This window comes from Monodelphis domestica, chromosome 6 (assembly GCF_027887165.1).
Source record: "Monodelphis domestica isolate mMonDom1 chromosome 6, mMonDom1.pri, whole genome shotgun sequence".
Lineage (NCBI taxonomy): Eukaryota > Metazoa > Chordata > Mammalia > Didelphimorphia > Didelphidae > Monodelphis > Monodelphis domestica.
Genome location: NC_077232.1, coordinates 222,721,315 through 222,865,493, shown reverse-complemented (window position 1 = coordinate 222,865,493; position 144,179 = coordinate 222,721,315). Strand labels below are relative to the sequence as shown.

The following is a 144,179-nucleotide window of genomic DNA, read 5'->3' as shown; positions in this document are numbered from 1 at the left end:
CTGCAAGTCTTGGAATATGACATTCAGAAAGGCAAGAGAATTGGGTCTTCAACCAAGGATCACCTATCCATCAAAACTGACTATATACTTCCAGGGGACAGTATGGGCATTCAAAAAAAATAGAAAATTTCCAAGTTTTTGTAAAGAAAATACCAGAACTAAGTGGAAAGTTTGATATCCAAACACAAAGATCAAGAGGAACATGAAAAGGTAAATAAGAAAGAAAGGGAAAAGAGGAAAAAAATGTTTTTTTCTTCAAACTTCCTTCTTTAAGGGCTATAATAAGAACAAATTATATATATTAATATATGGGGAAATGTTATTTGTAACTCTCAAAAATTGTATTCATTATCATAGTAATTAGAAGAATCATTCATAGGAAGAGATTGGGGCATTAAGGGCTATAAGATGATATGCGAAAAAAGAAAAGGGGAGGGGGGAATCAAAGATGGCACCAAGAGATACTTGAAGAAATAAAATAAATAGGATAATCTTTATCACACAAAAATAAACATGGGAAGGGAAGGGGAAGAATACTCTTAAAAGAAGGAGAGGAAGAGAGTATTAATAGGTAATACTCAAACCTTACTCTCAGTGAAATCAGTTCTGAGAGGGAAGAGCATCTACATCCATTGGGGTCTTGAATTCTATCTTATCCGACAGGGAAAGTGAGAAGGGAAAACTAAAGGGGTTATGGGAGAGGGAGTACAAAAAGGGAGGGACCCTAAAAAATAAGAAGGGAACATAAAGTGAGGGGCCAGAAAGGGAAGTGTATTAAGGGAGGGGATTAGGGGAATTGATTAAAAGCAAACCACTGGTTTAAAAGGATATAGCAAAAGAAGAAAGGACAGAACTAAGAGAGGATATCAAAATGCTGGGGAATACACAAGTGACAATCATAACTTTGAATGTGAATGGGATGAACTCACCCATAAAACGAAAACAAATAGGAGAGTGGATTAGAATCCAAAATCCTACCATATATTGTCTACAAGAAATACACCTGAGGCAGGTAGACACTCACAAGGTTAAAATTAAAGGTTGGAGCTATTGGGCCTCAACTGATAGAAAGAAGGCAGGAGTTGCAATCATGATATCTGACAAAGCCAAAGTAAAAATAGATTTGATTAAAAGGGATAGGGAAGGTAAATACATCCTGATAAAAGGAAGTATAGACAATGAGAAAATATCAGTAATCAACATGTATGCACCAAATGGTATAGCATCCAAATTTCTAAAGGAGAAACTAGTGGAATTGAAGGAAGAAATACATAGTAAAATTATACTACCGGGAGACCTGAATCTACCACTATCAAATTTAGTTAAATCAAATTTAAAAAAAATAAGAAAGAGGAAAGAGATATGAATGAAATCTTAGAAAAATTAGAGTTAATAGATATATGGAGAAAAATAAATAGGGACAAAAAGGAATACACCTTCTTTTCAGCAGCACATGATACATTCACAAAGATTGACCATGTTCTAGGTCATAAAAACTTGGCAACAAATGCAGAAAAGCAGAAATAATAAATGCAACCTTTTCAGATCATAATGGAATAAAAATAATAATCATTAAGGGTATGTGGAGAGCCAAATCAAAAATTAATTAGAAATTATATAATATGATTCTCCAAAATTGGTTAATAAGAGTACAAATCATAGAAACAATTAAAATTTTCATTGAAGAAAATGACAATGATAAGACATCCTTTCAAAATCTATGAGATTCAGCCAAAGCAGCACTCAGGGGAAATTTTATATCCTTGAATTCATATATTAACAAATTAGGGAGGGCAGAGGTCCATGAATTGGACATGCAAATCAAAAAACTTGGAAGCAAACAAATTAAAAATCCCCAGAAGAAAACTAAATTAGAGATCCTAAAAATTAAGGGAGAAATTAATAAAATCAAAATTGAAATAACTATTGAACTAATAAATAAGACTAGAAGCTGGTATTTTGAAAAAACAAACAAAATAGGCAAAGTACTGGTTAATCTAATTTAAAAAAGGAAAGAAGAAAACAAAATTAACAGTATCATAGATGAAAAGGGAAACCTCACCTCCAATGAAGGGGAAATTAAGGCAATCATTAAAAACTATTTTTCCCAATTATATGGCAATAAATATGCCAATCTAGGTGATATGGATGAATATTTACAAAAATATAAATTGCCTAGATTAACAGAAAAAGAAATAGAATTCTTAAATAATCCCATATCAGAAAAAAAAAAATTGAACAAGCCATCAAAGAGCTCCCTAAGAAAAAATCTCCAGGGCCTGATGGATTCACAAGTGAATTATATGAAACATTCAAAGAATAGCTAATACCAATACTATACACACTATTTGACATAATAAGCAAAGAGGGAGTTCTACCATATTTCTTTCATGACACAAATATGGTACTGATTCCAAAGCCAGGCAGGTCAAAAATGGAGAAAGAAAACTAGACCAATCTCCTTAATGAACATAGATGCAAAAATCTTAAATAGGATACAAGCAAAAAGACTCCAGCAAGTCACCATCAGGGTTATTAACTATGATTAGATGGGATTTATACCAGGAATGTAAGGATGGTTCAATATTAGGAAAAGCATCCATATAATTGACCATATCAACAAGCAAACCAACAAAAATCACATGATTATCTCAATAGATGCAGAAAAAGCCTTTGCCAAAATACAACACTCATTCCTATTGAAAACACTAGAAATTATAGGAATATAAGGGTCTTTCCTAAAAATAATAAACAGCATTTATCTAAAACCATCAGCCAACATCATCTGCAATGGGGATAAACTAGATGCATTCCCAATAAGATCAGGAGTGAAACAAGGACGCCCATTATCACCTCTATTATTTAACATTGTACTAGAAACACTAGCAGTAGCAATTAGAGATGAAAAAGTAATTGAAGGTATTAAAATTGGCAGTGAGGAGACCAAGGAATCACTCTGCGGATGATATGATGGTCTACTTAAAGAATCCTAGAAAATCAACTAAAAAGCTAGTAGAAATAATCAACAATTTTAGCAAAGTTGCGGGATATAAAATAAACCCACATAAGTCATCAGCATTTCTATATATCTCCAACACATCTCAGCAGTAAGAATTAGAAAAGGAATTCCATTTAAAATAACCCTAGATAATATAAAATCCTTAGGAATCTATCTCCCGAGACAAGCACAGGAACTATATGAACATGACTACAAAACACTTTCCACACAATTAAAAGTAGATCTAAACAATTGGAAAAACATTAACTGCTCATGGGTAGTGTGGAAAGGAAACTAGACTAATAGTTTGTGGGGGAAGGGGCCAACTGGGAGTGGCAGTTGGGTCTTGTGACTAGTACTTCCTTCATGCTGGGTTGGGTCTTGCTTCCTTCCAGGTGTTGGAGGAGGTAGGGGCTTGTTCAGCCCAGTCTGGTGTGGTGTGCAGCCTCTTCTTGGTTCAGCCGAAAGATTCAGGCCCAGAAGCTTCTGAAGGTTAGGCCTGTTCTTGTTTGCTTTCTGTCTACTGCTAAGATTCTAAAAATAAACAAAACTGGACTGATATAGAGTAGATGGGAGTGGGACAAACCCTCTGCTAGCCTCAGGGGCCTGGCCTCAGGTCTGAAGCTGAGAAAAAACTCCAATCCCAACTGCTTATTAAACTTTATATTATTTGAATTCGCAGTCAGATAAGTGGACTATCTTTTCTGGTCATAGAGAGAGCTGAACTTCAGTTCAGTCATTCTACAACAAAAAAAATCCTTATCGGACCCCTGCTGTTTCCTCTCAGCAGGGGGAATTTCCCTCCTTTGCTTCACCAAGCACTATACCCTCTCACCCCTTAACTCCTCCATACCCCATGGAAATACCCCATTTATCCCCTGTTTTCCAATCCTTTTTCCTTTCCCAATAAATATTACAGTTTTTGGCAGACCCAGCTAGGTTTTCCAACCTATTTTTGTTAAGAATTTGGGAAAAAGAATGCATTTGGAGTTTCAGAGAAGTCAGGCCTGCATACATTTCAAAAGCCTGTGTGACTGTGAAAAGTAACCATTTTGAGAGCAGTGCTGAATGCAACTAATCTGCCTAGTGATACCACACCCAAAAGAAACCACTCCTCCTGGAGGGAGGAGGCAACTCTTAAAGGGCCAGACTTAAAAACATTTTTTTTTTCTGTTGCAAAAAGCTTTTCAAGATACAAGACGGCAAAGAAACTATTACTTGCCATGGGTTACCTAGCTTGGATTGCATATTTCTTGTATATGTTTTACAACTTATTTTTTGTCACGATTCTGGATTATATTTATTTTCTGCTTAGCATCTATGAAACTTTGCAATGGCTGAATATAAGTATGTATCGCTTGATTTCATTCATTCTCATATATGCTGGAGCATTATTCTTCGTAACCCAATTCTACTATGCCAAAGTAATAATGCAACTTCTTGAGGCTGTGCAACTTCCCAAGGAAGTGACAATAATCCACTGTAGATCACACACAGGGGCTAATGATCGTGTGTCTTTAGGAAACCATAGAGCTGACATTACAGCAAAATTTGGAGTTAGAGAAGGACCTTTTCATGTATTGAATTTCTCAATAGTTGAACAGGACAATATAACTGATGCCTATAATGAGCAGGAAATTCAATCATGGATAAATAACTTAGGAGCAAAACAAATAAGAGGAATATGGTTTTCGCAACTAGGCAAGCCCATCCTGCCTAAAAATTTATTTTATCACGTGTGCAATGCAATACGTGCACAAGGACATTGTGGAACCCAAGCTGTGATTGATTCAGTGCGACCATTTTGGACTGCACCAGGAATATCCTCATATGTCATAAGAATTTGTCAAAAATGTAAAATTTGTATGCAGTTCAATCAGGGAGTTTATAAGACCAAAGGCTTAGGAGGTCATCCCTTAGCATATACTCCATTTGAATGCATACAGATAGATTTAATCAATATGCCAAAAGACAAAGGGTTTAAGTATTGCCTTGTCATCATAGACAGACTGACTAGATGACCAGAAGTTTTTCCTGCCAAAAAGAACAACGCAGCATTTGTGGTCAAAATCCTATTAAAAGAAATCATACCTAGATTTGGGATTCCCTCAAAATTGGACTCAGACCATGGAAGTCACTTTACTCAGTCAATATTAAATGAAATTTATAAAAATCTAGGAATACAAGCAACATACCACACACCATATCATCCCCAAAGTTCAGGGCAAGTGGAAAGATTAAATAAAGACATTAAAACATTGATAGGAAAATTTTGTGCAGAAACACACCAAAAATGGACAAACATTCTGCCATTAGTTCTGTTTCATCTTAGAACACGACCCAGTGGAGATTTGCACATCTCTCCATTTGAGATGCTATATGGACACACAATTTGGTAAGGAAGGACTTGTAAACCAGTTTACATTGCCATGATAGGTGGAGACTGTCAATTAACAAAATATATACAAGCTTTACAGACAAGAATAGCAGAATTGCATGAAATGGGCTTGATACAACAAACAGTACCCCTGGATTATAATTTGCACAACATCAAACCAGGAGATATAGTATACTTGAAAAATTTCAATAGAAAATTGGCTACAGACATAAAATGGACTGGACCACATGAAGTATTGCTTACTACCCCAACAGCTATAAAAGTTGCAGGGAAAGACTCATGGTTTCACTGTTTGCAAGTGAAACCAGAAAAAGTTCAACACCACTGTAACAGACATCGATGATAATTAGACAAAAGATAGGGCTGAGAAATGAAAACAAAAACTGATTAACATAAAAAGTACACCACAAAGAAATAATACTGAAATATAATGTTCGAGACAACTTCTCAGCCCAGAGGAAAAGCATCCCAGAGGAAAAGCATCCCAGAAGAAAAGCATCCCAGAGGAAAAGATTTTAAACCAGACCAGATGAAAAGAATCAAGAAAAGCTGCTAGAGACAAGAAACAAAGAGGAAAAGCTGAAATGGACAGCTAAGACTTTGAACTTTGTAAATTTGTTTACATTTGAGGACAGATGGAAAACGAGACTTATATGTAAGATTGAGTGTGTTGAAATAATAAAACAAAAGTAATTTCACATATTAGAGAAATAGCATGCATCACTACATAACATGGAAGAAAGAAGAGATCCATCAGTCAACATGAGAAGTGGAAATCTGAAGAAACTTGATAAGTATTAATTCAACACAACACTATTAGACACAAAACACAAAAGCACAAATTGACATATTGAGAGACCTTGTTTATATAAACAAGTGTCTGAAATTGTATTTATGCAAAATGTAAATATGTATATAGTTAGTTTCGTAGGTCTTAGGCAAATAGATAGATCAATAGATATTTATATTTGACTGACATCATGATGTGGAACAATGTATATTGTTGTATTATAAGTAAATAATTTCTATAAATAATGTATTAGTTTTAGTTAACTTAGAGTAAGTAGTATTAGCACTAAGATTCAAATTTCTTATAATAGTTTTATTCAACATTTATTGTACTGAATTTATTGTAAAACCCTAAAATTACCCTTACCCTTACTTTCCTGCAAAGAATCCTTAGAGTACACTTAGTAAATTGGTAACTATAATATAAATATGTGACCTTGGGAAGGTCACAACAAAAAAAGGGGACTATTGTGGAAAGGGAACTAAACTAACAGTTTGTGGGGGAAGGGGCCAACTGGGAGTGGCAGTGGGCTCTTGTGACTAGCACTTCCATCCTGCCGGGTTGGGTCTTGCTTCCTTCCAGGTGTTGGAGGAGGTAGGGGCTTGTTCAGCCCAGTCTGGTGTGGTGTGCAGCCTCTTCTTGGTTCAGCCGAAAGATTCAGGCCCAGAAGCTTCTGAAGGTTAGGCCTGTTCTTGTTTGCTTTCTGTCTACTGCTAAGATTCTAAAAATAAACAAAACTGGACTGATATAGAGTAGATGGGAGTGGGACAAACCCTCTGCTAGCCTCAGGGGCCTGGCCTCAGGTCTGAAGCTGAGAAAAAACTCCAATCCCAACTGCTTATTAAACTTTATATTATTTGAATTCGCAGTCAGATAAGTGGACTATCTTTTCTGGTCATAGAGAGAGCTGAACTTCAGTTCAGTCATTCTACAACAAAAAAATCCTTATTGGACCCCTGTTTCCTCTCAGCAGGGGGAATTTCCCTCCTTTGCTTCACCAAGCACTATACCCTCTCACCCCTTAACTCCTCCATACCCCATGGAAATACCCCATTTATCCCCTGTTTTCCAATCCTATTTCCTTTCCCAATAAATATTACAGTAGGATGAGCTAACATCATAAAAATGACCAGCCTACCCATACTTATTTACTTATTTAGTGCCATACCCATTGAACTACCAGAAAACTTTTTTACTGAATTAGAAAAAAAACATAACAAAGTTCATTTGGAAGAACAAAAAATCAAGGATATCCAGGGAAATAATTTTAAAAAATGCGAAGGAAGGTGGCCTTGCAGTCCCAGATCTCAAACAATACTATAATTCACTCTTAGTGAGTTACTGTGGTAAAACAAAGACAAGACAAAATAATTTTTAAATGGCAATTAATATTTCAAAAATAATCATCTCTATAATTCTAATGATAATATTCAGTAATTCTACTCTTTTCTCCATATTCCAGGTCTTCTCTCTCACACTATTTTTTTTTCCTGTAGTGCTTTTGATATCACTGTGCATTTTTATAGCAAGTCATTTTTAAGTTTTCAAAGAGTAAAGCCTACCTTCTAGGTACATTGAGAAGTCTTTTAGTCTTCATCCCCCTGCCCCAGTCTTCATGATTTTTTTTTCCCTTTTGCTCTCAAGGCCAAAAATATTGAAACTCTCCTTGACTTTGAACTTCCTATTTTCTCCTATGCTTTTGTCACCCTAACCATCTGCCTTCTACTCCTGATTTTTGACAGAAAGTGTCCTTCCTTAATCCTGCTTTTACTGAGATCCTTATTTATATCATAATTGTTTTCTATATCAAAAACTTGCTTTTTCAATTTTTATAGTCTTCTTAAATTTTTAACCTGTGAACTTCAGAAAAACTGTAATTATATAGCTAGATGACTCTATTCCTCCTTTCCCTATCCCTCCAACCCCTCAGGCCTCTCATGTTTCCCACTTATTTTTCAGCATTTCTTCAATGGCTGCTTCTTTCTCTCTTATTCTTAGCTAAGACATTCTTTCATTTGTGATATCCCTGTGCTTACCTCTATAACCTATTTACCATTCTCAGCATCTATTTAATCTTAAACTTTTCCTTGTCCTACCCTTAATTGCAACACAGAAAGCATCTCTGTTTCTTTTTTGCCATAGTACCAGTCTAAAAATCTCTTCTAACTCTTCTTTGATCTTACAAACCAAAATCTATGATCCAAAGCCACCTTGGATCTATCTCTGTTGCTCAGAACAACATAGTTATAGAGAAGGTAGGTATAACTGCATTTACCATGTGAACTCTTGATCTAGAAATCTTTTTTACATTTATATTGGAAAAGCAAAAATTAATAAAGGAAAGAGAATAGGAATCTAATGGAATTTTGAAGTTTAACATGATGATGATAGCTAGTATTTATAAAGCACTTCTAGCTTTACTCTTTCTGAGCTGGACCTAAAATCAAGAAGACTCGTCTTCCAAAATCCGTATCTGTTCTGAGATAGTACCTGTGACCATGGGCAAATCACGTAAGCCTGTTTGCCTCCATTTTCTCATCTATAAAATGTGCGAGAGAAGGAAATGACAAATCACTCCATGATCTTTGCCAAGAAAATCCCAAACTCACAAAGAGTTGAACATGACTGAAATGCCTGAACAACAACAAGGTTTGCAGAGAACTTTTCAAATATTATTTCATTTTATCCTCCCCCAAACTCTCAGAGGTATGTACAATTATCATCCCCATTTTATAGATCAAGAAATGGAAAGACAAAAAGGTTATGTGCCTTGCCCAGTCCCACAGTTGGTAAATATCTGAGGCAGCACTGGAACTCGTCTTCCTGACTTCAGGTCCTGCTTTTTACCGGCTTTACCCCATAGCTGCCTTTCTACTTTAAATATGGAAATTAATTTGATTTTTGTGTGCATGTGTGTGTGTGTGCGTGTGTGTGTGTGTGTGTGTGTGTGTGTATGTTTGTTAAAGTTCTGAATTTTTTCAAAAGAATTTAGAAAAAGATAATCCAGGGGAAGTTAAGATGGGACCCGCTAGATCCCTTTGATCTATTGTGGAAAACTTATTTCAGGAGCCTAAAGTCAAGTGGCTTCATCAGGACAAGCGACCCTCTACTAGTGCACACCACCACCTCTCTGAACCTCTGTAGATAGACAAAGAGTTGCTTGGCCAAGGGAAAAAAATGGCTCGGTGGCCGACACTGTCATGATAAGACTCACTTAAGTGAGTTAAGCTGGATCTCAGATACCAGTTTTAGAGTCTGTTATGTGGCTGATCTTCAAAGCCTCTCTGGTCTGGAAAGATATGGCTGACCTTCTTTGCTGGCATTGCCTTCGAGGCCCAGAATCACCCTTCTGCCATGCCAAGGCATTGGGGAGAACTGAATGGGAGAGGAATAATGATGGAGCACGCTCCCTGCTTCCTGACAGAGGCAATAGGCTCAAGATGAAGCAGATATCTTGGCATTTGTCCAGTGGAGACAATTGTTTTACTTCACTCTGAATAACTGTTACATAGGCTTATTTTTCCTTTTTATTGCTTTGTTCAGTGTGTGTGTGTGTGTGTGTGTGTGTGTTGGAGGGGGTGGAGATGAGAGGGAAAGGACATGAGTGCTTGTTAATTGAAAAGCAATTTTCAAAAGAACTTAAGTGGAGGTGAATGCTAATATTATGGGAAAATTTTTAACTCTCCAGGAATGGGCTATTACTGCATAACGGAGTTTCGGGAAACCCTAGGGCTTACTTCTTTATTCATCATTATAACCACTAAATAGTGTAATCATCACAATGTATTTTAACCATTTGAGGACTATGATGACCATTTGTGATTGAAGTGAGTCTAACAAATATGCATACTACCTTGTCTTTAAAAACCCCCAACAGCAACTATACCTTCTTTCTTAGAATCAATAGTAAGTGTTGGACCCAAGGCAGAAGAGCAGTAAGGGCTAGACAATTGGGCTCAAGTGATTTGCTCAGGGTTAGATGGCTAGGAAGTGCCTGAGGCCAGATTTGAACTCAGGACTTCTCTTTTCTAAGCCTGACTGTCTATCCACTGAGCCAAGTCACTGCCCCTACCATTGCTTTTAAAAGGCAGCATAGGCAATGCCTGTTATGGTATTATGTCTTTTGGTGATGTCCTCTAGACCTACTAAGATATGGACACCCCAAATTTCTGAGAGCTTTGAGCTCTTGTTATGAATTTCATTCTTAAATTTTTTTTTGCTTTGTCTTCTCTCTTATTATAGGTAACTACAAGGGACAACATGGAGTCAGGAAGATACAAATGTTAATCCTGACTCACACATATAAATTGTATAACAACAGGCAAGTAAGTTTACTTTATTGCTCTTAGCCTCAACTTTCTCATCTGCAAAATAAGAGTAATAATAACACATAATTCACAGTGTTGTTTTGAGGCTTAAATGAGATTTTATATATATAAATATGTATATGTAGAAAGTGCTTTGCAGACTTTATAAATGCTAGCTAATTTTTTATTGTTGTCTGTGTTAGTGTTGCATATTTACCTTTCTGTTTCTAACTTGATTCTACCAGTATTCTGTAGACTTGGAAACTTGTTTAAAAAAGTTATTAGGACTGCATGTAAATTAAGAGCAAATAGGATGTGAACGCGGGTCTGAGGACTTTATTCTGATGCCCTTTTTACTTTTCTCCTGGTTCTGTTCTGGCTAACTGAGGTTTCTGTAGATCTAAAATAATATGAATATAAGTAAGCAGCAAAGGTTACCCAAACCTCTGAAGAGTCTGTGCTATATGTATATGTATGTATGTATGTATGATCGATGTGTCTATCTATCATACATACATATATATGTGGGATAAATACTACTCCCACCCAGGAGGAGGTTTAAAGATTGAAGACAACAAAATTTAAAGTACAGAAAAAATCTCCATAAGGTTAAGTAATGATGCTGAAAAGCCCTTTGAGTGGTTGGTGTTACTAAGCTTTAATTTTGGTTTCATGTTTATTTTCTAACATTCTTCATTATTATTGTCATAGTTATCTTATATTTCGCCTTAAGATTTGTAGGATGCTCCCATACAACACTCTTTGGAAACAGATAGTGTACATATTAGACCCATTCTACAGATGAGGAGACGAAGAATCTGATTAAGTAACTTGCCTGTAGAGCTCTTTTTTGTGTTCCAGTTTTCGGAATCCTTGTTGCCTGGAATAATGCCTTGCACTTTGTAGATGGTTAATAATTGTTTGTTGAATGGAATTGTCCATGGCAAGGGTATTGCCCAGTTAAGAGTCTAAGCCAGGACTCCTACTTCCAAGCTCAATATTCTACCCAGTATTCAGGTTCTTTAGACTCCCTGCCAAGCTTGGTGAAAACAAAAAAAGATAATAATGGTTTTGATTGACTTCATTTGATCTTTCTGCATCTAAAGCCCTTTTGTTTAGGAGCAGTTAGCAGGCAATGGAGAAGTGGAAGTGTCAGTGGGTGGAAGGAGCATAGGAAAAAAGAGTTCTCAGCCTTCTCAACCTCAAAATTAATTATCAGCATGCAAATAATTTAACACTGAAACAATCAGCCTTCATGGAGTAAGATAATTTCTGTGACTAATTAAGATTCACCATGAAACTCATTGTACACTAATGGAGAAATGCTTTTTAGATTGATGCTATACTAAATTCAAAACATCTTTTAAGTACTTAGTATAAACAATTGATAGTATATTTATTGTATAATATACTTGTAGAGTCTATTTATATTATATACTTAGTATACACAAGCAACTTTGTTTTTTAATTAATTTTTTATTTTGAAATATTTTTCCATGTTTACATGATTCATTTTCTTCCACCCCTACCCCCAACCCCCAGCTAACAAGCAATTCTACTTAGTTGTACAAATGTTATCACTTGATACCTATTTCCTTGTTAATCATTTTGGAATAGAGAGATCTTTTAAAGCCTAAACCTCAAATCACATACCCATGGATACATGTGATAAATTTTGCTTTTGCATTTCTACTCCTGTGAATTTTAGATTTACTCCATCCTGATTAGTCTTTAGAATTATAGCAACCAGGAATGTATACACCCCCACTTAAGGATTAAGTGTGGGGGAGGAAGGTCTATGACCTGCATGTGCTAGCAAGTGACAAATCAGAAACAACTGACTGACCCTCTGGCCTGTCCAAAGCCAAGTTTAAGCCACCATTGGTACATGTGAGACACAGGAAGTGATGTAAAGAACTGCCTTTATATTTCACATCACTTGCTGTGAGAGGGAGTTTGGTGGTAGAACTTGACTTGGAGGAGCTCCAGCGTAAGACCTCAAACTGCTTCCCTGAGAAGACCATGTGGTGAGTGTTAAGGTTAATTCCCCTTTCCTTGTCTTTCTGAAGGCACCAGCCTCCAAGGAGGCCCCTTAACTTGGAGGAGGCCTTATGGCTGGAAGCTGAGCTAGATTTAATCTTCTGGGAAGGCCCCTTGGCTGAGGCCTCTGAACTCCTGCCTGGTTCAGTTCAGGCCAGAGCAGATATTCTTCCCTTTTACCTCTCTTTCTCTCATTAATATTAATCTTCTCTCTCTTGTAAATAAACCATTATAAAATTCCATTCTGACAAGTATTTCATTGGGATTTAGAATTTAAATACCTGGTGACCAACTCAAAATATATATTCAGTCTCAACCCTAAATTTTACCCCTAACACTCCCATAGTTCTTGCTCTCAATGTGGTTAGCATTCTTTCCCATAAGCCCTTCAGGAGGGTCCTGGCACAAACAACTTTGTTGCAGGAGATCAAACAATAAAAACATGAAACAATTTCTATCCTTAGGGTGGTTATATGATACTAGCAAAACACAATATGTACCCAGAAATATATGCATGCACAATAATCACACAAACACAAAAGACTCCATCCTCCCCTCCTAGCATGATGAGATTAATCCAGGAGGTACACCCCAGAGATACTTTGAAAGAACCTTGGGATTCTAAGACAGGGAGGTGAAGGAGTGTATTTCAGATATAGTAGCCAGAAAGTCCACCAATGCAAAGGGACGGAGATGGGAGATGGACTTCAGTTTGTCAGTGATGAATACCAGGCCAATAGGATTAGAACAGAGAATGAAGTAAGACTGGAAAATGAGGTGGGCTTTGAATACTAGGTAGGTGAATTCCTATCCTAGAGGCAACTCGTTTACATTCTGAAGCCTGGAAAGCAACAACAAAAATCAGAAGGGATATTCTTGCCTTTGTCAACCCTCTGATCCTAAAATATAAAGATATATATAAAAAAAAACAAACAAAACCCCTTCAGTTCCAACTACTCTGTCCCTATTAGGCCTTGAGATATTTAAGAGAGAAATAATGCATGAGGTAAACAGCCATTTGAGTTATCTCTTGTCCTCTAGCTAGGAAGTCCTTGGGATAATGGGGAAAAAATAGGAATAAAAGGACCTATTAAATGGATTAGTTTCTTTCATGTTTTGTTTTGTTTTTTAATTGTAAAACTGAATTCTGACCATGTTATCTTTCTGCTACATTACTGTCAATCTTCTTTACGGTCTTTCTTGTTCCACTCTCCCTTTCCTCCTCACCCTTCTTCATACTTCTTTTTGACAAATCTTCCTAATTCTTTCTTAGTCCCTGCCATTATACTCCTTTGCTAAAGAAGAAAAATACTGTTGTTGCTGCCTTCAGTCTCCTATAGCTCAGAGCTACTGGGCACAATTCTTTCTTTTCATCGTCCTCCTGTACCATTCATTCCCAATACTTAGTACAGTGCCTGGCACATAGTAGGTACTTAATAAATGCTTGTTGACTGACTGACTTCCCCCAATGTATTCTGTATGTCCTAACTAAACTAGACTGCTCTACTAACTTTATCTGCCCTCTCCCACTTGAACTTATAGAATTCCATTCTTTTATTTTTAAACCCTTGCCTTTTGTCTTAAAATTGATACTAAGGATTAATTCCAAGGCAGAAGAAGAGCTCTAAGGGCTGGAAAATTAGGGTTAAGTGACTTGCTCAAGGTCACATAGTTAGGAAGTTTCTGAGACCATATTTGAACCTAGGATTTCCAGTCTCTACATCTGGCCCTCAGTATAGGGATCCATTTCTGACTCACCTCTCAGTCCTCATTCATTTACATTATTTATGATGTCTGGAATGTTCCCTCCCCTTCCCTCACTTAAGTGCTGAATCCTTTCCCATCCTCTAAGGTCATGTCAGCTGCCATGACTTCCAGGAAGTCATGATACCCTCTCACCCTCCATTGCACAAAAATGTCATTCTCCATCAGACTACAAAACCCATCAAGACAGGGGCCATGTATTAGGAAAGCTTGGTCTCTCCCCCAGTACCTAGTGCATCAATATCAGCACACAGAAGCTCAATAAACCTTGAACTGCATTTGCTCAGTTCTAATTTCAGTGCCATTTTAATGAGAGATCATAATACAAATTCATTTCAACAAGCAAATATTTATTAAATGCCCCTTGTGTGCAAGGCACTGTGAAGAATGCAAAGATGAAGATGGTGTAATCCCCTGTGATCAGAGAACTGGTAGGGATGACAGGTGCATTGGGGGAGTTTGGGAGACAAGAGGGATAAAAGACAGTTCACCAAGAGCTAGAGTGCAGGATAAATCTAAGTCTTACAAGAGAAGTTCACATCAGGAGCCTTGGGGCGTTCAAAGAATAAATATCAAGATTAAACTTTTAAAATACATCTCATCCTACATAGTCTAATGCATTTACCAGAATAAAAACCAATGTATTATCTATGTAACTTCAATATTTGGGTTTCTTCTAAAATTTGGGGCAGGGCAGAAGCATCTATGAGTGAAAACATAAAACCCTTGCCAGGGTGGGAGGGTACAATGTCATCCCAAACACAGAATAATTGGGAAAAGTGGTTGCTTTTGGTGGCGGTGTCAGTTTAGAAGGAAAGAGGGGTGACATCTTGATTGATCCTTTCAGATGAGTTTTCATTTTCAGAAAAAGGTTGGGGCGGGAGAGGGAGGAGAAAGAACATGAGAAATAGCTAAAGAGTTGGGAGGAAGAATGTAATAAAGGATTTAATAAAGGAGTGGGATGGCTCAGTTTCCTCTGAATAACCTACAGCTTATTAAAGTAGAGGGACTGGAAGCCAACCAGGAGGAAAGCAAGTTGAGGAAGCAGGGGAAAGTTAGACTGCCCAAGTAGAGGAAGTAAATGGCTGGCTAAGGACTGCTTGGGTGATTTCATTAACATAGGGAACTCTCAGGTGAAGAAATACCTATTCCAATATAGGTTGGCTCCTTCTCTGGAATTTAGAGTCTTAGAGAGCTGCCTAGAACCCTGAGAAATTAAATTATTTTTCCCAGGATTATAAACACAGCATATTAACAGGTGGGAATTGAACTCAAGTTTCCTGACTCTGTAGTGTCATATATATTTGGATGGATTTAAAAAAATATCTGGGACAAGGTACTGAGATAAACAGAGACTATTTAGGATTCCTATATATTAGGATGACATCATGCCACAAGGTCATAGACTTGAAACAAGAGGTCTGAGAGGCACTGTAATTCTCTCCCCCCCTTTCAGAGATGATGAAACTGAGCTCCAAGGAGATTACATGACTCATGGGAGAAAAAGTGTGTGTAATGGTCTTCTGATTCAGAACCATCCCAAAAGAGAACTAAGAAAGAGGAGAAGGACCTACACATATAAGAATATTTGTAGCAGTTCTCTTGGTGGTAGCGAATAACTGGAAACTAAGAAGTTACCCTTCCATTGGGGAATCCATGAACAAATTATGGCATGGGAACATGATGGAACATTACCTTATCGCCCCACTCACAATCCAGCTGATGTCCCTGACAAATGGCTTTCTCTGACCTCAAGGCACATTCATACAGATGGAGATACATGCAAACACACATGCTTTTATACACATATATACATGTAATCTCCATCTGTATTGTCTCCCTTATATTTGAGGGAAGCGATTCTTTATCCTTTATATTCTTTAGAGCTTTACACAGATCCTGGCATAGAACAAATTCTTTTTCTTTCATTTATTCATTCACTCTAAGATTTATAACGTGATCACCACAAAGCAATCCTGTGAGGTTAGGTTGTACAAAGAATAATCTCATTTTACAGATGAGGAAACTGAGGCTCAGAATCCCTATAGGACAGCTAATGTGTTACAGCTGGGATTTTAACCCCAAATCTTTTCCCTGCATGTCCCCTGATTGTCCTGCCTCTTCTGTATACTCTGTGGTTAATCTGGGGCATTTTTTCTTTTTCTTCTTGAGCTCTTAGTCCCTGTAATTTGTTGAACTTGCATCTACATTAACTCTGTCCACATTGTTAGTAAGCACAGCCAAGCCATTTGACTAGGAGTGTTTTTTGTCTAATAGCCCATTGTGAGTGTCACTATGGGAGTTAAGTGTATGTTTAAAGGTTGAGAGTTGGCAACAGTTTGCTGAATAATTCAAGACCTCAGTGAAAGTCCTCTTTTAATGTCTCAACCTAGCCTGTAGGTGATCGAGGGTTCTTGGAGGAGGTGATGCCCATGGAACACAATATATAACGGGTTTTATCAAGTCGGAAATACCTTGAATGAAGGCCAGCTCATGCTTTGTGTGTATTAACTAAGCTAAATGTGGAGAGGCTCCCCACTGAGCTGGTTACATGGTAAGTTTTTCCTAAACTCCACAGATTTCGAGCTGGAAGTGCAACCCCATCATTTGCACTGGAGACCCAGAGAGGCAGTGGCTGACTCAACATCCCACAGGTTGGAACTGGCAGAGCTAGAATTTGAACCAAGATCTTGTGATTCTGAAACTGGCATTCTTTCCATTATTCCAAGGATTCTTCATCATTTTTGTGCCGTAGACTCCTTTGACAATCTAGTGAATCTCCTCAGAATCATATTTGTTGCCTGCATTCATAATTGAAGGAAATGCTACATTTCAGTTAGAATTGAGTAAAAATAGAACTGTATTTTTTCCCTCGTCCAACTTCATCGGCTCCTTGAAACTTATCCTTACACTCCAGGTTAAAATCCTTTGCTTTCTATTTTATTCTCTTGCAGTTTAGAGGGTTCAGAACCTATCAAAAAGCAAAAGGATGGCAACCTGCAAGATGGAGAAAATACTCCTACGGAGGAAACAAAGGATTGAGATAATTTAGGACAAAAATGTACACCCGTCCTAAAAGCAGGAAAGTAGAAAGAAGGTCTGGAGGGATGAGGGAGAGCAAAATACCAATGAGGAATAAAACACCAGCAGGCTAAAAGCCGAGAAAGAATCTGTAGAATATAATAGAGACAGAGGCTAGAGACTTTTAAATTATGTGACAGAAGTTTGGAAGATCAAGGAAATGTCAAAAGACACAGCATTTGATTTAATTATGCTAAACAGCTGGTGTTAAAGCAGCCCACCGCACTTCAAAAGAGTTCACTTTTTTAAAAGTTAGTTGGTAATCCATCAGGACCACCTAATTATCACCCTACTATCTGTTTAAGTATAGCAGAATCCCTGGATTTCGGAAGACTGATAGCACTGGGCTATAGAAAATAGACTGAAGGGGAGCTCAGCCCCACCTCTGGTGGTTTAAGTTTGGAAGAGAAAGGATGAGGGGTTTGTCATGAATCAAAGTCAAGTTAAAAGGGATTTAGTAAAGCCTTCAGAACAAAAGTGCAAAACTGGCTCTGGAGTGATGAGAAGGAAAGATGGCGGCCATTTTTTGAGTTGATTTTTGACCATTTATTCAAGCTTGTGTGACTGAGCTTTGAGCCAAGCCTGGGGCATTTTGAATGTTGCTCTGTATATAGAAAGTGAGACTCCGATTAGTGGAGAGAATGCTGAGTTTGATCTGATTCTGTGTACCTGCATAAGAGTGGGAGGTAATGCCAGATACTTTACAGGAGACATTGCAGGTGGGTGGGAGGAAAGGATTTGGAAGCTGCAGACATGAAGGAGAAGGTAAATTTCTAGCCTCCTTTCCTAGAGACTGGGTAGAGTTTCCCCTTTGAGGAGATTTGGGTTCTTTTCTTGGTTTGAGCTGAGATCTCATCTTGCTCCTAGAAAAAAAAAAAAGCTCATTTATTCATGTGTGTTTTCTGGTACATTATAGACCATATAACTTCTCCAATTTCTATTTGCTATTTTCTTGGATAAATGGACTTACTCCTGTTTTCTATTTGGGATGGTCTTTTGTGTAACAAGAATTTGGTGGAATGGAGTTAGATTGGTAAGTGTTAACTTAATGACTCATGACAAGAGAAATAGTTTTTGTTCTGAATCAGAAATGCTTCCAGACACACACACACTCACACATACACATTTTAATGTATGAACATATATGATGAGGGGGAATAATATAAATCTAGCTCAAAATACTTGTAGAGATAGGTGAGGGGAGCAACAAGCACTTAGTCATGGTCCTTCCCATTATATGGCCATTATAATCTCCCTTGGAGAGGGGTGGTCCAGATTCCAGAGATATCCATTTGTCCTGCCTGTGGCAATCATTCAGACAACTCATGTGGTCATCAGTATCTGAAATAGACATGTACCCACCTTACGCTTGCACCATTATGAGGACTTCATTAGTGTGCAGGAACTTTCCAAGGTGTAGAGAGGTTAAATGACTTTCCACCAGTCACAGCTGGTATGAGAGCTCTCTAAGACCACAGGCTGAAAAAAAGAGACCCACAGGAATATAACTCCCTCCATCAACAATAAGCAGTCGAGCTTGAACTCAAACCCCAATCTAGACTCAAAAGCGCTTTGAGTTCTAGGACCAGAAGGAACATTAGAGATCTTCTTGTTTAGCTAATCCTCTGATTTTACAGAAAAAAAAGCTTCACATCCAAGGACTCTTTTCCGCCATCCCCACTGCCCAATATTTGTAAGGCAGTTCTCATGCCCATCCTTTTTTCCGCTTAAAGAAGAGCCTCTCTGAAAGCAGAAGCTCTTGTCATGAATTATGCTCCTTGTCACTTCAAATATAACTAAGTTATCAAAACCTGGAGCTCTGTAAACAATCCCATTCAGAAGTGACACACGGGAGTGGGAGAAGCAAATTTAAACTAAAAACACAAGCAAGTAGAAATGATACACATGGGAATGAATGGCCTCTTTAAAATCCTCTTTAAAGATTATCCCTGTTCCAGATGCCATTCTGAGTTCATGCTTTAGCACCTTGCTCCGTATCCCTCATTCAATAGTTTAAAATCATTCATTGATGGAGCCCTCTTTCCTCTATTACCCACTCTTGTAGCTACTGCGTGAAAATATGAGACATTTCATTCGAGAGAATTCCGCAAAGGAAGGAGGGAGATGGAGTATTTGGCAAAAGTTAGAATTTGTTGCCCATCTGTTTCGTTTTGACATTCCTGATACAAGCCACACTTGATAAACCTCCCTTCTATTTGAAGTCTCCATGACTGATAAAAAATGGAATACTTGAGTTTATGCAGCTGTTCACAAGCTAATTATCTGCAATCATTTCTGATTACTTAATAGGCCATGGTAGGATGTGTGTTTGTTGCTATGTTTGAGTTTACACATTAGGCTTTAATGTGCTGATATGGTTAATTGTTGCACTCACTGCTGCCTGCTAATAGACTGTTCCTGGAAATGAGACCATATCTCAATGGAATTTGCTTGTTTATTTTAAATAAGTAATAACTACAAGCTCAGATCCAAGATCCAGTGTTTACCAGTTTAAGAATGCACTTTTTAGTGCTGTATCATTTCTAATGCATTTAAATTATTCAAGTTTGGAGAAAATGAGTTATTAAACTAATGAGTCAATAACCCACTCAAATACTTAGATCTAACATTTTTTTCTGCACTGTTCAGTTCCTAAATTGCTTTCTTTCATTGATAACAAAATAAATTTTTTTAAACGTTGCCAAACAAGCTACGTGTAGTGGAATAATGAGACAAATAAATGCATATTAAAAGCAGACAAGTATTTATTCAAATATAAACTGAGATACCTATGCTGGCGATTTGGAGTTGCACGTGTGTTCATCATCTAATAGATAAATAGAGAAATGTTGCCTAGGGACACCTGATTTCTTTAGCAGTTTATCCATTTTATGAGTATCTAGTTTACAAATTATATATTAAAACTATGGATTTTATTTTTCTTTCCCAGTTCCTAATAATCTGTTTATAGTTCCAAATGCTAAAAATAATGAAATGTTTCCATTCTAACCATTTCTTGATAATGAAATTGTTGAGGACAGAGATTTCATCTTATTTATCTTTTTACCTCCCATTAGAATAGAAGCTCCTTCGGAGTAAGGAATTGTATTTGTATCCCCCAGTGCTTAGAAGCTTGGGGAAGCTAGATGGTGTAATGGTTAGAACACTGGACTTGGAATCAGAAAGACTTCTCTTCCTGAGTTTAAATCTGGCCTCAGACACTTACTAACTGTATGACTGGGCTTAGCTTAACTTAACCCTGTTTGTCTCAGTACCTTATCTGGGAAATGAGTTGGAGAATGGAAATGGCAAACCATTATCTGCCAGAAAAAACTCAAAGAGGGTCACAAAGAGTTAGAATATGACTGAACAACAAGAAATGCCTAGCTTAATAAATTCTTCTTGATTGACTGCTAACTCTCCTAGTCTTTGTGTCCCCAGAGCTCTCCTCCAATTTCCCCCTTATTTAGGAAAAATCAACATAACAGATAACATAGGTTAGATTTTTCCATCTAGTAATTTGCATTCAACATTCTGGAAAAGGTTTGGTCTAGGCTGCATCTTCTTCCCTGCCCTCTTCCATTTAGGAGTGTGCATGAGGGAATGAAGCCTGAGGGCAGGCATACAAGAGATAGAATAAAGAGTGGAATGAAGATGGTAAAGTAACTTTAATTGATTTTTCTCAATCAGCATCACCTCAGTACTGTTTGTAGTAAAGCATTAAAAAATTGACTCCTTGCATCAAGACCTCTAGACAACAGTTTATTACTTATATTCCATTTTTATATGGACATGGATTTCACTGCTGTATCTGCAGTAATTACTGGTCTTCTCTCCTGCTAGTCTTTCTTTGTTCTCTCTGCTACCCTCTGTGATACGAGATTTGTCAGATTGATGCTGGCCCACATACATATGTGTACATGTGTGCATATATACACACAGTAAAAGATTTCATATAAATCTGGCTCAATATGCTTTTGGAAACAGATGAAGGAAGCAGCAAAGCAACTAGCTATGGCTGGCCTTCCTCTTCTCCCTCAATTTCTAAGGCTTTCTTGATCAGATTTGTATCTCTCTCTCTCTTTTTCATTCATTGAACAAGCATTTATTTTCTCTCCTTCTTATCTATCCCCACCCCATCTGCCACTGGGAGAAAAAAAAGAAAAAGAAAACCCTTGTTAACAGAAGCCCTGTAATAAACATGTGTAGTCAAATAAAACAAATTCCCCTACTGGCAATATCCAAAAACGTGGGACATATTCTGCATAGTTAGTCCAACATTTCTCTGTAGGTAGTAGGTAGCGTGTCTCATCATTCTTCAGTTCTGGGGTGTCATGGTTAATTTTTACATTGATGAGAATTCTCAAGTCTTTCAAAGTCATCTTAAAATGCTGTTACTGTATTAATTGTTTTCTGTTTTACTGTATCAGTTCATCGGAGTCTTCCTAGGTTCTGAAACTGCCCTTTATAATCTTTCACTGCAAAATTATATTCCATTACATTCATATATTTTGTTCAGACATTTTCTAGTTGATGGATGCCTTCTTATAACAATGTTTGTACATGAATCCTTTTCTTCTTTCTTTGATGTCTTTGGGTCTAGTAGTGCTATGAATAGTTAAATAAAAAAAGTGCAGTTTAGTAACTTTGGGAGCATAGTTCCAAGATAATTTCCAAAATGACTGGGCAAATTCACAGTTTCACCAACAATGTATTGACAGGGCAAGTGTGTTTTCAGTGGCATTTGTTAGATGCATTCCATTCTTGGTTGAGTCTATCGTTGCTGTATTTTAGGCCATGGGTCCAGAAAGTCAAATCTCATTCTCAAAAATCATCTCCTAAGTCAGCTGTTTGGTTCTCAAATCATGACTTTATCATTTGATCCATCTATCAACATACATTTATTAAAAGCTTAACATAGGTACATACTTGCAAGGGTTTTTGTGAGGATAAAATGAGGCATTTAAAGACCAATTTGCAAACTTTAAAATGCTTTCTGTTAGTAATTTTTGTTGTTATTTTTATTATATGCCAGGTATTGTACAAAGTATTAGGGATGAAAATCGTAATAGGAGGGAAACAAGTAGAAGGAAGACAAGAACTACCCATCCCCATAGGAAAAAGATTAAATTTAATGAGAAAGAAAGAGAGAGAGAGAGAGAGAGAGAGAGAGAGAGAGAGAGAGAGAGAGAGACAGACAGACAGACAGACAGAGACAGAGAGAGAGAGACAGAGAGAGAGAGACAGAGAGACAGAAAGAGAGAGAGACAGAGAGACGGACAGACAGAAAGACAGACAGAGACAGAGACGGACAGACAGAAAGACAGAGAGAGAGATGGCCAGACAGACAGACAGAAAGACAGACACAGAGAGAGAGAGACAGAGAGAGAGAGAGAGAGAGAGAGAGAAACTACTGGGACTGGCCCATGAGAAACAATAGAAATGAAGGAGAAAAAAAAAACAGCTCCTACACCACTTTGTCCACTAGTGATCAATAGCCCAAAGGGACCTGGAGGAGGAGGGATCCTTTATTACTAGAAGTCCTCCTATTGGGGCCAAGTGCTTCTGAGATTTACAAAGAACAGCATCCTTAATCATTTTTGCAACACGAATCCCCACAGCAGTCTGGTGAAGTCTATGGCACCTTTCTCTGAATAATGTTTTTAAATGAATAAATATAAAGAATCTTGAGCATGTTTGACATATGGCGCTACTGTTTCTGAAAGGCTGAGGCTGGTGGATCCCTTAAGCTTGGGGGGTTCTGAAGCACAGTGGGTTAATCTGATCAAGTATCTGTACCAAATCCAGCATCAATGTGGCAGGAGTGGTGAACAAGGTTACCTGAGGGGGAAAGGAGTTCAGGTCAAAAATCAATAGGTCAAAGCTCCTGTGCTAATCAGTGGTGAGACTGTACCAGTCAGTAGCCTCTGCACTTACAAACTTGGTGAGACAGAATAATTGGGGCATCTGTTAAAATTTAACAAAAGAAAGACCTTACATTTTTACTTGGGATTACAAAGAAACAGAAAGGCTAATAAAAATAAAGATGTAATTTTCTTTTCTTTCCCTTGGATTCTAGTTTACAAATTCTCTGAAATCTATTCACACACCTTTGGGAGTCCATGGACCTCTGGTTGAGACCCCTTAACATAGAACATTGAGTCTAAAAATTACTCAAAGGAACAATTTCCATTGTTTTTTTTTTCTTTTAAAAAAACAATATTCTCTTTAGAAATGTAAACTTTGTGCTTGCAATAGAATTGGTCTCAATTCACTAAGGGAATACCATCAGTAGATTTTTTTTTTCAGCTTTCTTGGGTAAAGCCAAGAAGAAAGAAAATCCCTCAAAGTTTACCTCAAGTTCTTTGTGCCACTGGGGTCCACAACACAAGAGTTATATCTTTGTCCTTTATTGAATTTTAATGAATCCCAGAATTATTCAGGTGCTTTGGTTTTCTCACTTGGTTTTCTGAATTGGAAGACTGAATTTCTCTTTTTTTTTTTAGATTATTTATAGTCTGTGGAAAGAAAAGGAGAGATCACTTGCATATATTTAATTTCACTCAAGCAATCCCACAATGCTGAGGGAATGGAAGTCAATAAAGAAAGGGAAAATGAGGGCCAAAAGAGGCTATTAGAGTCCTAGTAGTTGTAGCTATCACAGGTTAAGACCCTGCCTGTAAAACCACAGGCCAGTTTCATATCTCAAAGGCTCAGAGGTTTCTTCATATTTAAAGATGGGAACAGTAATACTTCCTTTAAAAGGTTATAATGAGGATCAAAAGATAAAATATGTAAAATGATTTGCAAAACAAACTGTCACTTAAAATCAACTAGTTTCTTCTTAAATCATTTAGACAGTTCCAAAAAGCCAACGGATACTCAATGACAGTCAAATTTGCTATGTAACAATTGGGAATCTGGACTTAATAGCAAATAAATGTTGATTAAATCTACAGACCAATTCCAGGAACCTGGACATCTGGTTGGTATAGCCCCAGTTATGAATGATTTTAAAATTTCTAAATAAATTTTTTTTGCCATTCTTATCAGCCCTGTATCAGGACACTCCAGAATTAGTGGACTTTCCCCTGCCATTCCACCTCCTTGCTATATGTCACAATGACCTTTTCTAATATCTATGATCCAAGTGGTTCCAGTCTTCTCTCTAAATTTCTGTGATTAGAAGAACTCAGAATGTAGGAATAGAAAATTCCCTAGGTTAGCTTCATAAGATAATTTGCTTTTTTTGAGACTATGACTTGACCCATCTGACTAGTTTCTTATAAAATGAGGTAATAAGCACAAATGTACACACACAAAGATATGGTGAAAAGAGTACTTGTTCTAGAGTCAAAAGACTTAAGTTTGCATCCTACCATTGATAACTAATCTCTGTGATCTTGGACAAGTCATTTTACCATTTTAGATCTCAGATTTACTATCTTTAAGAAAAAAAAAACTCAAAAGAAATGAACCACATGTCAATAATGGTCAATGAGATTTTTGTTTAGTCATTTTCAGTAATATATGACTCTTTAGACCTTATCTAGGGTTTGCTTGACAGATATAGTTTGTTTTGACATTTGCCAATACAATTAGTTTGTCACTTTTTTCTTTAACTAATTTTACAGATGAGGAAACTGAGGCAACCAGGGTTAAGTGACTTGCCCAAGATCACAACAGCTATTAAGTGTCTGAGGCCAGATTTTTCAACTCAGGAAGATGTTTTCTTGACTCTCAGCCTGGCACTCTATCCATGGCATTACCTAGTTGTCCTTAGTGGACATTTATTAAGAGCCAAATATATACAAAGCACTATGCTAAGTGTTGGGGATATAAAAAGAGGTAAAAGCCATTCAGGGTCTCTGAGGTCCTTTCCAGTTCTAATTCTACAATCATCAAGCCTTTTAAATAACTTTCCTCACAAAATAATTGTAAGATGGCTGAGCAAGTATTATCCCAATTATCCTAATGAGGAAGCTGGGGCATGTGGAGGCTAAATAGTTTGTCTCTGGTCACATAGCAAGTGAGCATCAAAACCAGGACCCAATACCCCATCTCCCAAAGTACTAGATCGTAGCTGCTCATCAGACGCAAAACATGGGCATCATGAGCAATAATTAGCATCTATCTATCCATTTTCCTTCTGTGATCCAATACAATGAAGCACTAAAGTGGAGTTATTTTTTCTCTCTTCTTTCCTTTTCTGTGAATACATACCCTTTAATCTGATTAGTTTGGGCCTATATCTTTGTAAGCTTATTTCTCGAAAATTGCTCAAGAAAATGACAATTGTGAGAACTGTCATTTAAATTACTAGAAAGATTTGGCAGCTTTTAATCACTGCAGATCCCCCCATTTGTAATAAACTTGAAATACTCTCTTTAGATGACATTTAAGTGGAATTTATGTTGGAAGAATGTTAGCGAGGTTAAAAAACGTGTAACAGCAACTGACAGATTGTGTTAAAAATCTACAGGGACTCAGATTGGAACATATTTTTATTTCAGGTCCTACACCCATTGAACTTCTCAGCAATACTAACATATGCATGCAGTGACACATACTTCAGCCCGTGGAAAGAAGGAGAACTGAAAGTAGAGCCTAAATCTTCCCAAGAGAATTTAATCAGGGGATACATCAAAGAAAATGTTCTTCTTCGCCATTTCCAGAACTGAAGTTTGCAGCCCAACTAAATATTTTACCCATCTTAGTATATATTTAAAAGCAATTAAAGAGAGAAGATATGAATTATTTACTTGTAGAGAGGAGAGTCACGTAGGAGAAAGCACATTATAGATAGTTTGGGGTTTAAGTTCTAGCTTGGATGCCTCCTGATGATTTGACTACAGTAGTCACTTCTGAGTCCCAGTTTTCTCATTTGGAGAATGGAACCAAACTCTCCTATTGCTAGTTTCACTGGATCATTGAGGAAAGGGGCTTTGTAAACCTTAAAGTCTCCTATGCCCCCAAACTGGCTGTATGATTTCATTGGTGTAAGGAATAAGTAGGGGAGGAAATTTAGACACAGACAATATATTTTAAACAGTGGCCTCAGTAGAGAACCTATGCTTTTCCTACTCAGAGGCTATCTATTATTCTATAATTCTTTTTTTTAAGTATTAAAAAACTAGAGATTGAGTAGATATGTGATTTCACTGGTATAAAGAACTTTTGGAGGGGGTGGATTCCCTCTACCTATGTGAGTTTGCACATTTTCTGCAGTTTATAAGTTTTAGAGAGTAGCCTGGAGAACCAAGAAGTAAAGTTGCTTGGGAGCTATTTTTTCTACATATATACTTATGTTTTTCCAGAAATCTGAATGTAGAAAGCTTCCTTCTCCTAATTCCATGTATTTTTATAGAGAAAAAAAGAGAGCAAAAGAGATTCCATAGAAGGGAAATAGGATGACTGTCTGAAGTAGGGAATTGTTCATCCTCAACAATTCAGGAGATGGAGCAAAAAGTGGGTATGGGGGTGGGACTTCAATTCAAGCAATCGTTTAGGAAATGGGGAAAGAAGGGCTTGATGGTAATAATTGTTCCTAAAAAACTTGGCCAAGAGGCCTGATGCGAATTCTGATTGGCCCAGGAATATATTATTCCTGTCTTTTGTCATTGTTCTTCCAAATGTCTCCCAAGAAACCAAGGCAAGGTGCTACTTGCACCTAACCCATTCAAATCCCCTTCCAAAGGAGAAAAAGGATAGACTTGCCTCACATCCGAAGTCCGCAGAACCATTCAAAGGTCAATGACAGCCAGTGGCCAATTCAGGTCCTTTGAAAAATAAATGTTTGTTTTTAAAAATATTTTTAAGGAATTATTTTATTGATGAGGAAACTCCAACCACAAATTCAGGTCACTATTCTTACAGTACTTGGTGGCTCGTCTATTCCGTGTTCAGAACTCCCACCGGTAGGAACTTCTCATTTGTCCTTTTCACTGCATCCCAGGCGGAGGATGGCTCAAACACTTCCACAGACAGACCCTGCTTAGTCCTAGGAATCAGGTTGTGAACAAGGAGCAACAGACTGCCAATTAGGACATCCTCGCCACTATAGTTAACAGCTGAGAGGAATGGTTTTGTTTTAATCTTTTTCTTCCAGTCTTTTGAAAGCCAAAAAACATTACTTAAGGGGAAGAGAGGGGTCCTGACCTATGATTTTATCTATTTCTGGAGTTTACAGTGAAACTACAACTAGCAATATAGAGAGCCTACTAAAAGTCTTAGAAAGTTACCCTGAAAGTTACCCAAAGGAGAAGCGATGTGCCAAGACATTTTAGAACTATGTGTCAGAGTCAAGATTTTAATCACTCAAGGGGCAGCTAAGTGGCTTAGTGAATTGAGAGCCAGGGGTCCTGGGTTCAAATTGGACCTTGTAATGTCTCCTGATTGCTAGGGAAAAAAGCAGCAGCCTCTCTCTATTCCAGAGGAGTTCACCAACTGCTCCCAGTAACTGCCTCTGTCTTCAGTTTCCCAGCTTCTGAGAATTCTGTGTGGAATGTTGGTTTTCAGGATCTCTTGCTTCTTGCTTTTGCTAAAAGCTAATCCTTACAACAACTTCATACATTTCCTAGCTGCATGCCCATGGGGAAAATCACTTAACCCCCATTGCCTAGCTCTTACCACTCTTCTGTCTTGGAACCGATACTTAGTATTCATTCTAAGACAGAAGCTAAGGATTTTCAAAAAGTCAACCTATCAGATGATAAATTTTTATTAAATGCCTACTATGTATCAGGCACTGTGCTAAGCAATAGAGATGCAAAGACAGAAGTGAAAAGGTCTCCCTCATGGAACTTGCATTCTTTTGGGGAGGTTGACAACACACATGTCTTATTTATAGGTTCTAGACTTGTGATGTCACTTATTAAAGAATTACTGAGAAAACTTCCTCTTGTAAATCTGGTCAGCCTCTTCTCCACACTCAATCTTTGAGGGTTAAATATCAGTCCAAGATTATCTATCTCTCCATCTCTCCACCCATCCATCCACCCACCCACCCACCCACCCATCCATCCACCACCCACCTACCCACCCATCCATCCATCCACCCACCCACCCACCCATCCATCCATCCACCCACCCACCCACCCATCCATCCATCCATCCATCCACAGTTGAACAAGCTACATAGGGCGTCCATTCAGATGCTTGTCAAAATCTGGGCAATAGACACTCTTCATTCATTTGGTCCTTTCTGTGTGGATGGATGGGCCAAGCTCTATTTGAGTCAGTAAGTCAATAAACATTTGTTAAACACGTTATGTGCCAGGCACTGTACTAAGCTCCAAGTGATTATCGTTCTCTTTCAAGAGGTTTTACATCATTTTGTGGATTGACACAATTGACAGAGAACCCGTCTTCAACCTAGTCTGCTAGATCTTGCCCATCACTATAGAAAATACCTTTTGTGAGTTTTTATCTCCTTGCTCTACAGGCCTTACCTAATTTTTAATTTTTTTTTAAAGAAAACTCTCACCTTCTGTCATAGAATCAGTACTATGTATTGGTTCCAAGGCAGAAGAGTGGTAAGGACTGGGCTATTGGTATTAAGTGACTTGCCTGGGGTCACCCAGCTAGGAAGGTCTGAGGCCACATCTGAATCCTGGGCTTCCCTTCTCCTGGCATGGTTCTTTCCATCGAGCCACCTAGTAGTCCCTTCCCTGATTTTTCTTTTTAGCAGGCCACTGAAAAGTTATTTGTTGTTACATATTCCAAATAATCTTGATTATTTTCATAGATACTTGGAAGATGCATTATTGTAAGAGGCTATAAAACTGTTTTATTCAATGGAATCCAATGTTTTTTCATTATCAGAAAATAAGGACAACAGGACCTGGATAGATACTCTCTCTTTAAGTCAACTGACATGGGAAAGATCTAACTTTGTTGAATATCATTTGGGAAATCCTGGTTGTTCTCTACTAAGTCTCACTGAGGAGGTCCATAATTCATAGACAGAGGACTTTCATGAAAATGGGAGAATAGGCATGGGACTATTATTTGTTGATCTTTTGTCAGCTTTTTTAAAAGAATCAATAACGTCTGAATTTCTTATGCCTTGAATCTTCCTCTCCTTTAGATACCATATAAGGCAGTCCCTCAATACCCTCATAATTATATCATCCTGAGAGTCAGTCCCTTTGGTGAAGATCCACAGCTAAAAAAGTTACCCATTAGATATCCCCTCTGCAGGCCTGGTCCAGGCTTCTCTGCATCCATTACAAATAATTACCATTATGCTAAAAGTGCTTTATTTTTGCCATTAAGTACAGTCATTACAAAGGAGGTATTAATATAGTTGACCTCATCAAGGTAAAAGTAACAGGGCAGGAGTAGAGAGATGACATATACATAGGAAGCTGGAAGAGAGCTAATAAAAGCTCAGGAATATCAACAAGAATCTTCAAGCACTGGTGATGCTTCCAGTGAACTGTGGCTATTATTTCATCTCAAAATTAAATAAAATTTATATAGCATTTTAAGAGATTAAGAACCACATATGTTATACAAGTTAAGAACAATTAGCATCCTGGGATAATTTGCATTCCTGGTCCATTTGGGGCCCACTGAAAGAAATCACACTGTTTATCCTTCCCAAGAGGACACACAAAGAATTTTCTTCCGTTATTAGGACCAATTTTCAGTACAGTCCTCATGATCGAGCGCTTTCCATGGTTGCAGAATGGAAAGGATAAATCAGCCCACTGAAAAAAGGAAATAAAGAGCTATCAGAACGTTAATGAAAATGATATAACCGTATGTATAATAGTTAAGAATAGTTATGCTCAGCTAGCTGTAGAAAGACAAGAGTTCTTGCCCCCGAGGAGCTCACTGCCTAAAAAACAAAGTTAGGTATTCCTCTCCTTTACCCCATCAGCTGAACTGTCCTGGACAGTTTCCTTAATTCTCAATTTTAATTGGCTATCCTAAAAACAAGATTTTAATTTCTAGATTTTTATAGCTTATTTCTTAATTTTTAACTACTAAAAGTTTTATGGCTTTTCTTCCAAATTCATAAAGACATTGATGAAAACTATGCTGCACACTGAATGCCGTAATGTCTAAGATATAATATACAAATCATCTGGCACATACTAGGCACTTAAATGTTTAGTGATTAACATCTATAATAAATATATAAAGATAAATTCGGTGTGCAGCATAGTTTTCATCAATGTCTTTATGAATTTGGAAGAAAAGCCATAAAACTTTACTTTAGAGACAGAAGTGACCTCCTGGGAGAGCTAGTTTCACTTCATATGACAGATAAGGAGATGGAGATTCCGAAAGATTAAAACTTTTGCCTGTAGTTACACAGCTGGAAAGTTATCACAAGCAGAATTTGAACCGACATCTTAATGATCCAAACAGAGTTCTCCATCTACTATGCTATACTGGGACAGTGTAATGTTAAAGCAATACGTAGTCCAGTATTAAATCTCCCTTCTCCAAAGGGGGTGGTTGAGATGGATTTCAATTCTTGCTAAAATTTACACTTCATGTTTCAGTGAGATTCCAGGATAGTAATACTGTCACTCACTAACACTGATTAAATGCCCAATATCGATAAGCTTCCTAGGGAGTAAAACCACAGGGAATTCAGCATATTTTCTCTCCCAACTTTTATTATTCTAATATATATGTACATACATTGCGAGGAGTTTGGGGGTAGCACAGGAAGTCAGAACTGTGACATTCTTATCTCAGACTTGCTATATGAGTAAATCACTTAATCCTATTCTTTATACACAAGCTAAGGATAATACTTCTTTTCTCATGGGGACAAATTAGCGTTTGAAAAGTCCTGTGGAGGAGGGATGTGATAAGTCTTATTAACTGCATTTTTAATAAATTTTTGCTGTCTCATTGATTTTTATGTTATTCATTATCTGTCTTCAGAAAGCATAGTGATGCTTTTTTCTTCTCTTTAGATCTGAAAAAGTGTTTGGAGGGAAATTTTTACCTATTATCCTGTAGTAAATAGGTACAAGTATTTTTTAAAATGTTATTTTTACTATTTTTATTAATTAACATTAAATTATATACTTATACTTACTTTAAAAAACCCACACTGGCTTCCTTTAGGTAAAGGACAAGCATAAAACTGCCTGCCCTTGCTTTCTCCATCCTTCCTCACAACTCGGAGAACGCAGAGGCGGTTGTGTTTATTGCAGCGAGGACTGTCAGTGTTTTTTGTACAAGTACCATCTGTCATATTAACTTGAAGTTCACTGAAATGACAGGTTACAAAATAACGCCAGCTTAATCACTCTGAGGGGATCATTAACACCACCACTGCCCCCACCTTCAAAAAACCAGCTCCTAACAAAATGATGGTCAGGAATGGACCTCTGGTCAACCATAGTCAAGAATGAAAATGGCATAAGTCGTTGCTATGCCATTTTGTAGGTGATTTTCACTATCACCAAGAGTTTTCTATAACCAAAGGCCATAATGAGTATTTCTGAAGAGCAAGGCCATGACTAAAATTTTCATCCAAGACATGATAATGGCTTCATTTTCTTATGCTCTTTTTTCTTGTCCTGCCCCACACTAAGATGTTGCTATTTTTACCAACTTTAAAATGTTCTCAATTTCTGTTCTCTCTTACTTTGACCCTAAAGTAGTCACAATTTCAATCTTTTTTCTTAGGTTAATTTTTATTTTTTCCAATTATCAAGCATTTTTTGTCTCTTGCTTCCCTCAAAGCCCACAAGAAAAAAAAAAAGAAAATCTTTAATCTTTTGTAATAACATTTTCACCTAATAGTAAACTCTAATAAATATTTCTTAGCAACCACAGGGAATATCCTCTTTATTGTTTAATTAAGGGCAATTTTCTGCGCTTCTTGATCAAGTCCGCAACAATGGCACCAATCATATTTCAGGGGAAAAAAGCCTGGCAAGAGGAATAGAGATGGATATTTTATAAAACAAAGTAATGGAATTTCATTCTCCTTGCCATTATGATTAAGCATATCTGGAGGTCTTATATACATACAGGGAAGAAAAGGAAAGACCCAAAGAAGGTCTTTCTTATGTCAGTTTGAAGAATACTTTCTTTGAAATGGATATCTTCACTATAATATGATTCTTTATTTTTAAATATTTTATATCTTTTTATAATGCCATTTTAATAGCTTACTTAGTCTTTTATAGGATCAGTCAGAGGGAAATACTGCTTCCCAGTTATTAAAGCTAAAGGTTAAAAAAAAATTCAAAGGGAGCTACCCCTTTAAAAATAAAGTCAGCAATAATAATGATGATAATACTAAGATGAAATTTTTATCTCTAATGTTCATAGGGACTTTACTCAGAATTGCTACATTTAAAAAATAGTAAATACCATAATCAACTTTATATATTTTACATCTTAAGCTAAATTGTGCTTTACCATTGTCTTTTGGAATGGTGCTATGAACAGGAATAATACTTCAATGGCTCCCAAGTTTTCTACAGTGAGAGAACTCTCCATTTCTAACAAAAATTCAGCATAATCCATGCTGCAAAATATTTTTAGGTTATAGCTTAATGCCACAGAAAATCAGCAGACCTGGATGAGCTGTAATCTGCATCACTGGAAGGAATTTCTGTATTGATAAACACTCAAGTCCTACTGAATGTGTGACTGCTAATATGAAAATTTAGTGGTAATTTAGAGCATATCATAGAGTATAAAACTTAGTATACTTAGAGACTGAGGCCCAAGAGGAGAAAGTGCCTTGCTCAGACAACTAAAACCAAGTTAAGCAGAAGTCCTCAATAATAGAAAAGCACTAAAGAAGTCATGGGGTTTGTGTGTGTGTAAGTCCCATCTGTCATATTAACTTGAAGTTCACTGAAATTACAGGTTACAAAATTAATCACTCTAAGCCAATCATTAACACCACCACTGGCCCCACCTTCAAGAAGGCAACTCCTAACAAAATGATGGTTGGGATTTAAATAAGACCATTTGAACATCACCCTAAAGGTCAATGAATATAAAAATACTTTGGTGGGTTTCTTGAGTCTTTTTACCACTTTAGGATTTCATAGATTCCATGGGCCTCAGTTTACCTGTCTGTAAAATGAAGCAGAATTAGATCTGATCTCTAAATTTCTTTTAAGTTCTAGAGCAGGGATTTTCAACCTTTTGTGTAATGGATTCCCTGGATTGTTTTAAAATGAATAAAATATATAGTATTACAAAGGAAACCAATAGTTCTCAAAATATATTTTTTTAAACCCACTACCAACAACAAGTTCATAAACTCCACTGTTCCAAAGGGATGATCCTTTGGTTCATAGCATTGTTTCTTCTATAAAAAAAGAAAAAAAAAGCATCCATTGACAATACATTACTGCGCTTTATTCCTAGGTAACAAAATGCTTGTTAAGATATTTCACAAGTTAACTATTAATTTAATTGATTCAATCATCCGATTTTCATTCCTCTAATTGGATAACACTCTAACTTTTTTTAATTGAAAATTTTTATTTAATTATTAATTAGAATATTTTTCCACGGTTACATGAAACTAACTTTTAAAAAAAAACCACAATGGAAAATGGCTTATTCGTTTAATAGAAAAAGGGTAGTAGTGCATTAAAGTGACTATATTTGTAATGAGAATGATGGTAACAATTCAATCAACTACCATGTCAAATGATTATGAGAGTCCATTAGACTGGTTACAAAGTCTATGACTGGGCCACCTGCTCCCTAATGGGAAGCAGGATTCTGTGAGCTTCCGCTCGGAATCTTGTACACAAGAGGAACTCTGTGTCTTCCAGACAAAGAGAAAAAAATTAAATAAATGCCAGTTTTCTCTGTGCAAAGTAGCTGGATGTCTAAGGACTTTCAGATAAATTTATTTCATCCCATGACACTTATTCTACTAGTTGACCTTGATGGATTGAAGTGTGCCAATCACACCATGGCTCAGTGAGAGTCAGTAAATGGCACTCTACCAGTCTTTTAAAGTCATATTCTGTGCTAGGTTTTATCATCTGGTTTTGACTGCAGTGTTTACAAAGAAATTATGTTTAAATAATTGATTTTATTAAATCAAATAAAAAAATAAACAAACAAATAAATAAATAATTGATTTTAAGCCCTCCATTACATTTTCCAAGATGTATTCACTTGGTAAAAATATAGGTATTAAAATTGTTTACATTTTACATTGTTTTTTAAATTTAAATTTATTATTTTATTGTTGTTATTAATTATTAATTAATTATATATAAATATAAATTAATTAACAATACTATTAATAATAATACTATAATTATTAAATTAATTTACATTAAATTGTTTACATTACATCATTTTGGTATGTTTAAAAATAATCATTTTTATTTCACTCTTCTCTAGAAAAATGGAGTTGAGCAGGTTATTCAGATGTTATTTTCAGGTAATTTACACTTTCCTAAATCAGATTTTATTTTATCCTATAGGACAGGTTGCTAGCTGACCAGAATAGATAAGTGATGGAGCTGTAGACCCAAGTTCAAATTTAGTCAGACACTTACTAGCTGTGTGGCCATTGGCATGTCACTTAACTTTGATCTACCCTGATTTCCTCATCTGTAAAATGGGCAGCCAAGGGCAGGCAGCTAGGGGGTACAGTGGATAGAGCGATGGGCTTGGAATAAGGGAGGTTCATAAATCATGTGTGATTCCAGCCAAAAAATGAACAGGGCAGGGATGAGTATTTTCCTTTGCCAAGATGTTACCATTTCAAAGACAGAACTTACTGTTGAAGCTAGTGTTGAAGCTGTTGCAGCACCTGGCAGATGGGGGATTTGTCACCTGGGACAAACCAATAAGTGAGAGAACTGCCATTAGTCAAGAATTAACCATTAATAACCTGGAGGACTCAATCCAGCTAGATTAAGTCTATTGAAGTTAAGTTAATTAAAGTTAATTAAAATTCAGTCTATGCAAAAGTGGCTTATCTGGTCATAAAAGTAACTCCACTAGCAAATCCATATGCAATGAAAAGAATATCACTGGAGGCAGCTCAGTGGATTGAGAGCCAAGACTAGAGGTGGGAGGTCCTGGGTTCAAATGTGACCCCCAACACTTGCCTGAGTGACTCTGGGCAAGTCACTCAACCCCCACTGCCTAGTCTATCGCTCACTCTTCTGCTTTGGAACCAATATACAGTATTGATTCTAAGTTGGATGGTGGATGGTAAAGGTTTAAAAAAAAAAGGATGCCATTTTCCTGAACAAACTGGACTATAGGAACTAAGAATTTAGACAGGCAGTAAGTTATATGAATGGTTTCAGATCAAAGTAAACAGAACCAGGGAAACAAATTACAAAATGGCCCAAGTAAATGAACGGAAGGGTTCTTAACCTGCAATCGGCTAACTTTTCTTTTAATATTTTGATGGTTGTATTTCAACATGATTGGCTTATTTGGTGATCTCGTGTATTTTATTTTATGCATTTAAAAGCATTATTGTGAAGAGGGATCTATAAGCTTTATCAGACTGCCAAAAGGGTTAATAAAAGACTAAGGGCCCCAAATGCAAAGGAATGTAACATGGCAAAACCTCAGAACTAATCAAATCAGGGACCAATTCTGACTTTAGAGGGCTAAAATGAAGTCTACGTCCCACCTTACTGCAGTGGGGTAGAATGAGGCATACATTTTTGGTTGATCAATGTATTGATATGTTTTGTCTTACTGTACATATTTTTATAAGGTCCCAGGAAGGGAGAATCATTAGGATGTGATATGGTTATACTAGCAAAAAGAGTACCAATAAAACTGTTTTTTAAAAAAAGAATGTTATAATCAGATGGCCCATCTTTAGTCACATCTCCCTTTGAAAAATACACTTTATCTTCTCAAAGAGAATACCCCTTACTGCTAATTATCCAATTATCATCTCCATTGTCATATCCAATTTATTCTGCCTATATACTGCTTGTATATAGTTTGTTTGCATTTTGTCTCCCACACTGGACTGTGAGCTCCTAAAAGAACAGACTCTCTTTTATTTCTTTGTATTCCCAGTCCTTAGCAAAGTGCCTGACACACAGTAGGTGCTTAATAAGTGTTTAATGACTGAGAATGTAAGATCTTTTAGAACAAGTTCTACTTTGGTTACTTATTTCATATTTTGCAAAGTACCTAACAGTGCTGAGCACAATATACCTAAATGCATGGAGAATAAGAGAAAATGGATGGATTTTTAAAATTTTTTAATAGAGAAGTTTAGTAAATGCCTTTATTTGGCGAATACAGTATACTACCCACAGGAGAGCTTAGAGGCAGAGAAGCCATGTTTGAATCAGTGTCCATCATTAAATTTCCAGTGGGAGCAATTTATACCCCAGAAATTGGCAAACACTACAAATCAGGATTTTGAGTGATTGTTTTGATGGTTGTCTAGACTTAAGAGAATGATAGAGAGGGCCAGGGAAAGGCAATTGTCAGCCATCATTTGTTGGTTATTTATGATGATGTTCTATGGCTCTCCGCTGAAATTTTATTATAACGGAATGGAAGAGACCCTGGATCCTTGAAAATTATCTTAGTCAAGGAAAAGTGCTGTAAGACTTAGCCAAGATGAAAGAGTTTCAATTACAAACACAACTGGATGACTGTCTCCGGAGGGCTAGTCTGTTTGACAGATGCATCACCAGAAGGTTAGATACTGGTTAATGAGTTTTTTGGGCAATGGCACATCAGGAAGACAGCTGCCTATAGCACTGAAGAGTTATGGTCTGTACTGGTGGAGGGAATGTCCATAGTGATGAAATCTCAGGTCCCAGAAAAGAAGTGTTTCTGGCAGGAAGCAGTGGGTAGGACTTGGCTTATCATGGTGAACACCAGAGGTATCAAATATGAGAAGCATGTAACTAACAACACTCCAGAGTGTGGCTTGAACCAGAATATATGGTTTAATGGTCCATGTTTCTATTTGATACCACCTAGGTGCTACTAAGCAATCTAATATAGCATTTTAATTTGTACATCTTCACATTTTTCACCACAGAATTAAAAAGCAACACCCCTTGAGGGTGAAATCTTCATTTGAAATAAGGATGGAATTCCTTCTTGTCACAGGAGAGGGCTTCCACTGAAGACAGTTGATGGGTCAGCGGTAGAGGAGGAAATGAATGAAAGTTTTAAAATATAGAAAAGAGTGGAAAGTTTGGAAGGGATCATAGAGAGGAGCAGTTTTGTTACCACTGTATTTAATATACACTCCCATTGCAGGTCAATGAAATCAATTCCTTAATTTTACAGATGAGGGAATTATGGCATAGAGGAGTTAAATGTCTTGCCCAGAGCCTCACAGATAGGAAATAACTTAGGCAGGATTCAAACTTAGGGGTTCTTGACTCTCAGTCTAACATTCTTTCCCCATACCAGCCTACCTCCTACAATGATTTTTAGTGACTTTAGATTCTTCAAATTTTCATTAGTAGTTGAGCACTTGATAACTAACTACATATATACACATATATATGTATATATATAGTGAGAAAGTGTATATATATATATAGAGAGAGCATATATATGTGAGAGAGAGAGAGAAAGAAAGAAAGAAAGAAAGAAAGAAAGAAAGAAAGAAAGAAAGAAAGAAAGAAAGAAAGAAAGAAAGAAAGAAAGAAAGAAAGAAAGAAAGAAAGAAAGAAAGAAAGAAAGAAAGAAAGAAAGAAAGAAAGAAAGAAAGAAAGAAAGAAAGAAAGAAAGAAAGAAAGAAAGAAAGAAAGAAAGAAAGAGGTTTGGTAAGTTCTAAGAGTCAAATCATATATAAAGTATCCCAAAAGTCTGAGTATGGCTTAAAGCTTTGATAGCCCATTCATTTTTTAATCCCTAGCAATCTGGCTTCGTCTCTATGACTAAATGGAAATTGCTCCCTCTCAAAGTCACTAATGATTTCTTTCCCCATGGCCCCTTCCAGTGGTTAGCAATATTAGAAGAGAGAATGAAGAGAAGGGCTGGTTAATATAATAGCAATCCCTCAAAGGCTAGCCTCTACAATCAATTCCAACTATATCAGCAATGAATATTCTCTAGGCCACCTTCCCCTCCTTGTTACTTCCTTTATGTCATCATCCTTTTAAAATTTTAAGGAAAATACCTGCCAGACTTGGCTCTGCTGTTGGAAGCATTCCACATGCTTGAGAATTCAGTGCCATAACTTTTGAGCTCTGGAGAGGTGTGGTTAGTCTTCATTTTTTTGTGCGCTGGACTTAATAAGCTAGATTGAGAGTCAAACGTGGATGATCCATTGACTTCATCCAGTGGTAGGATTGTGGCTTTGCCTTTCTCCGTGGAGGGATGCTGTGCATCATTAAAGCAAATGTGACCAACAGGAGAGTTTTGAACTCCTCCATTGGGCTTCTCATTTGGCTTTCTGACACTTTCTAAAGAACTGGATTTATTGCTCAGGTCTGTCAAAACCAGAGTAGTCATTCCAAATGCAGTCTTCCGATTAATCTTTACTTCCGTATGGTGTTTAACAAAATTATTACAAGGATACTTCATCAGATTGTTATCATAGGCGACAGAATTATTGTCATCTTCTGCCTTCTTTGTATCTTGAAATGAAAGGAAAAGTTAGGATGATATATTGAGGCAGCTAGATGGCTAGAGCAATTGACAGAGCCCTAGACCTGAATTAAGATGACCTGATTTCAAATCAGTTGTAGACTCTTTCTAGCAATGTGATTCTGGGCAAGCCATTTAATCTCTGCTTGCCCCAGTCTTCTCACCTGTAAAAATGTATAAATGCATCCATCTCTCATGGCTGTTGTAAAGATAAAGTGTCATAAACATTATATGAGTTAAAATAAATATAAATAAATTAAATAAAAATAAATTTTAAAAATAAAAATAAAATAAAAAGTTAAAATGTTAAAAGCATTACAGTGTTAAGGTATCAAAATATTTAAAACTATTAGTCTCGTAGACAACTACTATTTCCCTATTCATATAATATTCTGCTATTTATTTTTATTTCTTTTTTAATTAAGAATATTTTTCCATGGTTACAGGATTCATGTTCTATCTTTCCCCTCTTTCCCCTCCCCTCCCTGAGCTAACAAGTAATTCCACTGGGTTACACATATATCATTGTTCAAAACCTATTTCCATATTATTAATATTTGCAAGAGTGATCATATAAAGTAAAAATCCCCAATCATATACCCATTGAACTATGTGATCAATCATATGTTTTTCTGTGTTTCTACTCTCACAGTTCTGCTAGTTATTTTTAGGAAAAAAAAAGAGTTTACCAAAAAAAATAACATTTTACTTAGATCACAAAGTTTACTCTCTATACTTCAAATTTAACTATTCTTAATATTTAAATACAATAATATTTAGCTTATATATAGCATTTTGGAGTACCTGGGTAATATATTGGATACGGCACTGGGCTTGGAGTCAGAAAAACCAGTTTGACACTAGGCAAGTCATTTAACCTCTATCTGAACAAAACTGGAGAAATGTCAAAGCACTAGATAGTTTTGTCAAGTAAATCCCATTAAAGTATTTTTTAAAATAGTACAAGACATTACATTGGAAGATGAGCCCTTCAGGTTGGAAAGGCCCAGAGGGCAATGGTGCACAGGATCACAAAGAGTTGGACATGAATGAATGACTGAATGACAACAATAGAGTGCTTTAAGACTTGAAAAATGATTTACATGTTTGATAATTTGATAACAAAGTGATTAATTTGTTTGATCCTTGAAATAATCCTTTGAGATAGATCATTTTGCAAATGAGGAAATTGAGGCTGAAAATGGTTAAGAGAATTATTCAAGGTCACCCAACTACATGTATCAGACTCCTAATAATTAGCACCCAATAATTAGCAAAACAACTATACTTTCAGTTAAATGATTTCCACACTATACTTTCATGGCACAACAGAAAGAAATTTGAAAATTTTCCATTGACTTCTATCATGTTTCTGGAGTCCACATGTACCATTGGGATATCAGTTTCTTGGAACTGGGGAGACTACAGAAATGGCAATAGTGATGTGGGGTTTTATAAAACCCTTTCCAAAGGAGTTGTTAAAACCAGTACAGGTGTTTTAAGTTTTTAAGGTTACTAAAGGGATAGATCCTGAATGCCATTATGAGCTTTGTTTCTGTGGCTAACTGGACTTACAATGAAAGTCTTATTTAAAATAATATGAATATAGATGGATGAAAAGAGCTATTCACATTTATTAAATATCGCTGAATTGAAAACCAGATTGCACTGTAATTTCTTATATCTAAGAACTAAGGAACCTGTATTAAGAACATTTTCTGTCAGGATGCCATTCTACATTATTATTCTGATCTATATCTTTGCTGTACAGACTACCAAAGAAAAGGGAAAGATTATTAGCAGAGAGTAAAAATGTTCTGAATGGAGAAGTAAATTTAGAAACCCAAGGTTCTCTTATCTTAGGACTCAAAGAGCTCTGTGATATTGGAACAAGAGGGTGAGAACCCTCAAAGCAGCTTCTACCAAGAGTCGTGAAGCTCTGCTCTTGGCAAGGCCTGCTTCCTTGGCCCAAGAAATTAAATGTAGCAATCCAGACTACAAAGTATGGAAGAACATAAGTCAAGAACGAACTTGTTCTGTTCTAATTGAAGGGGGGAAATAACACATTGAGAACACAATAGAATCAACATCAATGAGATGGGTCTTAATCACAGGTTTCCATAGAGGGTTTTACATTTCTCTGAACACACAAGATTGCAAGTTGCAAAGAGTTATTTTGAAGGATTTCAATGAAATCAGTACAATTGTCTGTGTAAAGCTTTTAATAACAAGGGGTGGGGAGGATAAAGAAAAGAGGAGGAATTTTTCCATTCCACCTGCAAACACATTCTTTCAGAAAACCTCCCTTTCAATTTATAACACTTGGACTGAATAACAAACTAGAAAGATGCTGAAATCTGCATAAAACAAAGCTTTATTGAATAATTCATTAGAAACAGGGGAGGAGAACAGATGTGATAATCTCAATTTTTGAGATACAAAAGAACTTACAGTTTTAGCACAAGCATGTTTTCCCTCCCCCTAAAATAAAAGGGGGGGGGGAAACCCCAGGTGCTTATGGATCTCTGTGGAGATAGTTTACATGCAAATATATATATATATATATATATATATATATATATATATATATATATATAGTAGTGAATAAATTCTTGTATGATGGAGACTTACTCAAATTAAGGACAATTCCTTTGAGCTCTCAGGAAGAAAGAATTATTTTTATATTATGATTACTGAATGGCAGGATCCTTGACTTTGTATAATTAACAGTCTTGCAGATAAAATGATCAAAGAAACCAAGACTCAATCTTACCGTTGGGTCTTGAAGTCATACAAGCATCACATTCTTTAGCAGAAGGCTTGTTTATTAGGGTGCAGACAGCACATGACCATTCCTCTTCAGCTCTCAGAGCAACACATTCATTAGAATACAGCCCCCTGCTATATGCCCAGCCAATTAGATTGTTTCTCGTGGGCAGCTTGCTGTAAGATCATATATTTAAAAATCAACATTATAAGCAGTTCTACTATAAATGACCACTCATAGGTTTTGGGTTATTTCAGAGACAAGAACAAGATTCCTTATTTTCTGTATATCTCTATATTATATATTCTGTATATCTCTAATTAGACATGTCTATAAAATCCTATTTTTTGCTCCATGTTGCCATTTCCAGGCCCTCTACCAACCAACTCTACTCAGCTAACTCTCCTCCTTTGGAAATTCACTCAGTCCACACAAGTCACTCTATCCCAATCCTGGTGTTACAGTCAAAAAAGTGGTTGCCATAAACTGTTACAGTCAAAAGAGTGGTTGACATAAACTGTGACCACAAAAATATGGTTGCAAGACTTTGAATTGTCAAAACTGTAAAAGATAATTTTTAGTGTCTTGATTTTATATTAAAAATAAAGTGGTTGCCATGGGAAAAATTCCCAAATATGAAATACCCAAGTCAGCTGGGTTTTATGGAGATTTTAATTAATACAAATAAAGGAATTAAGAAAAGGGAAAGAGAGAGTAAGAGGAAATAATGAGAAAAGGGCTAGGCCAGCCTAGACCTAAGCCTTAAGAGAGAGATCAGTCAGTCTTTTATCAACTCACCACAAGATCCTTCCAAGCAAGATTCTAGTGTTCAGAGAGACCCAGCTACTCCAACTAGGCCGAGCTCTAACTCAGCTACCAAAGTTGAATTCCCTTTCAGCCACCGAGACAGAGACCAGTCTTCAATTCAGCTCCAAAGCTGAATTTCCCATTCAGAGGCCTTTCTGACCTCCTTTTAAAGAGAATTTTCTCCTATGTCACCTCCCCCAAGTTTTCACATCTACCAATAACAGCAGACGTTTTCATAGGACTGACCATTCTTAATTCACACCTGAGTAGACTAAAACTTTTGAGTAATTCACACCTGAGTAGACTAAAACTTCACACCTCTTTTGTTAAGCTTGTCTCTTGCAAGTTTGGAAGTTGCCTGACCTTTTAGTGATTATTTGACCTTCATAGGTACTTAGCACCCTTTTGTATTAGATCTAAAAATAGACCCAGCTTAAGGGTTCTAGCTTTACTTTAAGTATGGGTTAAGTACTTTTCATTGTTCAGTAAGGAGTTTACAACTTTATCTTCCCCTAAAGTATAGCTTAAGTATGGGTGGAGTAATGTTAGAGTTTTCACATTCCTGATCAAGTACCTTCATTGTTTAAAATGGGGAATGGTCTTAACCAAATGTTCTAAGGTAGAGTCTGAGAACTTTTTAACATTTACAAGTCTGAGAAATTTTAAGATTCACACTGGTGGTTGTTCATGCCCAATCTCCTGGCCACGCTTCTTTCCTCAGAGTTCAGTCCACAAACTTGAGGACTTCTAACTTGCCTACAGATGTCCCCTCAAAGAGTCTTACTTTCCATCTCATCACTTTCAACTCCAATAACCTAGAATCAGTGACATGCAAGGACGACCATGACCTTAATCACATCATCACCTCCAAGAGTTCCATCTCCACAATCCATAATTCTGAAATTTCTTTCTGATTATATCTAGCTGTCCTTCCAGCTCACCTCTCCTAAATCTGTCTTTTTTGTGACTAGATAGAAATTGCCTTCTCCCAAGATTCCCTCTTTTTTTTTTTGCTAAATCCAATAACCTTTTCCAATGGTCAACAGTATCAAATACCTCTCTCACTAGATAATTTCTGTTCTTGGGATTTTTCATGACATTCTCTGTGGATTATCTTCCTGCCTGTTAGACCGAGTCTTCCTGGTCACCACATCATTTGTATCTTGTCCCATACACAATAGATAAACCCCAGATTCTATTCTTTTCTCACAATTTTTGGGGTATATAATGCTTAATAAGTTCTTAGTGACTGATTGATTTAATCATTAGTTCTGGAAACGACTATCAGCACTATTCAATTAACTCCCAAATACCTATCTTATCTAGCCCTCATTTCTCTCCAGACTCATATTTCCATTACCTGTTTGGAAATCTCAGATTCAAAATGGCCCTAGCACTGCCACCACTTTAAACCTGGACTTCCCCCTAACTTCACTATTTCTATCAGTTGCCACCAATTTTCCTGCCACCTACATTTACAAACATCCTTCACTTTCACTTGTCTTACCAATTCTCTCTCTTTACCATCTCTTATATCTGTACCGTTCCCTCCACTCACACTCCAAGTACCATCCTTTATCCTCTTCACAGGATTTCATCTAAATTCTTGTAACTTCTCCTGCCTTTCATCTCTCCTCTCTTTAATCCATTCTTTACAGATTCCAAAACAACAGTGCTAGCTAGATCTAGATCTCTTGACAGCTGTCTCAAGAGGCGGATGTAATTTAACTGACCTCTACTTGTTAGATGTGTTAATCTAGCTAAGGACAGGAATTTAGGCCACAAAACCTCCAGGAGAAATAGTCTTCTGACTTTAGGATGAGGTTTCTTTCTCTTTCTCAAAGAACAACTTTCCTGGTCCCCTAGCTGCTAATGCCTTCCCTTCTACAGTTAACTTTGTATCTACTTTGTATGTATCAAACCTCTATGTATACATGGCATTTCCTCTGTTAGTATGTAAGGTTCTTGAGGGCAGGGGCTGTTTCATTTTTGTCTTGGGAGCTCCAGTGCCCATCACAGGACCTGGCATAGAAAAGAAACTTACATATTCGATGGTTGATTTCTCCACATGGACTAAACAACATTAGATGTAGCTTCTTATTCATCCTCTTGGCATTCTTGGGAGTCAGCATTATAAGAAAGCTATGTTGAAGGTGAATATCTTACCTTATATCTATGGAATGAGGATTTTCCTTTTGACATCGAGGACAGAAATAGGTCATTCTGTTATTCTCCCCCAAGCGACACACAGTTATCTTGCTACTGCACTGACCACAGTCAGAACGTTTGTACACTTTATAGTGTCTATAAAGAGCTGCGCCTGTTTTACGGCACTTAAAACAAAATAATTATGTGATCTTATGTTATATTACCAAGGAATAAATTTTATAATCTTCAAAGTTGTTCACCATTTCTTTTGGTAAAGATATTTTATTTTCCTAATAAACTGTAATAACAATTTTCTACATAAGTTTTCTGAAGTTATAAGATTTAAATGGTCAATCTCTCTTCCCTTCCTGGAGATGGTAAGCAATTTGATCTGGGTTATACATGTATTATTATGCAAAACATGTCTGTATTGTTCATTGTTTCCAAAATGTTCTAAAACAAATTTGAAAAGATCTGCATTTTTTTATCTTAAGGAAAAAATCTTGGCAAGATTCTGAAATATCTATTTCTTCGTAATCTTACACCTTGTTCACATTTCTTGTTCTTGGCTTTAGAGTCACCTTATTATCTATAATGGGATTTAAGAGTTGTCTGGGATTTTACTTAAAATCTGATGAAATGGTATCAAAAGAATTCCATGCCTGGTCACTTTTTGAAAAATCTAATCCTTCTCTTAAGTCGAATTTCAATAACCCAGAAACATCTTCATCTCATAGGTAGCATTTTATTCCAATGTCCTGTCTAGATCTGGTTTCAAGCATTAAGTTTTATATTAGAGTGTGGAGAGTATTAGATTTGGATTCAGACCACCTGGGTTGAGTTCTGGCTCTACTACATACTTTTTAAAATTTGTATTTAATTTTAAAATTTATTTAAATTTTTAAATATTTTTCAGTGGTTACATGATTCATTTTCTCTCCCTTCCCTCTTCCCTACCACCTTCTGGAACTGACAAGCAATTCCACTGGGTTATACATGTGTTATTACTTGATACCTATTTCCAAATTATTCATTTTTGTAATAGTGGGTCTACTACTTATTAGCTATTTACCTTTAATAAATTCTTTATTTTCTTTCTGCCTCAGTTTCCTCATTCATAAAAAGGGGATAATAATACACTGTTTAGGCACTGGACTTAAAAAGTCTAGAAAACCTAAGTTTAAATCCTCCCTCATACATTTAACTAGCTGTGTAACTGCTCTTCCTCGGTTTCCTTATCTGCAAAACAGGGATAATGATAGGACTTATCTCACAAAATTATTAAAATAAAATAAGGATAAATGCAAAGCACACTGAATATCTTATATCACTCCACAAGTGTCAGTTGTTAACATTATTATTATTATTATTCCCTACCTCACAGGGTTGTTGTACACCTCAAATAAGATATATTAATATAAGTATAAACATATTTACATATAATATATAATATTATAATATAAATATATAGAAGTATATAAATTTTTTGTTAATTAAAAGTACTATATAAATGTCGGCAGCTATTAATACTGTTATCATCTTTTTCATCTTACACTTATTCTAAAAAAAAGTCCAATACATTTCCAATACAGAAAGAATTCTGTTTAGGTACAACACTTGAACAATTTCAATGCCATTTCAAAAGACATTTTGACAGCTTCTGTCAGATATAATCCCGCTCACAGACTTAAAAGAGAACACTGTGACTTTCAATCAGCAGTATAAAATTGCAGAAACCTAGAAATACTGTTCAGCATATATTAACTAAAAATTACATACAGACTTAATATTAATTTGGCACGGTCTTGAAATTTCAGGATGGACAAAACAGAAAATTTTCTGTAACTAGTCTCAGTAGGAGAACAAACAAAAATAGAAATTGAGCACATAAAACAGAAAAATAGTCAGGGCTCCTTGCTGGGGATATCTAGTAATGAGCCAAGAAATACATATATAGCTTTCATTTGATTATGCTAAAAATTGTCAAATGCTCTAAATCCAACTGAAGCCATCTTTTTTATTATAGTAAACATGACAATTGAGTACGCCATAGATGCACTACTGAAAAGCTAACATGCTGTGATACTTTTGAATAGTCTTGAGGATGAGTAAGTCTAAAAATATTTTGAAGACATATAAAAGTATGTAATTTAATATATTATTATATATTCACAGGTACATAATTTAATATATAGTAATATATAAAATATATTAAAAATATTTATATAATTTAAAACACTTAATTTCTGTCTTGGAACCACTACTAAATATCCATTCCAAGGCAGAAGAGTGGTAAGGGCTAGGAAATTGGGGTTAAGTGACTTGTCCAAGTTCACACAGCTAGGAAGAGTCTGAGTCTGAATTTGAACCCAGGTCCTCCTGTTTCCAGAATGGGCTCTCTATCCACTGAAGCACCTAACTGGCCCAAGAGTAAAATATTTTTGTTAATTTTCTAAAGATAGTCTCCCCCACATGTAATCTCTTCTTTCATTCCCATCACCCTCACTAGTTTATTCTATATCAAATGCAATTAGAGGATAAAACAAAGGATTTGGAAAGAACTGGGCTCAAATCCTACCTCTTTTGCATTTACTAGCTATAGGACCCTGAGGAAATCACTTAATGTTCCTGGTCTCAGTTTCTTTCAGCAAAATGAGGGAGTTGGATTTAATGACTTCTAATGTCTCTTCTACTTCCACACCTATGATTCTTTGAAAGACAATTGGAGGGGCAAGGAAGACACTCAGTGGATAGAGTCAGGCCCAGAGATGGTTGGTCCTGGGTTCAAATCTGACCTCAGATACTTCCTAGCTGTGTGATCCTGGGCAAGTCACTTAACTCCCATTGCCTAGCCCTTATCACTCTTCTGCCTTGGAAACAATACACAGTATCCTAAGACAGGAAAGAAAGAAGGCAATTGGGCAGAAGTTTCATCAGTCTTACCATATTGGCCAACCACAAACCAAATTAGGGGAAAGTTGATTTTTTCCCCCTAAAACAGCAATGCTGCCCTGAGATAGCTTTATACTCTCTCAATTAGATGGCTAAAGATAACTTTTAGATATTGGTGCCAAAAAAATAAAGTTGAATGTTTGAATAAGTTCTAATATTTTTCTCTTACCTCATAAAAAAGGATTGTGAAGTCACGTATCATTTTCACAAGGTGATGTGTCTGTTCATCTTTTAGCTGAGAAACCTGAAAATGGGGGGGGGGGGGAAATGCTTTAGGATTTTTTTTATCATTAATTCATTATTTTGAAAATAGAATTAAAATGTATCAGTAGGATACACAATGAAGGTGACTACTTGCCTCCTGACAGAGGGGGGATGGATTAATATGCAGAAGGAGATACACATTTTTGGATACAGCCAATTTGGGAATTTGTTTAACTTGATTACATGTTTGTTACTTTTTTTTCCTTTTGGGGGGAGAGAAGGGGCATTTGGGAAGGAGAAAAATATGTGATAAATGAAAAAAATAAAATGTAAGTCTAAACATTTTAAAGAACATCAGGAAAATAATGCACATGTGAATGAAAAATACACACACACACACATATATGTACACACCTATTTGTATGTATAGTTTGTAACATAATATAGCAAACAATGAGATAGCCAGACTCCAATACTTTCTTTATCCTTGACTGGTGTCATGTATTAATTTATAAACATTACATTCTGAAATGCCAGTACTAGACAAAATATTATTCTTATCTATTCTTATATAAATTATGCAATCTAAGTCTTTGATGATCTGACAGTGTTCACTATAGTTCGGTTGATGTTCACTGACCTATATAAAAAAGGATTTGACAATGTCAATATCCTATGACCAAGATGTTATTTTTTTAATGGAAGAATTCTTATTTACACCTCATTGGGTATTATTTTTAAAAACAGAAGTCCTAAAAATCTTCAGAATTAAGTATATTTGGCATATTGAAAAATTAAGAATATTTAGCATGTATTTCTGAGGCTGTTTCAGAGGAAATTCCATCTATTTCATCCCATGTTATGAGTTTATGTGGTAGAGCCTAAGAAGAGCTTCGGTGTCCTTGGTGACATCCTGACTCTTAGTTCTCAAAATCACCCTTAAATTCGTTTGTTTCTTTGCCTAAAACGCATGTGTAATTCTCAACTCTTTGGCGTTCATTACTTAAAAGAGACTGTCTCAAAACCAGGAAGACTTAGCTTTAAGATCCAACTTTGTTTCATACTAACTACGTGACCCTGGATAAGACCCATCACTGCTCAGTGCTCCAGTCAACTCCAAGACAGTCAGAGGCAGAGAAGGTGGTGACTTGATTTGGAAGAAAGTTCCCTCACCTGGAATTCCCATATTCTAATGTAATCACAAGTCCATTCCTTATTTTGTCTCCTATTTTATTTAAAATCCTTATTTACTTTTAAAAGCTCCTATAACTTTCAACTTTAAGTAATAGCAGGTTGGTTGTTTTTGTTTATTATATCTTATTCTATAATTCTGGTCCTTTTTTTCATAGTAAGGTTTGTTTGTTTCGATTATGCCCCCCCCCCCAATACTTTTTTCATTTCTTGTTGATTTTTTCAATGGCATTCTTTTGCTCTCGATCATAATATGAGGACATCAAGGTGGGGCTCAGTAGATTAAGAGCTAAATTTAGAAATGGAAGGTCCTGGGTTCAAAGACACTTCCTGGCTGTGTAACTTTGGACAAGTCACTTAACCCCCATTGCCTAGCCTTTACCACTTTTCTGCCTTAGAACCAAAACACAGTATTGATTCTAAGATGGAGGGTAAGGGTTTAAAAATAATATTGAAGTTTATCATTCATATCATTTCTAGATTTAAATACAAGCTCTCAAGTTTTGTAGGAATACTTGATCAAATTCTGGATTTTCCCCTCTAGCATTGCTAAGAAGTGAGAGGAGAATTATTCAGTACTCTGTGGTCATTTGCCTCCCTTAATGAACATGAATAATTTCCTTTGTAACAACTGAAATTGAATAATTATATATCATAGGGATTCAGATTTATGATTTCTTCATCTTAGGGACCAATAAATTCCTTCTTCTTGTGGAATGTTGCCTCATTTTAACTGCTCAGGGAAATATGCTCCGAATATTTATCTAAGCACACAGTTTTCCTCTTTTAATAACCTCAGAGATAGGAAATTAATATATGGTTTCACCTTTTTGGCCTATATACTCATTCTCTATCCAATCGTCATTTAAGAAAAGAACTCTCTTGACTTTCTAGTCTTATTCTTGGATTTTATCATCTTGCCCCTTTAATAATAGCAATGGGAGGCAAATACCTATCTAATGATGTTTGCTATTTTGTTTTCTCATGTTACTACTGAGGTTTTAGTTCTCTGATGTGTTGCAGTTTAGTTGTTCTTTGCTTTTTCCTTATGCATTTTTTTGCTGGGGGAGGTGAATTAGAATCTTTTTTTTTTATTATTTGCTATTTCTAACAACACTGGCATTGTAGATTCACATTGCATTTCTGTAATTGCTTTGCCTCTTCGTTCTTTAACATTTCAAGACTCTTCTCCCATTCTGGAGGTTAGACAACCACTGATAGGATAAGACATTTTCCTTCAGTGTTTCTACGGACTTTTGTTTTTTCCTTTTTGATCACTGTCTTGAGAATAATAACCTCAGCTTTAAAACTATATCCCCCTCCCCTTGTAGCAGAGAAGATTCTGCAGGGGGACTGTGGCTATAATCTTCAGCCCTGTCCTAGCCCAGCAGATGAGGGATAAACCAATTTGGTTGTTACTGGGCACTAAAGAATACCACCAGCAATAAAAGAGATGTATTTTCCTATCTTCTGTTAGTATCTTCTATTCTATTGACCTGTTTGACTTTTCCCTAGTAGTACAATTGAATTTCTACTGACCCATATATGATATGTCTGTTAAACCTTTTGGATCAAGGTCATTTCTAAGTAGGGTCAGAAAAAGAGTTATAATCACTACATGTAATAAGCCTAAGTGGGTTCATTTAGAAATCATGGTGAGTAAGGCATCCTTGTCAGGCCAGAAAAATGTCTAACTCACAGGGTTGGTTCTTAATCTGGGATCCATAGACCAGGGAGTCTGTGGACAGATTTAAGGGGAATCTGTGAACTTGAATAGAAGAAAATTCATCATTGTTTTCTCTAAATGCTAACTGAAATTTAACATTTCCTTCAATTACGAATGGAAAAAAAACACCCAACAAACAATGTAATTTTATGTTTTCCATAAGATTCACAAGAACCAGAAGACTGCCAAGAGTCCATGACACAAAACAAGGGAAGAATCCTTGGTCTGACTAAAGAGTAACCAGATGTGACATACATTTATATGGTGCCACTGACTGACTGTGACATGGTACTTACTCTATCACAGTCTTACTATCAGACTATTTAGCTGCTTTCAAGGAATATACTTTGACACTAAATTAAAAAAAAAAGTATTATCTCTTTTCTTTTCCCCAAACAATTCTAACATGGATTAAAATATGTCATCATCCAATCCAGTCCTATTCCAATGTTTCCTCATTACCTAAAGGTGATTCTTTGTACTCAGCACCTCTGCTAACAAAGGTCAAACTCTTGCAGGTTCTCTATCAGGTTAGAAGACTACAAGTAAGGATTTGGCCAAGGATGCTTATACATCATCAAAAGACTGATCAGCAATGACATGTGTAAAACCAAGTGGAATTGTGTGTCACCAACGGAAGGAGGTGGAAGGAGGGGAGGGAAAGAACATGGATCTTGTAACCATGGAAAAATATTCTAAATTAACTAATTAAATAAAATTTTTAAAAAAGATTGATCAACAGGCAAAATATTCTGTCTTTTCCCCTTTTTTGTCTGTCCATTTCTTGTTTGCTTCTTTCTCTTGTCTCTTTCTGTTTCTCATTTTTTCTTTCTTCTCTTTTTCTTTCTTCTTTCCTCTTTCTCTTCCTCATCTTTCTCTCTATTATCTGCCTCTAGGTCTCTGGTCTGTATCTGTGTTTTTCTGTTTCTCTGTGTCTTTGCTTATGAAACCATTCACTATGACAGGGCAGTATTGCAAGCTGCTACAACAGTAAAAGCAAGATCCACCCCAGGCAAAACGATGGATTCTGGAAATACTGAAGTAAATATACCAGTCTTTTGTGGTAGGCATAGATTTGCCCAGCACAAAGAAAGAGGTTGCTGTGAATGTTATTGTTCATATAAAGTAAGACACTATGGTAACAGTTCATTATTACACAGAATAATTTATATTTTGGATTAACCCCATCACCACCACAATGCTACATGAAAAGACGTGTATGGTGTGCACTTTTTTCTCTTCTTTGGTAGAGGCAGGTGACAATGATGTGGAATATTGTATTATTGTCAGGGGATAATGTGTGTTTTGGTTGGTATTACTGATTTGAATTTTTGTTGTTGTTTTACCAGGGAAGGATCATTAGGTGGATGGTTGGGGTTTATATTTCAGATTTAAAATGTAGTAAAAACAAGAGACATCAAAAATTTGAAAAGACTGATTATGGTATTGGCATGGATATGGTATGGTATAGTATTGGAGAAAGAAATGGCAAACCACTTCAGTATCTTTGCCAAGAAAAGCCCAAAGCAGGTCACAAAGAGTTGAACATGACTGAAAAATGACTTAACAACCGCATGATACCATATGTGAGATGAAAGCTAGTTCTATTCCCTAATCTCCTACAGTATAAAGAGGTCCTACTATTTCTATAAATAGAGAAATGTGAAAAAAATACTCTTTAAAACATACTTTAACAGCTGGGTGGAGTCCACTATCAAAGAGGGCTTCATTTTTTATGATGTTTCCTATCCCAGGTAACACATTCTGGTCCATTAACACATCACATAACATTCGGTCCTTCTGCTTTTTCACTTCATTTTCTGCCCTTGAGAAGTTAAATTTGGGTGAGCATACATCTAAGTCTTCCATCATTCTTATCTTCTGTTTGCTTTCCATAGCATTCCTGCAGAAGAGAAAAAAAAATACTTGCCATTCAATCACTTCAGCCTCTTTGTGATTCCATTTGGGGTTTTTGCAAAGAGTTAGCCATTTCCATCTCCAGCTCATTTATAGATGAGGAAACTGAGGCACATAAGGTTAAGTCCCAGGGTCATATAGCTAGTAAGTATCTAAGGCCAGATTTGATCTCAGGAAGATGAGTCTTCCTGATTCCAAGCCTGATGCTTTATTCACTGTACCACCTAGCTACATGGAAATATATTACCTTTGAGCAAGTTCAGTCTTGTTATTTAAGGAAAAAGAAATCACACACTTCATGGGCTTTGTCATAAATACAGATAAATCCCAACCACCTGGCTATGTCAATCATTTACATGAAACATTGACGCAATACTTAGAGGATTTGTTCCTTACCTCGAGGCAGCTCAGTGGCATAGAGAATAGATAGCTGGGCTTGGTGTCAGAAAAGTGCTAAATTCAAATCATGCCTCAGATATTCACTATCTTTGTGACCCTGGGCAAGTCACTTAACCTGTCTTTGTCTAGGCTTCCTCATCTGTTAATTTGAGGTCAGTTAGCTCTAAGGAACTCTAAGGTCCCTGTAAACTCTAAGTATGATCCTATGAACATTTTAGATGATTAAAAAGTTCCCTACAGTGAAAAGAAAACACTGATGAAAGATATCAGAATTCAACTCTTTGGGGACCAAACAGAATGCAGAAAGTGATCAGTCATACCTCAGCAAATTGTTGAAGCATAACTCTTCCCTATCATCAGAGGTCATGGGCAATAGAAGGAAAAATGGAGAATATTTTGTGAGTATGATCAATATCTTGATTTGTTTTGCTCATATATGTTTTAATTTAGGGAGGATTCAATGAGAAGAAGTAAAGAAAAATCTTTGGAATGTGACTGGTACAAAAACCACAAGAGCATGATTAAAAACTTAATTAAAACAATAACAAGTTGCATTCCAACAAAATAAAGAAGAAAGCAGTCATTTAGGGTGAAGTTTATCAAGATTTGTATTCAACATATCCATTTACCTTTCATCTGTTTTCTGGTTCATTTTGTGGTTTTTTGGGAAGGGATTTTATCTTACCTGAATTCTACACTTGAGTCATAGAAACAAATCAAATCTTTGGTGAGTTGGACTTCAAAAACAGGGGGAGTTTTTGTTTGATTTTTACTCTTGAGTGGATTAATCAGGACAAAGCCATTCATTCCGAAGTGAATTCTGGAAAAAAAAAATACATTTCTGAAAGATGCTAATGCCCAAGCTTTTCAGAGGCAGAGATACAATCCTTTGTCTGATAGTTATTCTGTAGGTCTTCAACTTTTGTGCCTTCTTATATCTCAAATCAAAATTGCAGATGGACTACTTTTGCCAAAGGAGGGCTGACTTCCCTAGGGAAATGTTATTCTTTTCTAAAGGATGCAATAAGTCCAAGGGACTTTTTTCCCCCCTTCCAGTTTGGATCACTTTTAATTACAAGACAGAATTGTCTTTTGTTAAAAGGACTAGTCTATGGACAGCACAGCCTTTTCTGAACTCTGGATAAAAATTATACAAGTAAGAAGAGAGAAAAAAAAAGACTAGGCTGCATTATCTATAATATATGTTTAAGAAGATACTTTAAATCCTCTAATATATTTTATTCCTATTCATTCCAATGAGAAAAGTGTACTGTCAATAATATTTACCATTACAAGATTTATCCTAACCATAAGTCCTAATATTTACCCTTCCTAGTGTACATTAAAGAGAATAATGTGAGAAAATTTGAAGACTTTTCTACATTTCAAAGGAAAATCAGCTAAAACACCATTATCTCCTAGCCACGCTAGGCACCTGATCTCCTTCTAAGAAGTACTGGAAGGAAGAGCTTTATAAATATTTACGGTTAGCTTTAAAGCTACAATGTCGCCATGAAAAATTCATAAGCTTTCAGTTTGTATAGGATTGATTATTAGCATGTCCAGTTTTTTTTTAAACAGTGCTTATGTAAGACCTCAGATGAGAAAGATCAAAAATGATTTTCAAGATGAAGAACCAGATCTTGGCTTTCAAACACTCCTCATAGCTCCACTGAGTTAATAAATAGAGCTAGGTTGGCAACAAATGTTACTGCTATGTGCTTCTAATTCGAAAGTGCCATGTTAAAGTATTGTACAAGGTTAAGCAGGCTCACTTTAAAAATGTGGGTTTTAAACTCTGTATGCCCTGCTATCCATCATAAGTGCATTTAACATGCCCCATGGTTTCTGAAAGGAAAAATGGGTGCCTATAAGTACTCCATAATTTACTCTGTGGACGTTCACTCCCTGGGAAAGGTGCACAACCGTCATGCCCAGAAGTCATCATATCCAAAGTCTTTTCAGTTGCATGGCTCATAAAATAACTCCTCCATCATCTTCTATAATGAAACTTCATCTGGGTTAGAGGGCTCGGGCTGGCAATCCTATAGTCCTACAACAGGATTAACACTGAGAAGTATCTGAAAAGAAATTCTTTTTTTTTTTTTAAACAAAATGATTTTTATGTCATCTCTTCATTTAGCCTCCAGGAAATGACTGGTCTGGTTCTTTACAGGGTAGAGGTAATCTGAGTTCTCAAAGGTCATGCCGATCATTGGGCATAAGCTTTGGCAGATGCTGTCAGACCAGAACTGCTTCAAATTAAACCTGGAAATGACCTCTGTTTTTTATCCGAGGACCAGTCCAGTTAACTTGGGAGAGTCTTATAAAGAGTTCTGGCCCAGAGCAATGGAGTTTTGGCCATGGTGACTCATGAAGACGGATGACTAAGATTTTTAGAAGAGGAAAAAAATTGACACAGGGGACTGAGCCACAGTGGCAAAATTTAAGATCTTTCCGTTGTTTACATTTCTTTATTTAGGGAGAAATGCTTGAAACATCTTTCATCTTTTGGGTTTTATTTTCCTAAAATCAGAAGCTATTAGATAATGTATAAATGGAGATTTCTGAACCTTAGACTTCATTCCCCAGAAGTCATTGGTATTTCCCAGAATTCCCTATAATCTCTCCTGCGTCTCCATGTTGGTGAGATCGTGTTATTGGTATTTAACTGGCAGTAACGCCTCCCACATTCTCTTTCTTCTTGCATGATGTAGCATCAGTGATGGTGGCAAGGCAGGGAAAATTTGAAAATGACTAACCAGCCATAGGCACATGGTTTTTATTTTGTATCCTCTTTATTCCTTGATTTCTAATGATCTTTAATAAACCTCATAAAATATTTTTATTATTAGAGACATAAATTTAATTTTTACAATATATACGTGTGTGTGTGTGTGTGTGTGTGTGTGTGTGTGTGTGTGTGTGTGTGTGTGGAGAGAAAGACAGAGTGTTATCATATGCAGGTAACTAAGAACCGTTGATGGATCACGTCAGGGTTATCTACCACATTATTAGCTACTTGAGCTAGAATGGGGTACTGCAGTGACCGTACTATATTTAGGCACCAACAGACCCTGCTGGGTTGGAAGCTCAGCTCTGAAACTAGCCACTGGTGTGATCTTGGAAAAGTCACTTTGTTCCTTTGAGACAGTTTCCATATTTACAGATGGAGATAGTAATATTTATACTATTTGCCTTACATGATGATTCTGGAGAAGGTATCATCTATAAATGTGAGTTATCATCATCATTATCTCATAGGGATTTAAAATTTAAATCATTACTAGGAACACATTAACCTGTTGGTATATGTTTTGATTTTTATTTTCAAACTCAGAATGATTTCAAACACTCCATTTAGAGAAGCAATTCAGTATAGGGTACACAACAGTGGATTTAGGAACAGCAAGGTGGCTCAGCAGATTGAGAGCAATGCTTAGAGACGGGAGGCCTAGCCTCAAAAACTTCTTAGCTGTGTGACCCTGGGCAAGTCACTTAACCTCAATTGCCAAGCCCTTAACTTCTTTTCTGCCTTGGAACCAATACTTAAGTTATTGATTTTGAAAGTTTGAAGGTTTAAAAAAAAAAAGTACACTGGATTTGGCCTCAGAGGACCTGGGGTAAGTTAACCACTACCTTTGTGCCCTTTTCACTTTATCTCTTGATTTCTCCTTCTGTAAAATAATGGAATTGGGCGGAGATGATATCTGAAATCTTTCATAAATCCAAATCCTCTGAATCTACTATATATACTTTTTCTGTACCCTATCAGGACCCATACTAGATTAAGTCAATAAATGAAAAGTCAATAAATTTTCTTTCTTAATTTGTGAGATCAAGTTTGGTTTCCTACCAGCCTACTGAAATTTCTCTTTCATACTAACCTTTTTTTTTTTAAACAAATCCAGTCTCCTTTTCTCTAGCTATAGTATCTCCCTGCCTATTCTATGACATTTAGTACAGATAAACTTTCTCTTTCCTTGGCTAATTTTTAAAAATAAAAATTTTAATTTAAAAATTTAAAAAAACTTTAATTTGAAAATTTAGTTTATTGATCATTTTCTATGTTGTTAATTTTTTAAGGAATATAATTTTTCTTCTAAGGAATTCTTTATTAATATCCTAGAAATTCTGGAATGCTTTCTCATTGCCATACTTCTCTTGTAATCTTAAGATTAAGAAGATATATTTCAGCAGACTAGTGCAAGAAAGAGAGTAATATCTGAAGCTGGAGAGATAGGTGTCACAAAGAGTTTTAAAAATAAACAGAAAGCGGTCACCTGTGGATTAAACATTTTTTATATTCCTCTTTTACTCAACCCTTTAAAAAAACGAATTGTCTCCCAAATATGAACAATTTATAGCTGAGTCCAAGGACAAAGAAGAGAACCCCTATGAGGTAAAAGTCCTTTTGAATCAACACTGGAGAATTCATCTCTTTTGGGCCCGGACAGAATGCACAAACTATAGGCTGTGGCTGGGTCACATTCAGTGAAGACCATCTCCTGCTGGTCTCTCACCCCACAAATGTGTACTGCCTTCTCAGGTTCAGAACCCGGTAAGGGACTCTATGCAGAACACTCGTCATCCACCTCACATCTGTAAAAAAGTCTCCTAAATTTTAGAACACTCATCAAGCCAAAACAAAAAAGGAAAGGGGAACCAAGAAAGAAATTAGGGGAGTCACCATGTATCTGTGTTCAGATTTAAGAAAAGGGAACTGAACCCATGTAGAGCCTGTTTGGTCCTTCCTCTAAGCTAGTCAGGTTAGTGTCTCAGGCTGGTGAAACCTAAATTCCTCAGTGTTTGAAGAGACTGAGGTATCTTTAAAAACCAGTACAGAAGTATATGGTGATAGGGGAGGGCAAAGGGAGAGGAAAATCAGAAAGTGAGTTAGTAGTGAGAAATAATTTTAAAATTTGGAACACCAAAGATTTCAAGAAGGAAAACTATCTAAAATAAAACAAAACAGAGCACAAATACATAAGTTAAATCTTAATGTCAGAAGGAAGGCTAGGCATTGAGTCCTAAAGTCAGTAGAAAGGACAGACACTAAATCTTCAAAGCTCTTTTCACAAATATTATAAGACAAAAGAAAATAAGCCCAGGCTTGATGGAATTCTTGCACTCCAAAGACACAATGAAATGACAAGAAATTTTACAATGATTCAAAAAACAAATGATAAAGAGAAAATAAGACATCAGGAATGACTAGAGCTCAAAATTCAAGAGTGCTCAATGAAGAAAATTTTAATAAGTCAATTAGAATACAGAATCTACAATGGAAAGTTTCTCTAAAGGAGAGAGAGATTAAAAATTTGAAACACAAATATATTGAGATTAAGTAAAACCATTATAAAAATAGAAGCTAAGGGCAAAAAAGAACACATGTTCAACACTATGCAAATATGCAAAACACTATGCAAAAAAAAACACTATGCAAAAAATTCACTATGAAGATAGGATATATATAGACAAGTTAGGTAATTTAGGATATAATTCAAGAAAAATGTGCAGAATTTCTGAATATAGAAAACAAAATATAAATTGAGAGAAGCTACAAATTGCTTCCAGGAAAAAAAAAACTCTCTTCAAGTGTAAAAATAGATAGTAGTTAAATTTAACAATGCCATGACAAACAACAAATCCTGCAAGAAGCCAAGAGAAGGATCTTCAAATATAAAAGAAAGGAAAATCGAATAAGACAAGGTTATTCCTCAGCAATGAAAACCCACAGGAAGGAATGCAAAAATATTATGAAAAGCAAAGGGGTTCAAGATGCAATTCAAAAGTAACATATCCTAAAATCTTGAACACAATCACCAATGAAAAGAAATTTGATGTTAAACAAAAGCGAAGACAATGAGACTACCACTAGTACAAATACAACAAACAAAAGAAATGGGAAAATAGGAAGCAAGTAAAATTGTCATAGAAAGTATACATAAGGAAACTACCCCATTTTAAGACATTTTGATGTGAGGTTAAAAAAGTAACAAGAAAAAACAAGTTTACATGAATTACAGGAAGGAGAGAATCACAGAGTTTACTGAATAAGAGAAGGACATGGTTAGACTTGTGTATAAAGAATATCACTTTGACACTTATGAATTAAATGATCTCTATGGTCCCTTTCAGTTATTAACCATATGATCTTATGAGAGGATAAAGGAATACCTATTAAATAACACACTGCTTTATAACTGCTATTTGTGCCATTGGCTCATTATCTCATACTCTTAATTTGTTGGTCTGTACCTAAGTTATGGGATATTCCTGGTGTGGAAAATGCCTCTACCACTACAGATCAATAATTTTTAGTAATGTATAGTTTTGAGAATTGCCTAAAGGTTAAATGCCTTGCCAATGCATACACAGCAAGTATGTATCAGAGATAGATTCTAAACTCAGGTCTTTTTGACTCATCTACATGGTCAAATTGCTTCACTTCAGAATTACATTCTCTTTTTCAAAGGACTCTTCATTAAAAGAGCATGAAGAGCAAATTAAATGCTTTTTTAAAACTAAAAGGAAATAAGAGAATACTTTATTTAAAAATATATTTAACTAATTAGTTCCTTCCATTGTAGATCAATTATTTCACTCAATCTGAGGTTAATTTATCCTCCAGATTAGCCTTGTCTCATCTTATCTCAGATAGAAAAACCAGAAGTATATGGAAGTTGCAGAGATAACAGATTAAATCTAACAATTAAGCTATTCAAAAGTGGAAGATAGAACCAAAAGGTAGTTAAATATCCCTCTCACTAGAGCTTTTCTTTACTTGTAGCTGTAAAAATAACCTCCTCCTCACAAAGGATTACACTAAGATTAAATGGTCTCAGAAATACCTTCCAAATCTGAAATTCTATCAATACTAACCCCATAGAAATCCTGCCAATTCTGTTCTCTCACCCTCAACTAAGGGAAAAAAAATTAAATGCTTTTGAATTTGTGTGTGTTCAATAGGTAATAATGTTGTCATCGTCAGTGTCACCTGGACTTTGATATTTTTCAGAGTAGCTATAAAGTTAATTTTTTCTTTTTAAAAAAAGAATATAGCATGACAATTGGTCATGATTGATATCCAGAGATACTCAGTAAAAGTGAAAGCTCACAAATATAGAGTTCTTATGCAACCCTTCATTTTATAGAAAACAGATCCATTTATCTTAGATATTTGTTTGCAAATAAAAGAACATGACTCTTGTAAGCAAAGAAAAATATTTCAAATTGACTAATTAAATAAAATTTTCAAAAAGAAAGAAAATTCCACGTAACAGAAAGGTTCCCTAAAATAATATATTAGCATTTTGGTCAAGATCTTTTTTTTTTACATAAAGAACACTTCAAAGCAAACACTCTTCCATGATATCACTATTAGAAGTACATTTTGAGCATCTGTAGGCCTGAATGAATCAATACTTGGTTTCTCATTACTGTCAATGGGAAATGCATTATAGCAAATGGGGTAGTTTCTCATGGAAATTACCAAGAGGCTTAAAATCACCTAAGGGTGAGAAATGAGCCATATATTTAGTAACTGAATGGTGGTCTATAAAAGTAGAATTCATTCTGAGAAATTATAAGAAACATTCGTAAGGAGATGTGGCTTTAACTGTATGATGGATAAAAGACTAGTGAATAAGAGCAATCAACAAGCATTTACAATGTGCCCATTCATCAGGTACTGTTTTAGCCACTTGGTCCAGAAATGAGTGAAATAGTTCCTGTTCTCAATGAACTTAAATTCCATTGATGTAAGGAAGATGTACACGTGTAAGTAAACATAATCCATGTACAAAGTGAATACAAAGTAATCCCAAGTGCCTACTGGTATCTGAGGAGATGAGAAAAGGCAAAGAAGGATGAATTGATAATTAATAAAATTATAAAATGGAGGCAGGCATGTCTGGTTCTTTGGGAACCTGCCATGAAGAACCATAATTGGCAGCAGGAAGTGGGGTGACAATCATACATCAATAACCCCAGAAGGTACAGAGATAAGTAGGGATGTGAGTACAAAGATTGGGAGGAGAGTAGAGAACATCACTCACATAATCATGGATGGTGGTTTTGCAAGCTCTAGGCAGCAGAGACTTTATGGAGATGGAAGAGGACTTGGGGGACAAGAATTTGAGGTTTCATTTTCATTTTTCAGGGGCAGGGGAACAGGCCAATTCTTATCGGTGCCACTTTGGATTAGTTTATTTATTAACATATTCAAATCTTCTCAAAGTAATCAGTAAAACTTTAGCATCTTTTGGATGTTCTGCTGGTCTAAAACTTTGGGGATCTGGAATTTATATATCAGAGGACTAGAAACCTTGACAAACAGTGCCTAGGTAGCTTCCCCTGCTTCGTCACACAATTTAAGGATATTAATTTTGATTAATAGATGATATAATTTATAAATGATGCATTTATAAAGTGGTTACCATACACCAGACACTGAGCTAAGTACTTTAAAATATATTACTTTATTTGATCTTTTTTATTTATTTTATTTTAATAACAAATTTCCATGTAAATTTTTAAAATATTTTGTCTGATCTTTAAAACAACCCTGATGAGAAGGTGCTCTTGTTATCCTTATTTTAACATTGAGGAAACTGTGGCAAAGAACTCACATAGGATGTGGCATTGGAGCTGAGCTTTAGAAGTAGAGGTTCCAAGATGTGAAGGTAAGGAGGGAGTTCATGCTAGACATAGTACACCCATGTATATAGAAGCATATGGTGTTTATACTTATATGCATAAGTATAACATATATATATGTGTATATATACATACAAAAGACCTACAGAAATTGATTGAAAAGGATAGTCAAAAGAATTAACAGGGGACAGCTGGGAGGATTGAGAGTCAGGACTAGAGACAGGAGGTCCTGGGTTCCAATCTGACCTCAGACACTTCCCAGCTGTGTGACCCTGGGCAAGTCACTTGACCCCCATTGCCTAGCCTTTATCACCCTTCTGCCTTGGAACCAATACATAGTATTGATTCTAAGACAAAAGGTAAGGGTTAAAAAAAAAAAAGAATTAACAGTTTCAGACTCTAGAAACCTGGTGGTCTCAAAATCTGTGACAACTCTAAATTCAATGAGCTTATTTGTGAATTTGAGCACATCACAAAATCTCAGTTTTTTATCTATAATTCTAAAAGGAAAGATGAAAGGATCTTGGAGATCTCATCTACTTCTTCATTGCATGATTCAGGAATCAGTCAAGGGCAGGTCGAAGGTAAGACTACAGGGGAAAGAGCAAAAAGCTTGGATTTAGAAGGTCCAGTTTAAATCCTGACACTTATATTTACCTCCTGAGCAACCCTGGGTAAATTTCTTATGTCTTTTGGCTTCAATTTCTTCACCTGTAAAAGGGTAGTATTTGATTAGAAGGCCTCTGAGACCCGCTTCCAGCTCTAGCTGCATGATCCTGTGACCCAAGGTTGGATGTAACAATCAATCAAGTAGTATTTATTAAGAATGAAAAAAAAATGGAAAGGAAGGGATCTAGCAATACAAGGTATCTATATCATACTACAAACTAACTATACTACAAACCACAAATGATCAGAATACTTTGTCATTGGTAAGAAATGGAGAGATCGATCAATAGAACTTTGGCACTGGTTAAGAAATGGAGAGATCAATCAATGGGGCAGATTAGGTATTCAACACACAAAAGCAAATGAACACAGTAAGTAGCCTACTGTTTGACAAATAGAAAAACCCCAATGACTGAGGTAAAAACTCATTACTGGATAGAAATAGCTCAGACAACTAAAAGGCATTCCGGCAGAAATTAAGTATAAACCAATACTCATACCATATACTAAAATAAGCTTTAAATAGATACCTGACTTAAATAATGAGTGGTATATTTTAAAAATGGAGGAACATAGATGAAATAATTTTTAAAATTAAATTTCAGAGCTACCTCCAGGGGAACAATTGATGCCCAAACAAGAGATCGAGAAGCTCACATTAGAAAATAATTATTTTGATTATACAAAATTTAAAAGCTTTTGCACAAACAAAATCAATATAACTAAGATTAGAAGAGAAAAAGACCTTTACAGAAAGTTTTCCATTTCCAAGCTATATATGAGGAAATTGTTCAAATTTATAACAATAAGAGCAATTATCCACCTGACAATCAAAGAATACAAACATGTATTTTTCTAAAGCATACATCTGAGCTATCAAAAATCATATGAAAAATATCCTAAATCACTAATGATTAGAGAAATGCAAAAACACATCTCTGAGATTCTACCTCACTTGCATTAGGTTAATAATGTTGACAAAACAGGGAAATGACAAATGTTGCAGGAGGTCTAGGAGAACAGGCACATTGATGTACTGTTGGGGGAGTTGGGAATACCCATTCTGGAAAGCATTTTATAACATGCCTCAAAAGTTACTAAACGGAGCATAGTCCTTGACTAAATGATTCCATTACAAGGCCTGTTTCCCAAAGAGATCAAAGAAAGGGAGAAAGGACTCACGTGTACAAATTTGTAGCAGCTCTTTTTAAAAATTAGATAATGTTTGTATAGTACATTGCACAATGACTGACAAATACTAAGCTCTTAATAAATCAAGTTATTATTATTTATATATAATTATATGTAATGTGAAATTATATGTCATTACAAATGAGCTACTCCCTTCTCCCCTTTTTTGTGTTGGCAAAGAATTAGAAGAAACTGGGGAATGTACCTATCAATTAGGGAAGGGTTTAACATAATTATCTTATGTAAATGTAATGGAACTGGATTGTTCTGGAAGAAATACTGCAGGGGGCAGTTTCAAAGAAACCTGGAATAATTTATATGAACTCATTTGGAGTGAAGTATTCGGGACCAATAATTCAAAATAAAAAACAATTTTGAAAGAATTAGTAATTTTGATGAATGCAACAACCAACCATGATTTCAAAAGACTGATGATGCGTGCTACCCTTCTTCTAAAAGAGATGATAAACAATGTATAAAATAAGACATCTTTTCTGGACATGGTCAGATGGGAATTTGCTTTATTTTACTAAATGTATTTGTTACAAGGGTTTCTTTTTTTTTCTTTTGCAGTGATGGGAAGAAGAGAAATTGATTTTTGTTCACTGCAAAAAAATTTTCAGTTAAAATACTGACTAAAGAAAAAATGTGTTAAAGGGGACTGTAAAGAATGCTCAATAATAAGAAACATTTATTAAACACCCACTGTGCTAGATATTCAGTATAAAAGATCAGAATGAAACACTCCTTGACCTCATGCAGATTTCATTCATTCAACCTCTATTTCTTAAACTAAAAATGATTTGTTTATCTTCCAAATCATCACTGTTATTTGGAATCCATTTTTGACTATCAGCTTTCCTTACCATGATAAGTAAAAAGCTGTGAAGGTATATCTAGGTAGTATACTTTTGATAAGTAGCACTAAATGAATTCCACAAAATTATGCAGATAATCTATTATATACACATATATACACACACACACACATATATAAATTTGAGAGAGGCAGAAAGGACTTATTAAATTATTATGATTTTATAAATAACTTTATAAATATCTCATTTGATCCTAACACCTCCTGCAAATTGGATGCTATTATTATTTTCATTATACAAATGAAGAAACTGAGACAAACAGAGCTTGAGTAATTTTCCAAAGATTACACTGCCAGCAAGTGTTTAAGCCTGAAATTGAACACAGGTCTCCCTGACTCCAGGTTCAGTGGATAGTGCCAACTAATTGCCTCTGATGATAAAGAGAATGTGGAGAAGGAGATGGATGAGAGACTTCAGTGTGGATAATGAGCCTCAAAGGAAAAAAAAAGAACCTCCATTTCTTAAACTAAAAATGATTTGCTTATCTTCCAAATCATCACTGTTATTTGGAATCCACCTTCCACTATCAGCTTTCCTTACCATGATGAGTAAAAAGCTGTGAAGGTGTATCTAGGCAGTAAAACTTTTGATAAGTAGCACTCAATGAATTCCATAAGGGTCATTTAGCCAGCTAAAAAGCAACGCTCTATTATCTTCCACAGCTCGGTTAAGTGGTACACATCACTTAATACTCCAAGACATCATACAGTTGATTCTCTGGTAAGAGTCTCTAAAATGACATGCTGTGAAATGTTTCAAGGATACTTTCTGGAGCTTATGTGTATTTGAATTTTCAAAATCATCAGAGTCAGATAAATCAGAAACTGGAAAGCTGGAATATCTTTTGAAAATACTTTTTTGGTGATGATCTTTTCCAACCAAATACTTTAATGAGAAGACAACTGTCCATCTAGAATAGAAATATCTGTTAATGCAGGTTACTAGAGGGCAGTGGTCAGAAGTGAAAATGAAGAATTGTAAATACAAACCTTTTAAAGTCTTTTATAATCTGGCTCCTGAACATCAACCCAATCTTATTTCATATTATCCCAATGTAAGTACTTTCTAGCACAAACTGGCCTGTGAATGATTTCTTGTAGGTGAACTTCCATCATTTCCTACTTGTCTTGGCACTAAGTAATCTCCCCCAGGTACAGAATGTACTTTTTTCTAATCTTCATTTTCTTCAAAGGGCATAAATGCAATCTCTTATAAAATACTTTTTTCTGTTCTCTCCTCATGCCCCAATTATTAGCATTCTCTCCCCCCTTGAAATTACACTATTGAATAAGTCAAACCAAGAGAACTATCTATATAGTGACTATAAGAATGGAAATGAAAAGGACCGAAACCATAAAATAACAAATAAAATGCTTCAAATTAACAAGGAATAAGTTTGACGTTAAAGAAGAGATGGTTAGATGACACATCTCATTCCTTTGGGGAGGTGGAGAATTCAATGGACTGAAGCTCAGCATTTTAAAAAAGGAATTGCAATTTTTTTCCATCATCCATTTGTGCATTTTAATTAATTATTATTTATTATTCCTTTGTTATATAAGATGCCTCGCTAAAATGAGAGAAAAGGGAGAAATTTAAGTTATATAAAAGATATCAATAAAATTTATTTTTAAAATAAATTGTATTACTTTTCTATGTTCTGTTATTTCCTTAAAGTACCTGTTTTATCCCCCTTGTAGAGTCTAAATTCCTTTAAGACATTTTTCTTTTTCCTTGGTGTCTTCATTCCCTAGCATATAGTAGGCTATTAATAAGTATTTGTTAAATTCAATTGTTTAGAATTTTAAACATACCAAGGATTCTTTCACTATTTAAAGTAACTCTGCTACCATTCCTTATCTGAAAAGAAACGTTCTTTTAAAAAAACAAATATTTTTAAGTGCCTACTCTCTGCCTAGAATTAGGGTGACAAGGAAAAAAAAAACAATAATCCCTGAACCTATAATGGTTTCATTACCTACCACATCTTATACCTAGTTTTCCATAAAAATGTAAATGATCATTATTTGAGTAATATTTTTGATTTTGCTTAGGTTTTTCATTTAGCAATTTTTTAGAGGACTATATATCTATATTCAAATCCATCTATCAAATGAAGAACCAGATCTCAGTTTTAGTACTTGCTATATCTGTCATATATCAGCTACATATGTTAACACAGAATTCCCAAAGATCAATTAATTTCAAAAAGTTCTGAATACTTGAAAACGACACAGCTTGAGAATACATATACACTGGGCTTGTATGTTGGCATAGCAATTGAATATTTACAAAGCTCATAACAAATCTATAAAGATGGTATATTCAGGTAGTTTTGTCATCACCTCAATTTGTAAGTTTCCTCCAACAATAGAGTTTATATCTGCCCACACCTGACCATATCCTCCAATAAAGTGGCCACAAGAAAACTCAGCATCCTAGAGGTCTCTCTCACTTCCCTCTAAAATTGCAAAACTACCAAAAAAATAATTCTGATTGTCTACCTGACCTGTCTCATTTAACACATGATTAGTTCATAATTTCATTCTGGCAAACAATTTTTTGATGATGACATCTTTTACCCTTCTTCTTCATTGGTCATTTATTGTCAATGCTCATACCCACAATTCTCCCCTTTACTTATTTTATTACGATATGCTATTCATCTTTAATTCTTCAGAGACTATTGAATTTTTTGTTTCTCTGACATATAACGACATTGGTAAAAATTGTTGGTATTAAAAAGGCGGGCCTTGGTTTTCACATTTTCACACAAAAAAATGAGTTTTGCAAACAGCCTAAGAGAAGCCATGCCCTTTATCTTCCTCCTGCTCAACTCTGGAACCAATTCATTATCCTTCTTTACTCTCTGTCCCAGAGAGATATCAATATTTATGAATAAGTTGTAGGAGTTTTTTCATTCAAAAGTATACAATGATCTGGGAAAAAGATATTTTTTATCTACTTGGTCTTTCTTGTGTGAAAGGTTATACCAAGCTCTTCTGAATCAATAATTATTTCTTCTAAGAGTCTCTCCAGTGTTCTGAGTCTTGATGCAATCAGCATAATGTCATCCAAAAAAATGGAGAAAATCTAAATGGAAGAAATGATTGGTTCTACTTAGACCCTGCCCTGGATCTCCTTCATTAGAGGTAAACATATATTTTCTTATTTTATGCCTCACTTCACATTTATGATGAGGTCATTAGACATGATTATTTCTCTTACATATTTTATGGAATCTTCAATAATTTTTATGTGTAGCTCAGATTTTGTTGGAAGAAAAAACTCAAATATCGAAGTGGCAAATGCTTGTTGATTAGTACAAATGCAATCTGCTGTTGAATGCTACCTGTGAAAACCTGCTTATTTTCTACCTTTGCTTATTCCTTCATTCAGAGTATCCTTGGTTTGTATACAGGCAAAGCTCATAGTGATTTTGTAGGGTGAAGTATTATACTAATTAATATGTGAGGAAATGGAGGTTCTGGGAAACTAGCCATATAATTAAGTGTAGAATTCCAGATTTGAACCCAAGTCTCCTTAATTAAGATTCAACTTTGTAAGTACATTTTTGTGCAACTCTGAAATTTATCCTAATTTTTGGGAAAATTATCAGGGAACTTAGGGGATATCAAAACTTTGTCCAGCATTAATATAAGTTCTCCAAATGGTGATACCAGATTGCAACTGTACAACTTAGATGAAGAGACTTTCATTCAGGGACAGCAAAGTAAAAGAGTAGTGGTCTAGATAGTGTATACACTACAATAAGTTCTAAATGGATACAGCACCTAAAATATATCACATCATTAACAAATTTTAGAAGAGAATGAAATTTTAACAGAATTATGGCTAGGGGAATGAATCTTAATACAAAATGTGGATGTAATAACGAAAGATTAAACAGATTCAATTCCATAAAACACTTAAAATATTAATGGTTTTGCCTAATTATTTTTAATGAGGGTAGGTTCTATTTGGGTAAGGTAGAGAAGTTGGGAGAATCATTGGGAAGTGTGGATGATGTAAAAAATCATCAATAACAATATGTATCAATAACATATTGAGGGAGCAGCTGGGTAGCTCAGTGGATTAAGAGCCAGTCCTAGAGACGGGAGGTCCTAGGTTCATATCTGGCCTCAGCCACTTCCTAGCTGTGTGACCCTGGGCAAGTCACTTGACCCCCATTGCCTAGCGCTTACCACTCTTCTGCCTTGGAGCCAATACACAGTATTGACTCCAAGACGGAAGGTAAGGGTTTAAAAAAAAAAGAAAGAAAAAAATAACATATTGATATCAATAATATATTGATAAAAGGAAAAAATATTAAAATGGAAGGAAGATATAAATAGAGGAAAGAAGTCCTGAGTACTTTTGGCTTTGTTGTGTTCCAATCATTTACTACTAATTTGCTGTGTGATCTAGGGCAAGTCTCTTTACTGATTTTATTAGTAAAATTACTTAATGGGAAATTAGCATCCCTTTAAAATCCCTTCCATCTCTAATATATATCTGTAAGCAGTAGATAACCCAAATATCTACTGTATTCCAAACACTAGGTTGTTACTGAGCATACAATTGATTTTAGGTCCCTAAGTTCAGCTTCAAATAGATGCTTTCTACAGGCCTCAAAAAATGCTACATCTCTGTTTTCTTTTGGTTAGTAAAGAGTACAAAAGAAACAATCTTTAGGAGTTTTCTCCATCTTGATGCTGAATTACATTATTCTCTAGAGATAGGAACAGAATGCTCAGTTTGAAGCCAGAGTGTTCTTATTTTAGAACTAGATGAGAGACAAATGATATCTCTGGATTTAGAAATGTTATTGTTGTCCCTCCCTCCCTGAACCCCAAAAGTCTGGTGGATAGCATTTGGTTTTTTAAAAAAATGAAATTAAAATGAAAAAACCTCCTCATTCTAAAGAAATAAATCCACACCTTACATATGCTCATTTTTAATATATCAATGCTTATACATCTCCAGTAAAAATTCTAGGAAAAATTGCACTGTTCAGACAAATTTCCTCCCCTCCCTCAAATCCCACCCATCTCCTATGGCAATAATGTAACCTACAATATATCATGACTGCATGCACTTGCAGACATTTGCTGATGTTATCAATTTCAGAAAAAAAGGATCACAAGCTGATTTTGTGGTCCAAGGACAGCAACTGTCAAGAAAGAAGACATGATCTCATAGAAAAGGGGAGCCAACCCCCCCCCAAAAAAAAAACAAAAAAAACCCCAAATGCTAAACACTGCCAGGGAAAATGCACTAACAGTCACATTATATATTTGTGTCTCATTCTCCTTTATTTAAGAGCAGAGAATTTATTGTTCCACCCCCTTGTTTTTAAAAAAAGAAGCCAACAGATTTTTCAATTGCTTAATTTTATGGGTTTTTAAATTTATTTTATTTTTATTTATTTGTTTTAGGGATATGCCTCAAGGCAGAATGCTAACTTTCAAGATAGGTACTATTAGACTTTATCACAAAATTATCATAGCCCAAAGTCAGGCACAAAATTGTAACTCAGTGACTTTTTTCATATGGTGTATATATATATATATATATATATATATATATACACACACACACACACATATATATATATATACACACACACACACATACACACGCGCACACACACAGATATATACATTAATTTGGTATTTCTAGTAATAATTTCTAGTAATAATAATAACTCTTTCATAATATTCTTTAAATTCTGCAAAACTTTTCCTTTATTATAATCCTGAGAGCTAAGTAGGAGTTTATTTTTTACATTTTTATAGATCTGGCCTTCTCATTTTATCTGTCTAAAAAGTTTCCTACATAAAAATTCCCTCCACTGACACAGGTCAGCAATCATCCCAACAATATAGGTCGTAAAGAGATGCTTGAGACATAGAGAGAAAAAGTGATGTTCCTAGAGTTCCTATGTGTCAGAGATAGATCTTGAAACTTGAAACTAAGTTCTCCTGATTCCAAGTCCTACTCTTTACCCACTATACCTTTATTGCCTCTAAGCTAGGTTTTATAAGTATTTTTATGTAAGTTTTATAAATGAGGAAACTGAGCATTCCAGTGGGAAAATGACCTTTCCTAAGTCACACAACTGGTAGAGCATCAGGGCTGTGGATCAGATCTAAGTCTCACCAATCTCCAAATCCAGCAGCATCCTTTCCACACTTCTCCTTCTGTTGAGGAAACTAAGGAAATACACCATGATGAGATCTGTGATTTGACAGCTGGCCCAGCTGTATGTTTATAACATCTGAAGGCGCATATGTCAAATCTTTAATGAGTGAAGCTCAGTGGCATCAAGTATTAATGAAGTTTACTAATACAGCTGACTTGATTATATTAAATAGACACCAAGAAATGATGAAAAGCAAGTAAAAAATGGATAGAAGTTCTCTACTTTCTAGATATGAAATAAGCTTTCATCATTCTTTTAGGACATAAAGGGAATGTAATAAGATAACAACAACAACAAAACGGAAAATGACAATGACACAGATCTGAATGAAGCAGAAGGTTACTATGTTTACATAATAAAACTAAAGACAATGGCGGAGTATTTCAATGGGTGATACAGAGACAGGAAAAAAGTCATTTCTAAAATACATAGAAAAAAATCTAAAATAAATGCAGAAGATGCAAACAGGGAAATTTTGTTACTACTTCATTAAATTTCATACACTCAAAAACAATCTTCATAGTTTGGCTTCATCCATAATAATATTTTTGTGGACTTTGTATAAATTGAAAAATAAATAATATTACAATATTATTTATTACTGTATTAATTGATTTATTAATAAAATAAATAAAATGAATAAATTGATTATGAATATTTGTAATGGTAACAGGTTTTCTTTTTCATTTTTTGTCAATTGGAGAAAAGGTAGGAGAGTAAAATGCTTATTAATTGAAAAAATGGAATGTTTTTTGTTCATTATTGTTAAAATTCATAATTAAAAAACAAAACATTTAAAGTGAACAGTGGAGAGATCACTAAACATTTTTTGTAATCTCCCACAAACTTATAAAAATGAAAATATAGTTGTGTGCTCCTCCCTATATGATGACATCACAATCTTAATTTATTCACCACTTACTACAATAACATCACAGTTACTAACTTGGCATCCTATCCATCACGGTTGACTAGGCCACCTGACAGCCAAGAAGAATCTTGAAGAAAGTATCTCTTTAAAATATAGAGACAGGCTGATGCATATTTATCTTACCTTAAAGCTTTTAGCCCGAAGTACATAAAAAGCTCTTTCCCCAAAGTTTCCACACCACTGTAAACACATCCATTAAGCAGTCCTGGGAAATTCCAACAGGAATCTTTATTACTGTTCAGTGGAGCAGTCTAGTAGGAAACACACATACATACACACAAACACAACAAACAAAATTATAATTCAATTCTTAAACATATTTATATTGCTGCATGCACAGGTGCATCTAAATGAGGTGAGATCTTCTCCAAAAAGTCAGGTAATGCAATCAGCCATTTTCAAAGAGAGGAGACTCTGCCAAATTGCTCTGCAATCATTTAAAAGAAGATGGAAGAAATAGAGGGTGGGAATGGGGAGAGTAGTTAGCAGACAGCTGGAAGGATAAACTGAAAATTCTTCGTTTAATTTGTTCTTTCAGGGCTACGATTCTGAGCACGATGGTTGTAGAAAGTTGAGAGCTATGCAAAATTTTTCTACCTAAAATGTGAGGTATGTTACACCAACATGCACATACATACACTTTCTCTCTCCTAAGGCAAGATATAAAAATAGGATTTCCAATCCATACACCCCCAGAGCTGAATTTCTCATAGTGAAGCAGATTCCTCAGTGGATCTTGGGGAAAATTTAAGGGGTTTGTACAGACTGGTGCTAGAGAATCTGAAGCCACAAATGAAAAACTGGACTTTCCCCCCTCTGCCTCCTGCTACCAAGGTGATATAGATCATGACTTTGAAGTAGTTCCAAAGTTTTCCAACCGATATAATGTCCAAGAGGTCTCTCATAAACCCCCATACCTTACATCACTCATTACTCCCCACTCCCACCCTTTTCCATCAATTCCCTTTAAACAGAAGCTCGCGGCAGCTGATTAATACATAATTCTAGGACATAGAGTATACAGTCTTAGAGGGTTTTGGTTTATTGTTGAGAATATTTACTGATTAGATTCATTTTTTTTAAAAAATAGCTAATCCAAAAGTAAATTTAAGGCTGGTTTTCATCTAATAACTTAGAATTATAGAATTTTCGATCAAATAATGCAAATCTTTCATTTAAAGATGAAGAAACTGAGGCCTGAAGAAATTAAAATAATGGTGGAGCTGGGACTAATTTCCATTGTTCTTTACATTACACCAAATTACTAATCTCAAGTTAACCAAGTTTTAACTAATGAGGTTCTGCCACAATGACTTTAAGCAAAATTCTCAACTTTTTCCTTTATACTTGAGCTTAGTTACCTTTATCAGCTTTTATTCATTTCCAGGAAAAATTAAGTTCCAGCACTAGTTGTTCTGTTTTTGGCAATATGCCTGTTAGTATGATAAAGAAGACAGGTACACTGGCTCTAGAGTCAAAAGATCTGGGTTCAAATCCTGTCTCTGATGCTTACTTTACATCTCTGGCCTTGGTAAATTAACTATATTCCCCAGACTTCCATTTCCTTATTTAAAAAAAAAGTGAAGGGTTAGTCAAGAATGTCTTTTAGATCTGAGAACACTGAGAGCTACTTTCTACCACATGGACGAGGTTTTTGTCATCAACTTATGATTAAAAGGTACTGTCATGTAATAGCCCAGAAAAAAAGTATCATCATGTTTTTCAATAGAGCTTACAGCTAACCAAGAATAATTTTAAAATTAGTTGCTGGAAACTTATCTTGACCCAAGCTATAAACAATTAGACACTACACACTTGACTTTCTCATGATGCCCTTTGTAATTCTATTCAGCAGTTAATATATTACTTGACATTTACACTTTCCCCCATCCCTCCTTTGTCACACCTAACTATGATTGAGAGAGGTTCCCCTTCCCATTTTAGAATGGCTTAATAATAAGAAATCTTCAAAACAACACAGATCTTTAGAGCAACAACATATGATTTATTGTGCTGATTACCATTTATCCTGCTTATGCATGGTTGAACACACAGAAGACAGACTTTCTCATTGCAGAGTAAGGTTTTTCCATAAATAAATATCTCAGGTCCAGTGCAAGTCACAATTTTTTTTTTCACATATGGAAAAAAGAAATTAGGTGGAGAAATAGAACTGTAAAGGCAATTCAGGTTAATTTCAAGAAAGGGAACAATTGCAACAAGAACAGAATGAAAACATGCTGGTTTTGAGGTGGGAGAACAAATCATATGAGAAAATAGAGTAAAAAAATACAATTTTGATAGATTTAGGAACTCTAATCAACACAATGACCAATCATAATTCTGGAAGACTGAAAAAGAAAACACCTCTGGATAAAGAAATGATGGACTCAGTCAGGATTGAGACATTTTTTTTTTTAGACATGTATAATGTGGGAATTTGTTTTGCTTGACTGTACATGTTTTTAACAGCATTTTCTGCATATATGCTTTGTGAAGGTTGGGGGAAGAGTGGGAAGAAAAAAAGAAATTTTTTGTTGATTGAAATAAAATTAATTTTTTAAAATACTGTTTTCGTAGGGTTTATACCCTACCACAGTTTCCCACCTCTAAAAACAGTTGCAAAGAAATTATCATCTACAGACCTATGTTCTTACTTTCTCATCTCTACAAAACCTGTATGAATGTATTAAATCTCTATTAGTGTATTAGTATACTGATGAAAATGTGATAAGGGGCAGGTATGCTGTCGGATGACTGTTTATAGCAGGCCACATTTTTATGTGCACACCACTGACTTAGAGCTGTAAGTCTGACAGTATTTATTGTTTATTGATTTCAAACAAGCATCTGACTAAATGGAATGGAAAATACAACCTTGAAAATTCCCTGTGGACCATCATATATCAGTCATTAAAGAATACATACAGAAATCACTACAGAGATAACTGAACAACAATTGACTTAGTATTGATATCAAGCAAGGTTTCTTCATTATAAGGACACACTAATCTCTTGATGAGATGCTCTGCTCCAAATGACATTGCATTTAATTCCACTGAACCCTAGAGTATTATAAATCTCCTGAGAGAACTTCCCAGTTAAGCTAAAAATCAATATAACCATCCACATTTACAAGACAAAGTGGATGAATAGCAGATTACAACATGCAATTGGATGAGCAGCCTGAACTGACAGGGCACATAATGAGTGGATACTTCCAATATGGTACATTTTGGATAATAAACACTGCAGATGAATCAAATGAAATTAAAGAGGAAGGAAATCATGCTGACTACTTCTGTGAACATGAATAATGAATACTCTCATTGACCTCTAATTTCCCACCACGGCAAAAAACCATCTCTTTTATGCCAGTCTTCCATTTAGTGATGCCAAGGGGCTGAACATTATGAGAATATCAAGACATCAGAAGGATTTAAATTCCAAACAAGCCACAGGGAAATGGGAAGAAGCATAGAGGGAAAAGCAGATTGTAGCCTGTCACCAATAGTAACTTGTACACAGGGACCAATATTAGATATTGTCAAGGATGTCTATGATCAACAAAGGAGGCAGATCGGTCATGCGGGCTGACTGAGAGAAAAGAGGGAAGCAATTTGCATGGCCTAGTGGAATTGCTGAGATACGAAAACTATAAGAACAAAGGCTCCTGAATAATTGATCTTCTATGAAAGATTAATAGAGAAACCTCAACAAGAATTGCGGAAGGCATGGAATGAACATGATTTGCATCAGTGCAGGGAGTACTTCCACTAATAAAGTCATGGATGCATCAAAGCAAGGGTAAAAAGTCATTGATATGGTTTTTCTTGATACAAGTGGCTTTAATTATGTATACTTCATTTATGCTACAGTCTTTACATGTTCCTTTTTTTTTCTCCTTGATGTTCCAAAATCAACTCCACAAAAGCCAAATGACAGAGGCAAGACAGAGAATAAAAGGACAACTTAGAAGAAAGTGGGAGACACTCCCCAAATTCTGAGACCTATTGGGAAGTGATAATGCCAAAAGGGAGCAAATCCCAGAGATGCTAAGGGACAGAGGAGGCAGGGGCAATGACTCACCATAACCCCACTAGACATCTTAGGGATAGAAGCAGAAGATGGCTTCTTGTGGTACAAAAAGAAGGGGTCTTCCCAGCCCAAGTCTTTGTGATGGTTGGAGGGAATGAGTATTGTGCAAAAAAAGTAGGCTCAAAAATAACGGTGGCGTGATTATTTTTTGAATACACTAAGAGAGCCTTGTCCCATATAGGCTAGATCTCATGAAGGGAGATGGGTTACCTCTACGGAAGAAAAAGAGAACTGATGAGAGCTGTAAGCTAGCTGAGCAACAAAAAGCTGGTGATACATGGCATTTCCTGGAGGCAAATGGGACTGCTAAGGGACTAGCCCAGGGAAGAAAGAAGAGCTAGGAGAAGAAAGGCTAACTAACAGAATCTGAGGAAACAGACGCTGCCGAGGATGTCAGTGACAGCAAAGTGACTATGAAGTGCTAGACTGAAGGGAAATGATTGCAGAATAATGGAAGATATTGCACAGAAAGAACAATGGGGGAGCACTGACTAATGATGCCTGCTGAGAGCAGAAGGGAGTGGGAGGGAGGCAAGCAAAATGGAGCAAAAAGTAGCAGTGATGCCGAGGCACAGACATGTCCCTCCCATACCTGGGGGCCCACAAGAATGATACTCTAAGTCCCAAGCACTTTATAGGTCTCTAAAGGGAAGGTATTCAATGTTAGGATATCTTTACTTCCTTGCTAAAGTGCTGTGTAATGCATGGGTTGATGGGGATATGATTGGGGATATAGACTCTAAGTCTAAACAATCACCCTAGTGCAATTATCAATAATGTGGAAATAGGTCTTGATCAAGGACACATGTAAAACCCAGTAGGGAACTGCATGTTGGCTATGGGTGGTAAGGGAGGGAAAGAACATGAATCATGGAACCATGGAAAAATATTCAAAATTAATTAAATAAAATTTTTCAATTAAAAAATAAAAAACAAAGTACTGTGTAATGTGCTAAATGAAAAGTAGGCATACTCCTAAAAATACTAAATATCTGATATATTCCTTAAGATTTCAATTCAGTAATTCCCAAGCTCTATCATATTAATTTTTCTAACATGCTGTTCATAACATTATATTCTCTGCCATATTAATTTTTCTAACATTCTGTTCATAATGTTATATTCTCTATCTTCCTGGATATACATAAATTTGAAAGAAGTACATTCAAATCATGTACATCTATCTTTTTCTGTAAGTATTTAGATGTTATACAATTTGGTGAATATAGATTTAATATTGATTTTGTTTTATTAGCTATAATATTCCCAACAAGAAATATTTGGAAAATCTCTGCTGTTGAAGGATCTTTTTCTTGCAGAATTATTCTGTTTTGCAACATAAATTATCTTTAGAGACATTAGATGTTCCTTTTTGACATAACATCAATATTTCAATTGCTCTGTTTTTCATTGCTGAGGGCGATTTTAACTGGTGGTCTTTGGTATGCCATACTTCAATTAGACCACATAGCAATACTTTTTCCTTTGACCTGGAAGATATGGAGTTTGGTAATCATATATCTAGCTGAGTTAAATGGGTGGATCCTTTATCCAGTTTATCTATACTTTGCTCTCTGGTAGAAATATTTCTAGGAAATTACCTTTTGTATGGAGCCTGAAAAATATTATTTTGGTTTTGTTTCATCATTTTTAGAGGCAAACAATCCTCAGAATATATCATCTCTTTGATCATTATCTTTTAGGTTAATTGTTTTTGGTTGAATTTCAAGAAGAATAAGTAGAAGAAATATGTTTCAAGCAAGGGAAAATCAGTTTTCTCATCTGTAAAACAAGAGGATAAGAGCAATCATCTTGAAGGTTCCCTTTCCAATGTTAAAATTCTATGATGCTAAATGAAACTGGAAGAATGATTCTGCACAGCTCATTAATTAGAAGAATTTCATTGATATTCTAGAGTTGTTTCCTGCCATAAGGTTCCTGCAATATCCAACAGTTTTACAAAATGTGCTTATAATGCTTTCAGCATTAGATTATGCAATAGTATTACAGCTCCAAACTCATAGAATACCTAACCACTTGCTATGGTACTCCTTATATGGCCAGTGTTTTCATATTGGTGTGAAATAAAAATGAGGTTGATTCATTATATGAAGACATTCTGTTTGGTGGATTGTTTAAATATATATATATATATATATATCTGCAGTCTAAATATATATATATATAAATTAGACTGCAAGGATTCTCAACAAGTTTGCAAAATGTCATGAACCCCTTTGACAATCTGGTAAAGGCTCGAGTCATGTTCCCAGGATCCATGTTTTTCAACTTTCTTACATGGTTCATCTTTCCCCCATTAGAACATAAACTTTCCATGCTTTTCTATTCCCAGAACTTAGCCCAGTTCCTAGTGCATAGTAAACATGTAATAAATGCTTCTTTCTTGAATAATGTTTTAACTGCATAAGAGGATTACAAAGAAAGCCAACTATATTGATATTTAGTAAGCGAAATATATTTTTTTTAAAGTTCACTGATTCAAAGTTAAGATCCCACATTATACAGAAGATAGAAAACTAGATATTTGGTGATGACTACTAATGATTTAACATTCTTTTCTTCCACCATGCTATTTTATTTTTTTCTTACTCTAAAATTAAACAAGTGTTTCTTAGGACACTTTTCATAATTTAGGTTTCAATTGCAATGGTATGAGAAATATATTACATGGTTTGCTTAAGTATGTTTTAAATGCTGCTTTGTGGAATAATAAGTGTTTCAAACCAATGCAGAAACCTTTTCACATCTCCAGCTTTCTGTCATAAAACCTAGAAAACATGGGATCTGCCTCATCCTTCTAGACCTCTGCAGCCTTTGACCACTCTCTCTCCCCGAGTGTCTCTTCTCTCTAGGCTGCAGGAGGCTACTCCTTACTCTCTCCTGGTTTTCCTCCTGCCTCTCTGACTACTCCTTTTCAATTTCTTTGTTGGATCTTCATCCATGTCACTCCTAATCATGTAATCTCTAAGCTGATGATTCTTAAACCTATTTAACCAGCCCTAGCCTCTCTACTAATTTTTATTAGACATCTTCAGCTAGATGTCCTGAAGATGTCTTAACCTCAAATGTCCAAAACTAAATGCATTATCTTTTCCCAAAAAAAATCTCTCCTTTCCAAACTTCACTATTACAGTTGAGGGCATCATGATCTTTCCAGTTCCCCAGGTTCGCTCCCTATCAGCCTCAACTCTTTACTCTCTCTCTCACTTTTGTGCCACATCCCCATATCCAATCAGTTACCAAGACCAGGCAATTTCACCTTTGCAACATCTCTCTCTGACATTGCCATCACTCTAGGGCAGGCCCTCATCACCTCACAGCTGGACTATTAAAAGTCTGCTGGTTGGTCTCCTGGAGAAAAGTCTCTAGCTATTCCAGTCCATTCTCCAGTTGGCTACCAAAGTGACTCCCCTAAAGCACAAGTCTAAGTCACTGTCCTTCTCCACAGACTTCAATGGTTCCCTATTACCTATAGGATCAAAAAATATCCTGTTTGGTATTCAAAGCCCTTCATAACCTAGCCTCCCTTCCCTTCTAATCTTCATACATCTTACATCCAGCCAAGTAATGTTTCATCTAATGACATGACACTGACCTCTTTGCTATTACTTGAACCAGACACTCCATCCATCTCTTGACTCTGCATTTTCAGTGTCTGTGCCCCATGCCAGAAATGTTCTCCTTACTTAGCTGTACTTCTTGGCTTTTCTGAATTTCCAAAAGACCCAGCTAACATTCCAGCTTCTATAGGAATCCTTTCCCAATTCCTTTTCATTTATTTCCTTCTATCTGTAGATTATTTCCTATTCATACTCAATATCACTCACTTGTATATATTTGTTTGCATGTTGTTTCCTCCATTAGAGTGTGAGCTCCTCTAAGGAAGAGACTAGACTATATTTTGCATTTCTTTGAATTTCCAACACTTAGCACAATACCTAGCACATAATAGGTACTTAATGAATAATACCTCTTATACTAACATGATGCTGCCTGATGTGGCTAACAACTTGTCATGTTATAATGAAGTTTACTACAGAACTAATCTTTATATAATGTAAAACTCCTACATTTTAACAAAAATCATCTTTGAGATCAAAAGGACCAAAAAATGAAAAGTCAAAGAAAAAAATATTTAAGACTCATTGAGAGCTGGGAGATTCTAATTGAACTGTGTTCTAAAAACCTAATTTTTAAAAGAAATAGATTTACAGTTTTAACTTCAGTGATTCATCTAAGTTTCCTTTATCTTTCCCAATAAGGTAATCATTTCTTATTTTCTCATCTATGTCCATCCCAGCACAGTTTGGATGTATTTCCTCTTCTTTGTGGGGTTTGACTTCTTTGGGTTATCTCATTACCACATTACAAGTGACACGATAATAACTGGGTGATCATTAGTTAGGCCTGAGTATTAGGTTTTGCTGCTCTCTAAAATCAGCTCAAGAGAGCTGAATTCAATTGACTAGAATCTCCCTAGTAGGGGAAGAAGATATAACTAAACACACCAGCAAACAAATCCCAAGTAACAATTATAGGCAATAGTCTGCTAACTGATTTCTTTATCTTAGTCTTTTCCCTCTCCAATCCATCATCAGTTCAGAAAGTAGAGATTTCCAAGCATGTACCCAAAGAAAGGATAAGAAAATGGACTGTCATCCTTTTGTTAAAGAGACTGGTAAAGAGGCAGGTATAGGCATGAAATGGCATGTAGGCTTTTAGAAAGGATTGAATTGTTTCCTGTCAAACAGAAATATTTATCCTAAATGAGGCCATAAGGAACTAGCCAGTGGAGTTTATTAAGTGGCAAAGTGTACTCCAACTGCAACCAAGTTTTCTAGTAGGGGTTCACTTCCAAGATCCAAATTTAAAAGAATGAGAACAACTCTTTAATTGATATGAAAAAGATATGAACTGGTAGTATTCAAAGGAAGGAAATTGAGCTATTAATAACCATGTGAAAAAATGCTCCAAATGACTACATAATTAGAGAAATACAAATAATGCAATGCTGAGGTTCTCCTTCACACCCATCTTATTGAAGCTGATAAAAAAAGGAAAATGACTAATATCAGAGGTGCTAAGGGTAAATAAGAATATTAATGTGCTATTGGAGGAGCTATATATTTGTCAACAATTTGGAGCTATGCCATAAAGGTAAATAAACTATGCACATTCTTTTTAACCCATCAATACTACTAGCAGGACTATAAACCAAAAATAGCAATGAAAGAATAAAAGGACCCATATATACAAAATATATGCATTAGCTTTTTGTGTGTGTGTGGTAACAAAGAACCTGAAAACCAAAAGGTACCCAATCAAATGAAGAATGGTCTTACAAATTATGACATATGAAAGTAATGGAATACTAGTAAGCCATTAGAAATGATGAAAGAGATAGTTTCAGTAAAATCGGGTTTCAGTAAGACCTGTATGAATCAAGCAGAGTTAGGGGGGGCAGAACCAGAAAAACAATTTATGTAATGATAACACCACTGTAAAAACAACTCCAATCAATGCAATGCACAGCTATAATCAAGAGGACTGATGATAAAGCATGCTACCCAGCTCCTTAGAAAGAGGTAATAGACTAGTGTTGAAGAATGAGACAAAGTTTTTTGGACCTGTCTAAGGGGGGAGTTTGTTTTGCTCGATTATAAATATTGGTGAAATCAGTTTTATTATTTTTTTGTGAAGTGGGAAGAAAAGGAAGTAATTTTCTTACTTAAAAAAATTAAATTTAATTTTTAAAAAGTAGCTGAATTATGTCAATTCATTTGTTAAAACAGTTTTATTATTTTTATGTGAAGTGGGAAGAAAAGGAAATAATTTTCTTAATTGAAAAAACGTAATTTAATTTTTAAAAAGTAGTTGAATGACAACAATTCTGGGCTTCAGGAAAAATCACCTGGGCAGTACTGTTGAGGCTAAGTAACAATTGAGGAAACATTGGAGGCAGAGAGATGAAATAGTCCAGGTAAGAGGCAGTGGGGTTGTGTGTAATGAGAAAAATTGAGTTGGGAAAGATGTAGTTGAGTTACGATATGAGAAGGTGCATCCAACCAAGGAATACAATTTAATGTGGACATCCAGTCTGAAATGTTCATTAGATGATGGTGTCTGAGGACTCAGGAGATAGAGTAGGACTGGCTCCAAAAATATGTGACTCATCTGTGCAGAGATAACATTAAACCCACGGCAGTTGCTGAGGTTACCAAGAAAGAACATGCAGGGAGATGAGGAAAAAACATCACTTGGACTCCTGTAATGTGGTCTCTGTGCCTCCAGTCACTCTGCTTCAACTTATCCTCTACACTGCTTCCCAGGTGATTTTACTAAGACAAGGTCTTCTCCATCCCCCTAGTGTGCTCCAGTTGTTACCTATCTAGTCTCAAAACATAAATGCCATCACACATTTACAGCCTTTCAAAATATGGTCCTTCCTATCTTCTAGTCTTTCAACATTCCTTTTAATGGTCCCCTCTACTCCTAGCACAGCCTGAATGAACTACTTGCTGTTCCTCAGACTTTGCATCTTCAGACCAAAGGCCTCCCACTAATGTTCCCCCTCCCAAAGTTCAATTCAAAATAAGACTTTTAGTCAAATTCTTTCTCTCCAGGAGGTCTTTGTTGGTGCCCCCTCTCCTCCTCCCCATGAATTTTAAAACTACTCCACCCTACTCAGACTGTACTTTAGAAGATCTGATTTAGCCATTTCCTGATTAGTAACAATGGAGATAACTTGGTTTAACAGAATCAAGTCTTAGGAACTCTACATTTCTCCACCCTACTTAGTTTAACAAGATCAGGAATGTCTGCACCATACTCAAAGATTTAATTATCTGAGAAGATGGCCTTCAACAAACATGTGCAGAAACAGCTGACAGACCCCTGGGCTGTCTTAACTCAAGCTAAACTATCATTGGTACAGATGAGATGCAGGAAAATGACATAAAAATGTCTACATTAAGGCTCATCACTTCCTCCCTTCTCCCTCTTTCCCCGGAGAGGCAACTCTGGCTGGCAGTATGCTAGGCTTTCCGACATCTTGGTGTGGTGGCAGCTATTGTTTGGATTTGGCAGTGAGTTTGTCCTTGAGCTGATTCAGGTTCAGGCATCTTGGCTGAGCCCTTTGGAGTTGAGGTTGATTCCTTCCTCCTTCCTCTTCAAAACTTTATCTTCCTAGAGCCTCTGGTCTTCCTCCTGGCACTAGCCAGGTGGGAGAAATCCTACACCCTTTTCCTTCTTCTTAATTTCCTCCCACTATATCGATTAAATCACCATAAAATTCCAGCTGACTTGGTTATATTTTTTTTATATTTGGGATATCCATGGCAACCAAATAATTAGCATAGTTTAGGTCACAATGCTAAATTATCCTTTACACCCCCCCACCCACCAAGAAGCTTGTGTCTTCCTCTCTAAAACTATCTTCCACTGACTCCGCATTTATCATATATGTTATCACACACATACAACACACACACACAGAGTACAGTGCTAGTCCTGGAGAGAGATCTGGGTTCAAATCCAGTCTCCGGCATTTTCTAGCTTGTGCGACCTGGAGCAAAATATTTAACCTAGAGCTGCTTCTGTTTCCCCAGATGTTAAGTAGAAAAAAGTAGCCTTTACCTCCCAGAATTGTTGAGAGAGTAAAATGAGATATGAAATGTAAAATTAAAATCCACTACTCAAAGTATTATATTTTTTATAAGATTTATTAATAATAATTTGAAGGAAAGTGATAGCCTTAGAAAAGAGCAGTCTGCCAGGACCATGAAAAAAAGGAGAGGGGGGAGAGGTAGAAAGGGAGAAAGGAGGGGAGGGGAGGGAGAAAGAGAGAGAGGGAGAGAGGAAGAGAGGGGAAGAAGGGGAGAGGGGCGGAGGGGGAGAGGAGTTACAGGACAACTTTATCAATACAATATAAACACATAAAGTGAGGACGAAAAGGAAAGAGATTCTGGGAGATGAAGTCCAAGGGTATAAAATTCTATTTACACATTATAAAATGCTTTATAGTCAACCTTAAGATTCTATATAAATGCTAGCTACCATAGTATCATTTTATATTGTATATTTATTAGATTGTATTTATATTAGATTGCATACTTATAGATATAAATTACATTATAATTCAGTAATCAAAACACATGAGCTGGGAGTCCTGGTTCTTCTATTTATGAGATTCATTGTTTGACTTGGATTTGGAATCAGAAAACCTTGTTTCAAACCCTGGTTCTACCATTTCTTTCTTCCCTTTTTTTAAAAATCTTTATCTTCTGTCTTAGAATCCATACCAAGAATTGGTTCCAAGACAGAATTGCAGTAAGGGCCAGACAAGTGGGATTAGGTGACTTGCCCAGGGTCATGTCACATTTGAACCCAGATTTCCTATCTCTAGGCCTAGCTCTCTATAGACTAGGCCACCTAGTTGCCCCTGCCATTTATTTTTTTGTGTGACCTTGGGCAAATCATTTCAATTCTTTGGACCTCAGTTTCCACATCTCTAAAAGAAGTTTGAACTAGATAACTTCTAAGTCCCTTTTAGTTCTAAAATCTTTAATTCTATGTCCTTAGACAAGTCACTTTCAATTCCCCCTAGGTTCTTCACCTAAAAGTTCAGGATTGATTTAATTGATATTTTTTTTCCATTCTAACATTATAAAACCTCCATTTCCTTGGGGCTAATCAGTCAGTCACCAAGTATTTAAGTTCTTACTTATGGATCAGGCACTGTGAAGTGCCTGGAGTGGCAAAGCAATGCAAAAAAACAAAACAAAACAAAACAAAACAAAACAAAAAAACAACCCTCTGGGAGGAGCTCAGAGTCTAATGAGGGAGATAAGATGCAGACTATGGACAAATAAGTTCCAGACAGGATAAATGGAGATAATCAACAATGGAAAACACTACCATTAGGGGGATCAGGAAGGGCTTCTTGTATACTATTCAGACCCTTCAGTTGTAGCTGTCAACAAAGATACTGAAGTGGTTTTCCATTTTCTTTCTCCAGCTCATTTCACAGAGGAGGAAACTGAGGCAAACAGGGTTAAATAATTTGCACAGGGCCACATAACTAGTAAATGACTGTGGGCAGATTGAACTGAGGTCTTCCTGGCTCTCTAATCCACTATGCCACCCTGGAACTTTAGCAGGGACTTGAAGGGTGCCAGGGAAACCAAGAGACTGACTTCTTGAGACTCCTGACCTCATTTCTCTTAGTACATAGAACATAATTGTTGGTCAATAAATATTTGTTGAATGACTTCCTTTAAAGCCCAGGTGCTTATGCTCCTTTTCATGGTTGGCTACTTTCCCTTCCCAGGAAGGGTCTAATGAAAGCTTTGCAGTCAGAATTAAGGTGCAATATAATGTGAGTCAACCAGTAACACTGCAGCAGCCACACCTCATGGGGGCTCTAGTGCAGGACTGCTCAAATGGAATCTTTTGAGCACAGATTCTAAGTTCTTAACCAGAGAATGTCCCTCCTCTTTGATGAATGCTTGAGCATCACAAAGCGAGAATTAATAGCTGTGCTATGGCAAATTAAAAAATAAATAAATATGTGAGACCCTAACTTCACTTCAGGGAAGGAGACATCCCCAGAGATATTTATTAGAATGCAAAATCGTGATGAGTGGAAAAATGGAACTAAGCCTCTGGTGTGCATTTGGAGTGTTACATATTAGGTGTGAAATATGTATCAGTTGTAGAGTTGTGGAACATTAAGAGAGGCAGAAAAGGGAAATTATAGTTGAAAGCTTCAAAGTAAGTGTATCTATCAACTTAAAAGGGAGAAGATGAGAGCAGAGAAATATCCCACTGTTCCCAAGGCTACTTTACAGAATCACAGACTATTATCGCTGAAGGGAAGCTCATCATTTAGTCTAACCTGCTGCTTATGTTACAGAAAAGGAAACTGAGACCCACTGTGATGCCATTCCTAATTCTTGGTCTTTTGATTGTTTCTTACACTATACCACACTACTTAGTTATGAGATCTCCACAAGTCACTTCCTTTTCTCTCTGCCTCAGTTTCATCACCTGCAAAATGAACCTGGGTCATCTCAAAGATGTTTCCCTGCTCTTTATGATTCTACAAGAGGGTCTTGGGTAGGAATCCTGGCTCTCTGTGGTTGCCATTAGCTCCATCAAAAAGCATTTATGAAGTGTTTAAAGTGCAGGAGAACTGTTAGATGCAGAGGTTCCAGAGCCCAAATGGTAATATTCAATCGTGGAAAATAGCATTTATAAGTTTAAACAAAGGCTTAAAAAATAAACATAAGGCAATCGGAGGATGCTGTCTAAGGCCTGGGTTCTGCTTTAATAATCTCTGATATGAAACACCTGGTGTAGGGGGAATGAAGCCCAGTTTCTGCATCTGAGAGTCGGTTTAAATTCTGCTGTAATCTTTACTACTTGTGTGAGCATGGCGATTACTTTTGTAGGCTTCATTTTTTCTAAACTGTAAGCTGAAAGGGACTAGATGGACACCCCCCCCCCCACACACACACCCTCACCCAGAGCCCTCCCTACTCTAAATCTAAGATCCTGCCAACTCAACTACGTATTAACACCAAGAAATACACCTAAAGAAGAAGCTGGAGCCCGCAGGCTGTGGAATTGTTTGCTACACATAAATTAAGCAGCTCTGGGTGCCCAGCAGAGCTGGAAAGTTCAAGGAGACAATTTCCAGAACCAACAACTTTAGGAACAGAAGCTGAGCAAGGTTCCTCTCAGCAATAGTTGCAAACTCCCGAAACCAGGCGCCAGCAAGGGCTGCCAGTCTGCTATCACAGCCGAGTCTGAATCAGTGAGGGAGCAGCACGCTTAGTCAACTTTCCTGAAAGTAACACTGGGACTCTTGGGATGTCCACTTACATGAAGAGGGCACTTTAGGCCAGGGAGGCCTTTTACTTTCACTTTCTCTTTTTAGAAGACGTTCTAAAGCGGCAGATGGGGAAAATACTTGATTTCAAGTCAAAGGACCTGGGTTTAAAGTTTAATTATGCCCATTACTACTTTGCGGATCTTGGGTAAGTTACTCCACGAGCCTCAATTTCCTCATCTGTAAAAATGGGGGCGAGGAGGACTAGATGAGACAGGGACTTTTCTAGCCCTAAATTTATGATGCTCCCTCTCTGACGTTAAGGAAGCAGGGCAAGCTTACCCAAGAAAGGGATCCAGGTGCCCCGGGGCAAACTGCAGGGCAGGGTACCCGGGGCGGCTGCGGCGCGCCTCCTCGAATACCCGTCACCACCTGACCCGGGCGCACCTGGGCCCGGATTTTCTCGCCATTCAGTTTGCATCCTGGCCCTTCCACCATCGCTTTGGTTGGCTCCCTTCTTCGGCGGAGCTGCTGAACCACCAGGAGGAAGTTACCGCCATCTGACCAGCTGGGTTCTCTCCGCCTCCGGGTCAAGTCTCCCGCGCGCTAAGCTCCGCCCTAAGCTTTCTTCGGCCGTAGGCTCCTGAGTGCATTTAGGAGGGGCCAACGGGAACTTCTACCCAATCAGAGGGCTCCGGGACTTCGGCTCAGACGCTTCTCCGCCTTCAGTGCACTGTCTATTGACCCAGAGGGGATCCTCAGGTGGGCGGGAGCCTGGGGTGGCCATTTCGTAGGAGTGGTGAAAGGTTGAGGATAATGCTGTAGTAGTTTCTATCCTTCCTCCTACTTAGAGTCATTGAATCGCAGAGAGATTAGGGAAGAAAGGGAGAGGCTTCTGGGATGTGGGATTTGTCCGTCAATAAGTAAACATTTATTAAGAACCAGGAACCCAGCTAAGCTTCGGGGAAGCAACAACCTTAGCTCACAATCTCATGGGAGAGACAAGGGGCAAATAACTATTGCAAATAATTATATACAGAAGGACCTGGATTCAAATCCCCTCTTAACAGCTATTGTAACTTAACCTGTGTAACTGGGCAAAAAAACTTCCTTCATCTTTAAAATAAAGGATTTGGACCAGATCCTCCCATTGATTCTCCCTCTTCTGCTCCAGTAGTCTAGAAGAGGTCCAAAGGAGGAAACGGTGGCTCCCAGAAATCAAGTAGCCTGCCCCAGATCCCGCAAGTGTTAAAAAACACAGGCTCAACCCAAGTCTTCTGATCCTGAAGTCTGGTGAGATTTATCTTTCTTCACTAGGTTCTAACTCTTTCTGTTTAGGTATAGGTTTCTGGGTAGGGCAAGAGAATAAGAATCAGAAGATCAAATTAAATAGATATACTTTTCTTTCCAAATTCAGTCTCAGAAAGGTGACATAATCCTAAATGTATATGTTTCACATCTAAAAATCTTACAAAGCAACAAGCAGGTTTTAAAGCCTCAGGGAGCTGGAGAATCATTTGAGCATTTTGTGTTTTCTCTTGGGAAAGCAGGTAGAATAATTAATAGTATCCTCACTTTTCAGATTATTGCCACTATGATTTCCATTTTAGAGATGAGAAAAATCAAGGCTCAGGGAGGTTAAATGATTTGATTAGGCCCTCTGACTTATGCGTTCTTTTCACAAAGGCAAAGAAGCAAGCTTTAGACTTTCTTCTTACCCTAAGACTAGTATGCCTTCCTGTTTTCAGATAGTTTAACCAGATGATCCCTACCAAAGTTCTTAAAACCATTATAGACTGCTTAGGAGAGAAATAAGGAGTAGGGGTCTTTCATTCTTAATGGCCTACTGCATTTTTCCCCAGTGGTTTTATAAATATATTATATCTCTTTGGAAATTGGTGAACAGGTCATTCTCATATAATATGAATTTATATATACTGTAACACATGTTTCAGAATCGGTGTGTTCAAACAAGAACAAAGGAGCTCTGGATGATAAGTTCAAAATCAAACAGTACTGATATTTTCTTTTATATATAGTGAAGGAATAATTCATTTTTTCTCTATTCTAAGGTCACTGCCCTTTGACAGTTTCCCTTTCTTTCATTTTCACTTTAGATCTAAGTGAAAAATCACCTAATTCAGGGCCTTGGTTTCCTTATCTGTAAAATAAGAAGGTTGAACTAGCTAAATTTTAAAATCCCTGCTAGGTCAAAATCCAGGACTCTGTTAGTCATGAAGGGGGCCTCCCTTTAAAGGTCATCTGGTCCAGGATTTGTAATCAAATGTAATGCAAATCACAGTTTAAGTGCCTACTATGCTAAAGTCACAATGGTAGTTTTCATCACAAGGAAATCAAAACCAATATGGTTCCTGCCATCTGTAATCTTACTATGTACCAGATGAATTATAAAAACAACAACAGCAGCGATAGCTAGACTTTTATATACCTATGGTTTGAAAAACCTGGATGAAAGATAAGAATTTTGAGAAACACAAATGAAGAGCGTATCCTCTTAAGGTTTGTGTAGAATTAAGTAGGTGGGTGATAAATGGAATGGGGAGTTTGGGAAACAGCTAGTAGTCCCCTATGGCTAGAATGTAAAATACATCAGTCAATCAATCAAAAGTATTTAGTAAGTGCCTGTTATATTCCAAGAACTCTATTGTGCTCTGGGGATAAAAATTTTTAAATGGCATAATCTCTACATGAAGCCTGAGTAATACAGAATAAGATAGAAAAGGTAGGTTGGAACCAGATTGTAGAAAGCCTTAAATAGCAGACTAATAAGATTGAATTTTATCCTAGAGGCAATGAAACCACTAAAGATTTTTAAGTAGGAAGAGGATATGGTCAGGTCTATGCCTTAGGAATAGTATTCTTTTTGGCAGTTGGATGAAGGATGGATTGGAAAAGGGAGAGACTGGAATCAAGGAGACTCAATAGTCCAGGCAAGAGATTAGGAGGACCTGGTGATATTGTGAATGGAGAGGAGAAGGAATGTGACAATGGAATTAATGGAATTTGGCATCTAATTGGATATGTGGGATAAGAAAACAGAAATAGACAAGGATTCCCAGGTCATAGATACTTGGAGGTGATGGAGAGAATGGTAGGCTACTGAACAGACGTAAAAGTTTAGAAGAAGAACAGTGTTTGGAAAAAGAGTTAATGAATTTGTTTTAAAAAAGATTGGGGGAAACAATGTCTCCAAGAACATAAGAAGATCAGGTGTTCCTGGTTTTGTCCTCAACTTCCCAGGTGACATTTTTTTCTCAGAGTTATGTTGTCTCCCTTGTTTCCTCTCAGGTTTTTATATTCGTAATATTTTCTTTTTTCCTCTATGAAACATCCAAAATCCCATTGAAGCTACAAAATGTACTTTAAGCTACAGCTGTTACTTGGAACCTCTATTTACCTCTTCATCATAAAGGAATAATTGGCAAATTACAGGTCCTCAACTTTGCGGGTGTGCTTTACATTACAATTTCACAGCACTATTAATGCATCAGTCAAATATGAATGTTATCAAATGAATATCAAAATATTCAGTATTTCTTCCCCAGCCTACATATTTTTACAAAAAAAAAGAAAAGAAAAAAGCAACAATAGGACAGAACCTCCATCTACATGTGATTTAATGGAAAAGTGAGTTGAATTGTACCACTTAGAGAGATTTAAAAATAAAACAAACAACAAACCTCCAAAGTCTTCATGTGGTACCCTGGGTTTTCATCTGTTACAGGTGATGAAACTCTGTACTCTTCTCCTTACATGGTCTGTGGGCAAGTTCCCAGAAGGGATGACAATCATCACATGGGGGAAATTTCTTTAATTTCTACTCGTATATAAATTACTTGCATACATTTAACAAGGGGAGATGGCATTCATCCATACTCAACTCCCCCACAATTTGAGCTCTGGATCTAGGAAGCTATCATTAGTGGGCATTATGTGCAGGTGTTTTGCATTGTATTTACTAAACAAGACTCCTGCTTCAATACATAAAGAGAAACTTTTACACTATCAGACTAACATATAATAAAATGCTCTGTAACAGACACTAGTTTGATACTTTTTATAGTTGGAAGTAAATCTCAAATGTAGGAACCTCTTAAGGTGTTTGTTTTTGTTCCTTATGTCTGTGGAAATTCAGGAATTACAGGGACTTCCCCAATAGGAAAAGAAGTTTACCTCTAGACACAGTGACTAGTTTAATAAGGTGCTGCATAGATACCTGGCCTGAAAAACTGCCTGTGTTTTATAAGTATAACTCTCCTCAATGTGTACTGTTTGTCTGGGCTCTTTTCTGGTATTAAAGCAGGGAAGAATTGTCACCCTTGAGTTTTCATACTGTCACTTCTATTTTCCATGGACAAAAATTGCTATGAATCCATAATTTTATTGCAGTACAAATAGGGATAAGATAAGGATACCCTCTGCTCCCTATTATTTAACTTCATGCTAAAAATGTGAGGTCTACCAAGACAAAAAAAAATGAAATGAAAGGAATAACACCAAGAAGAGACAGGCAAACTTATCTCTATTTGCAAGTGTGGTGATGATCCACTTAGAAAACCCCAGAGAATTAGCAAGAAACTAAAGTTATAGCTTCAAAACTAATACAATGAATAATTTTGTTGTTGTTGTTCAGTTATGTCCAACTATTTGTGACCCTGTGCATCATAGCTGTCCATGAGGCTTTCTTGGCAAGGATACTGGAGTGATTTGCCATTTTCTTCTCCAGTGGATTCTTTTTGTCAGACAATCAGAGGTTAAGTGACTTGCCCAGCTAGGAAGTATCTGAAGCTGGCTTTGAAGACAGAACTTCCTGACTCCAGACTCAGTGCTCTTAACCACTGAGTTACAACCGCATCTCCAATTTATAATAACAATAATATATGTTGATATGTAGTGATTTAAAGTTTGGGAAGTGTTTTACATCTGTATCTTTAGTTAAGCCTTACAAGTGCCCTGCGAGGAAATGTTATTTTTATTCCCATTTACTTTTATTTTCCTAATTACATACAATAATAATTTTCATATATTTTCCAAAATTATAAGATCCAAACCATCTCCTTCTGCAAATGGAGATGGCAAGCAATTTGATCAGGGCCATACATGTATTATCATGCAAAACATATTTCCTTGTATTGGTCATTGTTGTAAGAGCACACACATATAAAATTAAGTTTTATTCCCATTTTTATAAATGAGAATACCAAGTTTTGAAGAAATTAAATGACTTGTTCATTGTTACATAGTTAATATCAGAGAGGGTATTTATTCCCATTTCTAGAGAAATTTGTAGAGGGAAAATGTCTCCCCAAAGCCTGAGATGGGGGAAATAAAACCTGTTTTTGTCATTTTGAGTTTGACATAACAAAGAAAATCACATCTTGGAAGAGAGATCCAGCAGTTAGATGGTGAGGCATGGTAGAAATTGAGAAGAGAGGTAAGGACTGGATGTAGAGTCTTGAGAGTCTACTGTGTTGAGATACTTGAATTCATGGCCACTGATGAAATCACATTGAGAGAGGAGCCTAAAAGGAGAAGAGAACCCAGAACAAAACCCTGGAGAACACTCACACTAAGAGTGCAGGAGATCAAAGATGATCCAGCAAAAGACCTTTAAAAGAAGTGGTCAGAGAGGTAGGAGAGGAACCCAGAGAAAGAAAAAAAAAAGAGGAAATATCCAAGAAGGTGATTTTAGGGTCAACCATGGCAGAGAGGTCAAGTAAATGAAGGCTAAGAAAAGTCCAGGCCTTGTGCTTATCTGGCATAACCTCTGAAAACCCAGGGTCACCTCTGTAATGATGAAATACTAGAAAAGGACTTTTCTAAAGGGCAATAATCTCAGTGCACCATAAATTTGATAGTACTAGTTAATTATGCAAGCCTATTCTTGCTGAAGGGTTTGCAAAGAGTGCAGTATGCAGTCCAAGTAACACTCTTGGATGTAGAAGGAAAATGAATATTAAATGTACCCTCCCTAGGCAGATCTCATAATCTTTGTGATTAGTATATGCAAGGCTAACTAAGACTAGGGAGGCCTTTAAATATCCCAATTCCTGAATTTATAGACTGAAAACTATTAAATTCTGCATATCTTAAACAACTTAGTGAAAAATGAGAAGGCAGTATAGTCTCTGCAACTTCAAGAGGGGATAATTTCAACAGAATAATCAAGTAATTTTTTTCCAAGAAAGAAAATTGGATTCAAGGCAGTAATGTAGCATTTTTAGATGTTAATATGGCAAAATCAAGAGTTTATTGCAATTTACCACAATAAAAATATAAGCCTCGTAGCTTCACAGAGGAACAGTGACAAGAGTTAAAATTAGAAAAATATATAGGGTGGTGTTGGGAATATGGTAGTTGTAGAAGGAATGAGAATATTATTAGTGGTAAAAATGTAGGAATAATAATCAAAATAATGGTAATAACAAAGTAATAATAACTAGCATTCCTATAGCACTTTAAAGTTTGCCAAATGCTCAGCATACATTTTCTCTTTTGATACTCACAACAAATACATGAAATATTATAGACATTGTAATAGCCATTATACAGATGAGGAAAGTAAGGTTCAGAGAATGTAAGTGTCCTGAAAAGGGTCATATAGTTGGTTCATTGTGGAGGCAAGGTTGGAATGTGGGTATTCCCATTCCAAAGCCAGCATTCTTTCCTAACCTTACTGGTCTCTTTCTCCATACAATCTATTGTAGAGCTGGAGTTATTTGCTTGAAGATCATTGTATTTCTGATCCCTTTTGGTTGGGGTATTTGGGTTGATTAGCCCCTTGGTACAAAACCAAAAGGGCAGGTTCTCGTTTGTTATTACATTATGGCCTAATTCAAGAAACCAAAACATTTATGCTAACAATGTGACTGTGGAAATAGACTGAGATTTTGAGAAACTTTAGAGAAAACATCTAAAACAGGATATTTCTTCAAAAGTATAAATATGACAATATATCCAACAATTAGAGATCTAGTTTCTCCTTGAGAACTTCCAGGGAAGCATAACTCAATAACATATAAATTAAGTTATTCTACCTTGGGGAAAGAATGTTTTCTTAACCATTTTTGTGCATCACAGATCCCTTGAGAAATGTAAAGGCTATAACTCCCTTCTCAAAACAAAATTAAGTAAAATAATAAAAGATATAATTATAATATGTATTCTATGGAAATATAAAATTTGATTTTAATGTAAAATATTTACATTTTTAAAATTAAATTCATAGGATTAGGGAAGAAAATCATTATATTGAAATGGAGTTACAAAAAAAATTCATTTAGACTAAGTGTACAAACCCCAGGTGAACAACCTTGCATGGAGCCATAGAGTGACCTTCCATTAACTTTTATTTATCGCTCTTAGTTCTTCTTCTTAGGGGTAAACACAACAATACAAAATCTTCATCAACATCCAGAACTTTTCAAATATTTGAATTCTGTGTTTATTTCCTCTCAGTTCTCTCTTATTGGGGAAAAATATTTCTAACTCCATCAATGAATCTTCATGTGTCATGATTTCAAGTTCCTTTCACCATCTTGGCTGCCCTCCTTTGAATGTGCCTCATTGACAATGTCTTTTGTCAAAAGTGATAGCTAGAACTGAACCCAAAACTCTAGATATGGGCTAATGAGGACAGAGTATAGCCAGAATGGAATCTGACTATCTCGCTTAATTATACTTTATATTACTTAAATAGTCAAATATGACTTGAAGGTTTTTCTGGGCATGGCATTATACTATTGATAGATATTAAACTTGTCATCTATTAAAATCACTGGGTCTTTGTCATGTGAGCTATCGCTTTTATGTTTTTCCTGGTTGAATTTTGATATATAAATATAGGATTTTATAAATATTTTTATCTTTAGGGCTGTTCTCACTCAAGCTGGTTATTGGTATAGGCAAAAAATCAGAACAAAATGAGACACTTATAGATAAAAGTGTGATGATAAAAGTTTAACCGATTCTCTGAGAAAAAAGAATTAGTCGTGGCACACATTTTTCTCCATCACTCTTTTTTTTGGTAGATATTTTATTTTTCCAAGTACATGTATGATCAATTCTCCATGTGTTTTCTAAAGTTATACAATCTAAATTGTCTCCCTCCTTTCCTTGCCTCCCTTTCCTGGAGATGGTGAGCAATTTGATCTGGGTTACACATATATCATCATGCAAAATATATTTCCATATTGCTTATTGTTGTAAGAAATACTCATATAAAACCCAAACCCTCAAATTAAAACACAGATAAACCAAAGCACAAAATAGTATGCTTTGATTTGCATTCCAACTCTAATAGTTCTTTCTCTGGGTGTATATAAAGAATGTAGATTAACAAAGAGTCAGAAATTCTTCAGAATTGTCTGAGATTATTTTATTCTCCATCACTCTGGTAAGTCTAGACAAGTCATAAAACAATAAAACAAGCCCTGATTTGTAGGGGTTTTTTTCAATTTCTGAGGTGTAAATACATTGAAATTTTAAAGATCAGCTTTTGAAAGCCAGTACAAGCTGGCTCCTTGCTTGTAAACAATGTAATGGTTAACAAACCATCTTACTCAACAACAATGTTAAAAGGTTGCTGGAAGTAGCAAGGATGCGTTGTTGAACCATCTGGGGGTGGTTCCAATAACCTTCAGATGCTCCATGGAGTTACATCAAAGCAGGAGAATGTATTGATTTGAATAGCAGTGGGGAGTCCATCAAGAGGAAGGAACTGGAGCTACTTTTGTAGTCCATTTAAAATATCTTAATCAGGAAGGGACATTAGTTGTTCAAGCCTCAGGTCCCAGAGAAGTTAAGTCTTAAGCACAGCTTCATTGCCTTTTAAGGAAAAGCTAGACTTAGTGGCAAAGACTCTCCAAGTTTTCAGCTTCTTAATTCTGCTTAGAGATACATACAGAATTTCTCTCTACACAATGGCCCTAGCCTGGTCCTTTTCTCTTGTCCCCCAATACTATTTGATGTGATCTCATGAGTTTTTTTTGTTCAGTCATTACAGTTGTGTTTGACTTTTCATGACCCCATTTGGGGTTTTCTTGGCAAAGACACTGGAGTAGGTTGTCATTTCCTGTTGCAGTTCATTTTACAGATGAGGAAACTGATGTAAACAGGGTTAAATGACTTACTCAGGTTTTGCAGCTTGTGTGTCTGAGGTCAGATTTGAACTCAGGAAGATGATTCTTCTTGACTTATTCACTATGTCACCTAGCTACCCCTCATATGCTCATATGAATCCAATGACCATCTCTCTGATGATGATTCTAAATTCTCCTTTTCCTCATCTATTCTTTCTCTTAATTTCCAGCCTTGTACCTCCAACTGCTGAGCAACTGGACATCTTGAACTGTATATCCTGTAGACCTCTTTAAATTCAACATGTCCAAAACAGTACTCAGCTTTTCCCATAAGATATCCTCTCTTCCTAACTTCTGTGTTTCTATGGATAATTTTTCTCCTTCCCCCAAATCCGAATCTCCAGTTCAAAGCCCTATTAGTCAGATCTGAAATTCTTGAGGCCAATCCATTTTTTTCCATTTAGCTCCTGCTTTTGTTGTAGAGGCAGGTGATAAAAGAATCTGAAATGCTGCATAAACAATCAGATCAATCAGTAAGTGTTTATGATCTACATCTGTAATTGACACTGCTAGGAGCCAGAAATACAAATATATATATATATATATATATATATATATATGTATACATATATTTTATATATAACTTATTATAATTTTATAATATAAATGACCACAATTATATATTACACAATATAATTTATTATAGAAATTATTTTTGTCATATCATTTATTAGAATTGAAACATATAATTATAAATATTTATATATAAAATGCATAGCTAGAGGGGTTGTTTTTACTGAACTCTTTTTTTGTCACTGGAGGGTTATATCTGTAGATGACTATTATGTAAAAAGATAAAAGACACCACTAAAAAGCTTTGAAAAAGAAAGAAGAAATGGAAAGGTGTTAGATTAAACCATAATCATAATAATTCATAACTGCTCTTGGTAGCTACACTCTATTCTGTGTTTTAAAAAAAGCCTGTCATTCTTGCATTTAAACTGCCATCTCTTTTTCTGACACCATCTTTTTATCCATCTATTGACACACCATAATTTCCCTTTCTTCTGAAGCCAAAGGAGCAGCATGGTGCAAAAAGTAGATGGAGAGCTGAGTTGACCTTGGAGCCAGTACACCCTGGGTTCAAGTCCTGCCTTTTACACCTGCTGTCTTTGTGATCCTGGGCAAATCATTTAACCCCTCAGTATCTCAGACTGCCATAAACATGCTGATTTGAATTGATAAAAGAAATTCTGCCCCTAGAGCTTCCCACCATGATAAAGTTGGGTTGCCTGTATTTCACGATAGCTCAGCGAAAGCAAGTCTTCTTATGGATACAAATTGGGGCAGGTTTTCCCCTCTGCTTCCTGCCCACTTATGGACATGTTGTTCGCTTGAAATCCACTCTGTAGGTGTTCCAAGTCATCTTTGATTCCAATGAAGCGTGGTTTGAAGCCAGGCTACACCCCAAGGACTGTCAGCTGTGAAATGACAGCAACAGATGGACTTTGCCAGGATGAAGCAATCAAAGGTAAGCAAAGTTTGAACAAAAATACTCCACTGAATTATGATGACACCCAAACAGTGGCAAGCTCTGAAGAAATAGGCTTTGTCATTACCCAAAGGTCAAAATTACTAATAAAATCTGTTAGATAGGGATTGCTGTGCACAGGGTAGCCTTTTCCATCACGTGGAGACTGGAGGAAAAAGACTTTGTCAGCTCTATCCATGTACATCTCGCCAGATGTCAGAAAGAAACAGAAAGAAATCCCAAGACTTGATCCCCAAGTTTGTCTCCATGAGGACTGAAGTCTCAATGATGGCACAGGCCTACTTTGAGTCTGAAAAAAAGCATTGTTGTCACCAGTTAGAAAAACACCACTGGCTCTATGTCCTAAGCAAACTGCCACCATAGGCAAGTCGACCAGCTTTTGTGTTGCCTTTTATGAGCAAGCCGCCTAGGGACTGGCTATACAAAAAAAAAAAAAAAAAGAAATAATCTGTATCTTCAAGAGTTTACTTATTGGGCAGAGGGAAGCAACAAGCACACAGGAGCAGCATGGAGCCCCGAGTCTTACTTCAGAAAGAGCTGAGCTCAAATCCAGCTTCAGATAGTTATTAGCTGTATGACTTTCTGTTTGCCTCAGTTTCCTCATTTGTAAAATGGGAAATATTTGCGGTATCTACCTCCAAGGGTTACTTTGAGGATTAAATGAGATGATAATTATAAAGCCTGTAACACAGGGGCTGGCACAGAGTAAGTGCTGTACACGTGTTAGGTATTATTATTATGTGTTGTTGGTTGTCTTTCAAACCGAGGATGACGATTGTCTTTGTGTGTTTTTGTGCACAAAGACACCTGTGCATGAAGATTTAAGTGGAAAAGTCGGTGCACAGAGACAGTCCCACTCTCTCGGTGTTGGAAGCCTGGGTCCAGTGGCACGAAAAGTCGTTACACCTGGAGACTTCCTCAGCTGCATTGGATGGCCGTGTTGTCTTTTGTGCTCCAACACGCCCTAAGCACTCCACAGTGCTTTGCTGCGTCGCCCTCTCAGCCGTTGAACCTTCTTATTGGTTTCTTCTGCCTGTTCCGCCAAAACAGTCTTCACATGCTGGGTGAGCAAAGCCCTGGCTCACCAGGGGTCGATGACCCGATGGCTACCCTCACAAGGTTTAGCCGGCCTGTCGAAGCCATTGCCCAGGGTGTGGCCGCTGCCACATGCTAGCAGCTACTAGGAGCCACAAGTGAGAGCTGGGTGTCAGGTGAGGGTCTGAGGCTGGAGAGCTGCCCAAGAAGGGCACGACAAGCCCTCCATACCAGAGATACTACCCCTCCCTGAGCACCCCATACACCCCTATTATATACATATTATTATGTATGCAAGGACAAAAGAGGTAGAAAATGCATTGCAAAGTAATTTCTTAGGGACATGAGCAACTGGAGGCAAAGATGGAACTGGATGGGGTAGGTTTCCTGCATTCTTTGCACTGTGGTGGAGTTCTAAAGGAAACCAGGCATTCCTTTATGAAGTAGAGGTGAGGAGGGAGTGAATTCTAGAGATACAAGATAGCAGTAAATGTTTCACAACCAGCTCCCCCTAAACAAACTAAAACAAATTGTACCCATGACAGACTTTAAATTAAATCACATTATTAAAGTCTCCACCATTTTCTTAAAACTAAACAATTAACAAAACACAAAAAAGTCCTTATTTTCTAGTGTTTGCTGATTTCTGAGGACTAGAGGCTCACACTGAAAATTTAACCATTGACTCAGAATTCAGACTGGCCTCAGTTTACCTCTGGAGATACTGTGCAAAGTCTAAAAGTTTGGGAATGAAAAGTCAAGCAGTAGCAAGCAGGATATTATGTCTGGAGCATAGAGATAGCAGGAACCAGAAAGCTAAAGGCTTAAAATACCAAAACAAAGAATGTACCCTTATTCCATAGACAAAAGGAGCCACTGTTGCTTCCTGAGAAGACACTAGCACGCTAAGATCAGCACTTTATCATGTGAGGTTGGCCACTTCAATCAACGAGCTTCCATGGCACCTAAGCTTTCTGGAAATGGGGTGAAGAGGCAGATTCTATAAGGAGGAGAAGGAAAGGAGGCCAATATTAAAATACAATCTCAATTGGCCTCTAAATGCAGGTAGAAAACAGACTATTTTGAAAACAATTAGAAGTTTGACAATATTCTAATAATTATTGTTGTTTAGTCATTTTTTCAGTCATGGTTAACTCTCCATGACCCATTTAGGATTTTCTTGGTGAAGATACTGGAGAGGTTTGCCATTTCTTTCTCCAGATCATTTTACAGACAAGGAAACTGAGGCAAACAGGGTAAAGTATCTAGCCCCAAATCCCACAGTTTGTAAATATCTGAGGGTCAAATTTGAACTCAGGTCTTCCTGATTCCACTCTACCACTGAATCATCTAGCTGTTTGGGTTCAATGGCAACTGGAATTTCATCTTTGATCAACTCTCCCCCTTCTTAATATCTTGGATTTGAAAAGTGTAAGGGATCATGAAACTATTTGGCATTTTAGAGCTTGGAGAACTTTCTGTTCACTGATACCTCACATGTACCTGATGTATGACCAGTGGCTTTCCAGTAACTATCATCTGGGAAACAAATGGAAAATACTATTTTTTTTAAGTCCTTCAGGGCTAAGCACTTACCTTTAAGGGACACTCATTTAGATTAGAATAGTTGAGAAATAATGTATTCTATTCATGTATTGGCTTCCAAAGGGGGCAGCTGGAGCTCTGCTTGGAATTATGGTGTCTTTCAGATAGGGGAGCTTGCTTCAGTCGACATTTATGTGGCAGCTTGATTATAAACTGCTTGTATTAATTCTTGAGCATGTGCTTGTTAGAACTTACTTCTGAGGTTGACCCATCCTACAAAAGAGATTAGCCTGGCAGGCTGGAAATTTAAAGCTCCTGAAACAGAAGGGTTAAACAGCCTTCTAGCAAGATAGAGAAGGCCAGAGTTGTTACAGGAACACATTTGCAGAGGTTTTAGATAGGAAAATAATTTAGCCTAAACTTCACCTTAGAAATGCCTTTCAAACTAGGGAGGAAGCTGAATTGTTTTAGGGAAGGGCAGTCAATAATTTTCTACAGTGTGTCTTGACTTTAATGTTTCATTTTCAGGTAAGTACTTCGGGGAGTGCCAACGGAGGCTCTGATTCCAAATGTTCCCATGAAGGGGGAGACCAGAAATACTCAGCCTGATAATTTAAGACATTTTAAAGTTCTTTCTTAGTTACAAACTCTTTTTGACTAGAGATTTGAACTATAACTTTAGACTAGTTTTACTTTTCTATGACTTTATAAATTTCTTTTTATTTTTCAAAAAACCCTTCCCTCTTAGAAGCAATACTAAATATCTGTTCCAAGGCAGAATAGCAGGAAGGGCTAGACAAATGGAGTTCAGTAACCTGCCCAGGTTCACATGGCTACAAAGTATCTAAGGATAGATTTGAACCCAGGACCTCCTGTCTCCAGGCCTGACTTTAAAAATTTCTTAAGTTTCACATTTTGGAGTTGGCCTGTAGTAAATTTATTTGTTTTGCCTGATGCTGCAGGTTTCTTATAAGAGTTTTTTTTCTTTTTCTTTTTTTCTTTTTGGAGGAATGGACATATAAGAGGGAGAAGGAGAAGTGATTTTTAATTTCAGAAAAATTTTTTCCCTTTATAAACTTATTTCACTTAATTTTTTATTTTTACACAAAACACACTTCTATATTGGCCATTGTTGTTAAGAGCAAATTCACACATAACCCAAACCCCCAAATAAAATTATAAATACACGGATGTGAAAGATAGAATACTTTGATCCACATCATCCAATGCCAACAGTTCTTTCTTGGGAGATTAATAGCATTTCCTGTCAGAAGTCTTTCAGGAATATCCTAGATCATTGCATGGCTGAGAGTAGTCAAATTTTCAGTTGATCATCAAACAATATTGTTACTCTGTACAATGTTCTCCAAGTTCTGCTTATTTCACTCTGCATCAGCCACTACAGATCTTTCCAGCTTTTTCTGAAATCATCTTACTTATCATTTCTTCTAGCACAATAGTATCCCATCACCAACATGTACCACAATTTGTTCAGCCATTCCCCAAATGATGGAGATTCCCTCAATTTCCAATTCTTTGCCACCACAAAAAGAGCTTTTGCTTAGTTTTATTCTTCCCAGTACAAAGGTGATGAACCCAGAGAACTTTCTGCTTGCTTGAAGATGTATTCTTCAATTTTCTTCTAATTTTTCTTCTAGGCTTTTTCTTCTGGTTTTATGCCTGGAATTGTAGATAGGCTGCCTCAATCTGGGAAGACCTGGATTTTAATCCTGCCTTTAATACATGCAAACTGTGGGATCAAGAGCAAGTTAGTTAACTTCTCAGATCTCCCAGACAGCTCTCTATAACTATGAAGGTATTGGCAAATTAGTTATCTACATGGACTAGTGGAAGGAGTTGCCAAAGCAACAGTTCCCTAAACCCCTGAAGTCACAAATCAGTACCCAAACCAAAACAACAGAAATAAACTCACAGAAAGGTATCAGAATCCTGTTTTTGAACATCTGTGTGGTTTATGACATCTTTAAGTTTTTTGTTAAGGATTCTATGCTACTTATTTTTGTTTTATCCTATGAATTTATGTGATCATTTAATGTTTTAAGTATTTTAAAACTACTCAATGGGACAGCTTAGATGGCTCAGTGGATAGAGACCTGGAGATAGAAGGTCCTGGTTTCAAATCTAACATCAGGCATATGTGTGACCTTGGGCATATATCTGCCTTATTGAAATGATTATTGATATTGATTCTAAGACCGATCAGGGTTTTAAATAGTTACTCCAATTTCAGAAACATTTTGACTTTTTTTGTGAGACTCTAGATTTAGAGCTGAGGTTGATATTCACTCCAGGTATTAATTCATCTGAGCCATCCATAGTTGTCTCTTCCATCAATCATTTAATCACTCAGCAAGTATTTATTAAGGACCTAGTATATGCCAAGCAAGGCCTCTGGTGTCAAGGAGTTTATATTCTATTTGGGGAGATTTATGTGTGCACATATAAATATTTGGTTCAGTCTTTTTTTTTTCAGTTTCGTCTGATTCCTTGTGACCCAATTTGGGGATTTCTTGGCAAAGATACAGGAGTGGTTTGCCATTTCCTTCTCTAGCCTCATTTTATAGAGGAGGATATTACGGCAAACAGCATTAAGTGACATGCCCAGGGTCACACAGCTTTGAACTCAGAAACATGAGTCTTCCTGCCTTCAGGTCCTGTACTGTGGTGGTAGAGTTGCAAGCAAACTTACTTATTTAGCAATTCTTAATTACCTTATTTCCAGCTCTACTTCTACAGTACTCTCTCCACTGTGCCATCTCATACCTGGCCACACATGTAAGTATTCATAAAATGAATGGGCTCCTTTCCTCTAGAACTTACTGCATTATGGCAACCAATTATAACTATTTGCACAGATGTTTTATCTCCTGTAATAGAGGAGAAGGAATGGGGAAAGCAAGGCTTCCTTCACTTTTAAATCCCTGAAGCACCTGGACCCCCTCCATTGTAGATTCTCCATAAGAGAACTGGTTTGAATTAAGTTTTATTCTCTTCTCCCGGGAGAGAACTCTTTTCATTTAAATACATCCAGGGAAGAGGAGGCTCACCCTTGGCAGAGAGTCCTCAGTGGCAGTTTTAACATCCTTCAATTCAATTAATTCATCTCAAGCTTGTTGGGTGCTAAAAACCCCGCAGTGGTGGTGGTGGTGGTGAATACAGAAGCGGAGAAGAGGGGTGTGCTCGGTAATGCAAACTGCATCCTGCGCTGTGTAATCCTGGGGAAATCCCCCGTAAGCCTTGTAAAAACATCCCCCGGACCTGCCACGAGATCCGCTAATCGGGTCATCTAGAGAGTTGTGTCACTTTCATAGCTCGTAATGGCCCTAAGTCTGTTTGCGGAGGGATACCTTCACGCGTCAAAGGGACTGCCCCGCTCCCCGCGGAGAGGCAGGATACATATCTGCAAAGACAGGGGCGTTTGTCTCCCACTATTCTGCACGGGTTAGGAGTCTTGTGTATTTAGGAGAGGAATCAATCTCATTTGTGTTGGAAATGGGATAGGAATTTGTTGAGCATAGAAGAGTTAACAAAGACATTTCTTTGACAGTGGCATGGAAAAGATACCCAGCAGGGGTACGGAATCGACTTTGTGGGGCATGGCTGTTTCTCTCTCTCTTTTAAACCCTAACCTTCTGACTTGGTTTCAGATCTAAGATAGAAGAGCAGCAAGGGCTGGGCAATCAGAGTGAAAGGACTTGCCCAGGGTCACACTGGGAGGAAGTTCTGCCTTTGCAAATTGGTCCACCAGACAGAAGTCAGAGAGAAATGCTTAGGACTCCTAGAAAATTAAAAACAAATGCAAAATCAAACAAACAAACAAAAAACCCTTAGGCCATTAGGAAGTTACAGTGATGATTCAGGCAGGCATAGTCCCCTGGGTTACTTAAGCTTTTGAAGATGACTTCAATAACTTTTTTTTTTAAACCTTGCCTTCTATCTTGGAATCAATATTTTGTATTGGTTCCTAGAAGAGCAGTAAAGACTAGGCAATGGGGGTGAAGTGACCCAGCTAGGAAGTGTCTGAGGCCAGATTTGAACCCAGCATCTCTCATCTCTAAATCTGACTCTCAATCCACTGAGCCACCCAGCTGTCCCCAACTTCAATAATTTTTAAAGAAAAAAATAATGCATCCTCCAGCACAGCCCTACCGAAAAGCTAGCCCCAACTCTGTGATAGGGTAGGTTCTAGGAGATATTGCTCTTATCAGAGTAAACTATTCTTGTAATAGCCATGCAACAACTGGATGTAGTGCATAGATTTTTAATCTTTTTTGTATGTTATTGATCTCTGGCATCTGCTAAAACTTATAGAGCTCCTTTTCAAAATAATATTTTAAATTCATAGAATAAAATAAATAGGATTATAGAGGAAACTTATGTTTTTGAAATAGTTATCAAATTATTTGGAAAAAAAAACCCAATAAGCAAACAAAACTAACAAGGCCAGAGATTCCAGATTAAGAGTCTCTGACAAAGTGGATAGAGGGCTGGGCTTGGAGTCAGCAAGACCTAGGTTCAAATTCAGCTTCTCAGTATGTACTAGCTCTGTGTACCTGGGCAAGTCACTTTTCCATTCTGTGCTTCAGGAAGCTCCCTAGAATTTATCTGCTAAATCACTGCTGTCATCAGCCTTAGGGGAAGGAGTTCTCACAATGAGGATATAAATTCTTCAGGTATTCAGCATTCATAGGGCAAAGTTGTTCTTAGAATACTATCTATGGGGAAAAGGCAAATTAGGATGGTGGCAAAGCTAGTTTTAATATTTCTAATGAATGTAACACAGGGTCCTGTGTTGCTCTTTTTTGGTAACATAAGACTTTCTTTCTGTTGCCCCTTTTCTGCTAGATTTAGGGGGAAAGAACCCTGACTCCAGAATGAAAAAGTTGAAAGCATTAGTATGGTGGAAAGAACATTGGCTCTTGAGGCAGAGGATCTGGGTTCAAATTCCACCCTTGATACTTATGGTACTCTATTAGATAAGTCACAGGGCCTGTGTTTTATCATTTCTAAAATGAAAGGACTGAGCTTTGAAGTCCTTTCCAGGTTTAGAGCTATGATCCTAAGGACCTGAACCAATGAGTGAAATTTACAGGAGTGAAGATTTAGAACTCATACAAGAAAATAACTTCCTAATTAGAGCAGTATAAATATGAATCTGGGCTGTATTAATAACTCATATTTACATAGTGCTTTACAAAGCACATTTATCACAACCACCCTGTGAGGTAGCTAATACAAATGACCCAATTTATAAATAAGGAAAATGAAACTCCAAAAGTTAGGTAACATTTCTAAAATAATTCAGCTGGAGGATTTTAGCTGTAAACTGGAGGACCAGTTTGTCAGGGAATGATGTTCATCAACTCATAGTATGGGGAAAGAGGTTAGGTTAGATGACCAACTGGGTTCCTTGTAACTGTAGGACTCTTCTGAGGATTCTATCATTACCATCTTAATCATCAGCACATCCATCTATCTATCTAATCTGTTGATCTATACTGACTTATTCTTTATGTAACAGTTTTCTTTAAAACAAAGTTTTCTTTAGAGTTTTTTTTTACCAGATTACCTGACAATTAATTGCATCACAATTGTTAACATCCATTTTCTGATATTTTGCAATTCATGTTATCTCCCTCCTTTCCAACCTTCTCTCCTTCTCAAGAAGGCAGTTGTATCATATATTACCACATACTGTAGTTTGTTTTTATATCAACTAGATTTCATCCTGTATTTCTCTTCCTCCCCTTCTCAGAGAGCTCCCCCTTACAACAAAGACTTTATATCAATTATTTTTAATAATGGGAATTTATTTGTTTACTCCACTCAGATATTTTTATTATCTCTTTTTTTAAAAAGTGTTCCATTGCTCTTTTCTTCCTTCCTTGCTTCCTTGCTTCCTTGCTTCCTTCCTTCCTTTCTTCCTTCCTTCCTTCTTTTTTTGTAAGCAACAATCTTCTAGCTAGGGGAGGTCATATGATATATCAGAAAGAGAATAGGATCTTAGAAGTCCTGTGTTCATATCCTACATCTCTGCTTATGTGATCTTGGATAATTTCCATAAGAAAATTTTTTCCTTTTATCATAAAACTTTTCCATCTTTCACTATTTCTATATTATAGCTATAGGCAGAACTTGGTTCCCTGCACATGATACCAGCCTCCTGGGCTATCCTTTCTAGTACTGGCAGTGCATTCACTCATTCCCCTCAGTTTACTGATTTAAGTGGGAGAATGGAATACTTCTTACTCTTCATTTACATAACCCGGTTGTTCTTCTTCATTCAATAATCTATTTCTATATACCATTTATTTACTTATAACATATATATGTAAATATATATGTTTGTATGTGTGTATCATTCAGTTAAAACTCTGGTAGCTGCTGTCAATAGACCTCTAGGGCATTCCCCTTCCTTTCTTAATTAGTTCAATACCTGGCTCACATAATTTCTATCTTTAAATTAGGGGATGTTGACATACCTTTGGACTCTCCCTCAAATACCCTAACCACTCAGTTCCTCTACCTATTATTTTTTAATGGCCTACTCCTCTACCCCACCTCAACAACTCACAAAGTTGGCCATAACTGTCATCTTGCCATCACCTACAAATATACTGCCTGAAGTTCAAGAATTTTATAATCAGCTGACCATAATCTCTTGGCTTTTCACTATTCCCTCTGCCTCCTCTTATAAAACCCTACTCTTATTCCACACCATGACCTCAAGTTCCTTTACCCCTCACTTCTCTCCTGGGCCATCTCCCTTACTAGCCACTCTTTTCACTGCTTGGTGAACCAGTTCAACTCTATGCTATCTTCCTCTAGAGACTCTGGCCCCTTTATTATACTGTCTATTGCATTTTGTCAAGACTCAGTGCTGGATGACTCCCATTGTCCAGCACCTCCTCTCCTACACACATGCTTGCTGAACTAAAACAATGAAAAATCATATAACCATTCTGACTGAATTCACTACAAATTTATGTCATGTAACTTCAACTAGGCTCTCAGTGCTGTTAAGCTATCCTTCTACTTTTCCCTCAGTAACTCACTAAATTCCACTGTGGCTCTCTAAACATTTTCATCCCTTCTCATACCTCCCATGGTTCTCCCTTTTTCTACCCTCTCAGTTGAAAATCTTTCCTCATGATTTTTTAGAAAAAAAAGTTTATTGATTGGTCATTTAATCTTCTTGGACTTCAGATTGGTCATCTATAAAATGAAGATGTTTCGCTAGATTATTTCTAAGGTTATTTCCATCACTAAAATTTTTGTTTTAGACCTATAAAGTGTAAAAATTATGGTTGGACTGAATATTTAAGCATATGGTCACCAGGAATTTAATTACTAAATTCCAATGAATTACTCAAGTCAGAATTACTTTTATAGTAGTTTTATTTACAAATAGAGAGAAAGTAAGGGAAAAAGAGAGAGAGAGAGAGAGAAAGAGAGAGAGAGACAGAGAGAGACAGAGAGAGAGAGAGAGAGAGAGAGAGAGAGAGAGAGAGAGAGAGAGAGAGAGAGAGATTCCAGATCAGCCTGGTCTGAACCAGGCAGGGCTTCAGAGGCCCCAATAAAGGGGGGCCCAGAGGATCAATTAAACAAGTTTTCCAACCATGAGGCCTCCTCCAAGATGAGGGGCCTCTCCTGAGGCTAGTGCCTCCAGAAAAGCCAAGGAAAGGGAGCCAGCCCTTATCATTCACCCACATGTCAGTCCAAAGGGAAGCAGTCTGAGGTCTCAAGCCAGAGCTCCTCGAAGGCCAATTTCAAATGCGAAGACACTTCACAGGAAGTTACCACTAAATTTAAAGACAGTTATTTGCATCACTTCCTGTGCCTTTGGTCCACTTTTACGTGTACCAATGGCTGCTTAAACTTTGCTTCAGACTGCCCAGGGGGCAATCAGTTGTTTTTGATTTGTCACTAGCACACATGGGTCATAGATCTCCCTCCCAATTAATCCTTAAGTGGGGGTGTATACATTCCTGGTGGCTAAAATCTAAAGAATAAGTAGGATGGAGTTAATCCCATCTTCACAGGCCTTCACTTTTAGTGAGTTCAATTCTAATTTTTTTTCTTATGTAAATCTTCCTAGACACAAATTTCTAAAAGTATCTCTACCTGTTACGTAGATTTAAAAATTTTTGTAGTTTTTTAAATGTATTTTCATTTTTAAGAATAATTCTTCCTCTTTCCTATCCAGTGAACCATCTTTTGTAATGAAAGTAAGAAAAAAGATGAGAGGAGGAAGGAAGGAAGGAAGGAAGGAAGGAAGGAAGGAAGGAAGGAAGGAAGGAATGAAGGAAGGAAGGAAGAGAAGGAAGGAAGGAAGGAAGGAAGAGAAGGAAGGAAAAGAAAGAGACAGATAATATAAGTGTGTGTTTAGGAAAAGTAATAAACACATCAACTTGGCCTGACAGTATCCGCTGTGTCTCACACCCATACATTGCCTCTGTAAAGAAGCGAAGGAGGTATATTTTCTCAGCTCTTCAATGAAAATTTTGTCATACAGACCATTTTGAACAAAATGTGAACATGGTTTCTGAACAGAATCTTAAAATGCTTTCTTGTCAAACTGTAAAACTAATACCTGGTTTGCAAAATGGACCCTTTATTGTCTCAACAATTCCCTCCTTTCCCTTTACAAATCCTTGACCTAACTATAGTCAAGTTCATGAATTTGAACCTAGCATGCTTTAAGGAAGTAGCCCCATCCTTCCTAGTAAGCACATGTCTTTCAGTTAATGATTCTGGATGCTGATTACAGGACTTGAACTTGTTCATTACTGTCATAATCATCCCAGATTACATATTTTTGGGCGCCCATAGGGGGCACGGCATGTTTACTGTAATATTTCTGCCTGATGAGTGTTTTGAAGTCTTTGTTCACACCGAGTCACCTTATCTCGGGATGCATTCAAACCTGCCACTGCTCTCAGCTACCTCGTGTCAGACTTTGTTTTCTGCTAAAGACATTCTCTAAAGGAGTATGTTGAAATGGTAATAATCATGAACGCTACAGCAAAGTTTTCATTATTAATTAATCTTCTAAACATGACTATTAGTAGTTGCCCCCCCCCTTTTTTAATAGAACCTAGCCATAATGGAGCTGAGCTTCTAGTTTGCCAGAGCCATCAAGAAACAGAGGGCAGAAATCCCAATTGCCCTAGCTGAGGTCAAAACAATTAAACCTGAAGTCTCCATGAGAAGCCAGTCAATTTAGTTACTGTTGTAAGTAAGCTGCTACCTATCTCTGATATCCGTGCTTATTAATGGATAGGCAGGACTATGTAAATCTCATTCAACATTTCTAGAACATAAAGGCTAAGCAGAGGCACCTGTCAAATCCAACACAGGTAATATGTCACGATCATCCACCGTTGTCATTATTTGTGGTACATTCCCTATGGTGAGGCAATCCCAGCCCATCTCACTTATATAACATGTAAGTTACACACAACATATACACACAGACATCCTGTACAGAGGCAGCATGGCATGAGGGAGAGATTCTACCTTGCAAGCAGAAAGACCTGAGATCAGGTCCTCTGTGGAACACGTTTTGGCTGTGGATTCTGGGATGCTAACTCAATGGGGTGGTCTACAGGAGTGATGGCAAACCCAGAAAGTATCACAGGCTGCTAAAGCATCAGAATCCCTGAAGGTACATATCGACTTAAAAAAGCAACAACAACAACATATATTAACACTATTTCTGTTTGGTTCTGTTTTAATTTAGTTTGTTAAATATCGTCAGCATGCATTTTGATCTGCTTTGAGCCACATTTGGGAATGTTGCACAAGCCACAATGAAAAAGTTCTGACTCTGGAATAAAAAGATATGGGTACAAATCCTATCTCTGATGCTTATTAGATGTGTAACCTTAAACAAGTCACTTAACTTCCTTGTTACTCAATTTCCTTATTTGTAAAATAGACTTGATATTCAGAATATGACTTGCTTTTTTTTTTGCCATGACTGATTTTGGAATTTATATTGATTGTATATTTATTACAAGGTTTTATTTTTCTTTTCTTTTCTTTTTTGCAGTGGTAGGAGGGATGGGCTAGAGAGAAAAATCTATTTTTGTTTAGTGAAAATTATATTCTAAAAATTAATTTAAAAATAAATGAATTGAGGGGTGGGCCTCTGAAGTCTCTTCTGTCTCTGCATCAATGAACCTTCCATTTCCAGACCTATAATCACATTATCCTATGATCTCCCCTCTAAATGATTTTCTTAAAAAATAAATTTCAGAGAAAGTGCCTACTTGAATTGTTTCATGGGATTTCCACACTCAGAAGTGCCTTGTGCCAATGAGATGGCAGACTCAGTTCCTTTCTTTATATATGTCATTTGCTTATCTGTGTACATGGTGTATCTCTCTGGTAGAATTTAGGGTCTTCCAGGTCAAGGACTAACTCCTTTCTGTTTGTAACTCCAGTGGCCCAGCACAAATGCTTATTGACTTGGAGTCCAACCTTTGGGACTCTCATACCAATTGTGCTATAAATTCATTATGGGGCATCCACCCAAAGTGTTTGAGGGCCTTCTTCCCACTCTCTAGACATGCAGAATATTCCAAAGATGGAGTGGGTCTGTCCAAAGGTTAAGTTCCTTCTCCCCACATGACAAGTCCATTTTATTTTTCAGTCATTATTTGATGAAATTTTCATATCTTTTCAGCTCTTCTAATAAGAGTCTGATTTTGCACAGGGTCTAGCTAAGTGTAGGTTGTCTTCTGTCTCTTACACATATTTATAGTTTTTCTTCCCATTTGTTCCCTTCAAAAAGTTAGTCTTCCATCAGAGATGGTAGCTTTTCTCACAGTGTGCCCTTGTTCTTAACTCTTTTTTGTTCCTTTTGCAATCTGTGGTGTGACACTATGGGTGACACATGCCTTCTCATTTACACTTGAGAGCTCTCACAATTTCCTTAGTCATTCTCATCAGCCATATTCTCCTGATGCATTATTATTTCTGAGTGGTGCTAACTGCACATTCATTTCCTGAGTATGCTTTAGTTTCCTCCATCTCCCTTCTGCATCTCTATTCTTTATTCTACCAGAGCATGATTATCTTCTCAAAACCTTCCCTTGTGAAAGTTGAAAGCTCTTTCTCTCTTAAACCAGGATGAACAAAGAGCCCTGGGCTTTTGGAGATAATGCCTGCCTTTACATAGGCTCACCTTTTCTTTATTTCTAACAATTCCACCCCTCCTGATAGCAAGTTGAATCTTTCATCTACTTTCTGAAGCTCCTGCATCCTCAGACTTACTCTGAAGAGATTCTTCACCTCTTTTGTGCCATTGACCCCCTTTGGCAGTCTAGTGAAGCCTAAGGACCCCATCTCATGTTTTTCAGTGCATGAAATAAAATACTTGGGATACCAAAGGAAACTAATTATCTTGAAATGTAGTTTTCCAATTTTTTTCCCCTCAAAGTGTAGACTCTAGGTTAAGAACCCCTGTAAATATTTATCTGAAAATCAGAGGTGACAAAATCCAATAACAGAGCCCTGAATTCAAAGTTTCAGATGTCTATACAAGTGTACAAAATATTGGTAACACAGCAATATAAACAAGAGAGCCAATGAAATATGATATTAAATTCAAGAATGCCACTAAGGATTTTCTCAAATTTCCAAGGTGAGGGCCTAAATTTGAGGAAACTCCTTTTTTCTACTTTAAGGCTGAAAGAACAAAGGCACACAGAGAAGTATCCTGTCTTGTCCCTGAAAAGGGCTGAAGGCTTCCATGTTGAATGTCTTTGCAACCCTAGTCAGTCAATCAGTCAGTCAGCAATCTTTTAAGTGCCTACTGCATTCCAGGTACCATACAAAAGTCTGGGGATACAAAGAAAGACAATTAGGTCATAGGACATACAAGTTTCAAATGAGTATCATTCTCTTCCCTCACCCGAGGTATTATATTTTAATAGGAAGTTTGTGAACGAATGGGAAAAGAATTGTTTGCCCTTCTGAAAATTTTTTAAGTGTAAACCTAGAACTTAGTTAATAGTCTTAAATTTCCAGAAGAGAGGACATTAGACCCCCTAGTTGAGGAGAAAATTTCAGCATCCTCTTGGCCTTTTTACTCTCATTCCTTTCCCCATATCTAATTAGATGCCTCAGAGGGTAACCCCAGAACATTTGCCCCATGTATCTATCCATCCCTTTTTTCCATTTACAAGACCAATACTTTGTTTTAGGCTTTCATTACCTCTTCGACAGGCTGGCTAAACCTTGTGAGGGTAGCCATCAGGTCGTGGACCCCTGGTGAACCAGGGCTTTGCTCACCCAGCATGTGAAGACTGCTTTGGCTGAACAGACAGAAGAAACCAATAAGAAGGTTCAACGGCTGAGAGGGCGACGCAGCAAGGTACTGTGGACTGCTTAGGGCGTGTTGGAGCACAAAAGACAACACGGCCATCCAGTGCAGCTGAGGAAGTCTCCAGGTGTAACGACTTTTCGTGCCACTGGACCCAGGCTTCCAACGCCGAGAGAGTGGGACTGTCTCTGTGCATCAACTCTTCCACTTAAATCTCCTTCATGCACAAGTGTCTTTGTGCATGCTCATCTATAACAGATGAAAATGCACAAAGACAATCGTCATCCTCGGTTACCGAGAGACTACTACCTCTTGCTAAGATCCCTGAAATAGTCTTCTAATTGGTCTGCTTGCCTCCAGTCCTAACATTTTTGGCCAATCTATGTTCCACCCAGATGCCATATAGATATTTCTAAAATACAGTCTAACCCCTAGTTAGAAAAAGCATCCCACCTCCACTCCTACCACTTAGCCACCACACGACATTTAATCACCTCACAATCTGGTACCAACTTATTTTAGCATTTCCCACTAGTTCTCCTCACAAGTGTTTTCGTATTTTTGTTGTCCTCTATGTAGGACTTTATTTCTCTTCTGTCCAGGCCTGGGCACTGACTGTCCCTTCAGCCTAGAATGCTCTCCTTCCTTACCCCTGCTCCCTTATACAGAACTTGAGAGCCAATGCCTATGAGAGGCCTTTCTTGATCCCTCCACTTAGTTCCTTCAATGCCTGGAAATTTACCCTGGGTATATTTTGAATTTAGTTATCTACATTGTGATAGAGGTCTAATGCAAGAACTTGAAGGACAGAATCTGGAAAGCTGCAGAGGCTTCTCTTCCACAACAGGGAAGGGGCTCAAGAAGATTAGAATCTGGGGGAGATTCCAAGAGTGGAAATCGTTGGTTTCCCCCCTCCCTCTGTCTCTCTCTGTCTCCCTTTATGTCTCTGTCTCTGACTCTCTGTCTCTGTCTCTCTGTCTGTATTTCTCTGTCTCTGTCTCTCTCATTCTCTCTGTCTCCCTCTCCCTCTCTCTCTCTGTCTCTCTCTCTCTGTCTCTCTCTCTCTCTCTGTCTCTCTCTGTCTCTCTGTCTCTGTCTCTCTATGTCTCTCTCTCTGTCTCCCTCTCTATGTCTCTCTCTCTGTCTCCCTCTCTCTCTCTCTCTCTCTCTCTCTCTCTCTCTCTCTCTCTCTCTCTCTCTCTCTCTCTCTCTCCAACAAAGTGGAAAGTCTTGTCTGAGACTAGATCCTGAGCACTAGACTAAATCCCTCCTTGAATCTGATCACCATCCCCCCCTCAAAAATCCCAGGAAGAAGTGACAGAAACCTGAGAAGAGGAAGAAGCAGCCCTAACAAGATCTCTCACAGCTCCTTGACACCCCGGGTCTGGACATTGCTCTGCTGTGACAGACATCAAATTGGAACCTCTCAGAGATCAGCCTCTCAACTTTGGAGGGAGGGAAGGAAGATTTAGATAGACAGGGACCTCCTTTCCCCTCTTTCCTCTAGACCCTAACCCTTCAGACATCTTTCTGTTTTAACCCTAACCATAATTGTTTAGAATAAAGATTGTCATCTATCCTCAAATGGCTTCATTGGGAGTGAAGGAAATAGTCGTGGTGGAAGAGAGAAAGAGCCTGATTTCTCTCTCTTTCTCCAAGGGAAGAGGTTCATCTACAAGAATAGTTAATAGAGGAGAGCAAAAGGCAGATTTAGTGAGGAGACATACTTAGAGAGGACTGAAGGGGGAATAACCCATCTCACCCTCCTTCTACCTTCTGGGGCATATAACATCAACTCCTTCTATCCTTTGTCCTAAACTTGGTTGGGGGGGGGTACTCCATTCTTTCTCCCTTCCTCCATAACACTCAAACCAACTCTCTGATACAACATACAAGTCACACAAGCCTTTCCTCCCTCCCACCTCTCCCTGCTCCTGGAATATAAGTTCCTTCAGATCAGGCACTGTCTCCTTTTGATGAATATTTCTTGAATTGAATTGAATTAGAGCCACAAAAGCTTGCTATTGTTGTTTCTTCTTCCTTCAGAAGAAGACCAATTGGGCTCAGTGAGTTGAGAACCAGTCTTAGAGGTCTGGAGCTCAAATCTGGCTTCAGAGACATGCTAGCTGTGTGTGGCCTTGGTAAGTCACTTCACTCTGTGATAAGGAGAGGACATTTGCAAAAGACTGTGTAATGCAAATGTTAGAGTGATTGACAGGAGCATGCGACAGAGTCACATGGGAACCTTTCAGGATCTGGGTAAAGATTCTAAGGTCCCAACAGTCTTGGCACTTCTTTCCTGAAGGACCTCGGGTTGGAGGTTTGAAAACAGGTTTCTGGCTTTTGGAGATACCAGCTGAAAAGAGGAATCTTTTGAACTGGCTGTTGGCAGCTAGAACAGAGGACTGAAGGCCCACTTCTCCACTGGACCTGTTTTGGACAGTTTTCATCTGAAGATCCTGGCCCATTTGATTGGATTCCACTTATGAGATTTGGTTATTGGGGAAACTTATTGTTTTAGCTTAGATAAGTTAGGTTAGGATAAAATGTATAGAAAATATGGTTTAAGATTAATTGTAATAATTCTCCTTACCCCTTTTCCTTCCCCCCTTTCCTTTAAAATAAACATGATTTTTATATTTTTCCTTCTTGTTTACTCCCCTACCAAATCCCACAATTACAACCCCATTGCCTAGTCCTTATAGCTCTTCTTCCTTAGAACCAACACACAATCTTCATTCTAAGATGGAAGATAAGGGCTAAAAAAGAAAAGAACAGTTACATTAGGTGAATAATGTTTTGACTTGGGAGTTAGCTGGATTTCAGTGACACAAAATCATCAGTATTATTCTTTCTTCTAGGATCATGGAAGTTCAATGGTAAGATAAAAATAAGAACCATTGGAGGCAGCTAGGGATGTAGTGGATGACCTTGGTGTCTCCAGCCTAGTTTGGTGATATTACCAGGTGTCCATTTGTCTCAAAGTGAGATGCGGAATTCTTTGTCTTCACCCCTCTAAAAATCCCTCAGAATAAGATAAGCTTAAATTTGATCAATTAGAACATTGATGGTTTTTAATAAGGAGAAAAGTGTCATGAAATCAAGAATTGTATTTGTGGGACTTCAGTAAGGTAACAGAAGGCTTACTGCATTTGAAGTTAGAAGAGCAGTTCAACCATTTTCTAGTGGAGTGAATTTGTTTAAGTACCTTAATCTTTCTGAGCTCATTTTTCCTCACCTGTAAGAAATGAAAAGATTGAACTAGATGTAGTATCCAACTAGTATGGATGTGCTTGTGCTCTCTTGTGCCTGTGCCTGTGCATGTGTATTAACGTAGGCTTAATGAACATACAAAATCTCAAAAGCAATTCTTAGGGTCTTGAAGATATCTACGTATGAAACATATTGTCTGAAAATATCAACATATGAAATATTTATCTGAAATTCTCTGGAGATAAAACCAAGAAAGGAACCAAGAATTTAGATGTCTGTGTAATGAACAATATAAACTATAAAGTCAATAAAAAGAGAGATATGTTTGGAGCTGTGCCTGGAGGAGGAAGAACATAGATATTGTGAGTTTTGGGGAAACATCTGCCCTGGAGAGCTATGGAGTTGTATCAAACCCCTCCCCCACTATATTTTATTATTTTCCTTATTAGCAACAGGGTACATGGGGTGTTCTAGCATATTTAGTATGAGGATTTGCCAAGCCCTTTTCAGGGTTGTTCATCCACTTTTAGTGTCTGTCACCCAACTCTCACCTATGGCTCTAAGATATATTTTGTAAAATGACCATTCCTTGGTAAAACATCTTGGAAGATGGGCTAAATTTGGTTGAGGGTTGATGGGATAAACCATGGGTGAGTTCAGGGGATGTCTACCCCAAGCATATGAAGATTTCCCCAAGGGCAATGGGCAGATAAGAAAAGTTTGTTCCAATCCCAGGCAGATGAAGCAGATGCTATGAGTACTTAGAGCTTGGTCAGACATCAAAGATGCCAAAATCCTCTACTGCATCCTGGGCTGTAACCAATCATCCTGACTTTTGTCTTGCCACTGGACTTCCATGACTCTGAAAGAGGGAATGAGGTTATTGCCTTTGTGTATCTCTGCCTCATTTAAATCCAATTCATAGAAAAGTCAAGATATCACCCCATGATGTCATTGGTCCTCTTGAAAATGAAGGGCTAACAACAATAACTGACAAGTACAGAATGAGTCAGACTGATTCTTTATTGAAGGATACTTGCATTAGTAATTAGAGATTGCTAAATATAGAGAAAAGCATTTTCCTATGGGAAGATCTTATCTTATCTTTGTCATCTCCTGAGACTCTAAGCCTAACATGCTCTCCCCATTTCCTTTCTGCCACAGAATGAATGAACCTGAAAAGCTATAAAAACTCAAATCTTTTTTGAAGCTGCTAAAAGCCCCAGCAGTCTTGTTGAGTGTACTTATCTTGTTGAGTTTCTTATCTTTTTAGTTTGGCTATTTTGTTTTGACTCCCTAGTCTTGCAAACCTACCAGTAAGTGAGATTCTTCTTGGGTTCCCATAATGAAAGAACTCACTAAATCCCAAAAGAGTTTATTAGGGTCTTGAAAACATCTATATGCATAATATCTGTATATGACAATATCAATATACGAAAATTTTATCTTAAATTTATTAGAATCTCATAGAACCCAGAATGGGAAAATCCCAAATCAAAATCAAAAGTGTCTCTGAGACTTGGTGAGTTGAAACCGTGACTGTAATGTGTCCTGGGGAGGGCAAACTTTGTTCAAAAGTAGCAGAGGAGAAAAAGGGAGGAGAAAGCAGAACAGCATTAAATAGTATAAGGAAATCTGTTTATCTGAGTCAGAGATAAGGTAGAAAGCATCTAGGTGAAGATCTGTGGAGAAAGAAAAGAGAATAAATATTGCCATCAGAACATGCAACAGGTTAGACAGAAAGTGGAGAGGGGGACAGCAAGGTGGCACAGTGGATAGAGTGGCAGACCTGGAAATGGGAGATCCTGGATTCACATCTAGCCTCAGACATTTCCTAGCTATCTGACCCTAAGGAAGTCACTTAACTCCAACTGCTTGGCCCTTGCCCTCCTATCTTAGAGTTGTTACTAAGACAGAAAGTAAGAATTAAAAAAAAAAGAAAAGAAAGTGGACAGGAGAAGAATTTGGGAAACTGATCACAAGGAAGATGTTCAGTAATGGTGAATTCAATTAAACAAATGTCTATGAAAATAGTCTCCTATGCTTAAAACATTGTAAGTAACACTTCCTTGCCTTGCCTTATGGATAATTTCATCATTCAAAAGGTAAAAGAACCCAGGCAGGAATTGTATGCTGATTCTGTTGCACATCAAACAGTAGTAATTGGTTGAAGAGGTGGAAATGGAGCAGATGGTTGAAACTTGGGGCAGTGGGGTAGGTAGACACTCCATTTGAGAACAGAAGTGAGGAAAGTCAGTCTATTCTTCAACCTTGTTTTGGAAAGAGCAAATTTTCAAAAGACTCAGAGAAAGCTTGAGTAAGATTCAACAGCCCAGGAATGATGGGAAGCCCTCAGGTGAAACAATTCTGATGAAGAGAGGGGAGAGTTGGCTAAAGAGGCTAATGAATGTAGGATATTGGAAATCCATTTCGTTTATGTATCCAATGCACCTACTGCTAAGGTCCCTTCAGGCTTTTGATCCTATGATCCTACACTACTTCAAAGAGGCTGGGAAACTTTGTACTATAATTAGGAAGTTTTCTTTATATCTAGAATAAATATCTCCCACTGTAGTTCAAACAGTCTCTCATGCTCCATGTCTGCAAGGAAAAGAATGTTCATTCTTTCTCTTCCACAAGGGACAATTCTTTAAGTCAGAGGTGCTTAACCTAGGGTCTCTGAATGATTGAATTGAGGGAGTCTATGAACTTTGATGAGAAAAAATTAACATCCATATTTTTCCTAACTTAAATTTAGTATTTCTTTCAATTATTTTAAAATATGATTCTGAGGAGCACTTAGGTTTTACCAGACTGTCAAAGGGGCTCATGATACACACAAAAAGATTAAGAGCTCCTGCTTTAAGTGAATGAAGACTGTCATTTAATCTTTTTAGCCTTTTCTCCCTCTATATTTGGATTTTTTTCTATTTAACGTCTCAAAGACTGGGAGGTTTTATGTACCTCCCATAGAAACATAGATTAGTAGAGGTGGGAGTGAGGAGAGGTTTGTAGGCTAAACTGAGTCCAAACCATTTGAATTATAGATGGGGAAACTCCATCCTACTCTGGAAAGTGATTCTCCCACTCTTACATAGATGGTGGCAGAACTGGGTCTTTGACCAAGGCTTGAAGGTTAATGATCTTTCTATTAAAAGTGACTATTTTTCCTGAAACTATACTAGTACTTGCAAAGGAGGTATAGGGAAGAGGAAGAAGAAGATGTGTGTGTGTGTGTGTGTGTGTGTGTGTGTGTGTGTGTGTGTGAGAGAGAGAGAGAGAGAGAGAGAGAGAGAGAAAATAGAAGAATTTGAATATCAGTGACTAATTCAACTGAATAAAATTCAATAAATATAAATATATTTAACTCCTAGGTAAACTAAGTAACAATGTGTAAATATAAGAAATACAGAGGATGCTAGAAGCTCCAGAGAACTCTCTTCCAGTGGTTATAATTTTTCTAACATTTCACTAACTTTATTAATTTCTCTAATTAGCTCAAAGTACATTAACATTTAACTTAGGTTAAAATTCAAGTTTCTGCCCCTCTCTCCTTAGAGTGTTTTCCTCACATTTTTGTATTAATTATTTTAATCAGATGAATATACAGCTGGGATCATTTGAAAACTGATTAAAAAGTACTGGGAGTTTTGATAAAGGCCAGATAATGGAAGAAAAAATTTAAAAATAAACATTTTAAGTTCAATATGTCCAAAAAGAGGATTCATTATCTTTCTCTCTAAACCCACCCCTCCCCACCTTTCCTGTTACTGTAGAGAGTAACACCATCTGCCTAGTCCCTCAGGCTCAGAACCTAAGAATTATCCTGGATTCTTCACTATCCCGCCCCCCATCCCCATCCCACCTCACAATCTGTTACCAAGGCCTGTGGATTTCATCTTTGTTACACCTCTTGAATATTTAATTGATATGGTAAGACTCATGGACTTCTCTCTGCTTACAGTGCCACCACCCTGGTGCAGATCCTCATCACTTCAAACTTGGATTATTATTCCAATAGACTGCTTGCGTCAAATCACTTCCCATTCCAATCTAGTCTCTATTCAGCCACTAAAGTGATTTTCCTAAAATATAGATCGGATTGCATCATGTCCCTTTCCTCTCCCCCATAAAAACCAGTAACTGTTTATTATCCCTATGATCAAAAACAAAATGATGTCTGGCATTCAAAACCCTTCATAACCTAGCCTCTTCCCACCATTGTAATCTTCTTACACTGTACTTATCTATATGTACTCTTCCATCCAGTGACATTAGCCAAATGCACCATCTCTTTGCTCTGGGCATTTTTTTTGAGCTCCTTCACCATGCCTGGAATGTTCTAATCAGACTACTTGGCTCCCTTTAAGTTCCAACTAAAATCCCACCTTCTACAGTAAACCTTCCCCAACCCCTTTTAACCCCAGATCCTTCCTTGTGTTATTTCCTATCTATCCTGATCTATCTATCTATCTATGGAGATAATTTTAGGGTTGTGACTTAAAATATAGATTTAATTGGTCACCAAGGAAAATCCCAAATAAAATACCCGTCAGTTTGGAAATTTATGGTAATTTAATTAATATGGAGGGAAGGAATTTAAGGAGAAAAAGGAAGAGGATATAGGATTTCTTCTGCCTGGCCTGTGCCAGGGGGAGTTTAAAATTCCCACCTCTAGGTCTCTGAAGAAGATTAGAGGCTTCTAAGGGGATAAAGTTGGAAAAGTAAAGGGGGAAACTCACCCAGAAACTCACCACTGAAATGGACAATAGCTCGTAGCCACGTTAAGATGCCAAAAGCTCAACATGCTGCTCTCAGCTAACTCTCCACTGCCAATCAGGGAAAGAGTCTCAGAGAGATGAAAAATCCCAAATGACCTTTCACCCTTGTGTCTCCTCCTCTAAATTTTCACATCTACCAGTCACATCAAAGGCTTTCTCCAGGACTGCTCATACTTTTAGTTCTCATCTTTTTTGATTAGATTATATCTTTTGAGTTACTTAACACTTCTTTGTTAAGTTCATCTTTTGTGAGTTACTTGACCTTTTTGTGGTTAATTTAACCTTTATAATTACTTAACACCTTTTTGTATTAAGATCTAAAAATAGACTTAGCTTTAAGTTCTAGCTTCACTATAAGGTGAGAACTAAGTACCTTCATTGTTCAGTCAGGAGATTACAACTTTATCTTCCCCTAAAATACAGTCTAAGTAGGGTGGAGTAATTTAGAGTTCCCAAGACATTCCTGATTTTGTTAAACTATATCTTCATTGTTACAAACAGGAAATAGCTAAATCCAATCTTCACATATCTATCCATCTATCTTTCTATCTATCTATCTATCTATCTATCTATCTATCTATCTATCTATCTATCTATCCATCTAGCAGTCTGTCTGTCCATCCATCCGTCTGTCCATCTATCTACCTATCCATCCATTTCTCTCTCTCTTTCAATCTCTCGATAAATAGGATATATAAAAAACTATATCAATAGGATAAATATATATTTACTACACATATATACACACATGTTTGCATGTTGTCTTCCCCATTAGATGGTAAGCTCCTTGAAGAAAGAGAAGGGAGGGATTGGTAGTTTACACCTGGAGTCTTATTTGATCTGTATTGATTAGGCCAAGCAGCACAGTCCACTCTTATCTGTCTCTTAACTCCACTATGAGGGATCACAATCATAATCAGATTGCAAAATGTAATAAATGATTGATTTAAATTATTATGTAATTATTGTGAAAATTATTAAAAGAGATATCTACATGTAATATGGAAAAGAAAAAGGGCATCAATGAATGTATTTTTAAAAATAGAACAATAGAAATAAAAAAGAGTTCAGCCTAAAGAGGAATGAAGAAAATGGAAGGTCTGGTTGTCTTCTTTTAAATGTAGTTTTTTAGAAGAACTGGTCAATCAGGGGGAGAGTTTAGAGAGATAAGAGATACTTTGATGTAAAAAATGGAGAGGTGAACTTCCAAGATGCAAACATTTTTGGAACATGATAAAGTTGGTAGAATCAGAAGTTCAGACTGGAGAGGAATGAAGACATTGAACAAAAAAAAAAAAATCTTTGTATCCCTTATCTAGAAGTAATCACTTCTGTATTGATCAAGTTTTATATCCCTGTTCCACTTCTTATATTTTAATTTACATTATAATTGTGCATGAATAATTCATCACCTCTCATAGATTCTAAGCTCCATGAGGACAGAGATATGTCTTATTCATATTGAGATGTTCTCTAGGACCCAGCCAAGTGTACATAGTACAAAGAAAGAACTTAATAAATGTTTAGTGAATGACTTTGTAACAGTTTTACCATTCAGTAATATTTGCTATTTATTCTTTATTTCAAATGTTTTAAAGATGACTAAAGATCATAACTCCTTCAGTGGATCTGTGATCCTATCAATATGTAATGAGGCAGATCACAACTCATTCATTCAATCCTGCCTGCTTCCCACCTGTCCCAATTTTAAAATTAGGTACAAGTGAAGCAGGTGTGCCCACATGCCTCCTTTTTCTGATCACATAGCTCCTTGGTGATATCTTCTATTAAAAATAAATTGATTTTTATTTTTTTTATTCATTTTTCAGTTTTTCGGACAAAAATCCACTATTTGACAAAAACTGCTGGGAAAATTGGAAGAGAGTGTGGGAGAGATTAGGTTTGGATCAACACCTCACACCCTACACCAACATAAACTCAGAGTGGGTGAATGACTTGACCATAAAAAAGGAAACTATAAATAAATTATGTGAACACAGAATAGTATACATGTCAGACCTTTGGGAAGGGAAAGATTTTAAAACCAAGCAAGACTTAGAAAGAGTCACAAAATGTAAAATAAATCATTTTGACTACATCAAATTAAAAAGTTTTTGTACAAACAAAACCAATGTAACCAAAATCAGAAGGGAAATAAACTGGGAAACAATCTTCATAACAAAAACCTCTGACAAAGTTCTAATTACTCAAATTTATAAAGAGCTAAATCAATTGTCCAAAAAAATCAAGCCATTCTCCAATTGATAAATGGGCAAGGGACATGAACAGGCAGTTTTCAGCCAAAGAAATCAAAACCATTAATAAGCACATGAAAAAGTGTTCTAAATTTCTTATAATCAGAGAGATGCAAATCAAAATAACTCTGAGCTATCACCTCACACCTAACAGATTGGCTAACATGACAGCAAAGGAAAGTAATGAATGCTGGAGGGGATGTGGCAAAATTGGGACACTAATGCATTGCTGGTGGAGTTGTGAATTAATCCAACCATTCTGGAGGGCAATTTGGAACTATGCCCAAAGGGCGACAAAAGAATATCTACCCTTTGATCCAGCCATAGCACTGCTGGGTCTGTACCCCAAAGAGATAATGGACAAAAAGACTTGTACAAAAATATTCATAGCTGCGCTCTTTGTGGTGGCCAAAAATTAGAAAATGAGAGGATGCCCTTCAATTGGGGAATGGATGAACAAATTGTGGTATATGTTGGTGATGGAATACTATTATGCTCAAAGGAATAATAAAGTGGAGGAATTCCATGGGAACTGGAATGACCTCCAGAATTGATGCAGAGCAAAAGGAACAGAACCAGGAGAACATCGTACACAGAGACTGATACACTGTGGTACAATCGAATGCAATGGACTTCTCCATTAATGGAAATGCAGTGATCCTGAACAACCCGGAGGGATCTATGAGAAAGAACACTATCCACATCCAGAGGAAACACTGTGGGAGTAAAAACACAGAAGAAAAACAACTGCTTGAATACATGGGTCAAGGGTATATGGCTGGGGATGTAGACTCTAAATGAACATCCTAATGCAAACATCAACAACATGGAAATGGGTTCTATCAAGGTCACAAGCAATACCCAGTGGAATTGTGTGTCGGCTCTGGGAGGGGTGTTGGAGGGGAGGAAGGAATAGAAAATGATTTTTGTAACCAAGGAATAATGTTTGAAATTGACCAAATAAAAGAAGTAATGTCAAAAAATAAATTGATTTTTATTTTTTCATTCATTTTCATTCAAAAATTAATTCATTTTCTTTATATTGTCCCCTTATACCTCCCCTAAAACACACCTTTTGCCCAAAGCAACCAAACCCATGGAGGGAATTTATAGGTGGAAAACACCTCTCTACCAAAGCAGATCAACTTCTGATCTTTAGTGCATAGATTTAGAGAGGGTCTAAACCACAAAAAATGTTAAATGACCTGTCCAGGAGCATGCAGCTAGTTTCAGTCAGGACTTCCAGACTTAGAGGCTAGTTCTCTAGTCATTCTGCCAACCCAAAGAAAACGGAATTTCCTTAACCAAAGGAAATAGAATAAAACTGAATTACTGACTCCAAACATTCTATGCCCATCTTAGAAAACTGCTAATATTCTGTAGCCCTGGGGGAAAACTATCTCTGCTTGTTTCTTTCAATCAAGTCATTTTATTTCAGAAGGTTAGCTTTAATAAATGAAAATCCTTAATAACTTGTATCTAGTCCCTTCAACCTTCCCAGAACAAAGGGACTAACAAAATCAATTGAGAAACATTCTCGGAACTTTTAATAAGCCAGTGGCACCGCAGAAGGTCACTGTCCCAATAAATAAACATTTCCAAGCACTCCTTGGAGAGTTTTTGTGGGATGGCTATTTCCCAATCTGCCCCAGAAGTTCCATGAAGTCAAGAACATTCTCAGGCTGCTGAGGAGGCAAGTACATTATCCGAGGTCTCTAATTTCTAAAGTCCGAGAAAATAAAATGTTGGTGCTGAAAACTTTCTCTGGGGGCTTAGTCTATGGGCAGAAAGCTCACTTATCACAAACAAACCATTTCTAAGAGAGCAACAATTTTGTCGACTGCATTTAAGGACAGAAACACACAGTTCCCAAATGTAATTTCAGCTTTCTAAAAGGCAGTTTCGTGCTCTTTCAGAAATACCTCAGTGAATCTTTTTTGTTGTTTTGTTTAAAAAGATTGCTCCTTGGGCCTCTTTAGTCCTCTTGAAAAGGGAAGAGAACAAGCCACTGCCTGATTCTGGGTGAGCCTCCAGGTTTGTAATGCAGGGCTTCGCGCAAGTACAAATAGGTACTCTTGGTCACCACGGCTAAGATTTCAAGATCTTACAATACTCCGGGCCTGCCTTAGCTAGGTCATATTTATTCAGATTAAATTAGATTAAGTGGATTTTACCAGAGAATTCCTATCTTCACTAGAATTTCCCTCCATAAATCCCTCGAAAAATACCCCCAAACTCAGTAATGGAATGTTAATCTTTTACATTAAGAGCAGGATTAAATTTACTTAAAGCAGGAAGTCATGTGGCGTGTTCTCTGCATCCTCTCCCTATCTGTCGAACCTAAGCTTTGCTTGCTAGACTTACACAGTTGGGCCTCAGTATGATAATTTTTGACAGAGTAAATGAGCAGTAGATTAGCCTCCAAGCACGAGCAATTGTATGGATTCCTTAGGACACTGGTGTGCTATTTTAACTAACTCAGTTGCTACTTTTATATGTGCATTATTACTGGGACAGAAAAAGCTTGAGCTATACATAATCTCCTTGGGAGCTTGCTCTCTCTGGGGATGCTTTCTTGCCTCTAACTTCTCTCTGCCTTTCCCCTCAGTCTCTCCCCTTCCTCTCCTTCCAAAAGAAGAGACCTTGTGGGCAAAGGCTGGCATATTTCTATTTTTTCCTTTTTTAACCTTCCAATGCTAAATACATAGATAGTAATTGATAAACACTTGTTGAATTGAAGATTGGAGAGAAGAATGGTGAATCTCAGTCAAATGGGGCTAAAAGGGACTTGAAGAAGTCATTCTTGTTCATCTCCTTCTTTCCTGAACGGATCATCCTGAAACCATCCAATACTAGTGAAGACTCTGGATTGTCAGCTTTTAAATTCTATATTTGCCTCAGATTCCTGGATGTCCAGAAAGAAGACATGCATAGTCTCTCTCTCTCTCTCTCTCTCTGTCTCTCTCTCTGTCTGTCTCTCTCTGTCTCTCTCTCTGTCTCTCTGTCTCTCTCTCTGTCTGTCTCTCTCTGTCTCTCTGTCTGTCTGTCTGTCTCTCTCTCTCTCTCTCTTCTCTGTCTCTCTCTCTGTCTCTCTCTCTCTTCTCTGTCTCTCTTCTCTGTCTCTCTCTCTTCTCTGTCTCTCTCTGTGTCTGTCTGTCTCTGTCTCTCTTCTCTGTCTCTGTCTCTTTCTCTCTGTCTCTCTTTGGCTCTGTATGTCTCTTTCTCTCTCTGTCTCTCATCTCTATATTTCTCTCTCACCCCTATCTCTCTGTCTCCTTTTTTCTCTCTCTGTCACACTCTTTCTCTCTACATATATAATTATATCTATCTAAAGACTATACAATGAGAGAAGGTAGGTGACAGGAATGATTTAAAGAGTATTTTGAACTAGAAAATCAGTGACAAACATTAGTACTTCAATACATAAAGAAAGCCCCCCCCCCATTAAAAGGGGATTTAATTTGCCAGTGAATCTATTACATGGAATTTATTTTTGAAAAAAAAATCTAAATTTACATATACATTCATGTGTATATGTGTATATATATTCAATTTAATGTGATTGTGACATTCATGAAATTTGGAAAAACATAGCGGAAGTACAAGATGTAGATAATCATTAAATGCTTTCTAGAAAGTCACGAACAAGAATAGTGTAGAATGAGGAGTTCTGTTTGGCTTACCATCTGTACTAAGGGATGAGCATCCACCTCCAAGTTCTGCCCTGGAATCTTGAATGTGTTTCATGATAGATATATTCAGTTGGCTATGAAATCCATGCTTTTGCAAGGCTTGCTGTGTGAGTAACAGGATAGGAGTCCCCTCTACATCACAAAATATTGCTGCTTGAATCATGCTTTTAGAGTCCTGCCTGATTGGATACATGAACAACCTAAAACATGCCCCATGTATAAATATTCGCAGAGTCTCAGAGTTGGAGGGATCTCAGGGGCTATTTAATTCAGCCCACACACAAACAAGAAATGTATATATCCTTTATAATATTCCATAAAAATAATCCTCTAGACTTTGGTTAAAAAATGGCAAGTCTGAGCCTGACAACTGGTGAGGTAGGCAGGCAGGTGTTGAAGACTCTGATTAGTTGTGACTTGATCACAGTCACTTAGTAAATGCCAGAGGTGGATTTGAAGGAAGTTCCACATGATTCTAAGCACAGATCTCTATATTCTATTGGAAGGGGTATCATTGTTGTTGTTTAGCCTTCCTTTTGGAAGAGAATCAATGACTGTATAGGGTGATGTTTTGACTTTCTATGAATTGGATTGAAGTGAGATGAGGGGCACAAAGTCAACAGCCTCCCTCTCTCTTCCAGTCATGGAAATCCAGCAACAAGGCAAAACTCAAGATAACTAAATGATGGCTCAGGATGCAGAGGATGACCTTGGCATATTTGATATCTAACCAAGCTGTTCACACTATCTGCTCCAGCTGCCTTCATGGCTATTAGAACAAATTGTTCTCATTCACCCATTCTGCCAGGGGAAGTCTTCATGTGCTTGGAGTGGATGGACATCCCCCTAACTCGCCAACCGGTTTGAGGCATGCTGAGCTTGTTTGACCAGATGATTTCATCAGGATGTGGCTACTGTGAATGCTACAGCTTCTTGGAGTTGGGTGACAGGTGGACCCCAAAGATGAATGAACAGCACTGAAAAGGACTCAACAAACCCTCATATTAAAGGCATTGGCCTTTCCTGGGCAGCTAGGTGGTGCCATAGTGGCAAAGGAGAGACTCTCCTTTCCTCCAAAGGTGCTGGACTTCCCAAGGCACCCCATACACCCCTTGAGGGGAGATAACATGCATAGAGGAATAAATATAAGACAGTGTGACAACTAGCAGCACCAAATCAAGTCAGCCAGCATTTATTGATTGCCTACTATGTGCCAGGCACTATACTTAAGCACCAGGAAGAGGTGTTGCCTAAACAAAATCTTGAAAAAGAGAAATGAAGACATTCTAAGAGGCAAATGAGGAAGATGGAAGTCCGGGCATGGCAAACAGGCTGGTGAAGTTCTTAGAGACCCAGTGCTGCATTTGGGAAATAACTTGTAGACCAATATGGATGGAAGGTGCAGTATATGAAGGAGAATGATAGGGAACTTTAGTTATAGAACTCATGAGATCAAACTCCTGAGCCTACCAGCTTCTACCACATAGAAAGGGATGGTGTTAATGTATTTTGCATGTTATTCACATTCCTGCTTTCTGATGCTGTTCTATCCCTGTGTTGAATTCTATTTAAGGACAGTCTAAAATGTCCAAGTTCCAATCTAGGGTATATAATTAGTGTAATAAAGAATGCATTTTCTAATAGATTTGCTTATTAAAAGGCAGCTAGGTTGAATAGTGGACTATAGTTGGATCACAAACCTTAAAGTTAGGAAGACCTGTTTGAGTTTTTCTTAAGACACTTACTAGCTGTGTGACTCTGGATACCTCCCTTAACCCCTCAGTTTTCTCATCTATAAAATAAGGATGATAGTGGAGCCTACTTCACAGAGGAGTTGTGAAGATCAAATGATTTAATGTATGTACCATTCTTTGTAAACATCAAAGCACTATAGAAATGTTAGCTATTATTTAAGGAACTTAGTTTTTCAGCTTATGTGGTACCTCTCCAGGCCCAGTTCTCTATCCATTATTTTTCCAAGCTGCCTCTGTATAGACCAACCTGAATTTTAATTTTTGCCTAACACTTTGCAGTTTATCTAGCTGTTCTTGTCAAAAGAGAGATCTTTCTTCAATAGTTTATGTTATTAGATTTATCAAAATCTGACCTACAATTTTTTAATTGCTTCTCTAGTCTGTTCTACTTAATTACTTTTTAAAAAACCAGTATCAGATAGTTCTGATTACATTTGCATTATGATAGAGTTTGATGTTCCATCTATGATTCATTCACTTATGATTTTTCTTTTGATTTTCCTTGAGATGCTATACCTCTTATCCTTTCAGATGAATCTTGTTTTTGCTTTATCTAGTTCCATAAATTACCCCTTAGATGTTTTTTTTTTCAAAGCACTACTTCTATAAGTTGACAAGACTGTAAGGTTGCCCTGGGCCACTATTATCATGGACTTTGGAGAATGGAGGGAAGCTGGTGCCTTTTTCTGAAGTTACTTTGCTTCCAAGAATTGTCCTGTGGATTTTTTTTTTTGGTAAGTATTTTACTTTTCTCTTCTTTCTAGCTATTTGTTGCATCTTAGAGGCACTTTTAAATTTGAAATAGGGGAGAGCTGCTTCTAAGTTATTTCTCACTTTGCCATCTTCCATATTCTAGAAAGGCTTCCAAATAGTTTTAAAAACTGAAAATTATAATGGATTTTCAGCACTATGAATGATTTCAACTTCATCTTATTTGGAACATGAACACATGTCTCTTGGATTTCCACACCATACCATATGTTCATCTAGCTTTGCCTTTGATCCCTTTCCATTGACCATTAATTTTTTCATCCAGTGAATTTTTTTTGATCAGGCCAACTAAACAAGTTTAAAAGATTAACATTTTTTTATTTAGGACTTGATTAGATTTCTCAACAGAAGACATGGAGAAACCCATTAACACCAAATCGAGAAGACTGACAACATCTCTTTAATGGATGGTTCAGAGTACCTTTAGTCAGGGTGCTTGCTGACCCACTGGCACTTCATTGAAAATGATTAAGTCTTAGCCTGCAGTGATGCAGCACATGAACAATTGGGAATTACTGGCTGAGTAAACTGAGAGAAGTAGATGGATGTTAGCGATGTTGAAATCTAAAGGACTTGGAAATTAATTGGATATGTGAAACGAGAAGCTCAAGATAATTCCAAGGTTCTTAACCTAAAGGACGAGAAGGATGAGGGTTCCTTTGGCATAAAAAGGAAAGATAAAGAAGAAAACTTTGGTTTTGGAAGGGGGAGGAGAATAATGAATTCTATTTTTTACAGATATTGTAAAGTATCTATGAGACATCCGATTTGAAATATCTAGTAGCATTTAACTATGTGAGATTGAAATTCAAAATAGAAACTAAATTTATAAATCCTAGAGTCATTATTTACATAGAGATGGTAAATAAAACTCTATAGTTGGTGCGAGAATGTAGAGAAAATAAAGAAGGAGGAGACAGCTGGGTCAGAGCCTTAGAGTTACAATTAAGGGAAGATGGGATATGCATACTGAATCTTGCAAAGAAGACTGATAAGGGACATTTAAACATGTAGGAGGAGAGTCAAGAGTATGCAATATCATGAAAACTCATAGAGTACAGAGTACTGTATTAAGAAGCAGAGGGTGTTTAACAGTGTCAAATGTTGCAGAGGTCGAGAAGAATGGGGAGTGAAAAAAGTTGTCAGATTTGGCAATTAAGAGATCATTAGTGACTTTAGAGACAGCAGTTTCAGATGAGTGACTAGGTTAAAATTCAGATTGTAAAAGTTTAAGTAGAGGAGAGGAAGTGTGAATAAGGAAATTAGACAGCTTTTTCATAGGAGTTTGTCAGCGAAGAAAGCAGATATAGAATAATATCTTGTTGGCAGATAGGGTTAGTGAGAATTTTTCTTTTTTTAAAGGATGGCAGACTTGAACATTTTTGTTGGCATCCGGAAAGACGAGTAGCTAAGGAGAGATTGAAGATTAAAGAGTGATGTGTAATAATTTGGAAGGAAATTTACAGGAGATGAAAGAGATAATGGGATCAAGGGCACAGGACCACTTCTTTATCAGATATAGGGATGAAGGAAATAGTAGGGGAAGATAGCAAGGGGTTTTAAGATGTAGAAAAAAGAAGAGGGTTTACCTTACCTGGCTGTATTTTTTCCATTTAATGGCCACTGAAGCAATGTTTCATGACTTTGTTACAACAGATTCTATATATTAAAATATTAAAGAAAACATCATTTCTCTGTCTCCTACCCATATAATAATCACTTTATAATACTAATTAGATTGTATGCTGAAAAAAGTCTTAAAGGATGCATTTATTTCAGCCTTTTTCCATTTGATAATTATTTCTTTATGACTAGCACATGACTGACTTTAATTAGCATATAATTGGATCCTGAGAAATATGTGTATTCTTTAATATTCCCATTTAAGAGTTGAAATATATAAATTAAAAACCTCCCTGCAAGTCATTTAAATATATTTTCCTTCTTGCTAATCTTACTTCATGTTTGAATTTTTATATGTTTATTTTATTTTATATATGTATATGTATTGCAGTCATTTTATATGTGTGTGTGTATGTTTATGTATGTGTTATACTTTTCCCTTATCATGGGCTGGATATGCCCTCGTCTCTCTCTTTAAAATTTAATCACCTCATCATCATTTATCTTATAAAACAATTGCCCATTAGCTTCTTTTCTTCTTCTCTACATACCAAGTACATCAGCTTCAAAACTCACCAATACTTTGAAACTTGTATCCAGGACAAAAAAAAAGCAACTACAGGTATTTCTAGAAAACTGAAGAAAAGGAGTGAAGTTAAAACTGTATGGATGAGATCACCTAAACCAAAGTGACAAAGTTAGTGCACAATGAAGGTAGGTGCTATTTCATCCCCATTTTAAAGATGAGGATACTGAGATCCATCATATAGGGTCAAACATTGGGTGACCAGGAACTTAGAGGTTGGATAAGACAGAAAGCAGGTGGTTGGCTGACCAACGAAGTAGGTCAGAAGATAAGTTGTCAAGAGTTGGAGGATGCAGGCAAGGGGAAAAGGAGACCCTGAAGCTAAATAATTTCTGTCTCACCCAGTGATTCAGGCAGAATCAGACCAAAGGTGTGACCAGTTTGGGAAGAACATTGTCAAATGATTCATGTTAGAGAAATGGTAAATGGTTTATTGACTTGAGAGGGAAATGAGAGGTCATAACTCGGGTTGGAAGTGAGAAAGATATGGACATTAACTCAGACTCTTCTAATTTACTAATTGACTACAGAGAACCTTGGTCAGTTTTCTTTCTTTTCCTTTATTTTTCTCAAAGTCTGAAAATACCTTTTCTAGTTGTGTAACTGTTAGATCTACATACTATTGGAACAGATAGGTGGTAGAGTGATTAAAGCACTGGGTCTGGAGTGAGGAAAATGCAAGTTCAAATCTGACATCATACAATTACTATCTGTGCCACTCAGGGAAAATCACCTCACCTCTTTGCCTCAGTCTACTGAACTATAAAATTGGGATGATGATAACATTTATTTCCCTCATTGGATTGTTGTGAGGATCAAATTAAATACTACCTGATACATAATAAGACACTCTATAATGCTTATTTCCTTCTCTATTCCAACAATAACAAAATAACTCAGATGCCTTAGAGTTGTTATAATGGGATTTAATAAGAATTATCTTAGGTTTTATATATAATATATGGATATGCATATATATAGTATCATATTGAAAATGGAATTTTGTTCAGTAAATATGAATATTTAAAAAATCAAGCCAAAAGCATCTGTAGATCCCAACATAATTCTTCCTGTTAGAGATGGGATGAACCAGGTGGTATCAGTCAGTAAGGGTTAAGGTTTTTAAAGGATGCCATGTATGACAGGTTTAATATCTACCAGGGTCTATCCAACACCTGGGTTATGTCTGTACCTCCCCCTTCTCTCCTGGGAAACCAGGAGGGGGAGACACAAAAGGATACTGAGTCCCACAGAGATTAAGTGACTTGCATGGGGTCCCTTGTGTGGGACCCATTGACCCACATACCTTCTTGGCCACCTGAGGGCATAAAACGTCCAAGCCACATGGGGTCTGAGTCCCTGATGATTTCTATTTCTATAGACCACTCAAATGATCAGTTCCTTCATCATATTCTGCCCTCATCATCAGACATAGTTCCAAATGGAGACAAGATGGAGTTTAAGTCCAGAGAAAGTGAATTTTATTGTATCCTTGCAATAATGGGGAAAAAAAGAATCCTTTTGTTAATTGATTAATGATGTGTGGATCTTTCATTTTATCCTGACATCAAACCTGAACTTGTGTTCTAATACTGGTTTGGGAGCCTATTCTATCAATATAGAAGGGGGAATTTTCCTGTTCCTTCTGATTTCCCTGTTTACCACCTGAGAAGAGAATAAATATTTTGTTCCTGGCATACAAAGGTTAGATGGCTAAGAAAGAACCAGAGAATTCAATTATTTCTTGCTGGTCTTGAGTCTCTTTTGTTGCCTTCCTTTGTAGCACAGATACAGCTTCCCATATACTCTCTATACATACGCAATATAGTGTGATGGACTAAGTGGGGACACCTCTGGATTTGGAAGCAAGAAAATTAGGTTCAAGTCTGAGTTTAGGCTCTTCTTAGCTGTGTGACCCCATGCAAGTCACTTAATCTCTGTGCGACTCGGTATCCTTTTGTGTGAAATGCAGGAGGGAGGAAGCTGACAGTTATTTAGTGATTTATGGTTTGCAAAGCATTTTACATATATTATCTCATTTGATCCTCACAACCACCCTCTGAGGTAGGTGCTATTATTATCCATGTTTTACAGATGAGGAGACTGAATTACACTACCTCATGGAGGTTATGAGGAAAGTGATTTATGGATCTCACAACAACCTGTAAATGTGAACCCATATTATTATGACTAGATGACAACTCGAAGCCTGGCCCCCAAGGGGAGTCACCTCATTTTTCTCTCAAACTAGGCAGACTTTTTTACTGAGCCTAGTGAATATGCATTCCCTGACAGGTAGTGGAAAGTCATGTATATTAACCAATAAACATTTTTAAGTTTAAGTAATTCAAGGAAAGAGTTTCCTATTGAAAAATCTAATACATGAAATCTCAATAAAATTAGAAGTGACCATGAGGTTAAAAAAAAAAAAGATAGACTCTCCTAATTTTTTTTCCTTTCCTTTGAATTTCCTTTGAAATCAACAGAAATTCAAGTTTGGAAAAAGATAGGCAGGTAGTTGTAAGGCCATAAGATATGGAGAATTTATGAATTTTTAATAAAAAAGCCTAGATAAAAGATAATCAAAGTCTTAAAAATAAGACAAGTGAATGGAATAAAATTACAGCAGCCCATGCATAAGCTTCCCAGGAATCTGATAATATTGCAAGCCATTTAAAATCTCTCCAGCAGGTTGCATGAGGTTGTTGTTTCTCACGCTGTGTGCAAAATTTATTTTTCAATTGCATTTTACATAATAAAAGGAATCTCCCAATTCTTCACAGCCAATTAGCTTTCAGTTACATTTTTCATCCTTCTCCACACAGTATTTCTTTTGGTGATATGGATCGAGAAATAATCAACTATCTAATAAATGAAATAGGAAGTGTTTATATTAGCATCTACATCTGGAGACTCATCCATCAAATTAGCTGAACTATTAGCCAGTAGTCAAGAGTCTATCAACTGATCAGCGGGCACACTTTGGCACAATCTAATCAGTGACAAGATGAAAGACGGCTTCTTATTTTGTAGTAGATTGGCTCTTTCATGCCATATTGTTAATGGATTCATTCAGTCTTGCTGTGCCTGAAATGCAAATTTATTAATGACTTTTATATAGTTATTAGTTCTTTGACTTTAATATATTGATATTTTATTAGAAAAGACAACTGCATGTTCATAAAGAAAAAAATGTGGATGCCATAATCTCTAAAGCAATGGATTAGCATTCTATTCACTTTTTTTAAGCCCTTATTTTCTGTCTTAGGAACAACTCTAAGAAAGAAGGGCAAGGGCCAGGCAAATAGGATTTAGTGACTTGACTTATTTGCCTGGCCCTTGGCCACACTTGGGAAGTGTCCGAGGTCACATTTGAACCCAGGTTCTCCTGTCTCCAGACCTGGTACTCCATCTATTGAGCTACCTAACTGCCGCTATGCTATTCACTTTCACAGTTTAAGAATGTTCAGAATTGGAAATTAAAAAAAATATTTTATCAACATTTATAAACATATTATAAAATATAAAAATAAATTTAAAAAGTTAGGAAAAAAGGTATTATTAGAACTAGGGGCTTCAGTTTGTAAAGACCAAGAAAAGGTAAAAATAAGACCTTTGATGTTATGATTGAATCTTCTTAAGACATTCTGACATGATATGGATATTGAGAATCAACTTCTTAACATTGTAATATAATAATAATAGTTATTATTAATTAAATAATATTAGTGGAGCATATTTATAATTTAGATATTGTTAATAATGATTCATTTCTATTTTGTACCGTAAGGTTTGTGTGATCTTTTACATGTCATCTCCTTTGAACTTCGCAACTACTTTGTGAGGTAGATGTTATTCTTATTACTCTCATTTTATCTTATCTTATTTTAATTTATTTTAAAATTAATTAAATTAAATCAATTAACTAATTTATTTGCAATATTTTTCCATGTTTATATGATTCATGTTCTTCCCTCCCCACTCCCTGAACTGACAAATAATTCTGATGGGTTATGCGTGTATCATTGTTCAAAACCCATTTCCATATTATTAATATTTCAATAGCTATTGCTCTCATTTTAGAGAGGAGAATATTAGGCTGAAGGACGTTAAGTGAATTTCACAGGATGAAACAGCTAGAAAATGTCTGAGGCAGGTTTGGAACTCAGGTCTTCCTATGCACTGAGATGCCTCAGATAACAATGAACTACTTCAGTTCCATGTTTGTTAAAGATGATACTCTCTGGGTTGGACTCTCTACAGATCCGACCTTGGAGATCAGCCAATTCTCATGCAGTTATGTTATATTAATGGTATTAACGAATGACCTGAATACATCTTGTTTCAGACTGCAAAAGGCCAGACGAAACTGACTTTTTATGATCTGACTCACAGCTTGGCATTTGACTTGTGTGAACAACTGCACTGATCAGGGGTCATGCCATGACCTCAATCCCCTCTCTTAAGTGTTCACTGACTCACCCAAGTTTTTGCTAGGGACTTGAGGTGGAAGGAACAAAGAAGCAAGATTTTCTCTTCAATTTATCAGCAGCTTGCACAAGGAGTCAAGAAGGGTGTCCAAGAGTTAAAGAGATTACTGAGAGTACAACTGCGTCCCTTTTCCAAGTAATAACTGTTCAGAGAAATTTTCATAATAATTGTTTTTAATTAGATAAAGAAGAGCAACATCAGTTTCATTTTATTTCACTAATAAAGCTTTGATTCCTTAATTCTGAAGTTTTTAAAGAAAGAGAAGTCTAGACTTTCAGATAAGGCTAACTTGTATGTAATAAGGAACCCAAGTCCTAGTTTTAACCCTTTGAAGGTAACACAAGAAGTTGTCCCACATATACACACAATAACGGCAGAAATATTGCCTCTGGGCACATTTGCTGTTGTGAATTCATATTTTAGACACACACATGTTTGTGGCACACAGAAATAGATGATATTTACATGTATAGGATTTTCCTAAAAATATCACACATGTACACGTGTATGTACCATGTATGTATGTATATATACACACATACCTAAAAGAAAAAGAATTAGCTTCCATATCCTGGATAGCTTTAATGTTAACACCATCCAACAAGAAGTTAAAGGGTAGAAGAGTAAGTCTTCTTTTTTTTTTTTTTTAAAGACAGTAGTTTATTAAATTTTCTAGTCTCTCGGTCCAGCTCTATGTGATTTAACATTGGCCTCTGACTGCTTACTGCCTTCCTCATTCTTCATTTTCTGGGCAGATCACTAGTTTTATGAAGATAATTAGGGACCCCTGCTAAGCCATCTAAGGCTGGAATCTTGAAGCTAATTAAAATGGAATGTGGTACATATGTAGGCAGCTGATAAAGCCTTGCAGTCAGCTACCTGGAACTGTGTCATCTGCAGAGGACGGAGACAAAGAAAGATGAGGATAATAAATTAACCGAGGCCTTTTTTGTTTGTACTTGTAAATACAAATTCAGGTGGACTACAGATCCAGCATATTATCCTAATGGTTGCTGGAATTTGACTGAGTTTAACACCTACTACAAAGAAATTCCCACGATATTCCCATGAAGTAGAGAGCAAGAATTAATATTTCTATAATAAAAGCAAGGCATGCGAGGCACAGAGGTTGCAGTTTCTAAAGGTCGCTCAAGAAGATGGTGGCAGGCTCAAAGACAAATGCAGTCATAACTTCCACTATCTGTTTCATTACATGGCAATTCTTCCTTTATCTACTGTGTAACCTTTTTATAGTCTCATTTTATATAAACATGAACCACCTACTATGATAGCAGTTGGAATCTCTTCCTGAATTTGTGAGAACTGGGGAACTCTGAGGAAATTAAACACTGCAGGGTACCCGTGGAAACAGCCCTGGCATCCGAGGACCTGTTTCCGTGTGCTCCTGCCCCACCTGGGATGCTTCTTAGATATGTGACCTTGGACCAGTTCCTTAAAGTCCTTGGACTTCAGTTTCCTCGAGAGGGTTGGACCAGATGGCTTCTGGCACTTTCTCAGACTCAGTGGAGCTAAAAAAAATTCATAAAAGCAAGCTAAGTAAATCCAATACAAATTTATGTTGTATAATAGCATGGTAGACAGCAGACCAAGTCAAAGCCCTAAGCATATACTGTAATGTTGGCTTGTGTGCAAGACACTGTCCTCAGTGCTGAAGATATAAGGGAAGGCAACCTCCCCCCCCCCCAAATAAACCCAATCCTGTTTTATAATAATATTAAGGGATATCTATAGCAAAGACAAATCCTCCCGACCTGATTGACCACTCTAGTGACCCCCTTGCTTGACAAACTTTGGTGGCTTCCTACTATGTCTAGAGTCAAACACTGACTCCTCTGCTTGGCATTTAAAGGTCTTTACAACTTGGCTAAAACCCATCTTTCCAGGTTTATTATCACTATTCCCCTTCATACTCTTCCAGGGTGCATAAGGGCTCTTCTTTTCCCTCCTCTTGTCTTTCTATCCCTTTGCATAGTCTAAGGTTCAGTCAAATGAGACTTCTTGTTCCCACTCCCATATGACATTCCATCTCCCATCCACATGCCTTTCTATTGGGTATTCCCTAACCAGGAAAGCAATGTCTTTTCATCTGTATCACTTGGAAGCCTAAGCTTCCTTCCAAACTCAGCTCAAGAGCTGTCTTCTACATTAGGGCTTTCCTGACCATCTCCCACATACCCTTCACCAGCTACTGTTCCTCACACGCCATTGCCTTGCATTCCTTTTGGCTCATACTTTGTACTTAATTACCTGTGTACATGTCTCCTCTTATAAAATGTAGGGATCAATTTCTTTTTTGCCTTTGTACCTGTAGATATAGAGTGATTGCTTAATAAAGATTTGTTGATTGATTGCTTGTTAAACAAAAATCATTAAAATGAGACATTGCTGCATTTTTGATACTCTTCACCTAGAGGAGGAAGTTGCTCCGGAATCCTTTCCCAGAGTTACAAACCTTAAAGATGGTTATGGCCCCTACTGTTCAGTAAGGAACTATCTTAAGAAAAATTTCTTTCCCACAGAGCTATCCTTCCTAAATTAAAAACAAGGAAGATAAAAAGCAGGTTAGCAAAATGAGTTAAATAGATGAGCATTTGTGACAGTACGTACAAAATTCCATACTTATAGTCCCTCATATCTGCAAAAAAGGGAGGGAATAGGTAATTCGATCTTCGTAAGGAAATTCTAAGTTCACTGCAGTGTATTGAACAGGCAGTAGATTATGCTAATTAAAATAAAACATCTATATGTTTGAACTCTGAGATCTTACTAGTTAGGATTATATCTCTACCATGTCAATGAGAAAGGGTTCCATATACATCAAAATTTTTATAGCAGCACTTTTTGTAACAAAAAGTAGCTGGACACAAAGTAAATAGACTACCAATTGAGAGTGATTAAACACATTTTGGTACACGAATGTAATGGAACACTGTAGTACCATAATAAATGATGAGTGCAAAGAATATAGAGAGGTACTGGGAGAGCTATTTGAATAAATTGAATAAGGAAAGTGATATATACAGTGACTGGAAATGAAATGGAAAGGTGAATAGAATGCTGACTAAGCTTCACTTTAAGAAGTCATGAGAAGATATTCTTTTTTAAAATTTATTTATAAAGCAGTGGGGTGGGAACTTGGGTGTTGAATATTGACTATACTGTCAGACTTGGTTGATGTGTTGATTAGTTTTACTGACCTGCTTTATACACACACACACACACACACACACACACACACACACACACACACACACATATGCTGATGGGTTTTTTAAAGTATTAAGCTACATATGGGAGGTAGGTGACCAATTTTCTAGCAGAATCTAGAAAGAATTTAACTTTAAAGTGATCGAAACAAATAGTTCTTTGATCACTGTAATGGCTAATTGAAACTCCACAATTAGTGATTCATCTTTTGATGGAGAAGTGATTGACCAGCTCTTAGTATCAAATGAAACATTTGTTTCTGGTTGTGACCATTACAACACAAATCTGTTTTATTTGCATATGTTTCTGCTAAAAAGGGGAGGGTTTTTATTTGTAGATTAGATGGAGAGTAGAGATGGAGAGAGTTGGAGAGGAAGAGTAAGAGATAATGATAGTGATTTTAAAAAGGGAGAAGAGGAAAGGAAAAATATGAATGAAACATGAACATATGTATGGTGTGGGAGAGGTTTCAGAGAGACACATAGATAAGCAAAACGTCATTTGCATTCCCATATTAAATTTAATATGTATTAAAAAAGTAAATTTCCTATGATGGATTCACAGATCTATCTACAATCTTCATTTTCTGGTCTTTGTGTTTGCAAATGTTATATTTGTTGATGGTTTTCTAGCTCATGAAGAATTGTAAGTAAATAAATAGTTCAAATCAAGTCCATCCTTCTTTGCTTAGTATCTGAGGTCCTTCACAATTTTCTGCCTCCCATTCAACCTTTTTTTTCTGCCTCCATTCAGCCTTTGCTTACATTACTGCTCTCCAGCCTCTAACAAAATTGTAATACTTTCTACCCCTTCTCTTCTTCAACCCATGTGTAGTACTTTCCCATCTACATTTTTTCCCATGTCTTATACTCACAATACTCTTGATTCCAAATATCTGATTATATACTTTTCAAGATCCAGACCAAATAACATCTCCATGAAACCTTATATGTAGATTAAATATAGATCGTGCATTTAAAATTGACTTTGTTCCTCTGTTCTCACAAAACACTTTGAACCTTCTTCTTGCACTTATACTGTATTTTGCATTACAGCTATTAGAATATGCATTCTATTCCCCATTACATTACAAACTCCAAGAGGGCAAGGATCTTGCCTTAGTTTTCTTTGTAACTCCCCTCAGTGTTCTGTACATGAATGAATGAAAATACAGTGAAGCATTTGCAATTTCAGCTGTGATCTCATGATGTGGATATTCCCTCCACTATTAAGGAGAGAATAATTATGACAGTAGATACATCCTAGATAGTTGCCTCTGGTGTTGGAGGTTGTCACTTAATATTGCACAGTGATAAACTGGACCTAGGTCTTTCTTACACCAAATCCGGGATTCTGTTCTCTAAGGTAGTCTGTAATTTTTGCAAATATGATCTTTATATATAAATAGCTATAGAGTAGATAGATAGATAGATATAGATATATACATAGAATGTTAGGGCTGGAAGGGATCTTAGGAACTATGTGGTTCAATTCTAGTTTTGCAGATGAGCAAAGTGGGTCTTGGAGAGGGTTTTCAGGTTATATGGCTAAGTAATAGTGGAACCAGTTTGGGAGCCCTGTGGGCCATCTGCCTTCAAATATTCTTTCCCTTGTACTATCCTGCCTAATCCATGTGTATTAAATACAATTTTTAATGATAATAAATAACATTTTTTATAAGTGAATTTCACTTTTTAAAAATGATAGCTTCCCCCCCCCTTATAGGCACTGTTTTCCCCCTCCATATTCATAGAATCATAGACTTTGAGATGGAAGGGATCTAAGGTCATTGACTCTAACCTCCTATTTTTACAGATGAGTAAAATGAAGCCAGAAAGATTAAGTTTTACTCAGTCTTTTAACTAGACTGTGTCTGAGATCTGAACCCAAATCAAGTTGACTCCTGATCCGCATATCTATCCACTACATTCTCTCAATTTTCTTCTCCCACCTTTACCATATAGATTTCAAAAAATTCTCCCTTTTATTCACATTTCCCCCATAAAGATAAAATACAATTCCTCATAAAACAAAATGTCTAGTAGAGGAATTTAATTTGAAAATCACTGCATACATCCACAATGACACAGAAAATATAAACTCAGCTTGCAATCTTAAATTCTTTCTTAGGATTCTTGAGAAAAGTAACTCCCCAAAACTAGTGGAAGGCAATTCACAAATGGTAAATAATATTAACCTCCACAGATAAATCTTTTGTTATGTCACTGCCTAGAAGCATGATGTGGAAAAAGCTAACAGTGTATTGAGATGATTAATATAGGAACATGCAAATTGCCAGATTTAAAAAAAAATCTTGTGGATCCAAAAGGCAAAAATGTCAGCAGAGTGGCTTAATCTGAGAAGAAACACTAGTTTCATCCTGACAGTCTCCTTTAATGAAGAAGAGCTAAAACTCCGAGGTTAGCCTGCTCAGTTCATTTCTTTATTTTTTACATGATTATTGTTATTTGCAAAACTGTCACCCAGAAACAAGTACCGGCTGCCTTTTGGGTAGCTCACCCAAACGAGTCATCCTTTAAAATTGGAAGCAGATCCCGCAGGCTAAGGGCAGGCAGGCAGGCGGGCGGCGGATGGGTAACAAAGGCTACCTACCTCTCTCTGCCTCTGTGGCAGCCTCTGAGCTGGGCTGCACCACTGAGCGAGCTCGCGGTCCCGCAGCGCTCCCAGGAGGAAGACGACACAATAGCAGGATGGCACCAGGCAGCCAGAGCAGAGGAGAGAAGGAGCCCGCAACGTGACATTTATTGGGAAGGGAGGAAATCAGGGAGGCAAAGAGAGACTGCAGACGAGGTGGCGAGGTGACAGGTTAGACAGAAAGAGAAATGGCATAAACGGAGAGTCAGTTAATGATTCCGGCAGCTTCCCGCAAGCTGAGAAAGTTAGGCTGGGGAAAGGGTAGCACATTCTGAGTTATCCCTTGCAATCAGTCAGGCAGATTCTTCAAAGATGCCAATGTTTCTTCACCATCAGGACGTATGAAATATTAAAATCCTGTGATAATAAAGCATTAATGCAGGGCTTTCAAGGGACATATTATGGAATCTGCCACCTGCCAAATTTGAGGATACAAATAAAAAGGAGGCCAGGAATGCAGGGTGAAATAAATGATAGTAGTCTTATTATTAGAGAGAAGGGCTGTCCTGTGGGGTAATTTACCTGCACATTCACGAATTTTTGACACTGTCAAATTATCAAGCGATCCCTTCCACATGGAATCGCAAGCTGCTGAAACTAGCCATGTGCCTAAATTGACCCAGGAATAGATAATGCAGATTGGGTTGAAAGACTAGTCAAAATTGTTGTGCCAAGCATTTCGTTGCTTTTCCATCTGCCCAAGGCACGCCTTCTTTACACCACTTTTCATCCAGTTTCTCTGTCCACCAAATCTGCATTAGGCATCCCTACTTGTGCAAATTGGGGGAAATCTTGGGTTAGCAAAGAAGTGTGTTGAGAAGTAATAAATATTTACCAGCCATATGCAGGGAGGTGAAAAGATGCCGGGAGCATTCTCCCATGGCACTTGTAAAGTGTTTGGGAGTCCTGACTTGGATCAGGCATTCTGTAGGTTTCTGTCCATGCTGCTTATTCAATCACCCTGATCCCTATCCAAAGTCCCCAAGTCTCAGCCCTGCTTCTCTGTTTACAACCATGAGCTATGTCCAACAAAACTGCTTTCTTTCTGCTCCTGGAAACCATTTCAGAAGCCGAAATCATAGTTACAAACCGAAAGGCACTAATCCATAGGGTAACAATCAGTATACTTATTATTAATTTTATTACCTGGAAGTTGTATAGATACCTACTCCTATGATATGCTCATTTATTTGTAAGACTACAAAAGGTATCAATTACTTAAAGGTTAATTTAACTCTATTAGAGGATCCAGCCATTTGTTTTCTTTGTGACTTGATCTGTTTTTAGGATGCTAAAGAAAATCTTCACTTCAGAAAAAAAAGAAACCATCCACTTAAAAGGTCAAAGGCTGAGGGAAAGGACTCATATGTACACAAACATTTATAGAAATCCTTTTTGTTGTAGGAGGAAGGGAAGGGAACAAGCATCTATTAATTACCTGATAGGTGCTAAACACTTTACAAAAATAATCTCATTTAATCAAAGAATTGGAAACAAAGTGGTATTTATTTGGTTGGAGTTTGGCTTAATAAATTATGGTAGATAAAAATAATCTAATATTACTGACCTATAGGAAGGGGTAAGGGAAGAGATTAAGTATTTATTTAATATCTGAGGCTTATTAAAAGTGTATGCAACCACATTCAAACTCAGATTTTTCTGACTCGAAGCTTAGTATGCAATTCACTATACTACCCAGCTGACATCTCAAGAAATGATGAAATATTTGGATCCACTTGGAAAGTTTGGTATGACTTGATACAGAGTAAGATGAGCAGAATTTACAAAATAACTATGACATAGAGGAAATGAACTTTGAGGTACTGCAGAATTATAATCAACATAGTTACCAAAACATGATGTCAGGAACTGATGTTGAGAAGCATTCTTCCCAATTCTTGGTAGAGAGCAGAGGTATAAAATATTATCATTTTCACATATGGACAATGTGCTGATGAGTTATCCTTGACTATATTTATTTACTTAAAAGAAAGTTTTCCAAGGGAAGGAGCTGGGTGAGTTAGTGGGGAGCAATAGTCTTTTTTTTAAGTATCAATAAAACATTTAAAAAATACAGAAGCAAACAAAAAGAAATTCAGAAAGTGATAGATGGGAATTCTCTTACTACTTTTTATACTTTATATTCATATTTTTAAAGCAAATTATATGACAAAAATTAATGGTTTTGTTTGTAACCTTTTAGTTGTCCTTTTACATTGAAATGCTTGTGTTTGTTGAAAATTAAGTTCACAATTTAAAATAGAAAAAAATGTAAAAAAAAAAAAGGAAGGCAGACATGTAAAACTCCTACCTGCTACCACAGTTCTGACTCTTTTCTTAATAGGAATCATTTTGGATTATATTGATTAGATGCTTCCAGGATTGGTTAGTTTTGAGGATTTAAGCCCCTTAATCCCCTAAAAGGAGTGAGTGGAGAAGGTGACATGGGCATAAAATAATAATTTAGTTAAATTTATGGCAATATAAGGCAACGACAGCCTAGTAGAAGGCTGGTTTGGGATTCAGAAAGCCTTGAGCAAACCAATAAATTATCCAGGTCCCCTGAAAGTTCTTAAAACTTTCCAAGTTGTAGGCAAATTGTGGGTATGACTGGAGGGAAGGAATTTCTGCACCAGGAGTTTCCAACCATGAAGAAATCAAAGGTCCAGTCAGAAACAAAAACTAAATGCAAAAAGCTCAACCCTAGGCAGCTAGGTGGGACAGTGAATGGAGAGCTGAACTTGGAGTCAGGAAGACCTGAGTTCAAATCTAACCTCAGGAACTTAGTAGTCATGTGATCTTGGGCAAGCCATTTAACCTGTCTTTGCCTCGGTTTTCTCAGCTGTAAAATGATGATAATATTAGCACCTGCCTTTCAAGGTTGCTGTGAAGATCAAATGAAGTAATTATTTTTGAAATGGTTAGCAAAGTTCTTGACATGTAGTGGGTACTATGTATGGGCTTATTGCCATCTCTTCCCTCCCCCAACCCCAAACAA

General features: G+C 36.8%; 1 protein-coding gene across 2 annotated transcripts; it reads right to left on the bottom strand.

Annotated features, from left to right (window-relative positions):
• Nucleotides 1-29,620: 29,620 nt before the first annotated feature.
• NEIL3 (nei like DNA glycosylase 3) lies at nt 29,621-87,175 on the bottom strand. Of its 2 annotated transcripts, XM_056802935.1 has the most exons (10): nt 86,890-87,170; nt 71,721-71,848; nt 53,748-53,882; nt 52,436-52,649; nt 47,795-47,869; nt 44,692-44,858; nt 41,725-41,894; nt 38,482-38,941; nt 31,444-31,618; nt 29,621-30,091 (listed from the first exon to the last, which is right to left on the bottom strand). In XM_056802935.1, exons 1-10 carry the CDS (start codon nt 87,043-87,045, stop codon nt 29,909-29,911), a joined length of 1,863 nt encoding a protein of 620 aa, XP_056658913.1. In that variant the 5' UTR covers nt 87,046-87,170; the 3' UTR covers nt 29,621-29,908. The 2 variants fall into 2 exon arrangements, with proteins under 2 accessions (XP_056658913.1, XP_056658914.1); XM_056802936.1 differs by lacking the exons at nt 29,621-30,091; nt 31,444-31,618 and adding an exon at nt 31,627-33,224 and having other exon boundaries at nt 86,890-87,175.
• Between the last annotated feature and the right edge of the window lie 57,004 nt (nt 87,176-144,179).

Bases quoted from the DNA above. Each gene is read 5' to 3' on its own strand.
- NEIL3 (XM_056802935.1), bottom strand. From the start codon at position 87,045: ATGGTGGAAGGGCCAGGATGCAAACTGAATGGCGAGAAAATCCGGGCC. The intron at 41,895-44,691 runs GTAAGATATTCA...ATGATCTTACAG, and splicing joins CCTCATTCCATAGATATAAG to CAAGCTGCCCACGAGAAACA. The intron at 38,942-41,724 runs GTAAGATTGAGT...TTTCATTTCAAG, and splicing joins TATGACTTCAAGACCCAACG to ATACAAAGAAGGCAGAAGAT.